A 144,179-nucleotide genomic window follows, 5' to 3' on the forward strand; every position below is an offset into this window, starting at 1 on the left:
GCAACACTATAAAACGCAAAATTATCAGAGTAACGTTTAAAAGATGATAGATTTTTGGAGGGGGGGGGGAAATATTTATAAACTGACTGATGGGTTAAAGAATGAATAGATCGACGAAGATAAATGCAGCATAATAAATGCCACAAAAACGTAGACTACTTTATTCAACAGTTCAAATTCCTTTCAAGTGTCTCCCATTCAGCGACATAGTCCATCCATATCAAAATGCTAAATTACACTGACCTATAGGCAGGTAGCAGGACTGAAAGACTTGAGCTGGATTCTCCGCCCCGCTACATTTCTGTTCCACCCCACGGGCGAGGTGCTCCGTTACGCCGGCTAGTCAATGGGGTTTCCCATTGTGGAGCAGCCCCACGCCGTCAGGAAACCCATGGGCTGCTGGCAAAACAGAGCATCCCGCCGGCGGAGAATCCAGCCCAAGGTGCAATCCATCTGCTTGCTCTCAGAATCATAGAGCCCATCTCAAAACCTAAGTCTCTGTGCGATCCCACACCAGTCCTCGGTATCGAGAATTGCTCTGCCTGGGTTCGGACATTTTGTAACTGTCTGGATCCAATTAGTCACGCTTCTTAAATACTGGGTATTGACATGTTTCCTTTTTGAAGTCCAATAATTCTACAGCATCGTTGACCCACACACGCAAAATAAAATCAAACCAGTGTCAAAATTAAATACAATATTTCACGCATAATAAAAGAATGATTGAGCTAATTAATGATACAAAGGTTTTTTTATTAACCAAAGTTTTTTATTAACAAAATTTTAATATGCAAATATTATAAAGTGATACATCAGGAATTAAACTGCATGGTGTTAAATTTTAAAAAACCCAATCAGGAGTCAATGGAGTGCAAGTAAAAGTTCATGTTACAAGACATCTTTACAGCCAATGAGAGAAATAATTTGAACACAACACACATGATTCTGTTTGTAGAATTTGCCACTGGGACATCGAACACAAATTCCACCCTGAGCAATTTCCAACTATTTGGTTCAATAGCATATTCTGGATGACTTCACATCTAGAAGCCTGCAACTGTTACATGGCAAGCTGCTGTAATTACGATGGCAAAAGATAGTGAAAGTCGACGAGACAGTTAACAAGAGTGTAAAATGCATCATTGGACGCAGCTTCAGGCTAATCTCCCTCCAAACCTTTCCCTTCCCTTTCCTTTCCACTGGCTTAATTATTTGAATTGGCAAGTAACCATCAAGTCTCCATCCATGCACTCTTTTAAAAAGGCTTCCAATTAGAAACTTCTAATGCAAGTCAATTTCAGTCCCTTAAAACCCATATCGCTGCTTTTTCTAAACCGTAAAGGTAGCACAGACGAGGAAATTCTGATTACATTGTGCGGACACAATCCAGGAACGGACTGCACACACCTGGATTTCACAAAAGTTTAGCTTAAATTTTCCGCACTGGTCTCAACTTCACTTCAGAAAGATTTCAGCAAACCCTGGTTTCTGGCCACACGCTCAGTGACACCAACGTCTGACAAAGTGTTAACGGAGAATGGAAAGTAGCATCAGTACAGTTACAGCAAATGCACTGTGGTAAGTGCACAACTGTGTTGTCAGTCTTTGCACCTCACCCTTTTTAAAGGGTTGAAAACACAATTCTTAAATTACTAGAAGAATCAACAACTTTAAAAAACGCCTTTTTTGCAGTCCCGATACACTTGAAAAAGACAATTATTGGTTTTCTAATGCCTATCTTTGCATACGGATCTTTATAGTTTAGCTTTCCTCTGATTACATTTACCAGGAGCTAAATTGCAGACTTCAAACATTAAGTAAAATTACTAGGAATTAGCAAGCCAGCTATTTTGTCCTTAAATTCACTAAACACATGATTGAACTGTAGTATGATGCTAATTAAGCCCATGATTCAACCATAGTAGGAGGCTCACCACATAATTTGACCGCAGCCCTATCATGCTTCTCAACCCTGACCCCTGCCAATGATATACCAGAGGCTTAAAGCGCAGTGTCAAATCATCCAGAGTTCAGCAATGATGACTTAGATTTTCTGGAAATGTCCACCAACAATCATCGAAAGACAGCTGGGCAATACAAGAGAAACACAGAGCTGGACGTTGTACACAGTTGAACTTTGTGGTAACAGTGTCTCAAAGTTTTAACAATGTTTCACTGCATGATTTTACCTTTCCTTCTGCTTCATTTTAAGATAACTTGTCAAAGGGTGAATAAAAATGGCAAAGAAAACCAAGTAAGTGGCAGCCTATGCCAATGACCACTGACTGGTTGGCCGGCTCAGTATCTCTTTGCAGTAACTTTCCATGTTGGTTAAACATGGCCACCCCTGTACAACATATTCAACCAGGCTGCCCCAAACCCAATAACCCCCGACGCCCCTGTCCTCAGTCACCCTGGATTTGCAAAGTGGATAATTACTTATAAGTGGTGAAAAGGGAACTCCTCCAATGGAGCTAGACCCAGGCCATAACATCTTTTTAGTTTTATCTACATTTTTTCCTCCCTTTCCCAGCATTCCCTAGCTACACAGCACTTCACCCACCTAAAAGGTATTATTCAGTGGCAATCTGTGAGCATCACCAGATTGTTTGGGTGGCAGCAAGCATTGCATTGTGCCCATCCCTTGGGTTCAGTCAGCCTCCATACATATGCACTACCAGCAGGAGCCTGTTGAGGGCAACCAGGAGTCAGAACGCTAGCCAACTTTAATTTTCTCCAATCCAGAGGCAAGATGGGCAAATGTTGGGGCACAGGAGAAGTAGAAGAGAAGTGTAAACTTCTCTTCTACTAAAAAGCCCCCCTTGGCTCTGGTCAGCTAACTTAGAGACGGCCAGATAATATGCCTCAGGGGCCTGCGCGTGATCTATACAGTTCAACTAGTCGTTGGATGAACCCTGGTCAGGGAAATGCTTTTTAAGTTGCGCATTTGGAAAATGAACCGCCCATCTTGCATCCCATGCTAGTTAGGTTTACCCGCGTTTCATTTGTGACACTCATCTTGCATCGCGTCACCTGCCCACTTCCGAGGGATAGCTCTGTTAGTTTGACTGATGAGAACAAGTGACTGAAACGGGACAATGTTATCCTGAGTGTGGTGATTTCATTATGAATCTAGCAACAGGGCAGGAGTGAGCTTCACAGCCTCGAGAGAGAGATAGAGAGAGAGATTATTTATAATATTATGCCATTCATAATTAGTATTGCCGTGCTGCCGTTTTACAAAATATTCTGCAGGAACCACATAAAAAGAATACAAGCATTACCTACAAAGCATAATATCGTGTCCACAGTATTAGAAAAGATTTACCCATACTAAGTTTAGGTAGTAGAGGACAGTCTATGATAAATTTTTTTTTTTTTTAGGCGAGGCAACTGAAACCAAATCGCTTTTGCTATCGAAGGGTTCCATTGTTCTGTAAATTGGCAATATTCCCGTTACAAATTAAAAATATATATCTTACAAGCAAGTTTTTACATATTTTTTTTAAAAAGCACATTTTCGATCCATTCTACTCCCATTCACATTACAGTCTAATTAGGGATTCACACAAAAATACAACAATTTATGAAGCCCTGTGTTGTATTGCCTGCTGTATTGTGGAGATTTGCTGTAATCAAGCGTTTTCAGCTCCAGAGGCCTAGAGGAAATAAATAGCCACACAGTGCAATCTTAGACTACATGAAACTAAAGCATTAACATTGGATTTCGAAGAACAAGTATCCCTTTTATTCCTGGCTCGTTTAATCACAAATTCAGTGCACCTTACTACACAGGCGTCCCAAGATGTTTTAAAGCTCATTTGTAAGTCTCTCCAGATAGCGTCACTATTTCTTTTCCCCAGTCCTGAAAGGTTGCAGGATACTGCCATTCGATTATAGGCAGCCCAGTGGCATCTTTAGGAAAACTCCAGCACTTTATCAACCAAAACATTTCATAGGCAGCCGTATTGATTAGAGGTACAATGACTGGTCCCTAATCGTTACGGTTAAGACAATGAAACCTTTCAATCAATGCAAAAAGAAATAACCCAATTTCTGCAGCGGAGAATGTACTGAAAAAGGACTTGCATTTATTAATACAGTTTTTTTTAATCACCATCGGACACCTCAAGGCACTGCCCAGCTTCTGAGTTTTAGAAGTTATTTTGAAAAATACAATCCTTTATTGAGTTGGGTCACTGAAGCACTCTGCATCAAGAATTTGACTAATATTTTAATGAACTTAGACTATGTCCTTTCCCCTCCACCTTACAGCCTTTTTAAAAATAATACCCCATAGATTGCCTCAATGCAAAGACCCTCCCTCAATCCGCAATCCCCCCACCCACAACGTGCCATCTGTCGCCTGTTCTTTATCGACACATCTTGTTAAAATCTCTCCCAGCTACAGTATAATATCCAAGAGTATTCCCTCTCTTTTTTTTATATAATATATTTTATTCAAGATTTTTTGGCCAAACATAACAGTACGTAGTGTTTCTTTTAAACAACAATAAAGCAATATGAATAACAGTGGCCAGTTTTAAACAAATAAATAAATAATATATGAACAGAAACAAAAACCAAACTAAATGGCAACTGCCTTGTCAAAAATAAATACTCTCCAAAGATACAATCTAACAGTCCAATATACATTACCTAAAACAAGTGCCTATACATATACAATAACATCCCTGAGAGTCCGTCCGATTCCTCCTCCCCTCCCTCCCTCCCCCCCCCCCCCCGGGTTGCTGCTGTTGTCTTCTTCTTTTCCATTCCCTCTATCTTTCTGTGAGGTAGTCGACGAACGGTTGCCACCGCCTGGTGAACCCTTGAGCCGTACCCCTTAGTACGAACTTAACCCGTTCTAACTTTATAAACCCTGCCATGTCGTTTAACCAGGTCTCCACACCCGGGGGTTTGGCTTCCTTCCACATTAACAATATCCTACGCCGGGCTACTAGGGACGCAAAGGCCAAAACATCAGCCTCTCTCGCCTCCTGCACTCCCGGCTCCTCTGCAACCCCAAATATAGCCAACCCCCAGCTTGGTTCGACCTGGACCCCCACCACCTTCGAAAGCACCTTTGCCACCCCCACCCAAAACCCCTGTAGTGCCGGGCATGACCAGAACATGTGGGCGTGATTCGCTGGGATTCTCGAGCATCTCGCACACCTATCCTCTATCCCAAAAAATTTACTGAGCCGTGCTCCAGTCATATGCGCCCTGTGTAACACCTTAAATTGTATCAGGCTTAGCCTGGCACACGAGGACGATGAGTTTACCCTACGTAGGGCATCAGCCCACAGCCCCTCCTCAATCTCCTACCCCAGCTCTTCTTCCCATTTCCCTTTCAGCTCATCTACCATGATCTCCCCCTCGTCCCTCATTTCCCTATATATGTCCGACACCTTACCATCCCCCACCCATGTCTCTGAGATCACTCTATCCTGCACCTCCTGCGTCGGGAGCTGCGGGAATTCCCTCACCTGTTGCCTCGCAAAAGCCCTCAGTTGCATATACCGAAATGCATTCCCTTGGGGCAACCCATATTTTTCCGTCAGCGCTCCCAGACTCGCAAACGTCCCATCTACGAACAGATCTCTCAATTGTGCTACCCCTGCTCTTTGCCATGCTCCAAATCCCCCATCCATTCTCCCCGGAACAAACCTATGGTTATTTCTTATCGGGGACCGCACCGAGGCTCCCGTCCTTCCCCTATGCCGTCTCCACTGCCCCCAAATTTTCAATGTAGCCACCACCACCGGGCTTGTGGTGTATTTCTTCGGTGAGAACGGCAACGGTGCCGTCACCATAGCTTGTAGGCTAGTCCCTCTGCAGGATGCCCTCTCCAATCTCTTCCACGCCGCTCCCTCCTCTTCTCCCATCCACTTACACACCATTGAAATATTGGTGGCCCAGTAGTACTCACTTAGGCTCGGTAGTGCCAGCCCCCCCCTGTCCCTACTGCGCTGCAAAAATCCCCTCCTCACTCTCGGGGTCTTCCCGGCCCACACAAAACTCAGAATACTCTTCTCGATTCTTTTGAAAAAAGCCTTCGTGACCACCACCGGGAGGCACTGAAACACAAAAAGGAATCTCGGGAGGACCACCATTTTAACCGCCTGCACCCTACCTGCCAGTGACAGGGACACCATGTCCCATCTCTTAAAGTCCTCCTCCATCTGTTCCACCAACCGCGTTAAATTAAGCCTATGTAATGTAACCCAATTCTTGGCTTTCTGGATCCCCAAGTACCGAAAATCCCTTGTTACCTTCCTCAACGGTAAATCCTCTATTTCTCTGCTCTGCTCCCCTGGATGCACCACAAACAACTCACTTTTCCCCATGTTCAATTTATACCCTGAAAAATCCCCAAACTCCCCAAGTATCCGCATTATCTCTGGCATCCCCTCCGCCGGGTCCGCCACATATAGCAACAAATCATACGCACACAGAGATACCCGGTGTTCTTCTCCTCCCCTGAGTACTCCCCTCCACTTCCTGGAACCCCTCAATGCTATGGCCAGGGGCTCAATCGCCAGTGCAAACAGTAACGGGGACTGAGGACATCCCTGCCTCGTCCCTCTATGGAGCTGAAAATAATCAGACCCCCGTCCATTCGTGACCACGCTCGCCATTGGGGTCCTATACAGCAACTGTACCCATCTGATATACCCATCTCCAAAGTCAAATATCCTCAGCACCTCCCACAAATAATCCCACTCCACTCTATCAAATGCTTTCTCGGCGTCCATCGCCACCACTATCTCCGCTTCCTCCTCTGGTGGGGGCATCATCATTACCCCTAGCAGCCTCCGTATATTTGTATTCAGCTGTCTCCCCTTCACAAACCCAGTTTGGTCCTCATGAACCACCCCCGGGACACAATCCTCTATCCTCGTTGTCATTACCTTGGCCAGAATCTTAGCGTCCACATTCAGGAGGGAAATAGGCCTATAGGACCCGCATTGCAGCGAGTCTTTTTCCTTCTTTAGGAGGAGCGATATCGTTGCCTCTGACATAGTCGGGGGCAGCTGCCCCCTTTCCCTCACCTCATTAAAGGTTCTCATCAGTAGCGGGGCCAGCAAGTCCATATATTTCCTATAGAATTCAACTGGGAATCCGTCTGGTCTCGGGGCCTTCCCCGCCTGCATGCTCCCAATCCCTTTCACTACTTCCTCCATCTCAATCTGTGCTCCCAGTCCCGCCCTCTCCTGCTCCTCCACCTTAGGGAATTCCAGCTGATCCAGAAAGCACATCATTCTCTCCTTCCCATCTGGGGGCTGAGCTTCATATAATCTTTCATAAAATGCCTTGAACACTCCACTCACTCTCTCCGCTCCCTGCTCCATCTCTCCCTCCTCATCTCTCACCCCCCCTATCTCCCTCGCTGCTCCCCTTTTCCTCAGTTGGTGGGCCAGCAACCTGCTCGCCTTCTCCCCATATTCGTACTGTACACCCTGTGCCTTCCTCCATTGTGCCTCTGCATTACCCGTAGTCAACAAGTCAAATTCTACATGTAGCCTTTGCCTTTCCCTGTACAGTCCCTCCTCCGGTGCCTCCGCATATTGTCTGTCCACCCTCAGAAGTTCTTTCAACAACCGCTCCCTTTCCCTACCCTCCTGCTTTCCTTTATGTGCCCTAATAGATATCAGCTCCCCTCTAACCACTGCCTTCAGCGCCTCCCAGACCACTCCCACCTGGACCTCCCCATTAGCATTGAGTTCCAAGTACCTTTCAATACACCCCCTCACCTCACCCTTAAACACACCCCCTCATCTGCCAATAATCCCATGTCCATTCTCCAGGGTGGACGCTGTTCTTTTTCCTCCCCTATCTCCAGGTCCACCCAATGTGGAGCGTGATCCGAAATAGCTATAGCCGTGTACTCCGTCCCCGTCCCCTTCGGGATCAGTGCCCTTCCCAAAACAAAAAAGTCTATCCGTGAATAAACTTTGTGGACATAGGAGAAAAACGAAAACTCCTTACTCCTAGGTCTACTAAATCTCCAGCGGTCTACTCCTCCCATCTGCTCCATAAAGTCCTTAAGCACCCTAGCTGCAGCCGGCCTCCTTCCGGTCCTGGACCTCGATCTGTCCAGCCCTGGGTCCAGCACCGTATTAAAATCTCCACCCATTACCAACTTCCCCACCTCTAGGTCCGGGATACGTCCTAACATACGCCTCATAAAGTTGGCATCATCCCAGTTCGGGGCATATACGTTCACTAAGACCACCGCCTCCCCTTGCAATTTGCCACTCACCATCACGTATCTGCCCCCACTATCCGCCACTATGGTCTTTGCCTCAAACATTACCCGCTTCCCCACTAGTATAGCCACCCCCCTGTTTTTTGCGTCTAGCCCCGAATGAAACACCTGCCCCACCCATCCTTTGCGTAGTCTGACCTGGTCTATCAGTTTCAGATGCGTCTCCTGCAGCATAACCACATCTGCCTTAAGTTTCTTTAGGTGTGAGAGTACCCGTGCCCTCTTTATCGGCCCGTTCAGCCCTCTCACATTCCACGTGATCAGCCTGGTTGGGGGGCTCTTTACACCCCCCCCCCCCCCCCCCCCCCCCTTGTTGACTAGCCATCTCCTTTTTCAATCCAGCTCCTCACCCGGTTCCCACGTAGCCGTATCTCCCCCCCAACGGCACCCTCCCGCCCTGACCACCCCACCCCATACCAGCTCCCCCTTCTCCCCAGCAGCAGCAACCCAGTTAACCCCCCCCCCCCACCCCCGCTAGATCCCTCACTAGCGTAATTGCACCCCCCATGTTGCTCCCAGAGGTCAGCAAACTCTGGCCAACCTCGGCTTCCCCCCGTGACCTCGGCTCCCACTGTGCGAGGCCCCCTCCTTCCTGCTTCCCTGTTCCCGCCATGATTACCATAGCGCGGGAACAAAGCCCGCGCTTCCCATTTGGCCCCGCCCCCAATGGCCGGCGCCCCCAGCTCCTCATCCTCCCTCCCCCCCCCCTCCCCCACGGCATGGGGAAGAGAGAAAAGTTACAGGGTCGCAGAATTAACAACTTGGGAAATCATCTCTTCCCCCTTTCCCCCCCCTCTTCACCCCACATATTCGCCCCACCACTTTGTCCCAAACGTTCTTTTTTTAGCCCGCTTATTCCAGTTTCTCGACAATAAATGTCCACGCCTCTTCTGCCGTTTCAAAGTAGTGGTATTTCCCTTGATGTGTGACCCACAGTCTGGCCGGTTGCAGCATTCCAAATTTAACCTTCCTTTTGTGCAGCACCGCCTTGGCCCGATTAAAGCTTGCCCTCCTTCTCGCCACCTCCGCACTCCAATCTTGATATACGCGGATCACCGCGTTCTCCTACCTACTGCTCCGAGTTTTCTTTGCCCATCTGAGGACCATCTCTCTGTCCTTATATCGGAGAAATCTCACCACTATGGCTTGAGGAATTTCTCCAGCCCTCGGTCTTCGCGCCATAACTCGATAGGCTCCCTCCACCTCCAATGGGCCCGTCGGGGCCTCCGATCCCATTAACGAGTGCAGCATCGTGCTCACATATGCCCCGACGTCCGCCCCTTCTGCACCTTCGGGAAGACCAAGAATCCTTAAATTCTTCCTCCTCGCATTATTCTCCAGCACCTCCAGCCTTTCCGCACACCTTTTGTGTTGTGCCTCGTGCATCTCTGTCTTCACCACCAGGCCCTGTATGTCGTACTCATTCTCAGCAGCCTTTGCCTTCACACCCAAAGCTCCTGCTCCTGGGTCTTTTGTTCCTCCTTTAGCCCTTCAATCGCCTGTAATATCGGGGCCAACAGCTCCTTCTTCATCTCCTTTTTAAGTTCTTCCACGCAACTCCGCAGGAACTCTTGTTGGTCAGGGCCCCATATTAAACTGCCTCCTTCCGACGCCATCTTGCTTTGTGCTTGCCTTCCTTGCCGCTGCTCTAGAGGATCCACCGCAATCCGGCCACTTTCCTCTCCTTTTTCCATCCGTGTCCAGGAGGGATTCCCTTCTGATTTACCGCAGTGTTTTTAGCCGTTAAAATTGCCGTTGGGGCTCCTATCAAGAGCCCAAAAGTCCTTTCCACCAGGAGCTGCCGAAACGTGCGACTTAGCTGGTCATCACCGCACCCGGAAGTCGAGTATTCCCTCTCTTTAGGTGCACTGAAGAATCAAGTGGACTCGAAACATCAACTGTTTTCTCTCCCTACAGATGCTGCCAGACCTGCTGAGTTGCTCCAGCATCCACTGTTCTTGTCTTGAGTAACTTGTTCAGCTGATATCTCTGGGCATGTATTCAATCACCCATCTATGGGGTAGCCTGTATTTATCGTCTTTTTGTTGAGAATTACCCAAAGGAACCATCTGCCCCAAGGAAACGGCCAGACGCCACTCAGCGAGCAGGAACCGTACCTTACTTCCACATTGACCCATGTCACTACGACACCTGCAAACACTTAAATGTGAGAAAGTCTTCCTTGCTGATTAAAGTCTCTTTCAAAATGTCACTAATTTTGAGAAAAGTTGTACTCATCACAGAAACGTTACAGCACAGTAGGGCATTTGGACCATCATGCCTGCATCAACTCTCCAAATAAGCATTGCTTGGTGCTACTCCCCTGCCTTTACCCCATTTTCCTGCTCATTGTTTATAGTCAAATAATACAATGCCCTCTTGAATGCCTCGATTGAATCTGTCTCCACCACACTTCCAACTCTGCATCCCAAGTTATTTCTTGCATCGCATTTGCTTCCTTTACAAATCACTTTTTAAAATCTGTGGTCTCTCATTCCCGATCCTTTTACGAGTGAGAACAGTTTCTCCCTATCTACTCTGTCCAGCCCCCACATAATGTTGAACATTTCTATCAAATCTCCTCCTGGCCTTCGCATCTCCAAGAAGAACCCAGTCCCAACCTCTCCAATCTGTCCTCATAACTGAAGTTTCTCATCCCTGGAACCATTCTTGTAAACCTTTTCTGCGTTCTCTCCAATGCGTCCACATCCTTCTTAAAGTGTGATGTCCAGAGCTGTACACGATATTCCAGGTGAGTCTAACTAGTGTCCTGTATAAATGCAGCAAAACCTGCTTGCTGCAATGCCACGAGCTTGTCATCAGATTGCGTGTGACTCAGACAGAGATCGAGAGCAACAGAGAGTGGCAGAGTGAGTGCATATTTATAACGAGTCCCCTATTGCGGAGATCTACGCCATCGTGGAGTGGTGAGTGTCACTTTAGCTTCAAGATCAAAAGGTTGTGGATTGAATCCTCATTTCAGAGATGTAGTCCTATCCTGAGAGAGTGATGCGCTGTCAGAGATGCAGTCCGACGGGCGAGATATTAGATCAAGTTGACGTGGCGCTATTTCGAAGAACAGCAGGGGAGTTCTGGCAAACATTGATTCCTCAACCAACATCACTAAAACCATCACCTGGCCATCATCACATTCCTGCTTCTGGGACTGGCGTTTTGCACAGGTTGGCCGCTACATGGAACCTACAGTGCAGAATGAGGCCATTCAGCCCATTGAGTCTGCACCGGACCTTGGAAAGAGCACCCCACTTAAGCCCACACCTCCACCCTATCCCCATAACCCAGTAGCCCCACCTAACCATCAAGGGCGATTGAGCATGGCCAATCCACCTAACCTGCACATCTTTGTACTTGTGGGAGGAAACCGGAGCACCCGGAGGAAACCCACGCAGACACGGGGAGAACATGCAGACTCCGCACAGACAGTGACCCAAGCTGGGAATCAAACCTGGGTCCCTGGCGCTGTGAAGCAACAGTGCGAACCACTGTACTACCGTGCCACCCCTGAGAATCAGGTTGGCTGTTCCTAAAGAACATTGATCATGTTACAAAAGTACTGCATTTGCTTCTGGGAATTTGAAAGGTGCCAGATAAATGCAAGTTTCCATTTCTTTAAGAGAGTTTTCTTTTAAGTACTCAAGTCGGCAACCTTTTATATACATTTTTTTTAAAAAACAAGCCAACAATATAGGGATACTTGCACTGAATATAAATTTATACACAGAAAATATACATGCAATATAAAAGCTGAAATGTTAAAGGGCAATAAAGTCAAATGGTGAAAGAACGTTAGAAAGAAATTTGCTACTTCCGTGCAGCAACGAAACAAAAATGAAATGAAAGATGAAAGACAGTTGAACCAGCAAAGGAAATATGGTTTAATTGCACAGTTCCGGAACAAATCTACCATCCCAACTTCAACACTTATGTGATGAGAAAGGGTGCACCAAGAGAGTGCCAAATGCCAAAGTTTGAAGGTACAAATGAACAAAGAAAAAAATGTTTCAAAGAAGGAGTGTTATTTTATCATTCCAGACTTTTGAAAATTTGCTGCGTCTGTAAAAGTGGAATTAACATCTTTTTTAAAAAAAACTTACAAAATGAAAGCAACCAGATCACACCATCGCACTGCAAGATTTTGAACAACGGACAACATAATACTGAGCAAAAATTATACATCTGAACACATTGCTGTGCACAAATATGAATTCCATTCAGCCAACTATTTACATCCTTTTCAGTCAATACAAAAGGGAAAAAAAGGTGAAAAAAAAATAAAAGCCTGCTTGTTCCAGCTTTAAAAGCCAAAAATTGATTGTTGCTAGTGTGATCTGGCCATACATGAAGCTGAGTAAATCTACTCCTAGATTTAAACAAACAAACAAAAAAAAAATAGTTAATACAAACTTGTGCCAAGCAAACAATGAGGTATATTGCCAGCGGGGAAACCCTGAATTGTGCACGGAACAGCAATTAACCTGCACCAAAGAGGTATGGTTCTGAATCCCAGCACTGATGCTTCTTAACCCACCGGCTGTCTTTGTACAATTTTTTGCCAAATCACGGAAGGGGCTACCAGATGCTACACTGCAGGCTGCTTCTCAACAGGGGAGTAATGTTTATTGGCTAATACATCCTTGCAAAAGTGTTTCTTTCACTAGATGATCATGGAAACAATGATTAGGGGAGCCTACAATGCAGAATATCGCCAAATATGCAGGGCAAGTTATTAATTGTGTCGACAATATAAGTGACAGGAGTAAATCGTCAGGTCTGGTGTAAACGCTGGGCTTTTATTCTTTGCAGTACACCACAATCGGAAACAAGGTGTGCACGCTTTTAAAAGACAATTGCGACTCAGCCCACAGTGTCAGCTAACGGCTACTACAGACGGAGTGCGGAATAAGGAAAATAATTCTCCCATCCAGCTGATGGGCAGATAGAGAAAGAGAAAGATCAGGACATCCTGGGGGATGCACAAAGCAAAGACTTCACCCGAGTGAGACCAGTCTACAAAGATAGAAAGAGACAGGTAGTAACAGTGAAATTCCTGGAGGATGGCCAACTCCTCATTGGCACCTACCATTGGTTTCATCTCTGCTCCCCGAGCATTGACTGACCGCATTGCCTTCCTGCTGTTGTCCATGAATTCCTGAAAGAGAAACAAGGCAAACCACTGAAAGTTGGAGATGCATCTGAGAGTCACCACAGCTGGGGACTAATGCTACTTGAAAAACAATTGATAATGGGCGGGATTTACCAACTAACCCGCCGCGTATCTTTTGGCGGGATTTCCCGTTGACTGCACCCCTTCACCCCTGAAAAACCCGCGCGCCGTCGGCGGGACCGGAATATCCCGCCGGCGTGAACAGCCGGTAAACTCGGCCCTATATTTCCCGCTGGCGCTCGTTCACATTAATAAGTCACAGTAAGAAGTCTTACAACACCAGGTTAAAGTCCAACTGGTTTATTTGGAATCACTAGCTTTCAGAGCATAGCTCCTTCATCAGGTGAGTGATGAAGTCACCTGATGAAGGAGCTACCGCTCCGAAAGCTAATGATTCCAAATAAACTTGTTAGACTTTAACCTTCTGTTGTAAAATTTCTAACTGTGACCACCCCAGTCCAACACCTGCATCTCCACATCATTAATAAGTCAGTTAGTTATCCATTTCATTAAGTTTAAGAAAGTAAGAATTTCTGTCCTGCCAATGTAGGTGTTTCAATTGCAACTTTAAGCCTTAAGTTCACTAAAATGTGTGCAGTGGTGTTAAAACAGCTTTGGGACAAGCTTCTACAAAATCAGTTCCATATTTCAACTCATTAACTACCAATGTCAACTTGCATCCAAAGGAACACTACTGTTTTTTGGTGGCGTTAGTGAGAAGAGGTTAAGGCAGCAACATTGAGGAATGAAAGCTACAACTCATCCCCAAAAACGCTTAACACAGATCAGAGGCAGAAGCTCCAAAGCTGTAAATCGAAGGTTGGTACAACGCAGGCACAAGTCCAAGATTCCCGAAATGGCAAACTCCCAATCTCAAATCCAGCATAAAACACGGCAATGTATTGCTAACGCAAACCGCTGGCAAATTCTTTAATCGGGACACTCACGAGAGCTCTCCATAACTTACCATTAAACTTTTATCCATGTAATACTCGTGCCCAGGAGACCCATCATTGTTCTTGGAGTCAACAGCGAAGCAGAGGAAAAGAACGTCTACCACCATCTCGTACGTGGACAAGAAGCAGTGAGACACAAAGAAGGCAAACAGGCAAACAATGATGAGCGGTAGGACCCACACCGTATAATCACGCTGGTGGTTGAGCAGCAGGATCCCGATAAAACCCGTGATTAATACAATGAGCATCTGAAAATTAACAGATGAGCAACAGGTCACTTAATGGCATCACAAACAAACACTGCAAAGGTTACAAACATTTTACAACTGTGTTGATTTTCTGTGTGCATGCTTTGAGTGTGGAGGTCGTTAAACATGTGCCGTAGTTGACAAACCGTTTAGGAAAATAAAATCTTCAAATCATTTTGCAGTACTCTTAAATAACTAGATGGGGCTCAATAAAATGGCTGTGGTCATCATGCATCTATTTTCAATTCAAATAACCAGCCAAACTTTCAAACATCAATGAAGCGGCTCCTTGAGTGCACTATTGGCACCACTGCAGGACTAATGGACAATCGGGGCTTTACCTGGAATTTTAAAGAGTTGCATAAATCTATTTCCATGGTGCAACGGACACAAATGAAAATAGATGCGTTTGCAGCCAACGTCGTGAATGCTCAGTTCTAGTGCTTCACTCTGGGGTGGTGGGGGGGGGGGGGGGGGGGGAAATGCCGATCTTTAATGATGTAATAATTAAATAATGGGCAGCACGGTAGCACAGTGGCTTCACAGCTCCGGGGTCCCAGGTTTGATTCCCCGCTGGGTCACTGTCTGTACGGAGTCTGCACGTTCTCCCCGTGTGTGCGCGGGTTTCCTCCGGGTGCTCCGGTTTCCTCCGACAGCCAAAAGACATGCAGGTTAGGTGGATTGGCCATGCTAAATTGCCCTTAGTCTCCAAAAAGGTTAGGAGGGATTATTGGGTTACGGGGATAGGGTGGAAGTGGGGGCTTAAGTGGGTCGGTGCAGACTCGATGGGCCGAATGGCCTCCTTCTGCACTGTATGTTCTATGTTCATATCTTCAGTTCTGACTGTCGAGAGACAAGCTGCCAATTTGTAAAAAGACACCACAAGGACACAATGTGTTACTTGGAGTCAGCTGTTCGGCAGAAAATCCGCAGGTGTTAAAATGCAAGGTCTGAATAACAATGTAGGACAGGTGCCATTTGCTCTGGCTCCAGGATGTCTGCCGATAACGACAGGGATGGGCGATGGATAGCATCCATACCACAGAAGAGCCACAAAACAGCAGGGAGGAAGGTGATTCATAGCCACACTCCAGATAGCGGCCCACCGATATCACTAAACAAGCATTCGAGCCTTTGTAGTGATTGGATAGTTTAATTAAGCATGTAGACCTCTAATGAGATTGATTAATTATTCTCATATACTATGCATGCTGGATCCTTAATCGACAGTCATGATTGGACATAGATAACTAGTAATAAATGATTGGCACATAACCCAAATCACCAAAGCTGTCTGTACCATTCGTGAATCTTGGCGTCCCAAATTGGAATGCCAATAGCCCCTGCTAGTAAAGCTTGTAATAAAGGACTAGTCTTTTCACTTCAAGAGTCTTTGTCTGGTTTTCATGAGTGGAAGAGTGAAGTACACCAAGGTCGAATAGCTGTACTTTTCTCTGCGGCACCCAAGTCTCGAAGTGGGAGAATCCTGCCCATTGTTTTTTTTTGTTGCTGCAAGATGGGCCAATAGGCCAGGCACTAGAAACCGCCACAGAAGATCCATCACCAAGGCAGATGAGGTTTAAGATAAAACAGTTAGAACCTTTTCAATAGTTTGGAATTGTCATCCAACTGCAGTGCTTTCGAGTTAAGCTCACAATCTTTGCTGTGACTCTGTGACCCGTGGGCAGCACGGTAGCATAGTGGTTAGCACAATTGCTTCACAGCACCAGGGTCCCAGGTTCGATTCCCGGCTTGGGTCACTGTCTGTGCGGAGTCTGCACGTTCTCCCCGTGTGTGCGTGGGTTTCCTCCGGGTGCTCCGGTTTCCTCCCACAGTCCAAAGATGTGCGGGTTAGGTGGATTGGCCATGCTAAATTGCCCTTAGTGTCCAAAATTGCCCTTAGTGTTGGGCGGGGTTACTGGGTTATGGGGTTATGGGGATAGGGTGGAGGTGTGGGCTTCGGTAGGGTGCTCTTTCCAAGAGCCGGTGCAGACTCGATGGGCCGAATGGCCTCCTTCTGCACTGTAACTTCTATGATTCTACATGCACATGAAAAGTCACTATGGAAGTAAGTTCAGATTGACCCGTCACGTCAAAGATTTGAAGCCGAAATGGAAAGAGGAGACTTTTCAATGCTGATTCTCCCACTATTGAGGCTATTTAAAAAAAACATAAAATCTTTCAAATAAGCGAGCGGCATCAGCCTTTGAGAGGAGATTTTTCTTTCAGACAGTTAATATTTTACTGTTTATGTTAAAAAGCAAATTTAGCTGCTTTTGTATTAACCCCCTAAATGAAATCACATGCTCCACAACACAAAAGGGAAGGCATTTCGGTTAATCATCTTCATCTGGTTTTTGCTGCAAAACACACCAAAGTAAACCAGCAACTTGAGTGGTGGAATGCTCTATTCCAAGACTGTATGAAAATCCCCCCCCCCCCCAATCCCAAACTGTATGAAAATCCCACCCTCCCCATTCCTCCCCTGTGGTGATATACATCACTGTAAGTACACAAAGGGTTAATGTACATACACTACAACTAGCTAGACACTAGAGGGAACACCAGAGACATGACACACAGACAGTCAACCAATAGGTCAGTAAGATACGACACGACCAATGGGCAGTCACAATACACACAGAGGTGACACTACCACAGGAGGGCATTACACCAACCCATATAAAAGGACACATCACACATGCTCAGTCTCTTTCCAGTGGAGACTCTCAGTGAGTACAGACACAGGGTTGATTGAACATCACTCCCATCACTTGGATTGTAGCAGACTGGTTAGTCAGTCTGAGTAGCTATAGAAGGATTAACAGTAGAGACGAATCCAAGTAGGAGAATTGTTGATAGTTTAATAAACGTGTTAAAGCTATATCCAAGTCTGAACCTTCCTTTGTCAGAGTGCACATCAAGGAAGCAGCTTATACTACGACAAGAGCATAACACAACATCCCCCTCCTCCCCAAGGTTGCCTGACCATAACTCACTTCCCCCACTCTGGGTGACTTAGAACATACAGTGCAGAAGGAGGCCATTCAGCCCATCTAACCTGCACCCACCCACCCACCCAAGCCCCCACTTCCACCCTATCCCCATAACCCAATAACCCCTCCTAACCTTTTTGGACACTATTAGCATGGCCAATCCATCTAACCTGCACGTCTTTGGACTGTGGGAGGAAACTGGAGCACCCGGAGGAAACCCACGCAAGTCTTCACCAGAGCATTGAATGTCACGCCATACAGAAATTAAGTCATTGCATCCCAGGAAAGAAAATGAGGAGACAAATTCGCTCCACAAACACAGAGAATCTTCACCTAGCCATTTTGCCCCACTTCCCTTGTTGCAGAGAAATGCAGTGTGTTCCACAGTAACTTCATTTTAAATTGGGCTGTAAATATAAAACCATAATGCATTTGGAATTAATTCCCCCCCCCCTCCACTTAAAAAAAAAACTTTTAAGTAACCGATCATGGAAATCAATCTTTTGAGGCTTGTAAACCTGCGATTAAAACAGGGTCAGACCTAAAATGGCGCAAGGGTCTGCTGGAATCAGGATTGCTTTAAAACAGAAACACAACGGGCGTCACCATAAAAATACAAACCTTTCCCAGAAACAGCACAAAATCACCGACTATGTTTATAGAAGCCACTCTTAAAGCGTTTTCCACCAGGATCAGTAAGGCATCCTTGGCGGACGTGCAGAAGCTGGTGCTGTTTATGGCCGTCGCCACATAAGCGTTCTGTCAAAATACAACCCATTTAAAAAGCCATTAATGCAACAAAGGAAAAACCCTTTATTCCTTGACAAAAGAACTCACCGGCAGGAGAATTGTTCTGTCTGACAATCTGAAAAATCGCCATTGCAGCTTTAGCAGTGGCATCGGAATGACCAACCAGTATACAAAGTTAAGTGTTCTGTGAAGGGTGTCTGCAATGCACTTACATTATACCTCAGCCTCCGCTGACAAACAACTCAATGCTTTCCTTTTGTTGCAGCTCTTCTGCTCTTTTGACTTTTCTCTTACTGTTAAATTGACCACTCAACAACTTTTTTGTTGCCCTTGACGCATTTGATTAATTTTCTCTCCTATTCCTTCTCTGGCTTTCTAATATTTCCCTTTTCTCGGTTCTCTTTACATTGGCCCTGGCTTTCATTTTTATGATCTACCCAATGAGTTATTCAACCTCAAATTTTAATTTGAACTATTCATGCATTTCCATCCATGGAAATCAGCCTGCTATACACTCCCAATTACCTTACTGGAAAAGGAACTTTGTCCCCTTTCTGTTTACTATTCATGATTTTGGACGTCTTTATTAAATTGCCGCTTAACCATCTCTATCCTAAGGAAGGAACCCCACGCTTCTCTCGTCATCTATTGGGAGCAATCTTTGTATTTGTCTATTTCTTCTTTTGACCAGGCCTCTTAATTTTGCCATCATGAAATATTAAAGATAAGCATGGGCAGCATGGTGGCACAGTGGTTAGCACTGCTGCCTCACAGCTCCAGGGACCCGGATTCAATTCCGGCCTCGGGTGACTGCGTGGAGTTTGCACGTTCTCCCAGTGTCTGTGTGGGTTTCCTCCGGGTGTTCCGGCTTCCTCCCACAGTTCCAAAGATGTGCAGGTTAGGTGGATTGGCAATGCGAAATTGCCCCTTAATAATAATAATAATAATAATAATAATAGTAATCACTTGTCACATGTAGGCTTCAATGAAGTTACTGTTAAAAGCCCCTAGTCGCCACATTCCGGCGCTTGTTCGGGGAGGCTGGAATGGGAGTTGAACCCGCGCTGCTGGTCTTGTTCTGCATTACAAGCCAGCTCTCTTAGCCCACTGTGCTAAACCTTGGTAGGGTTACTGGGTTACGGAGAGAGGGTGGAGGCATGGGCTAAAGTGGGGTGCTCTTTCCAAGGGCTGGTGCAGACCCGATGGGCCAAGTGGCGTCCTTCTGCACTGTACGATTCGATAATTCATTCAACCCACCTTAATTCATCCATTTGGAGGTGACCTTTTACTACAAAGAAACAGAAACTGCTGGAAAACATTGTCCGGCAGCATCTGTGGCGAGAGAAATGGAGTTGACGTTTCGAATCAATGCGGTTCTTCTTCAGAACTTTCCTGGACGCCTCTCGTCAGCTGTCAGAGACACTTACCATCGAGCTGCAGGACTGCTCCCTTACCTCTGCCTTGGCAAACCTATCTGCATCAAATACCTCACAGCACACACGGTTACCAATCCTTTGGTGCACTGCCCATCTTTTGTGCAAAGGTCACTAACCCAAGCACACGGTGCATGGCAGGTCTTGTTCACAGCTTTACGAAACATAAACTCCCATGAGAAAATGCAAAAACATTTTTGTTGCAGTGTTTCACTTATCAATATCGTATGATTTTAACCAGAAAGGAAACACTCCTCGATACTCTAGGTAATGAATTAGCACCAATCGCCGATTTAAAAGGTCAGGGAAAACTTGAGGAACGTGGGCCGAAATGCAGGTTCACCAAAGGGGTCAGATGAAGGCGGAGAAATTTGCGAGCGTTTGTTAGAAGCTATGCCTAACTTGGCGAATTCGGAGCTGGACGGACCATCGCCATAGCTCATCAGCAACGACGTGGATTCAATGCAAAACCTTCAAATTTTTCAAGTGACATCAGCTGAGAGGGATTGGATTGGATTGGATTTGTTTATTGTCACGTGTACCGAGGTACAGTGAAAAGTATTTTTCTGCGAGCAGCTCAACAGATCATTAAATACATGGGAAGAAAGGGAATAAAAGAAAATACATAATTGGGCAACACAACATATACAATGTAACTACATAAGCACCGGCATCGGATGAAGCATACGGGGTGTAGTGTTAATGAGGTCAGTCCATATGAGGGTCATTTAGGAGTCTGGTAACAGCGGGGAAGAAGCTGTTTTTGAGTCTGTTCATGCGTGTTTTCAGACTTTTGTATCTCCTGCCCGATGGAAGAAGTTGGAAGAGTGAGTAAGCCGGGTGGGAGAGATCTTTGATTATGCTACCCACTTTCCCCAGGCAGTGGGAGGTGTAGATGGAGTCAGTGGATGGGAGGCAGGATCGTGTGATGGACTGGGCGGTGTACACGACTCTCTGAAGTTTCTTGCGGTCCTGGGCCGAGCAGTTGCCATACCAGGCTGTGATGCAGCCCGATAGGATGCTTTCTATGGTGCATCTGTAAAAGTTGGTAAGGGTTAATGTGGACATGCCGAATTTCCTTCGTTTCCTGAGGAAGTATAGGCGCATTTGTGCTTTCTTGGTGGTAGCGTTGACATGGGTGGACCAGGACAGATTTTTGGAGATGTGCACCCCTAGGAATTTGAAACTGCTAACCATCTTCACCCCCGTTGATGCTGACAGGGGTGTGTACAGTACTTTGCTTCCTGAAGTCAATGACCAGCTCTTTAGTTTTGCTGGCATTGAGGGAGAGATTGTTGTCGCTACACCACTCCACTAGGTTCTCTATCTCCCACCTGTATTCGGACTGGTCGTTATTCGAGATCCGGACCACTATGGTTGTATCGTCAGCAAACTTGTAGATGGAGTTGGAACCAAGTTTTGCCACGCAGTCGTGTGTGTACAGGGAGTAGAGTAGGGGGCTAAGTGCGCAGCCTTGTGGGGCCCCGGTGTTGAGGACTATTGTGGAGGAGGTGTTGTTGTTCATTCTTACTGATTGTGGTCTGTTGGTCAGAAAATCGAGGATCCAGTTGCAGAGTGGGGAGCCAAGTCCTAGGTTTTGGAGCTTTGATATGAGCTTTGCTGGGATTATGGTGTTGAAGGCAGAGCTGTAGTCAATAAATAGGAGTCTGATGTAGGAGTCCTTGTTTTCGAGATGCTCTAGGGATGAGTGTAGGGCCAGGGAAATGGCGTCTGATGTGGACCGGTTGCAGCGGTATGCGAATTGCAGTGGATCAAGGCGTTCTGGGAGTATGGAGGTGATGCGCTTCATGATCAACTTCTCAAAGCACTTCATTACGACTGAAGTCAGGGCCACTGGACGGTAGTCATTGAGGCACGTTGCCTGGTTCTTCTTTGGTACCGGTATGATGGTGGTCTTCTTGAAGCAGGTGGGGACCTCTGAGTGGAGTAGGGACAGGGTAAAGATGTCCGCGAATACCTCTGCCAGCTTGGTCCGCGCAGGCTCTGAGTGCACGACCAGGGATCCCGTCCGGGCCCGTCGCCTTCCGAGGGTGCACTTTCAGGAAGGCCAATCTGACTTCGGAAGCTGTGATGGTGGGTATGGGTGAATTATGGGCTGCTGGGGCACTCGCCAGCGGATTGTTGGTTACCTGCTCGAACCGGGCATAGAATGCATTGAGTTCATCGGGGAGGGGTGCGCTGCTGCGAGAGATACTGTTCGCCTTCGCTTTGTAGCCCGTTATGTTGTTTCGTCCTTGCCACAACTGCCGAGAGTCTGTCTGTGACTCAAGCTTGGTTTGATATTCTCTCTTGGCATCTCGGATGGCTTTGCGGAGGTCGTACCTGGATTTCTTGTAAAGGTCAGGATCGTCTGTCTTGAACGCCTCAGATCTGTCCTTCAGTAGGGAGTCAATCTCGCGACTGAGCCATGTCTCGCGGGGCAGAATACGGGGGACATAGTTCAAATGGCAGACTGAGTTGGACAAAGTGTGCAAGTGGACATAACAGCGAGAGATTCAACGTAATGCAGAACAGTGTAAAATGCTGCAGAAAAGGGAAGGAAAACAAATGAGGCAAGTTCTCCGGAGCCATGGTAAAATAGCTAAGGATGATGCTAAAATCTTAATCGACGGGTTCTAAATGTGTCCAACCTGACAGGACATGGAGCTAAGTTGGAAAAAAAAAAGCATACTTTAAATCTTTAAATTAAATTATGGGAGTAGAACAAGGGGTTACCAGCTTAGACGAGTAAATGGTCATAAAAGCAAAATACCGCAGATGCTGGAAGCTTGAAATTGAGACAGAAAATGCTGGAAAATCTCAGCAGGAGGCAGAGAATTAATTATTCAGGGGGTTGGGAAAGGCATTTTGCTCTGGGCAGTTAAATAGCAGGAGCGTGGCAACCGGTAGAAGGCAGCAAAGCAGAGGGAATAAGACCTGAAAAAATAAACACGGTTGAATAATCAAAACAGAAATCTAAACATACTTGGTAAAATAATTTAGTGAGGGGTTTCGGGAGCAGCAAGGAGTTAGTAAAGCAACGTAATACATACAATCGTAACTCGGTGGGTTAACTTGAAACCAAAGTTAGGCAGCTGGGTAAATCAAACAACGGAATTAAATAAACAAGTAAGCTGGTGAATATGTATTAAAGGAAGTGAATGCAGAACAGAGTGGGGAGGACAATGGGGAGTGCAGTTCCGCAGTCGGACATCGGGTGGAGCAGTGCAACTCCACTGTCTGCTGGCTATTATCCGTTTAAATTGTCATGAGAGAAGTGGTAGCAAATCCCCTCCACATCACGGAAGGACGGCCGTTTCCTTCCAGCAAACAGTCTGTTGTTTCTGTCTGGATGGGAAAGACAGTCAACAGTAGAGCTCGAACACAGGAACTTTTAAAACACACCTGAAGTGCTGCAACTTCACTACACTGGGCTGACTTGACAAGCAAATTGAGAGCAAGGTTCCAGCTATCTCTGGGGGGGCACATTCAAAGAGCAGTGGCCCCCACATTGACCACCACAACTCGGGGAATCCAAGGTTAGGCCAGTCGTCATTCTGGCTAATATTGGAAAATTGGAATCTGAACGTCGCAGTAAAACTCCTCAGCTGCAGAATTTCCCAGTCTGGGGCAATGGATTTTCCATCGCGGCTGGGGTCACCACCTGGTCCTGCCGAAAGGCAATGGACTTTTGGCTGGGTCGCCAAATCTCATACCTTAATAGGACATGAAAATCCCAGGGTATGTTTTCCCAACACATTGGACACTGCTGCATGAACTGCAAGGAGAATTAGGGATCAGAAACGTAAGGTAGTCATTAATGAATTGAATAAGAAATTCTGGCGAAACTTTATTACCCAGTGATTTGAGTGGAATTTGCTACCATAAGGAGCAGTAATCAGCAAAGATGAAATTTAAGGAGGAGCTGGGTAAACAGGAGAGAGAAAGAATAGAAAGCTTTACAGATGGAGTTAGAGGCAAGCTGTCACAGGATCCAAGCTGGTTGTTGAAGCCAAAACGCAGGCACAGAGCTTTTCTTTATTGAGTTTGCTGACTTGTTCTGTCTCTTAGCTCTCCTCCCACACAACCCAGTATTCCAGCCATCCCTTATTTCTAATGCTTCTATCCAGTTGTGGGAGAACATGTGCATATAAAGCAAATGAGATGGGCGGCACGGTGGCACAGTGGTTAGCACTGCTGCCTCCCGGGGCCAAGGACTCGGGTTGGGTCCCGGACCCGGGACACTGTCCGTATGGAGTTTGCGCATTCTCCCAGTGTCTGCACGAATCTCACCCCCACAAACCCAAGTGCAGGGTAGATAAATTGGCCACGCTAAATAGAAAAAAAAAATAATTGGGTACTCTAAATTTAAAATAATAAAAATAAAATGAAAGCAAATGAGATAGCCACCGCATTGACGGAAGCGACGCACAAATTTAAACTCCACCTGTTGCCGCAGTGGGATGTGCTCAAAGACGATTAATATCCATCGCCTGTTTCTCTTAACCTTGATAATGCAATTGACGAGTCAGTAACAAAGCTTAATAATGCAACTGACGTGACATTAACAAAAACGGAAGAGGCTCACTTGGAATATAACTGAATGGCCAGTGGTGCGGGGATGGGGGACAGGACCGTCTCAGGCAAGAGGCCAGAGCGGCTGGTTGGACAGCCAAATGATGAGGGCAAATGTTCGGCCAGGCAAAGTGGCAGCAACGGCACGCAGCAACACTTTCTCAGACCCTGCTGGAGGTTGCGAGAAGCTCATTCGCTTGATACAAGCTAAGTGGCTGCTGCTCTAGCATGGACGACGGCTGGCGAGGGGCAAAATAAAACTATTTGGGTGAGCCAAATTAACTCAAACCACAGAAAATAATTTAATTCAAGAAAATGAAGCCAGTTCAGCAGTAGCCTCGAATATTAGGCATGCAAAAGACAATATAAAAATTAGCTCCAAATTAATTCAGTAGGCCATTTGATAAAAGTAAATCAGAAGGCGTTTTCCTGTTGAACTGTTGACGAGAGTTGAGAAGTGAGGGGGGGGGCAGGGGGGAAAGAGAGATAGGGAGGACTGAGGTCAAGCGATTAAAATATGGACCAATTAGATGTTATCCAGTAGCGGCGGCACGTGGCACAGTGGTTAGCACTGGACACACGGCGCTGAGGGCCCAAATTCGAATCCCTGCCTTGGGTCACTGTCCGTGTGGAGTTTGCACATTAGCCCCATGTCTGCATAGGTTTCACCCCCACAACTTCAAAGATGTGCTGGTTAGGTGGATTGATCACGCTAAATTGCCCCTTAATTGGAAAAAAAATAATTGGGTACTCTAAATTTAAAAAAATTAATAAATAAAATAAGATCATATCCAGCAAGCCATAAAAGCCTTTGAGGTATACTAATGTGTTCATCTGTAATAGACACAACTGTATAATGGCAATGGCAGAATACTAGAATAGATATACATCTACTGTATAAACGGAATATACAGCCAAATAAATATTACACAAGAGTTGTGCTTTTCAGAGTAACAGGCTATTTAAAAAGGCTCATGTTGCAGATTTAACGCACTACAAAACCTGAATTCAAGTGAATAATGAATAAAACCTTACCCTATTCAGGTACATCAGGCATTTTTCTAAACACCAAAGGCAGCATATACACGCCTTCAGCATGCACTTTGCAACAGCATTTTCCTAGACACGAAAAAAAGCAATTAAAGATTCTTCTGCCAGTGCAACTATCGATGTCAAACATGAACGGTTATTCCAATATAACACTGAAGTTAAAAGTTTTAATGGTCCCACAAACAACTTTTTACCTTGCCTTTCAGCTGGTTGTGAACATACATGAGGATCAGTCGTGGGATCTTTACTAAAGTGATGATGAAGGAACCTTTGGCCACTGTTCCTAGATGGTATCTAATCAGTCGACATATAGAAGAAAGAATTGGAGTCGCTGGCATGTTTCTCTTGTCCCTGTGCAAATGGGAATAAAGGCGGTAATTGGAAATTGTCTGATCCTATGAAGAGGGCAAGCATTGCATCTCAAATACTCATATACTGTGGCATATATCCAGCCAAGACAGAATGTTCCTGGCATTTCCGAAAGCAGCATTCAAGACTTTAGATTTGACTGAAGCCACCTGCTGTCACAAAGTAATCCTTACATGAAACGTTACATATGTTTAAAGTTTAGGAGAACTCAGAATAACGTTGCTGATGGTATGCGGTGGAAGGGACTGATTTTGCATTGCTCAGAGTTTCTCCTCAAACATAGACTAACAAAGAACAAACAATGCATCTCTTTCTTTGGAAAGCCTGCCACCAAGTTTATGTGGAAGCAATCAAGATGTTGTCTGTAGATTTGCACCAATACCTCATACTAATCTATAATATTTATTCGTGCCACAAGTAAGCTTACATTAACAATGAAGTTACTGTGAAAATCTCCAAGTCACCACACTTTGGCGCCTGTTCGGGTACACTGAGGGACAACTTAGAATGTCCAATTCACCTGACAAACATTTGAATGAAATGAATGAAAATCGCTTATTGTCACAAGTAGGCTTCAAATGAAGTTACTGTGAAAAGTCCCTCGTCGCCACATTCCGGCGCCTGTTCGGGGAGGCTGGTACGGGAATTGAACTGTGCTGCTGGCCTGCCTTGGTCTGCTTTCAAAGCCAGCGATTTAGCCCTGTGCTAAACTAGCCCCAGTTTCCCATTTCTTTTGGGACTTGTGGGAGGAAACCGGAGCACCCAGAGGAAACCCACGCTGACATGGGGAGATGCGCAGACTCCGCACAGACAGTGACCCAAGCCGGGAATCAAACCCGGGTCCCTGGCGTGATGAAGCAACAGCGCTAACCACTGTGCTACCGTGCCAAGTATGCAGCCACAACAGTCAGAGTTTATAGCACAGAAAGAGGCCCTTCGGCACATCATATCTGGAGATACTCCCCAATTGGAGCTACTTAGCAATTGAAAATCCTCATATCGCTGGTAATAATATGATACAAGGCTAAATGGGAGGCTCTGTGGTAACTGCTTGTACAGTGTTACCAGTTAGCAAGCACATTCCAAATCACACGTTGAATACTAGCCAGGCAGTGATGCAGTTCCAGCAGGACCCTAAAACCACGGGATACATTAAACCTGGCCTTGCTGGGTAATCGATGTAGAGCTTAGGAGTGGGTATCCCAATGAGACATCAGTGCTGCAGGTAGGCAGATCTAGCCATTTTGATAGCATCATTTTAGAAAACACTAGCCATGAATTGCCAAGCAATTAAACTATAATCTCGCCCAGCCAACATTCATCCCTAAATCACAGCTAAAAAGAAAAGATTACCTGATTATCATATTGCTATTTGTGGGATTCTGCCCTGCGTAAATTGGCTGTTGTGTTTCCTACATAAAGGTGTTGATAGGAAAATAAAAGTATTTTTAAGGGATTGCATTGGTAAACATTAGAAATGAGGTGTAGTTTTAATAGGGTTTTATTTATTGCTGTGCCTGAATCCAATAATTAGATTTGTGCTGGACAAAGGTGTTTGTTTGTGTGGGAGTTGGTCACGTTCCAACTGTGTTTCTATTGTGCTTAGAGGGGGCTATGGTGTAAAGAATAAATACAAGGCATAAGCACACAAGGGTTGCTTAGCAAATGGGGCATTAAATTAGCTAGGTTGATTGCTGTTGGAGCTATGTAGTGAGAGAAGGCAGCTCTCACAGCTCTACTAGAAGCAGTTGGTTTAGAAGGCTAGAGAGAACATCTCTCTCGGCTTTGCTGCAACAAATGCCATACAATGGAAAAATGGTTCAGAGAACAAGAAGGCAGCTCTCACAGCTCTACTAGAAGCAGTTGGTTTAGAAGGCTAGAGGGAGCATCTCTCTCTGCTTTGCTAGAAGAAAAGCCACACCATGGAAAAATGGTTCCAAGAACAAGTGCAGATATATGAAGGGCAGCTAGTTAACAAAAATATAGAAATTAAGAGAAGTATCCCAGAAGTCTGGAGTTAAGTGAACAGAGACCAAGCTATTGTTCAGAAGAATTCAAGGAAGTGTATGCTTTTGGAGTTAGAGATAATTGCAGCAACCAGATGTAAAGTGGAACAACAGGATTCAAAGGTAAAACAGATGTCTGATTCAATTTTAATATGGTCTGGGATCGAGAGTTAAAACAATTGCAAGCAGTTTGCACAACAGTCAAGACAAAGAATCCTAGAGGTGTTGGTCTGAAATCCTGGACTGGATTCACTGGTTAAAGTAGAGTGGATGCTTTGTTTAAAAGTTTCATTTGGAAAACATGCTCTGGATTTCAAATGCAAACTACCAAGGGAAAGTATTATAATTATGAGAGAAGACAAAAGATGTTTTTGGGAGTGGAATCTGGAATCTCTCACGTGACAATCATCTGGGGGAATTCTGAAGAGACATCCACAAACATTCACTTGGGATTCAGAGTGGGAGAGTGTATTTTCCCACATTCATCTGGTATGTTTAAAAGGGACTTTGTATTATTGAGACCATTGTAGATGAGGCACAAGTCAGGAGTGTGATGGAATACTCCTCACTTGCCTGGATGAGGGAAGCTCCAACAACACTGAAGAAGCTCGACACCTTCCAGGACAAAGCAGCCTGCTTGATTGTTCCTACTTCCACAAACATTCAATCCCTCCACCACCGACCGACAGTGGCAGCCGTGTGTACCATCTACAAGATGCACTGCAGGAACTCGCCAAGGTTCCTTAGGCAGCACCTTCCAAGGCAGCACCTTCCAAACCCACTACCACTACCATCTAGAAGGACAATAGCAGCAGATACCTGGGAACTCCACCACCTGGATGTTCCCCTCCAAGTCACTCATCACCCTGACTTGGAAATATATCGCCGTTCCTTCGCTGTCGGAAAAATCCCAGTACTCCTTGCCTAACTGCACAGTGGGTGCATTTACCTCAGGGACTGCAGCGGTTCAAGAAGGCAACTCGAGGGGGCACGTGGCACATTGGTTAGCACTGGAACTACGGCGCTGGGGACCCGGGTTCGAATCCTGGCCCTGGGGCAGGGTTACTGTCCATGTGGAGATTACACATTCTCCCCGTGTCTGCGTGGTTTCACCCCCACAACCCAAAGGTGTGCAGGTTAGGTGGAATGGCCACGCTAAATTGCCCCTTAATTGGAAAAAAAATTATAATTGGGTACTCTAAATTTATTTTATAATAAAGAAAGCAACTCATCATCACTTGCCGAAGGGCAACTAGGGGTGGGCAATAAATGCTGGCTTAACCAGTGACGCCCACATCCCATAAATTAATTTTTTAAAAACAATTCTGTAAATCTGTGAGCATGCTTCAAATAGGCTGAAAGAGAAATTCTCGGTGCTGATTTGAATTTTTTATTTCTGTGAATTCTGGCAATTTGGGAATAAAAGGAAATGATGATAATTGATCAATGGAGCAATCAGCGTTTGTTCACCAAACTCAAATCGGCACTAAAGTGCTATAATTATCCAGGCCTAATTGTTGCGACTGCCGAAGAGAGCGCTAACCAAGGATGGGATTCTTCCGTACCCGGCGGGGAATCCTCCGCACCTTCAGGGGCTAGGCCCGCCCCGGAGTGGTTCGCGTCCCTCCGGCCGGCGGGATAGGGGCTTGGCGCCACGCCAATCGGCATGCGCAGAGGGATTCGCTTCCACACCGGGAATGGCGGAGGACCATGGCCTCAGGTGCAGAACAATAGAGTGCCCCCATGACACAGGCCCGCCCGCGGATTGGTGGGCCCTGACCGCGGGCCAGGCCACCGTGGGGGCACCTCCCAGGGCCAGATCCCACCCGCGAGCCCCCCAGGAACCCGCCTGCGCCGCCAGGTCCCGCCGGTAAGGGACCTACTCTAATTTACGCCGGCAGGACCGGCTACAGACGGGCGGGACTTTGGCCCATCGCGGGCTGGAGAATTCGGGCAGGCCGGGCGCCCATTGAGTCGCGCCGGACCCCGCCATTCTCCGAGGCGGGCGGCGCGACTCATGCCGGGCCGGTTTTTTGGGGGCGGGGGAATTGGGAGGACGGCGGGGGCGGGATTCACGCTGCCCCCACCCCCCCGGCGATTCTCCCACCTGGCGGGGGGGGGGGGTCGGAGAATCCCACCCCAAGTATATTTAATGAGAAAATAAAATACAGAAATTCAAATGTGGAAATAAAAGATCAATCTTAAAACTATGAAAAACAGACTGAGCAAACTTAAATGTTCGTTTTCCAAAAATGTTTTCATTCATTAATACCACTCTGGAACTTCACAAGCTAAATAACTATGCGGAAACTAACTTTGTATCAGCCAAACACCAGAAACTTGAATAACGTGTCACTGATCACATGAACCAGTCGTGCCAACTGCCTGTGAGCTGGCATTGGAGGTCGCACAACAAGACACGAGATAGCAAATATACATTCTACTTATTCTTAGGACGGGGTCTTTTGCAGGAAATCTAGAAAGAGGAAGATTTGTTGCCCTCTCTTTAAATGAATGATCCAAACTCTTCCCCTCGAAAGAGGAAAGTGCTTCTCATTTAGTCTTAATGAGCAAACGCTCCTGCAAAATCGGCAATGTGTGCTTCGCTTTTTCTGAATCAATATCACAATACGACCAGAAGGCGGCGCTATGAATGCAAGATCTCGTCACTGCTATGGTACCAATAATCAGTTTAGACAATCAAATTGATCCGGCTGAAATTACCATTTACGGGTCATTTATTTCAGAGCTGGCTTTGGGTCATGTATTTCAGAGCTAGAGTTGGGTCATGTGCTTGAATGGAGAGTCCATCAACAAAAGAATCCTGGTTACATTTGATGGCAAAGTAGTCACGTTAAGCGTCCTTTACACAGAAGCGCAATATTGGTTTTCTGGCAGTATCCCTGAAGTACAGGTGCTTGTTATTGGAATGTTTGGCGAGAGATTAGGATACACGAGATTGAAAGGCAATTATAAAGCGGCACAGAAAAATAAATTTGTCTGTGTCATTATTATTGTTTAATACTATATATCACAAGTTAGATAGCAAAACATTGCTCATCTGGGGGTACTAAGTATCCACAATGTCTAATCAATTCTTCTGTACCCATTAAATCAGGTCTGCAGCTGCAAACCCCCCCCCCCCCCCACCCCCCAAGACTGTTGAGTGATACACGGGGCTGGATTCTTCCGCCCTGCCCGCCGGAAGAACACCACGGCCGACCGAGAGGCAGACAACGGCCTCGGGCGGGATTCTCCAATCTAAGGGCGGACACGGCCAGGGAATCCCGCCCACAGTAAGGAACAAAGGATTTACTAAAATGACATCAGAATGGAGGGGTTGTCAAGATCTACAAGGATTATGTCAGAATAAGAAGTCAGAACTGTTACAACACCCGAGGGTAGTGCGTGGTCAATTCCAGCCCCGCTCGACCCAGAGTTGCAACACAATTCAAATTAACCATTAACTTTTCAAAATGAAAGTCTTTGGTGTTTGGCTGCCTAATAACTACAGTGACCAAATTTACATGTCTATTTCTTTAACCTACCCCATTCTCCACACACACACCGAGGAGAAAGACATAAATCACAAATGTATCCATTCATTTTGTCCTCATTATATAGAATTCCCCCCCACCCCCGCCAGATCCTACAGTAGTAACTAATCAACCCTTAAACCACAACATCATCACATTATCCCTTCCAGTGATGTGTACAATTTTAACATAAAGTATTTGCAAAAAACAGGGAGCGACCAACATTGAAGTCCATGACAGTGCGTGAACCAATCTCCCAAACGCTACTTGGCGTTCTGTGGACCACACCATTTTTGCCTGTTTCCACAACATATCCAATGTACACTGGATTACTGCCTCCATCCGAGCGAGTCTCTGTGGGTTCAGTTGAGGTGGATGTTGCTTTACTGGTGTGGGGTTTCCTATGCCTGCATCATGATTAGTTAATGTAATGCGACGTGGTGTGACCCTACAAATCTGCTCATATTTTTTCAGTACTTTTATTGGGTCGTGGAAATCATAATAAAGGCAAATTCCTTGAGGTTCGATTTAAGGAAATTTATTTACACAAATATATTTGCGGACAGTGTTCTAGCTGCAAAGCCATTGCACTGCGCTCTGAGATTCGATTGAAGACAGCATGTTTTTATAATCTGAAGTAAACAGGCATGTTTCTATTAAATAGACCTTGGAAAGTACGTACGATGAAATACGAAGTACGTATGTTCTTGGCCTTGGCTAAAACAACTCGACTACACGTTTTGTTATCTTTCGGAGGACAATGTGTTTACATAATATAAGGCCAAGGCCAGAATATTTCAGCATTTTCGCTAAAAAGCAGTGTTAACTATAGTCAAGCATTTCCCAGCATGCTTCTAAATTGGCAACTCATTAATTTCCCTTCCACATATTGGATCTTATCGCTGTTCTTCTAAATAGGAAAACTTGGTCTCTAATTGTTCTTGGATGTCTGTATTTGTTAGTCGTACCACAGGAAGGTCACTCTGGGAACTATCGAGCTCTTCTCCTACCTCACACTTCCCATCGCTGTCCTCTTCCACTACTTCTACCACCTGACACACTGGTTCCTTCCTTTGCTTTCCTCTTCCCTACGGTGATATTCCTTCAACATATTTATGTGGCACAATCGATCCTTCTTTCTACCGTCTGGAGTACCTATTAGGTAAGTCACCTTACTCATCATCCTAACTAACTACCCTATAGGTGCCGCTGAATGCAGCTTTCAGAGGTTCGCCCTGCAAAGGCAACAACACAAGTGCCTCATCTCCAGCTCGGGAATGTTCTGGACCTGGCATGTTAGTCTGCCCCCATTTTCATTCCTGCTCCGGAAACCTTGAAATGCTCTCAGGCTACCTGACAAGTTCCTGTGCTTTTTTCCAGAAACTTGGACACGGATTCCAACATTGAGGATCCATTCTGGTGTTTTAGAAACTTCTCTTTCATCAATCGTCATGGACCCTTTATTTCACGGCTATAAACCAATTCAAATGGGCTAAACCCGGTAGATGTGTTCGCAGAATCTCTGGTGGCAAATAGTAAAAAATCCAATCCCTTGTTCCAATCCCTTGGATGTGCATGGCAACAGGCACTAATCATGACTTTTTGAGAGTCTGATAATCTCTCTCCAAAGCCCTTGGTTTGTGGATCATAGGCGGTTGATTTTAATTGTTTGATATCTTAAACTATAAATTACTTCCTGGAAAACTTTGGACAAAAGTTAGAACCCTGGTCAGACTGTACTTCTATGGTCGGCCATAGTGCATGAAAAAGTGCGTCAACTTTCCCACTACTACCTTAGCTATAATTGTTCTCAAAGGTATAGCTTCCGGAAATCGGATAGTCATATCCATGACCGTAAGAATGAACTGCTGCCCGGCCTTTAGTTTAAGCAACGATGCTACGCAATCTAGCAATACGGGACAAAAACAGGAATGATGCCTGTTGACTGTTGACTGATGCCGGAATTTTCTGAATTCCCACATGATTGATGCAGGTAGGGCAGTGGATGTTGTCTATATGGACTTCAGTAAGGCCTTTGACAAGGTCCCTCATGGTAGACTAGTACAAAAGGTGAAGTCACACGGGATCAGGGGTGAGCTGGCAAGGTGGATACAGAACTGGCTAGGCCATAGAAGGCAGAGAGTAGCAATGGAAGGATGCTGTTCTCATTGGAGGGCTGTGACCAGTGGTATTCCACAGGGATCAGTGCTGGGACCTTTGCTCTTTGTAGTATATATAAATGATTTGGAGGAAAATGTAACTGGTCTGATTAGTAAGTTTGCAGACGACACAAAGGTTGGTGGAATTGCGGATAGCGATGAGGACTGTCGGAGGATACAGCAGGATTTAGATTGTTTGGAGACTTGGGCAGAGAGATGGCAGATGGAGTTTAATCCGGACAAATGTGAGGTAATGCATTTTGGAAGGTCTAATGCAGGCAGGGAATATACAGTGAATGGTAGAACCCTCAAGAGAATTGAAAGTCAAAGAGATCTAGGAGTACAGGTACACAAGTCATTGAAAGGGGCAACACAGGTGGAGAAGGTAGTCAAGAAGGCATACGGCATGCTTGCCTTCATTGGCCGGGGCAGTGAGTATAAGAATTGGCAAGTCATGTTGCAGCTGTATAGAACCTTAGTTAGGCCACACTTGGAGTATAGTGTTCAATTCTGGTCGCCACACTACCAGAAGGATGTGGAGGCTTTAGAGAGGGTGCAGAAGAGATTTACCAGAATGTTGCCTGGTATGGAGGGCATTAGCTATGAGGAGCGGTTGAATAAACTCGGTTTGTTCTCACTGGAACGAAGGAGGTTGAGGGGAGACCTGATAGAGGTATACAAAATTATGAGGGGCATAGACAGAGTGGATAGTCAGAGGCTCTTCCCCAGGGTAGAGGGGTCAATTACTAGGGGGCATAGGTTTAAGGTGAGAGGGGCAAGGTTTAGAGTAGATGTACGAGGCAAGGTTTTTACGCAGAGGGTAGTGGGTGCTGGAACTCGCTACCGGAGGATGTGGTGGAAGCAGGGACGATAGTGACATTTAAGGGGCATCTTGACAAATACATGAATAGGATGGGAATAGAGGGATACGGACCCAGGAAGTGGAGAAGATTGTAGTTTAGTCGGGCAGCATGGTCGGCACGGGCTTGGAGGGCCGAAGGGCCTGTTCCTGTGCTGTACATTTCTTTGTTCTTTGTTTGTTCTGCCATTGGTATCTCATGTGCTATCTGCAGTGCTTCCCTACGATATTTGGGCGGTAGTGCTATCTAATGAACAACCGTCGATTCCTCATCTGCAGGTCTATTAGCCAGTAAGACAGTTTGTGTCGCACTCGTGTCCCTTAAAATAGTTATGGGTTTGGTTACATCAGTTGATGAAATTTAGGTGATCTTCCCACTTAAGACAAAAACCCGGCGTGTCATCTACCTCATTCATCACACCTGCTCCCACAGCAGCGTTTACCTCAGTCTCCGAAGCCCTGTTAAAACTACAATCTGACCTGTGGTATTTTCCACCTGCGTTCCTTTTTCAGAGACCTCCTTCCGAACCCCAAAAAGTCCAGCACGCTGAATGAACGTGTCCCACTTTATTGCAATGGTAACACTTTGGCCTTTGAGTCCCACCTCCACCCTCAGTACCTTCCTTCCTGGTCTGAGGGGAGGATCTCGGAACATTCCCAGCTATCCATTCCTTACCTTGGCTACCTACCTTCCTTTCATTCTCCCACTTCCTGTCCTTTTCAAAATTATGGGGTGTAGCCATCTGGGATGGCCACATCCCGATTACAAAATGGACACTTGCAAAGAATGCAGGGAAAATTGGACAATACCGAAAAAGCAAGCAGGTGTAAGGTCTGTCTGTTGATTAGGGCTGTAGCTCTCAGACAGGACCGGTACTGCAGAACCATCTACATACTAATGAGCCATCCCCGGGAACAAAAGGCAACATTTAGGTAAACAATGCTAAGACAGGCATCCCGGCGCCAGAGGCGACTAAAACAAAGCAGATCAACGGCCACTTAGGACACGCCCAGCAACCAGGGAACCCACCCCTCTATTGGAGGAAAATCGATAGGAACGATTAGGAAACGGCCCAATTAATTGGGGCCAAGTTCAAAGCCCGCCCAAAAGCGCGCGAAGCCCTTTTGGGTATAAAAAGGATTCCCCAAGAGAGAATCGCTCTCTTGGCCTTGGCTCTCAGCGAGCAGAGACCCGCCAAAGCTGCTCCAGACCAAGTAAGTTCCAAGTCAACACACGCTGCGAGATAGACGCTTCTAGTTGCTATCCTGTAAACAGCTCAACCCAGCAGCCTCAGAACTGAGCAACGGCCATTGTTCCTCTGACTGAGTGGGCACCCGAAGCTAAGTATAGGCTTTTAGTAATAGTGATAGTTTAGGTTGTGGAGTTTTATGCACGAGTATATTTGACTGCGTGTAAATAAATGAGCATTGCTTTTGAACTTACTAACTGGTGTATTGAGTCTTTGATCAGTATTCGGTTTTGAACCTTGTGGCGGTATCGAAAGATGCCTGGCGACGCTTGAGCAAACGTAATTAAATGGAGCCAAATTAAGAGACAACAGCAAGTTAGCAACAGGGGGTGATGGAACAAAGATTTAAATTTATGGACCAGCTCATAACCGTCAGCCATAATTGCTGCTTGTCCATCAGTCATCACCCTTTGGACTTCAAAATGGGTTCTTATCATAGAAGGTAGGGAATTTTTAATTTCTTCTTGGAGAATGATCTCCCTCAGAGCCTCACAGGTAATTATAACTCCCAATGCTCGCACCCACCATTGTTCAGTTTAACCCTTTCAAATTCAGACTGTCCTGGCTGTTTCCCTAATTTCCAAAGCTTTTAACAATATACCTCGGGAACTGATTGATATACACCCAGAACAGCATTTTTATATCGTCATAACTCTTAGACACCCCCTCTGACAGGGAAGCATAAACTTCCTGTGCCTACCCCATCAGTCTACTTTGGATGGGTAACGTCCACTTTTCTTTCAGCCTCTCCATTTGGGTTGCTATTTTCTCAAATGCCATTAAAAATGCCTCTACTTTGGCCCTTATTCGAAAGGGAAAAATGTGCAGGGTTACTGGGAAAAGGCAGGAGTATGTCAAAGGTAGGAGTCTGGCACTCAGTGAGTAGCTCATTCGGAGAGCTGATACAGACACAACAGGCCTCCGTCTGCACTTTTGCGATTTTGATTCTGGGAAGCACGTGTATGATTCCGCAAATGAAGCAAACTTGCAAATGGGACATGAAGAATACAATAAACTATCACTCCTCCAAAGCACCAAGATGTCAAATGTCCTCTGACAACACCTTCAAAAACCCATAACCTCCACCACCGAGAAGGGCAGGGGCAGAAGGCGCATGGGACTACCATCATGTTCCCCATCAAGCCTCACACCATCCTGACTGGGAACTGTGCCGCCGTTCCTTCCTTCACTATCCCTACAGCACAGTAGCACAATGGATAGCATTGTGGCTTCACAGCGCCAGAGTCCCAGGTTCAATTCCCCGCTGGGTCACTGTCTGTGCGGAGTCTGCATGTTCTCCCCGTGCCTGCGTGGGTTTTCTCCGGGTGCTCCGGTTTCCTCCCACAGTCTAAAGATGTGCAGGTTAGGTGGTTTGGCCATGCTAAATTGCCCTTAGTATCCAAAACGTTTAGGAGGGGTTATTGGGCTATGGGTATAGGGTGGTACTGAGGGCTTAAGTGGGTCGGTGCAGACTCGATGGGCCGAATGGCCTCCTTCTGCACTGTATGTTCTATGTAATCCCGGCACTCCCTTTCCTACGACCACAGTATCTACACCACATGGACTGCAGCGGATCAAGTCAGTGGCAATTGGGGATGAGCAATAGACGTAGCGACGCCCACACCCTGCGAAAGAACAAAGTAAATGCAACTATAAATTAGCTAATTCCCCAAAAATATCATACCGTGTAAAATAGTAGGTTACGACCGCTCCAGCCACGGTCATTTGTTGACAGGCCAGTATGAACTCGCTGATCCAGATCAGGCCAACTAGATGATAAATCCACGTGTACTGTAAGGGGCCAGACATTCTAAACTCTACATTTCCGTCAGGTTTTCTTTGAGGGTATCCTACAGGAAGGGACAAAAGCAGAAATTCTTGTTTCAAGATGTGCATTTATGAAAAATATAAAAATCAACTGGGTAATGCAACTTGATAAATTGTTATATGAAGGAAAGACATGCGGGAAAGACGTGCATTTATTCAGCCTTCTGCATGAGCTGTGGACATCTCAAAGAGTGCTTCGCAGGCAATGGAGTACTTTTGAAGGGCAGTCGCTGTTGTTCACAGTGAAATGCAACAGTCAATTTGCACACAGCAAACTTCCACAAACAGCAAATGTGATATCGAGCAGGCAATCTGTTCTTTTATTTTTCCTGCAGTGTTGACGGAGGGATAGATATTGGAAAGGACACTGGGGATAACTCCCCTCATTCTTCTTTCACATAGTACCATGGGACCTTTTCCATCCCTGCGGTGCAGCCTTAGCTTTAACGTCACACCGAAAGTCGGCACATCCAAAGCCTCAGAATGGGAATTCGAACCAGTGAAAGAAAGGAATGATAAAAGCCCCAGGTGCAGCGGAGTTATGAAGAGAAGGAATATGGTTAAAGTTTGGGATCTTTTGGGATGCACCAAACTTCACATTTATCTACATTATACTGCATCTGCCTTGTCTTTGCCCATAGCAGGGCCTGAACAAGCACTGCTCATTCAGACCAATGTGAATTTTGCAACCATTACATGTGCTTTGTTTGGAGCTACAATGTGCCACTCCGTCTGGGAAACTTAATTTCCAAAGCATTGTCCCAGAACTATCAATTTTCATAACCAAAGAATGTGGATGTGATAACAGGACACTGATATTTCTAAGTCATGGATTTATGAAAGGAAAATCATGTTTGACAAACCTACTAGAGTTTTTTGAAGGCGTAGCTAGCAGAATAGATGAGGCAGAACCAGTGGATGCAGTGTATTTAGATTTTGAGAACGTTTTTGAGAAAAGTCCCAATAAAAGAGGTCAGTGTGAAAAGTTAAAGCACAGATTGAGGTTAATATATTGGCATGGATTGAGAATTGGCTAACAGACAGGAAATAGAGTTGGAATGAATGGGTCTTTTTCAACGTGGCAGGCAGTGATTAGCGGGGTCCCGCATGGACCAGTGCTTGAGCCCCAGCTATTCACAACATACATCAATGATAATAATAATATTTATTAGTGTACAAGTAAGCTTGCATTAACATTGCAATGAAGTTACCTCTGAACCCAGAACTAGATAGTCAAGAAAAGTGTGGATGAGGGAAAGTTTGCTGACAACGTGCAACTTAAGAGGGAGTGCGAGTGGTGAGGAGGATGTGAAGTGGCTTCAAGGTGATTTTATAAAGTCGGGCGCGTGGGAAAAGACAAGGCAGATGCAGTATAATGTAGATAAATGTGAAGTTATCCATTTGGGGAAGAAAAACAGTGTTTATTTGTTTCTCTTCCTGCCCCTAGGACTTCATTGGATTCCATCGCAAGTTTTACCTGGAACAGGTCACTAGTCTGTCATCAGAGGCTCATAGTTTGAAGGGCGCCCCGCCACATCAAAACGGCTGATCAGGGGTCTCTCCCACTCTTACTGTCTGCCATAGGAGTGTCGGAAGGGTTTTTGCAGGTTGATGCTCAACCTGTTGGCCGGGTTATGAACACACTTTTCTTGACCATCTAGTCCTGGGGAACCCAGTTTCTGGGTTCAGAGGTCAGGACGCTGCCCACTGTGCCATGCCCACTGTGCCACAAGACCTCCACTAAAAGAATGGCAGAGTATTATTTAAATAGTGATAGATCGGGAAACGTTAACGTACAAAATGGACATGGGTGCCCTTGCACACCGGTCACTGAAAGCAGGCACGCTGGTCCAGCAAGCAGTTAAGAAGGCAAATGGTATGTTGGCCTTCATTACAAGGAGACTGGCATACAGGACCAATGATGTCTTGCTAATGCTGTATAGCGCCTTGGTGAGACCGCACCTGGAGTAGTATGTGCAGTTCTGATCTCCTTACCAAAGAAAGGATGCACTTGCCACAGAGGGAATGCAGTGAAAGTTCTGCTGGGCTGGCAGGATCGTCGTACAAGGAGAGATTAGGTCAACTGGACCAGCATTCACTGGAATTTAGTTAAGATATGGGGTCTGATTGAAACGTCTAAATGCCAACTGGGCTGGACAGCCTGGATGTAGGGATATTATTTCCTCTGGTTGTGGGGTCTAGAACAAGGGGTCACAGTCTCGGGATATGGAGTAGGGAATTTAGAACTGAGAGGGGACAAAAAGTCTTCACTCAGCATTGAACCTGTGAAATTCTCTACCATAGAAGGCAGTGGGGGCCGAGTCACTGAATACATTTAAGAAATTTAAGAATGTATGATTTTTTGTCAATAAAGTCAGCGTAGACAAAATGAATGGTTTCTGAGCAGTTCACTGCAACATAATTTGATGAAATATAATTTTCATCCTTTTGCCAACTCAACTCCAAAATATGGAAGTTAATTCAATGCAAAGTTGCGCATCTGAATTGATTTGGGGGGGGTGGGGGTGTTGATGTTCTTTTTTTAAAAGACACTTCAGTCGTTTTTTTAAATCGTATACAACATCTCCACTCAAAGTGCTAATGCCTGGTTTGAAATTGGTATACCTTAAAGATTAGTAGACAGGTGAAAAACTGAACAATGATTGCCCAGGTTCAAAAGTACAATTTCAAGTCAACCATTTAGTGAGCAAGAGAACCTGGGATAACTCTCCGAGACGTGTGCGCGCGCACACACTGAGATAACCTTGCATTACAATAATGTGAAGTCAGTAACACAAATGATAGTATGCATATTATAAACAATACATTCACATTATCGGTAAGGTTGGTGGACACACAAGTTTCAATCTCATTGAACCTTAATGTTCCCCTTTGTTCAGAGGTGTACATTAATCATTATTGACCTTGCTTGATCTTGACTATAATCTATACTTTTATTTGATAAGGAGGCAATTATACCATTTTCAAGGGGCTGCAAATATGAAGAATAGAAAAATATTCCTAGCACGTTCAATGGATCACACAGTGCAGAAGAGGCCCTTCAGCCCACCAAGTCTGCACGGACGCATGAAGAAACCTGACCTGCCTACCTAATTCCATTTGCCAGCACTTAGCCCATAGCCTTGAATGTTATGACGTGTCAAGTACTCATCCAGATACTTTTTAAAGGATGTAAGGCAACCCGCCTCTACCACCCTCCCAGGCAGTGCATTCCAGACCGTCAGCACCGTCTGGGTAAAAAGGGTTTTCCTCAAATACCCCCCTAAACCTCCAGCCCCTCACCTTGAACTTGTATCCCCTCGTGACTGACCCTTCAACTAAGGGGAACAGCTGCTCCCGATCCACCCTGCCCATGCCCCACATAACCTTGTGCACCTCGATCAGGTCACCCCTCAATCTTCTCTGCTCCAGCGAAAACAACCCAAGCCTATCCAACCTCTCTTCATAACTTAAATGTTCCATCCCAGGCAACATCCTGGTGAATCGTCTCTGCACCCACTCCAGTGCAATCACATCCTTCCTGTAATGTGGCGACCAGAATTGCACACAGTACTCCAGCTGTGGCCTCACCAAAGTTCTATACAACTCCAACATCACCTCCCTGCTTTTGTAATCTATGCCTCAATTGATAAAGGCAATTGTCCCTCTTTCACCACCCTATTAACCTGCCCTTCTGCCTTCAGACTAACACGCAAAGATCCCTTTGTTCCTTGGAACTTTCCAGTGTCAGGCCATTCATTGAATAATTCCTTGTCAAATCACCTCACAGTTTTCAGGGTTAAATTCCATCCACTTTTCTTCCCACTTGACCATCCCGGCTTTATCTTCCTGTAACCCAAGACACTCAACAGCACTGTTAACCACCCAACCAATCTTCGTGTCATCGCAAATTTACTGATCCTAGCCCCCACATAGTCATATATGTTGTTTACATAAATGATGTATAACAGGGGACCAACCCAGCATGGATCCCTGCGGTACGATACTGGCGTTGAGTCACTAGAGTCACTAGCTTTGAGTCTGTCAGCATCCTCTGTCTCTTGAGCTAAGTCAATTTTGAATCCACCTTATCAAGTTCCCCTGTATCCCAGGTGCATTTGCCTTCTTTATAAGTCTCTCATGTGGGTCCTTGTCAAAGGCTTTGCTCAAATCCATGTAAACTACATCAACTGCACTACCCTCATCTACACACCTGGTCAAAAAATGCAATCAAATTTGTTGGGCATGACCTCCCTCTGACAAACCCATGCTGGCTATTCCTGATCAAACCTTGCCTCTCCAAGTGGAGTTAGATTCTCTCCTTCAGAATTTTCTCCTGCAGTTTCCCTATCACGGACTTGAGACTCACTGGTCTGTAGTTCCCTGGCTTATCTCGAGAACCTTAACAGTGGGACCACATTAGCTGTTCTCCAGTCCTCTGGCACCTCCCCGGTGGCCAGATTGGAATTTAAAATTTGGGTCAGAGTCCCTGCAGTCCCCTCCCTGGACTCCCACAGCAGCCTGGGACACAATTCATCCGGACCTGGAGATCTGCCCACTTTTAAGCCTGCCAACACCCCCAATACCTTATCACTCCTATGTCAATTTGCTCATAAACCTCACAGTCTCTCTCCCGGAGTTCCATATCGGCCTCCTCATTCTCTGGGCGAAGACAGATGTGACCTGCACCAGGGCTTTCAAAACATTCCCCATAAACATGAGGATTTAAAACAATCATTTAAAAAAAACAACAACATTTTGTGATCAAGATTTGTCAAAGCAAGGCAAATTGCGCAAATCTGTAGTCATACCTGCTGTGCCCAGTAAAAGTAAGACTGCGACCCAATAGACCCAGAATAATGCCAAGGCTATGAAAGTCCAGAGTGGCTGAAAGACTAGAAGTGGCATTTCAACAAACACTTTCCCCGCCACGTGGAATAAGGCAATCGTAAGAGCCACTCGCTTCCTCATGATTAGCATGAGCAACAGTAAAATGACCTGCAAGGTAAAACATTCACACATTATTCTCCTTCCATCACAGGGGTCTCTGATAAAATAGATATTAGAAGAAGCTGCAGCAACAGCAATACATTGGGATGCAATGCATTACTGCTCCAGTGTACTAAAGGTTAGTCTGCAATACTGTTCAGGCTCTTTGCAAAAGTTGTAAAACAGTTGGGCAAATACTTCTAGAGGGACACCTTCAATGTTTGATTGTGGAGACTTGAAAATTCAATTGCCTTACTGAGGAAAGGCAGGAAAGGTGTTGGAAATTAAGTAAGAACAGAACATTTGCCCAATAAAAGGGGGCTTCCAAGAGATGACAATGAAAACAGCAACTATGAATACATACCCAGAGCTTACAAGTTAAGGTTAGTAGTTTTAACAATGTAGGAACTGCTCACACACAACTGCCCCTCTCTCAGGCGATTGCATATTAGAACTTTCCTATCTAGTCACATCTATTGTGACAGAAATAAGATGTACATTCAGTCCATCCGCTCGACTCCCTTCTTCTGACTGATAGTTTCCCGACGGTGCACAGGTTTCCCCGACGGTGCACAATGTCGTTACCTGAGCCAGTGGTAATGTCTTTTATCTCTACAACCTCCTAAAAACAGGTCATTTAATCCAATTTTCATTGGTTTAAGAAGTTTACAATAAAAGCCTGAACTTTCTTAACTTGCATGTTAAATACAATATTGGAGCCTTTTTCTCTTTTAATAACTTTATTGGCTCCTCTTTCTTATCTCGATCTTCTTCCCTTACTGGGAACTTTGTTTTTGTTTTAAAACCCTTTTTTATGTGTTTGAGCACGTCCTTTTTGTCTTTAACTCTGCGATCGGCATCTCCAATGTCCAAAAAACCTGAGATCTCCTGTGCGTGCGCCCACCAGGAAAGGGCAGCACATGCGCGGTTTGGAATGTTTTACGTTGGTAATCCAAACCGTGCATGTGCCAGTTCTGGTTTTTTTTTAAACATCAGTTAGGCCCTTGCACATGACCAACATTCCAAACCACGCACGTGCTACCAATCCCCAGACGCCACATGCGTGGGAGACCCAAGGTTCATCGGGATTCGGAGTGCCAATCACAGAGCCGAAAGCAAAGATTAAATTCAGTTTATTTACATTATATGTGCAATCATTTTGAACCGAATTTTGTGGTGGACTTGTGGAGCCCTCACAGAACTCCAGTGTATCACGGCACACTGGTTGGGAACCTCTGCCTTAAGCTCCATCCTAATCATTTAGAACCCCAACAGTGCAGAAGGAGGACATTCGCCCCATCGAGTCTGCACTGACGCGTCGAAAGCACACTCTACCTAGGCCAACCAGAGCAACTGGAGGAAACCCATGCAGATACGGGGAGAAAGTGCAAACTCCACACAGTCACCCCAAGGTCGGAATCAAACCCGGGTCCCTGGCGCTGAGATCATCTGTCATAACCATTGCACACTTCATTTCCATGCCTGCGCAAAATGCTTAACAAGACAATGCTTATACCATCTCCAGACGTAATTACCCTAACATTACCGTTGCCAGCCTTCCACATATTAGTCTTCACAAAACATGCCCTTTGTCAACCTTCACCGACTTGCTTTCCCCACCATACCACACACCTCCATCCCTATCCCAAAATATCCTTGCCTTCAATTGTCAATACCTCACAGCTTGCCGATCTGAAACGACCCTTAGTCATATCGACCTGCATGTGCCATTTCCCTTCCAACTCTGGCCTTCCTTTGCTATTTCTGACCCACATGGACAATACACGCTAATTTCACAACTTTTTTAATGTGCATGACGATGTGTTATTATTTAAAATGCTTCAGACTGCAAGTTGCTGCAAGTATTTTAATGAACCATATCGTGGTTAGATTGGTTGTGATACTTAAATTAACATGAAGGTAAATGTAAATCATAATACTAAACATAATATGGATATGAGAATTAATGCGTACTGAAATCAATGCATTTGATCCGCACCCGGACTCACATTCAGAAAGTATGACAGCACAGGATCACGTTATTCAGCCCAAGAGATCCACGTGTCCACACGAGTCCCCTCCCACCCCCGTGAAATGGCCCCTGCACATCCCTCTATTTGTTTCTCCCTCAAGCCTACCCCTGGAGTGCAGTTTTGCCTGACGCCTCATGTGGCAGTGAGCCCCAAATTCTAACCGCCAACTCGGTGAAAGAAAAACCTCCAGAATTTCTGACTGAACTGATTAGTTACTAACTGATATTTATGGCTCCGAGTTATGGCCTCACGAGCTCCGAGTTATGGCCTCACGTGTTCAAGTAAAATATATCCTCTATGCCTTCCATAGCAAACTTTTTCATAATCTTAAAGACCTCTACACCCCTCAGTATTCTCTTAAAATAAAGAGTTCCAGTCAGTTACAATCTATAGTCTTGCTGCCAATCCAGTATCTAGTTAAAACAGTATTCATTTTGAACTAATTTTACGTGGCGCACTCACTGTGACCACTGTGGCGACAATGGCATACACCAAGAGAGCCTTCACATTATCTTCTCCCACATCCTGGTCTTCGGCTAATTTTTCTTTGACTGCTTTCTTTTGCGCAGCGTATAACCACCAAAGGACGGCTGTACCACCTGCACGGGAAGAGGGGAGGTTGGGGGGAGAAACGGTCAGGAAGGCGAACAGCATTGGGGGGAAAAAAAAGGAAATTGGAGGACGGCAGAGATCTCAAGAGGTGTAGAACTGGAGGAGGCCACAGAGATATGGGAAGGCGAGGCTTTGCGCGATTTGGAAACAAAGGTGAGAATTTAAAATTTGAGGTGCGGGTGGGCCGCGAGCGAAAGCAGTTCAGCGAGCAAACGGGCGATAGGTCAACGGGATTTGGTACAAACCGGAATACGAAACGTTTTGGATGCGTTCCGAGGTTGAATAAAGCAAGTCATGCGAGGATAGCCAAAAGAGCATCAAAATAGTAGAGTCTGGAAGTGACCATTGCAAGAATAAGGGTTGAGGGAGCCGCAAGGATGGGCAATGTTAGAGTTATAAATAGAGTCTTTATGATTGAGAAGATACAGTGTTCAAAGCTGAACACAAGATCAAATTGTATGCAGAGGCTATGATGTTATTAGAGATACTGTCGATTGAAGGGAGAGTGCACAGCTTGTAGTGGGGGATGAAGATAACAGCTTTGGTTTTTCCATTATAATAGAATTAAATTGCAGCTCAATCTGGACAACTGTGCGAGGCAACCGGACAATTAGCGAGGCAGCAGGTGTTCCCCATCCTGTTTGTAATGTTCATCCTGATATTATTTTGAGGAGGGGGGGGGGGGGGGCGGGGGGTTGCGAGACAGCTAGTGGAGAAGTATCGGTGCCTACGTACAAACTAAACCCACGTCTTTGGATAACGTCACATCCTGATAGGAAAAAAGGCAGCTTCCAGGATTAAATCCTTGGGCATCTCCAGAGATGATGGCGTGCAAGCAAGAAGATAAATCACTGCTGGAGATGGTTTTTATGCAACTGGAAAGAGAAGAATGGAACCAAGTGAGCTGGGATCGAAGGAGAGGAAATGAAGGAAAACGATATGGTTGGCTCCGTTGAGGACAAGAATTCAGAAAAGAAATGGTGCTGTGAGGATCCAGTCAGATGATTAATTGATGTAATGTGACTTCGATTAGAATGATTTTAGTACTATGGAAGGGGCAGATACCATACAATTACATCTGAAATGATACATCAACAGATTTCGTACATATTTTTCTTCTTCTGGTGTCTAAGTTCAGTCCAGTAAGCATCAAAAGCACTGCACTGGATTCTCCATTGGTGAGATTCTCCATTATGCCAGCAGCGTACCCACGCCCGCATGTTCCCTAGTGGCGCGAGGTGGCCACAATGAGAAATCCCATTAGCAGGTGGCGGGAACGGAGAATCCCGCTGCCAGCAAAGGCGCGCCACCCAAGGAAAACGCAACAGGTGGACCGGAGAATCCCACTCACTGGGTGCGATTCTCCACTCCCACGCCGGTTGGGAGAATCGCCTGGGCCGCCAAAATTTCCGGGGACGCCGTTCCGACGCCCTCCCGCGATTCTCCCAAGCGGCGGGAAGGGCCCGGTCGAGTTTCACGGGCCGCAGGCCGGAGAATCGCTGGAGACACCCAAAATGGCGATTCTCCGGCACCCCCGCTATTCTGAGGCCCGGATGGGCCGAACGGCCAGGCCAAAATGGCAGGTTCCCCCCGGCGCCGTCCACACCTGGTCGCTGCAGTCGTGGGCGGTGCGTGAACGCTGGGGGGGCGGCCTGTGGGGGGGCGAGGGGGGATCCTGCACCGGGCTTCACCTGCAATGTGGGGTGGCCCGCGATCGGTGCCCACCGATCGTCGGGCCATCCTCTCTGAAGGAGGACCTCCTTCCTTCCGCGGCCCCGCAAGATCCGTCCCACATCTTCTTGCGGGGCGGATTTGGACAGGACGGCAACCACGCATGCGCGGATGATGTCCGTTATGCGGCGCTGGCCACGTCATCTATGTGGCGCCGCTTTTACGCGGGCGACAAGGCCTGGTGCGGGTAGATGATGCGGCCCCGATACTGGCCCATTGTCAGGGCCTGAATCAGTCGGGACCGGGGGCCGTTCCGCGCCATCGTGAACCTCGACGGCGTTCACGAAGGCGCGGTCACTTCGGCGTGGGAGTGGAGAATCCCGCCCACTATATCTCGATCAGGGAAACATTCTCCCTTAATACAAGAACTTGAAATAAATAACTACATCTAAAATCCAGATGCTTAGCTCTATTTTAGCATCTTCTTGTCGCTTATTATAATCAACTTACCAATTGAACAAACGATGGTGAGAATTGCAAGGATCCAAACAAGTACTCGAGAGATGTATCTGATTACAACCATCAACAGCATCGACAAAGCTGCACAAATACAAAAAAGAATTAACACCATCAAGTACCATACAGAATGGAATTTTCAAGGAACTGCAATATTGATAGGTAGGGTGCAAACACAATCATTGTATTTGCAACCTTCTCAAAAAAGCAGAGCTACATTTTTTGTAACAATTCCAGAACCACAATGTTGTGATTTTGGCAACGGATGGAACAGTAGGTTCGTAGTATATTGGCTTTTCTCTACTGGGAACCTGGACTTCAAAAGAGGCCAGAGGGATGGAAAAAATAATCTATGTCCTGCTGCCTCATGGTAGCTTTCACCCAGATCAAGATTCCCACACAGGTTGTATGGATCCTCCAGTTAATCAATGTGTTTCCCCTTTTAGTTTCTGTTATTTTTCTATTTCAATCTTTGTACATGGACAATTAATGTGCCAATGCCTTTACAATGCACTTCACCTTTAATTTGTGGCTGGTAAACTGTGGACTGACTTATGACCTCAGGCAAGGCAGGTTGCAAAGAGCTTTTTATTTTTCGGATCAAGGGATTCAAGGGAGATAAGTGCTGGCACATTGTGATGGACTTGGCTATCAGCCAATGGACTGCTTCGAATTTCCGGGCCTTATCAATGGCCACTGTCGATTGGTCGGGGTTTTCTCTGCAATATTCCTTCCTCTGTATGACTGTATTCTCTTTTCTTTTGGTCAGAAGCTGGAGGGTCACAACTCTGATCTCTCTCTCTCATCTAATGGATTCTTTCTGAAGATCCAAAGTAAAGACCTTTCTCTCTTCACAGCCAGATTGAACTGCAGGGAAATCCAGTCCAGCCACCAGCTGAAGGCAGGGTCAGTTGTTTAAAAACCCTTTTGAAATCTCTTGTGGGGAACTCTGTTCTTATCGCAGTGAGGCTGTTGGTCATGCTGTTGGAGTTAGAAATAAGAAATAATTAAACAGGCCTGAGGTGGATTCTTTGAGTGAAGGCCCGGTTTAATAAAAGTTAAATTTACTCCCCAGAGGGAATCACACAGCCTGGGGGTACTTACTGAATATTCCTGCCAGAGGACCTCCATTAACAGTTCACCAGTGGCTTCTATGCTGAAGCATCCTTGGAGGACAGCCTGCTGTAATGACCTTGACATGGAAGCAAGGGCACTCATCTTTCATTTCATTTTTATTCCTGTGATTTTACTCCTCATTCTCCCACTGTTAATGTCTGTCATGTGTGTGTTTGGGTAGAGGGTGGGACAGCAGGGCGGGGGGGGGGGGGGGGGGTTGATTAGCTGGCCATTATTCCACTCTAATTAATTAATATTTCAACTTTGTTCCTGTTACAAATAAACAGTTATTGTGTTCAACTTACAAACCTGGTGGCTATAACTTATTGAGCAGTCAAGGGGCCAAATATTATGGAAATCTTTTGCGAATTATTAATTAATTCACTTGCGTTGTCACTCCTGGGTCTGTGGGGCTGAAATCGACCACACATTAGCCCAGGGCGCTGGAACAAAGTTCTTAGACGTTTTTGACAGCCGAGTGTCACGCACACTTCTAAATGGATACAACGAGCAAGGTGAAAAAAATGGAGCAACAAAAAAAAAAAAAAAAAAAAAATCTAGAATGAATATATTAAGACACTCAAAAATCTTCCACTGGTAAATGCAATCAGGCCACGTTTTTAAACGCTGTTTTAGTTTTAGTTTTGTTTGAAGCTCTATTTTGGATATGAAAAATTAAAGGCACAAGAAACGAATGGTGGGCAAAAGGATATACCACTTCTTAACAGTGGTTTAATTGGCTCACCCAGACGGTTACCTTTTCCCCTCAAGTTCTCATGTCTCTGAATCGACTTTTTATATTTCCCCAATCTGCACGCTCTCAGTGCTTCACAAATTTATTGCTAACCAACTGGACACAACAAGCATTCAGGGCATACTGACAAGAAGAGCAATATTCAACAGAGATCTAGCTGAGGCACAAGATGCATGATGATGATGTGCAATACATCAACAGTAGCGATTTGCAATGATTGGACCAGCGTTTATTAAAGTCTGAGTATGCTGTTGCCATTTTTGAGTTCATGAACTGCATCCTGAGCTACAGGAGGATATTCTAGATCGGCAAATGGAAAGTGCATTCGAGTTATATTTACGTTATGCTGGTTCAAAGGCCATGATGAAGTACATTTCTTAAAAGCTTTTGTTGGTCCCAACCCCAGAATCTTTAAGACAACAATATGATTATGGACACTGAACTTGTCCAGTTTACACACTTTGTTGTGCTTGGAAAAAGCTCAATGTATTGCATGCACTAGTCTCGAGCTACAGCAATATTCCCACATAGGAAGGCAGCTATGGTGGTGCTGTTTTCATATGATGTGGAGATGCCGGCGTTGGACTGGGGTGAGCACAGTAAGAGGTTTTACAACACCAGGTTAAAGTCCAACAGGTTTGTTTCGATGTCACCTGAGGAAGGAGCAGCGCTCCGAAAGCTAGTGACATCGAAACAAACCTGTTGGACTTTAACCTGGTGTTGCAAAACTTCTTACTGTTTTCATATGATCATGCAAGGGGTTTAAGGCCACCCCAGCAGCAGTACAGGGCTGAGAAAGGCCGACTTCAGTGGGAGAAAACACCAGGAGGAGGATTTGGTCGAGACAACTGGGGAACCTCAGGTGAGAGGAATGATCCTTAAAATTCTTAAGTCACATAATATTGTGTAGACCAGTTCCACCTAGCTTAAAAACACATAATAAACAGGCAAATTTAAGCATAATCAAGGTGCGTTCGTTTGTACAAAAGAGAGAGAGAGACTCACAGCTTCAATTTACATACACCCCTTTCTGATCAATAAGGCCTGCTCCAGGCCCTCAGATCAGTATTCCAAACCAAACAAAATCTGACCCTCTCCATATTATTCCTGGATCCCAGATGTCAAGACCCCAGTTATATTCTCAGAGCTCAGCAAGCATGTCCAAGTGCATCTACACCAACAAATTCTCTTTACGAATGCACCCCGGCTCTATCAGTTTAACCAGTGCTTCTGAAGCCTGTCAGTGAGCACAACTGCCACACATCAGCATCCCACTCCTTATAGGGGCTGGTTTAGCACCGTGGGCTAAACAGCTGGCTTGTAATACAGACCAAGGCCAGCAGCGCGGGTTCAATTCCCGGACCGGCCTCCCCGAACAGGTGCCGGAATGTACGACTAGGGGCTTTTTACAGTAACTTCATTGAATCCTACTTGTGACAATAAGCGATTATCATTATTATACTCCCAGATCCCCGAGTGGGAAGAAGCTCCGGAAAGCCAGGAGGAATGTAGAATTTACCCAAAATGGGAACGGCTGGGTACAACGTAGAATATAAATTTATAATACATACATAGATATTACTGAACAGAATTGTTATTTTAAATTTACTTTAATATTTAGCTGTCAATGATTTAAAGTTGTTTATTCGACAACTTAACTGCGAGTTAATTTGAGGTGCCATTAGCTAAGGGGATGGTTTTAGGGGCTGGTTTAGCACACTGGGCTAAATCGCTGGCTTTTAAAGCAGACCAAGGCAGGCCAGCAGCACGGTTCAATTCCCGTTCAATTTGGTGAGAAACTAGAGTATGGAATGTAGCTCCAGTCGGAGTTTAACCTTGATTGTTGCGAGAAGTTAAGAAGTTTGTTTGTTGGCAGTTTGGTGCTGGTGGATATTGAGGTGTTAAGAGATTTAACCAAATTAATTAAGCACACAATTCTTTGTTCAGAACAAAATAAAAAACATTAAACACAGCAAATAATGTCGCGAGCCTCGAGGCAGCTTGCTGTAAACCAAAACCTTGAGACTATTTGTTTCAAGCTGGGAAAAGACTTGCGCCCACACACACACATTCCTGAAGAAACAACTCCTTAAAAAAAAACTGGCAACCAACATCAATGGTTAATTTACTCCAAATTTCCATCAAATTTAGCCTTTAGGTGTGCATCGCGGTCAGACCTTGCAGTCACTAGCCAAGAGAGCAGAATTCTTAGATGAGATCTCCTCATGCTTAGTTGAGAAAAGACCAAACTCTGCTTTATAATTTGATTGCGAGTATAATCGCAGTTTATTATTTGTTTGTGATATCCTACTTTCATTTTTAGATGGATTTGCTAGTCTGCATTTATTTTTTTTATGGTGGATTTGATTATTTTACACTTTGTAATTGCAGTCATTATGTCTTGCAATCTAAGTTGGGCTTGTTGTTTAAAATCTTATTAAATAATTATAAAAGTTGTAGACTCACCCTTCGTGCCGAAGGACCTGAACGTCTCCAGAATTCTAAAATGGGGAATTCTATGTACTGAAAGTGGTTCACTCTAAGGGACTATCTCGGCTATGATATACCTCATGAGTATTCTTCATGCTTAAATATCTTTGTTTAGCATAACTACACCCCTGGATATTTCCTTTAAAGGCCATGGGCGGGAGTCTCCGGCTGTACCCACCCAGCGACCAGATATTCCTGCCCGAAGTCAATGGACCTACACATGGTCCATGTCCCACCCGTGGCGATCTTGCAGGTTTGAAGAATCTGGCACCAAATCTATAGCTAGTATAGATGACTAAGCTCTTACAATCGTTTAAAATTACTCCTAGTCGAGGGTCAAGAATAACGAAATTCAATTGGAAAAGGAGAGTAAAGATAACAGAACCATTACACACACTGATATTATCTACATTTTAAAAGTTAGACAGCAAATCAATGTAAGAATAGGGAGCTCTTATAATGTGCAGTGCAATATGTGTGCTATTATTGATATTCTGCAGATCCAGAAAAGGACATTTGCACTTAATATCCGAAGAAAAAATAAAGTGTCTCTGGAACAGCATATCCCATATCAATAAGGTGAAACGCTTTCGGATCACACTCCCAAAAGCTAATGAAAGAGAAATGAAGGAAGAGACAGGACACTCTGGAGTACGGAACCTGCAAGTTATAGAACTGTCCAAAGGTAAGTGTTGGACAAGGAGGTTGTAGACAGTGACAGCAGTGAGACCATCCAAAAGAAGGATGGCCTTGAGTGACAATGCAACACTGTGCAGAAAGGACTTTCAATTGGGCAAAATGCTCCTGGGTCTACCAGCAGTAGTAAAGGGAACATGGGCGGGATTCGGCGGGGCGGGCAACTCCGGCTCGAAAGTGGCGTGAACCACTCCAGTGTCGGGTCACCCCGAAGGTGTGGAATCCTCCGCACCTTCAGGGGCTAGGCCGGTGCCGAAGGGCCTCTGCTAGCCGGCGCGAGTTGGCACATGCACGGGAGTGCCAGCGTGTGCTGGCGTCATCCCAGCGCATGCGCAGGGGGGTTCATCTCCGCATCGGCCATCCCGGACTGTTGCAGGGGCCGACGCGGAGGAATAGAGTGCCCCCACGGCACAGGCCCGCCCGCGGATCGGTGGGCCCCGATTGCGGGCCAGGCCACCGTGGGGGCACCTCCCGGGGCCAGATCCCCCCGCACCACTCCGAGGACCCCGGAGGCCGCCCGCGGAGCCAGGTCCCGCCGGTAAGTACCTGTTGTAATTTATGCCAGCAGGGCCGACCGAAAATGGGCGGCCACTCGGCCCATCGCGGGCCGGAGAATCGCCGGGGGGGGGGGCACTGCCATCGGCCAGCGCGGCACGATTCCCGCCCCCGCCAAATCCCCAGCGCCGGAGAATTCGGCAGCCGGCGGGGGTGGGATTCACACCGCCCCCCGGTGATTCTCCGACCTGGCGGGGGGTCGGAGTATCCTGCCCCCTGTATTTATAGTATAGGTATCCTTTTCAGAACATAGGAGCACGAGTAGGCATTTGGCCTTGTGAACCTGCTTCAATAATTTGTAGTTGTTGCAGGTATTATTCCTGCCATGTCCAAAGGATGAACGTGATTTTTCAAAATTCATCCAGGGGATGCAGAGATTTTTGATTAGACCAGCTTTTATTGCCCAATTAGGAACATCCCAAGTTGCCTTCTAGAAGGTGGTGACAAGCCATCTTCTTGAACCTTTGCAGTCCATGGGATGTAGGAACACCTACAGTCTGTTAGGGAGGGATTTGCAGGATTTTGGCCCAATAACAGTGAATAAATGACAATATAATTCCAAGTCAGGATGGTGTGTGGCTTGGAGAGGACCTGTAGATGGTAGTGTTCCCATTTATCTCTCAACTAATTCCACAAAGCCGATTACCTTGTGCAGATTTGTAACAAACAACAAAATGCAAAACAAGCAGGGTGCATATTACTTGGGAGGAAATTAGTTGCTGAATATAACTAAAGCACTTAACAGTTTTATTTCAGATCTCCAGCATCTTGGGGGCCAAACACCAAGTGTTTGCGCCATCGTGAACACCGTCGTGTTTCACAACGGCGTGAAACGGGCACGGGGATGACCGATTCTGTCTCCCACAGGGGGCCAGCATGGCGCTGGAGTAGTTCACGCCGCTCCAGCCTCCTTTCCCGGCGCCAAGTGGGCGCCGCGCCAGCCCGGCATACGTGGGGGACTTCTTCAGCGCGCCGGGGGGGGGAGAGAGAGAGCCCAGCCCGCCATTCGGTGAGCCCCGATCGCGGGCCAGACCCCATCGGAAGCCCCCCCCGGTGGAAGAGTGCGTTTCCCCGCCCCACAGGCCGACCCCCCGACCCTTCGCGCAGAGTTCCCGCTGGCAGCGACCAGGGGTGAATGGCGCCGGCGGGACTCCGTCGTATCCGCGCGACCGCTTGGCCCATCCGGGCCGGAGAATCGGCGGCCCCGCCGATTCCAGCGGCCCGTGGCCGCGCCACGTCAAACGCGCTGGCACCGATTCTCCGCACCTCTGAGAATCGCGCGCCGGCGGAGGGGCGCGGTTGCGGCGATTCTCCGGCTCGGTGCTGGGAGAATCGGCCCCCTTGCTTTCACAATTTCTCTGTTCCGTCTCTACCACCATCTCTAATAACACAAATCAGCAGCAACAGTAACTCCCCTTTACTGGCACTTTAACAGAAAACTTACAGGATACTGCGAGGCCTGTATAGAGTGGACATGGAGAGGATGATTCTACTTGTAGGAAAAACTAGAACCCGAGGACACTGAGATTGAGAAGACTGTGGAAGCCAAGTCACTGAGTGTATTTAAGACAGAGATAGATAGGTTTTTGATTAATAAGGGGATCAGGGGTTCTGGGGAGAAGGCAGGAAAATGGGGATGAGAAAAATATCAGCCATGATTGAATGGCGGAGCAGACTCGATGGGCCGAGTGGCCTAATTCTGTTGCTATGTCTCATGTTCTTCTGGAAAGCAAAGGGAAGTCAAGTCTCAAATGTAATGAAATCTAGCTTTGATTTTTGCCCAGTTCTGTCACCACGCTAATCCAACATACTCCACAGATACTAATCAGACAAGAGCTCAAGTTGCAATTGACATTCCTACAGCATGCCAGACATTTGCTGATTCCACATTTCCATTCAAAATTCCCCAAGAAATTCAGAAAACACATTTATGACAAATGAATAGGAAAGGCAAACATTAAATAAAAGTTAACAAATGGCTCCTGGGTTAGTGATCGAAGAGAATACATTTATAGAACACCTGTGGCCATGCATAAAACTTTCAATGAGTTTAGACAATTATTCCCAATATCAAACTAACATTTGTAACAAACAACATAATGCAAAACAGGGTGTACATTTTTTGGGACGAAATTAGTTGCTGAATATAACTAAAGCACTTAAGCTAAACTTAATTATTTAAAAATGCAACTCCTGATTCAATATTGTTTTTTTTTTTTGAATAAAGGATGTATTTAAGAATCATTACCTAGCGATAAAAAGCAAAGTCCCACTATAATTTCTTTGCTGGTCATTACTCCAGTAATCACTCTTTGCAAGACACTATTGTCACTGATGAAGTTGGTCAGGGCCTTAATAAACTTTTCAAAGCAGCGACTTCCAGCTGGGATACAACGATGGAAGAATGGTATAGGTTTACTAGTGTAAAACAAAAAGACAAAAAAAATGGAATGTCAAATTAATATCGATAATGGAGATGACTGACGGCAGTGATAGGCATAGGTACACTTTTTTAAATGTATTTGATAAATATTAAACGTGTTCAAGCTGCAACCGGCCCTATGCACCACTCCTTAATAATAATTCAAATGCAAAGTAAATCAGTGAAATCAAAATGAGCTTGCTCGTTCTTCATTTTAAAGCTCAGCTTTCATTGTTGTGAGGAAAAATAAAATTGCAAATAACTTATCTTATACATCCATTATGAAGCACTGTAATGTAGTACAAAACAGTCAATCATATTTTCGCCAAAGGGGGTGTCATGTGGCGCAGTGGTTAGCACTGTGACTGCAGCGCTGAGGACCCGAGTTCGAATCCCGGCCCTGGGCCACTGTCCACATGGAGTTCGCACATTCTCCCCAGGGCAGCATGGTAGCACAAGTGGGGGCACTGTGGCTTCACAGCGCCAGGGTCCCAGGTTCGATTCCCCGCTGGGTCACTGTCTCCCCGTGTTTGCGTGGGTTTCCTCCGGGTGCTCCGGTTTCCTCCCACAGTCCAAAGACGTGCAGTTTAGGTGGATTGGCCATGATAAATTGCCCTTAGTGTCAAAAAAGGTTAGGAGGGGTTATTGTGTTACGGGAATAAGGTGGAAGTGAGAACTTAAGTGGGTCGGTACACACTTAATAGGCCGAATGGCCTCCTTCTGCACTGTATGTTCTACGTTCATGTCTGCCTGGGTTTCATTCTCACAACCCAAAGATGTGCAGGTTAGGTGGATTGGCCACGCTAGATTGCCCCTTAATTGGAAAAAAAATAATTGGGTACTCTAAATTTATATTAAAAAATATATTTTCGCCAAAGGAAGGATGCAAATAAGTTCAAATTATGAACGGGCTAATGTTCGTAAAATCAATCTGAATTACTCAGGAGATACCAAATTCCATATTTCACACTGCCTGCATGATGTGAAGCAGTTACCATGTGGCACTTGTTGAACTCAGTATGATTCGAATGGCAAGAATTTTGATTCTTTGTTTTTGTTATAAAGCACTTCATAAATTGGATAAGTCAACATCATACCACCAGTCAATCCTCTGTATTATTCTCCTGTGTAATTACCTCACCTGCAAATAAATCCCACTACACATTTGAGCGTGATTAACCCCGATTGTGTATTAACCACCTTTCAGAGTAGACTAGGGGGCTTCTCACATGGTCTCAGATGCATACCACGATTAAGCAATAATTGTTGGTCCCTTGGCATATTATTGCAGTTACAACACACAGAAGGGTGCATGGTTCAGTTCGCAGAAGAGTCTGCAACAGTCTTTTGTCATCGAGCACAGTTTAACCTAATTGGGTACATCAAATTATTGGGTATGGGGAAAGTCTAAACCGGGATGGTTTGTGATGTGGAGAACAGACAGAGCAAGAGAGATAAACGTGCCTTTAGGGAATTGTTGAGTTAGTTGTAACATGAGTGAGAGGATGACTCATCAACAGCATAAAAATACAATTCAAGGGAAACTACACAGCTATGAACACACTTTAGTGGAAGATCTTATAACAATGATGGTCCTGGTGTTGTCAAAAATGATGGCAAGTGGCTTATCAAACCAGTTAGCACAGGGTCCAGAGATACATAACAAAGATAAGACATTTAAATGGAATAACAAAGCCAAAACGTATACTTGGCTTCATGGTCAATGAAAACATTCAGGTAAGAAAATAACTACTTGGGAGTTATGATGTGGAGATGCCAGCGTTGGACTGGGGAGAGAACAGTAGGAAGTCTTACAACACCAGGTTAAAGTCCAACAGGTTTGTTTCGAATCACTAGCTTTCGGGGCACAGTGCTCCGAAAGCTAGTGATTCGAAACAAACCTGTTGGAATTTAACTTGGTGTTGCAAGACTTCTTACTGTACTTGGGAGTTGATAGCTTTGTTAACTACACCTGGAAGGCAATAGGGTAGTGGTTTTAAAAGTACACGGTTCACTTGTCAATGGAATAAATGGAAGTTAATTTCCATAATTTCGGGAAATGGCTGGGCACAAGATTAACCGGAGCAAAGTTCTGAAGGCTTTACCTTCACCAACAGGGGATATCGTCAAAGCAACAAACATTATTAGAATCGGGGTAAGTGGAAAATCCAACACATGCAAACAACTGATCATCATTGGTCATTGTCAAGCATCAAAGACTGGCACGTGTGTGGTCGGAGGTGCAGCTCCAGGATCGGGCTGATCGGCCATGCAAGGACCCACAATACCCATGACCACAGACATGGCGTTTCATAGGTGGACAATCATACTGGTTAGCGAGTGATCACAGAAAGAGGAGGAGTCTAATGTGTCGACATGTAACAACAACTATTAGCCCTTCAGAACAGAAGCAAATTTTAAACTGCTGGTAGCAAAGGATCAACTCACTCAAGGATATAGAACTGCATAATTGAAAATTCAGCAAGAATGGATACAGATATTTCAAATGCCCAGTTATAAAATATGAATACACTTTATAAATCATATGAAATAAGTTTGCATTAGGAATTGATCAAGCTTTAACTCCGTTAGATATGGAAACAGAAAACTTCAATATAAACTCACATTACTCAAACAATATGACAATTCAGCTTATGGAGAATCTTCACATTTACCCATGCAAAGAACACATTTGGAAAAAAGTGATTTTTGAAGTTTAATCACAGAGGTATGTACATTGTGACTGTTAATTTCTTAAACAGATCATCTCAGTTTTCCTACCTGGCTTTAACAGGAAGTTTAGGGCACAAATTGGGTTTGTTATACTTTTCTATGTCCAGGCTGTAATCACATAGCTTCGATCCTGCAGCAAAGGCAAGAATTACATTGTTTTTAAACAAAGTTTGAGGACCAGCATCTATGCTGTAGATTATGCAAATCAATGTTGAAACCTGATTCATTAGCATACATCCTTCAAGGAAATTAGCAGTAACCGCACATTCAACCAAAGAATGAAGCCAAATAGAAGTGACGACGAACCGTTCATGTTACACTCCATGGCAAATATGGTCAATTTGTTTAAAATACCATGGGCGTAATTCAGTGACTCTGTTGCGCCCCGTGCAGATCTGGGTACAATGGGTGAATTGTGCGAGAGCCCCAAAACGGGCGAGAGTCACCCGACTGTTAGACGTTTACACCGACTCGCTCCGGATCTTGCCCTCGTTGGGCGAGATCCAGATGTACATATTTAAAAAGAACCTAATGGCTCATTTAAATACCCAGATGCCGGATTCACCCGGGACTCAATGGCAGCGCCTGCAAGTCCTCGCCAGGGCGCTGTTTGGTCCACAAAAGTGGGCCAGCTGTGTCGGCACCTGGGGAGGTCTTGCAGGACAGTAGAGACCACTGGGTGGTCGGGATCAGGGCAGGGTGTTACCCTGGTACTCCCTTGGGCACCCTGGCAGTGGCACCTGGGCCATCCGTGCCAAGTCGACACTGGTGGGATCAGGCCCAAATGTGTAACCTCCAAAATTTACCCCTTTTTCAGATTTCCCCTCAGGGTCTGCAACCCAGCTGAGTTCTGCCAAGTATTGATAGCCCCTCAGTTGCATTGCTATCACAGCCCAAGTTCCTTCCAGACCCAACACCTTTATGTTCTCAGGTCAACACCCATGGCTGTTGGAGTTCCAATTCCTCTGTCCATAGTAGGTGACCACTTAATTGCACCACCTGGCCACAACTAGCTCCTCTTTCAGTACTCCTTGGTGAAGCACCTCATTGCACAAGCAACCTTGTTGCCTCTCATCCACTTGCAAGTGCCAGCTTTTCAAAGGTTAAAATTGTCAAATAAGGGACTAGGTATGCAAGACAGGCAGTGATTCAAAAAGAGCAGACATTGAAGATATAGCGCGAGGCAGCAGTGGGAGAGGCAAAGACAGTTCCTTGCAAAAGGTGCAGACAAAAATGGAGGGAGATTCAGACTCAGGAAGCAACTTACTGGAATTCTGCATGCTAATTGAATTTGAGAGTAGTTAAGGACGAGAAAGAGGCAATATAATTCCAACACGTTTAAACGCACAATTGAAAACTATAGAGCAGTAGATTAAGGATTTGTAGTAAAAGTCTCCAAATATTTTCCAGGAGCAAAGAATGATCAGCTGAAAAAGCATACTTTATTGAAACAGTCAGCATGTATTAGGAAATTGTAACATCCTGATCACTAGCGTCTTTGGATTATCAAGATTCAAGTTCAACAGTTATTTGAGTTTTTTCATCGAGCGGATGGGATACAACATTGAACTATGGTTGTTTTACATACTGTTACACGTAACGAGTGAGGTTTGGAGTTCAGCGGCAATCTTTTAAAAGAATAGCACAACTGATCTTACCTGTTCTCAAATATCTCCAGACTGCAATCATGTCAGGCACCCGAGTAACTGTAGTAATTAGGGGCTAGAATGACTTAGTAATCTCTTTTCCTGACATTTACAAAGGCTTTACAGTGCTGCTTTATGATTCCACTTTACCACCACAGATGCCCTGTATTGCAATACTGGGCGAACACAAAAATGGATAAATGGTTACAAGATCGTGCCCAAGGGGGAATAGCAGGTGGGATTCTCCAATCCCGCGGCAGAGTGTCCACGCCATCATAAATGCCGCTCCCAGGACTAATTCTGGCCCCTACAGGAGGCCAGCACGGCGCTGGAGCGGTTCGCGCCACTCCAGCTGCCGATCCGGCGCGGACTGTGCACCGCGGGATCCGCGTATGCACAGTTGTGCCGGCGCCAACGGGGACATGCGCAGTGGCACCGGCACCAGCGCGCGCATGCACAGTGGCCTCCTTCAACGTGCCGCCCCCGACGCAAGATGGCGCAAGACTACAGGGGCCGGCAGGTAGGAAAGGAGGCCCCCAGCCACAGGAGGTCGGCCCGCCGATTGGTCAGCCTCGATCTCAGGCCAGGCCACATCGGAGGCCCCCACCCAGGGTCGGACCACCCCTCCCCCAACCCCACAGGTTGCCACCCGACCCTTCCACGCCGAGGTCCCGCTGGCCCAGAGCAGGTTAGAATGGCACCGGCAGGACTCGGCTCTTTTCTTCGGCCGCTTAGCCCATCCGGGCCGGCCGCATAGAGCTGCCCATGGCGCGGCGCCGATTCTCCACTCTGCGGAGAATCGCGTACCGGCGTCGGGGTGGCGTGGCCCGTTCGCGGGGATTCTCCGGCCCGGCCCAGGGCTGGGAGAATCCCGCCCAGCATTTCAGGCATATGAAGGCGACTGTTCGCTCATCTTATAGAACTGTCATGTACATCTCATTTTAGATCATCCTGGATAAATTGTAAGGGTCCTTGCTGATCATTCCCTTATTTCCCCTTTTTTTGGCCATTATCGTTTTTGATCCATGGATGCTTAATGGACATGTATCAAGTAGCAGAGACCATGAGGAATTCAAGAAGTTGCAACACAGTATATGGTGCTGCTAGCTTTGGACAGCAGAACTCAGACTATGTGGCTCCCGAGAGATGGGGTGGCACTCAGTTTGATTGGTTGGCTGGTGGCCAATGAATTGGCCAAAAGGCTGTATTCTACCCAGTAACAGCTAGTGATTGGGTCCTACTCGAGTTGAATGATATTCAGAGACCCAAGGAAAGCAGAGTTGAGACCTGTACACGCAGGAACAAGGACCTGCTCCCTCCCTTCTCTCTCTCCAGAAAGGCTATGAGTACTGTATTTCTGAAACCGTGTGGGGCAAATTAAATTGGGAGATTAAGAATAAGATAATAGTTAACCAGTTGTACTTGCTGCGTTTTTCATTATAGTTGTTGTTATAAATAAAAACATAATCGTGCTTAAATTTACAAACTGGCAATTGTAATTATTGGCCAGCCTTTCTGAGAATTACTGGTTAATTCAACTGTGTTGCGGCTCCAGGTCAAGTGGAACTAGAATTGAGAGTGCACTAGCCCAGGGTGTCATAACAAAACATACCCAATCGTAGATTTACAGTGCAGAAGGAGGCCATTCAGCCCATCAAGTCTGCACCAGCTCTTGAAAGGAGCACCCCACTTAAGCCCACACCTCCACCCTATCCCCGTAGCCCAGAAACTCCACCTCACCTTTTTGGACACTAAGGGCAATTTATCATGGCCAATCCATCTAACCTGCACATCTTGGGACTGTGGGAGGAAACCGGAGCACCCGGAGAAAACCCACGCAGACACGAGGAGAACATGCAGACTCCGCACAGACAGTGACCCAAGCCGGGAATCGAACCTGGGGCCCTGAAGCTGTGAAGCCACAGTGTTAACCACTGTGCTTCCCTCATTTGGTGGTGCTCCAATATCAATATTGGATTGTGACACCATTCAGTAAGAGATTGGGAGGGGCTGTTTGTTTCAAGGTTGGTAAATATCAGCAATCATGCAAATATTTTTTGTATATTTGGATTTTCGGAAAACCTTGAGAAAATATCCTGCATGAGATGTTAATAGCTCAGTTACAGAATCATAAAATATCTAGAACAGATATTATACTCTCTAAAATGAGATAGATAAAAGCCATAATTGGGAACTATATAAAACGAAAAATATATATTAAAACAGATAGCAAAATTTGTTATATCTAAAAAAAAAGAAAAGAGTCAACAACATGAGCGCTAATCCTACAGAAAGGGATTCTGGAGAACTGATAATGGAAAACAAGTTGGCAGCTGAATTGAACAGGCATTTTGCATCTTTTACATAGAGGATTCAAGCAACATCCCAGAAAGAGCTATAAACCAGGAAATGAAAAGGAAAGAGAAACTCGGGAAAATTAAGGTTGGAGAAATGGTACTGAGTAAATTATTGGAGCTGCGGGCTGATGACAGCCTCATGGTCTTAAAGGAGTATCTAGTGAGATATTTGATGCGTTGGTTTTAATTTTCCAAAACTCCCTAGATTTCGGGAAGGTCTCATGAGACTGGAAGGTAGAAAATGTAAACCTATTATTCAAAAAGAGAGGGAGGCAGAAAGAATGGGAAACTCCAGATCAGTTAGCCTAACATCTGTCATAGGGAATGTGAGAAGCTATTACTAAAAATGTTATTGCAGGGCGCTTGGATAAGTTTTTTTTTCGCATTTAAAATATATCTTATTGAAATGTTTTTCCCGCGAGCAACATTTTTCCCGCTTACAAAATAAGCGAAACGATAACAGTAACAAAGCAGAAATTTTTAAACTTTTTAACAATAATAATAATAGTATTAATAATATATAAATAACAAAACCTTGTACTCTATTGACCTATACTCAACTGCCTCCCCCCCTCCCCCCCCCCCTCGATTGCTGCTGCTGGTCATCCGTCTTCCCTCTAACGTTCCCCTAGGTAGTCGAGAAATGGCTGCCACCGCGTGGTGAACCCTTGAGCCGATCCTCTCAGGGCAAACTTTATCTGCTCCAGTTTAATAAACCCCGCCATATCATTTACCCAGGCCTCCAGTCCGGGGGGTTTCGCCTCCTTCCACATGAGTAGGATCCTGCGCCGGGCTACTAGGGACGCAAAGGCCACGACATCGGCCTCTTTCGCCTCCTGCACTCCAGGCTCTTCCGCAACTCCAAATAGAGCTAACCCCCAGCCTGGTTTGACCCGGGCCTTCACCACCTGCGAAATCACTCCCGTGATCCCTTCCAATACCCTTCCAGTGCCGGGCATGCCCAAAACATATGTGCGTGGTTTGCCGGGCTCCCGCCACACCTCCCACATTTGTCCTCCACTCCAAAGAACCTGCTCAATCTTACCCCCGTTATGTGTGCTCTATGTAGCACCTTAAATTGAATCAGGCTAAGCCTGGCGCATGAGGAAGAGGAATTTACCCTGCTTAGGGTATCAGCCCACATACCCTCCTCTATCTCCTCCCCTAATTCTTCTTCCCACTTTCTTTTTAGTTCGCCCACCGACTCCTCCCCCTCTTCCCTCATCTCACTATAAATCTCTGACACCTTGCCCTCTCCGACCCACACCCCTGAAAGCACCCTGTCCTGTATCCCCTGTGTCGGGAGCCGCGGAAATTCCTTCACCTGTTGTCTAGTAAACGCCCTCACCTGCATATATCTCAAGAAATTCCCCCGGGGTAACTTATACTTTTCCTCCAGTGCTCCCAAGCTCGCAAAAGTCCCATCTATGAATAAATCTCCCACCTTCCTAATTCCCAACTGGTACCAGCTTTGAAATCCTCCATCCATACTTCCTGGGGCGAACCTATGGTTGTTCCTGATAGGGGACCCCACCAGGGCTCCCCGCACCCCTCTCTGTCACCTCCACTGTCCCCATATGTTCAGTGTTGCCGCCACCACCGGGTTCGTGGTGTAATTTTTCGGTGAGAACGGTAGCGGCGCCGTCACCAGCGCCTCTAGACTCATCCCTTTACAGGACCTTCTCTCCAGCCTTTTCCACGCCGCTCCCTCACCCTCCATCATCCATCTACGTATCATTGCCACATTGGTGGCCCAATAATAATCTCCCAAGTTCGGTAGTGCCAGTCCTCCTCTGCCCCTACTGCGCTGAAGGAACCCCCTCCTTACTCTCGGAACTTTCCCTGCCCACACAAAGCTCGTAATGCTCCTATCTATTTTATTAAAAAAGGTCCTGGTGATTAAAATAGGGAGACATTGAAATACAAATAAAAACCTCAGGAGGACCATCATCTTAATTGCTTGCACCCTGCCCGCCAGCGATAAAGGCTGCATGTCCCACCTCTTAAAGTCCTCCTCCATTTGTTCTACCAGCCGTGTCAGATTAAGTCTGTGCAAGGTTCCCCAGCTCCTAGCGATCTGAATCCCCAAGTATCGGAAGTTTCTTTCCACTTTCCTTAGCGGTAAGCCTTCTATCTCTCTACTCTGGTCCCCTGGATGTATCACATATAATTCACTCTTCCCCATGTTTAACCTATACCCCGAAAATTCCCCGAACCTCCTCAAGATTCGCATAACCTCTATCATCCCCCCCGCTGGGTCCGACACGTATAGCAATAGGTCATCCGCGTATAACGAAACTCGGTGTTCTTCTCCCCCTCTAGTCACCCCTCTCCATTTCCTGGAGTCTCTCAGCGCCATGGCCAGAGGTTCAATTGCCAGCGCAAATAACAATGGAGACAGCGGGCATCCCTGTCTTGTTCCCCTATATAATTGGAAATACTCCGATCTATGTCGACCTGTAACTACGCTTGCCGTCGGTGCCCCATAAAGTAGTCTAACCCAGCGAATAAATCCGTTCCCAAACCCAAACCTCCTTAACACTTCCCATAAATACTCCCACTCCACCCTATCAAATGCGTTCTCTGCGTCCATTGCCGCCACTATCTCTGCCTCCCCCTCCACTGAGGGCATCATTATCACCCCTACTAGCCGTCGCACGTTAACATTCAATTGTCTCCCTTTTACGAACCCTGTCTGGTCTTCGTGCACCACCCCTGGGACACAGTCCTCTATCCTCGATGCCAGCACCTTTGCTAGCAGTTTGGCGTCCACGTTCAATAGTGAAATAGGTCTATAGGACCCACACTGCATCGGATCTTTGTCCCTCTTCAAAATTAGCGATATCGTCGCCTCCAACATTGTCGGGGGTAGTGTCCCCCCTTCCCTGGCCTCATTGAACGTCCTCGCCAACAACGGGGCCAACAAGTCCACATATTTTCTGTAGAATTCCACCGGGAACCCGTCTGGCCCCGGGGCCTTCCCTGCTTCCCAGTCCCTTAATAACCTCGTCCACCTCAATCGGCGCCCCCAGGCCTGCCACCGCCTGCTCCTCCACTTTCGGGAACCTCAACTGGTCCAGGAACTGCCGCATCCCCTCCTCTCCCTCTGGGGGCTGAGACCTATACAGTTCTTCATAAAAGGTCTTAAACACCTCATTTATCTTTCCTGCCCTTCGCACGGTGTCTCCCCTTTCATCCCTAATTCCTCCTATCTCCCTCGCTGCTGCCCTCTTTCGCAGTTGGTGCGCCAACAGGCGACTAGCCTTTTCCCCATATTCATACCTCCTCCCCTGTGCTTTCCTCCACAGTACCTCCGCCTTTCTGGTGGGCAGAAGGTCAAACTCGGTCTGGAGTCGTCTCCTCTCCCTGTACAGCTCCTCCTCCGGGGTCTCTGCAAATTCCCTGTCCACCCTTAAAATCTCCCCCAGTAATCTATCCCTTTCCTTGGCCTCTGTTTTCCTTTTGTGGGCCCCAATAGAAATCAGCTCTCCTCTGACCACCGCTTTTAGTGCTTCCCATACCACTCCCACAGGGACCTCGCCGTCGTCATTGACCTCCAGGTATCTCTCGATACACCCCCTCACTCTTGCTCACACTCCCTCATCCGCCATCAGTCCCACATCTAATCGCCAGAGTGTTCTCTGCTCCCTGTCCTCTCCTACTTCCAGGTCCACCCAATGTGGGGCGTGATCCGAAACCGCTATGGCTGAGTACTCAGCTTCTTCCACCCTAGAGATCAACGACCTTCCTAAAACAAAAAAATCTATCCGGGAGTACACTTTATGGACGTGGGAGAAGAAGGAATACTCCCTAGCCCTGGGTCTAAGAAATCGCCATGGATCCACTCCCGCCATTTGGTCCATCAACCCCTTAAGTACCTTGGCCGCTGCCGGCCTTCTTCCAGTCCTTGAGCTGGATCTATCTAGCCCCGGGTCCAGCACCGTATTGAAGTCCCTTCCTAAAATCAAATTTCCTGCCTCCAGGTCCGGAATACGCCCCAGCATCCATCTCATGAACCCCGCATCGTCCCAATTTGGGGCATACACATTAACCAACACGACCTCCATTCCCTCCAGCCTACCACTCACCATTACATATCTACCTCCACTATCTGCTACGATGTTCTTTGCTTCAAATGCTACCCGTTTCCCCACCAAAATGGCCACCCCTCTGTTCTTTGCGTCCAGTCCTGAGTGGAACACTTGTCCCACCCATCCTTTCCTTAGCCTAACTTGGTCCGCCACCTTTAGGTGCGTCTCTTGGAGCATAACCACGTCTGCCCTTAGTCCTTTCAAATGCGCGAGCGCTCAGGCCCTTTTTATCGGCCCATTCAGGCCTCTCACGTTCCACGTGATCAGCCTCACTGGGGGCTACCTGCCCCCCTCCCGTGTCGACTAGCCATTACCTTCTCTAGGCCAGTCCCATATCCCGCCTCCACGCTCCTGCTCGCTCCCCCAGCGTCGCATTCCGCCCCCGACCACCTTCTCTTTAGCCATTTCCTTTTGGATTTCCGCAGCAGCAACCCAGTTGTCCCCTTCCCCCCCCCTCCCCCCGCTAGATCCCTATCTAGCTTGATTGCTCCCCCCATATCACTTCCGTAAGTCAGCTGACTTCAACTGACCCCGGCTACTCCTGCTTGCTCCTCGGCCCCCCCGGTGTGAGGGAACTCCCATCCACCTTGCGCCTGTTTTCCCGCCTTATTCTTTCTGGCGCGGGAACATCCCTTTACCTGTCCCGCCTCTTATGGCGCAGCTCCCTTTCCCCTCCCCCTCTCCTTCCCCATTCTCTGACTATGTCCCGCCTCTCCCCCCTCACCGGCGCCCACATTTCTCCAGTGTCCACCCCCTTCCCTGTTTATTTCTCGCTTAACTTTCACCATCCCATTAACAAAAACAATAATAACAACAATAACAGTTCCCTGCAGCATCAGTCCCTCAGTTCCGGTCCAGTTTCTCTTCATTGATGAAGGACCATGCTTCCTCCGCCGTCTCAAAATAATAGTGTCTCTCCTGATGCGTGACCCATAGTCTTGCCGGCTGCAGCATCCCAAACTTCACCTTCCTTTTGTGCAAAACCTCTTTGGCTCGGTTGAAGCCCGCCCTCCTTCTCGCCACCTCCGCACTCCAATCCTGGTAGATCCTTACCACCGCATTCTCCCATCTGCTACTCCGCACCTTTTTAGCCCATCTCAGGGCCTCTTCTCTGTCCTTAAGGCGGTAGAATCGCACGATTATCACCCTCAGTGGTTCTCCCGCTTTTGGTCTTCTCGCCGGGATCCGATTTGCCCACTCCACCTCCATGGGGCCCGCAGGGGCCTCAGCACCCATCAGTGAGCTCAGCATCTTACTTGCGTACGCTCCACAGTCCACTCCTTCCACACCCTCCGGGAGACCTAGTATCCTAAGGTTCTTCCTTCGCGCTCCATTTTCAAGGGCCTCAATCCTGTCAGCACACTTTTTATGAAGTGCCTCGTGCATCTGAGTCTTGACCGCCAGGCCCAGGACCTCGTCCTCAATACCTGACACCTTCTGCTCCACCATGCAAAGTTCCGTCTCCTGGGTCTTTAAAGTCTCCTTAAGCCCCTCAATTGCCTGTAACAACGGGGTCATTACCTCCTTCTTCAGCAGGTCCACGCACCGTCTCACCACCTCGTCCTGCTCAGGCCCCCATGTCACCTGTGGTTTCTCCGCCGCCATTTTGTTTCACTCCCTCTAACCTTCTGGCTGCAGATTCTTCGGGCTGCAGCCGCCGCCGCCGGTTTTTCCCTCCGTCTTTCGGGGGGGACTCCCTTCCCTTGCGCCTCGCACTGGGTTTTACGGCCGTCCAAGTCCCCGTTGGGGCTCTTAAAAGAGCCCGAAGTTCCGTCGGAGCTGGAGCCGCCGAAACGTGCGGCTAGCTCATCCCTGCCGCAACCGGCGTTTGGATAAGTTAAAGGTAATCAGGCAGAGGTAACATGGTTTTGTGAAAGGAAAATCATGGTTAACCACTGTATTAGAGCTCTTTGAGGAAGTAGCCTGTGCTACGGACACAGTTAACTAATGGATGTACTTTGCTTAGATTTCCAGAAGGCATTTGTTAAAGTGCCACCTCAGAGGCTGTTGCAGGAAATAATAATAATATAATCTTTATTGTCACAATAGGCCTACATTAACACTGCAATGAAGTTACTGTGAAAAGCCCCTAGTTGTCACACTTCGGCGCTTGTTCGGGTACACAGAGGGAGAATTCAGAATGTCCAAATTACCTAACAGCACGTCTTTCGGGACTTGTGGGAGGGAACCGGAGCACCTGGAGGAAACCCACGCAGACGGGGGGAGTACATGCAGACTCCTCATAGACAGTGACCCAGGCCGGGAATCGAACCTGGGACCCTGGAGCTGTGAAGCAACAGTGCTACCCACTGTGCTACCGTGCTGCCTGCAAACATCTGCTCCAGGTGTGGAAATAAAAGCTTATGTTACAGGGGGTAACATATTGGCATGGATAGAAGATTAGCTGACGAACAGGAAGCTAAGAGTAGGCATTAAATGGGACTTTATCAGCTTGACAGGTGGTGTACCATTGGGATCAATGCTGGGACCTCAATTATTTACAATTTACTTGGATGAAGGGATTCAATGGGTGGTTGCCAAATTTGCTGATGACACAATGACAGGTAGGAAAGCAAGTTGTGAAGAGGACACAAAGAGGCTACAAAAATAGGTAGATTAAGTGAGTAGGTATACATCTGGCAAATGGAAGTATAATTTGGGAAAATGTGAAATTGTCCATTTTGGCAGGAAGAATATAAAAGAACGTTCATCTAAATGGTGAGAGATTGCAGAGCCCTGAGGTGAAAAGGGATCTGGGTGTTCTCATACCACAAAATGTTAGTATGCAAGTACTACAAGTAATTAGAAAAGCTAATAGAATGTTATAATTTACTGTGATAGGGATTGAATACAAAAAGTGATGCTTCAGTTGTACAGGGCACTAATGACACTGTCTTTGGAGCACTGTGTACAGTATTGGAGAACTTACTTAAGGAAGGATGTAAATGCGTTGAAAGCAGTTCAGAGGTTTACTAGATTAATACGTGGAACGGGTGGGTTGTCTCCCAGGGAAGATTGGACAGGGCTTATATCCACTGGCATTTTGAAGAGTAAGAGGTGATGTGAACAGAAACACAAAATCCTGAGGAGTCTCAACAGGGTAGATGCAGAGAGAACATTTCCTCTTGTGGGAAGATCCAGAATTAGGGATTGCCCATTTAAAACAGAGAGGTGGTGAAATTTGTGAGTCTTTGGAACTCTCTTCCTGAAAAGGCGATGGAAGCAGAGTCTTTGAAGAGGTGGATAGACTCTTGGTAAGCAAAGGGGTGATAGGTTATCGGGGGTAAGCGGAATGCAGATTGGAGGTTACTGATTAGCCATGATCTCATTAAGTGGCAGAGCAGTCTCGAGGTTTCGAATGGCCTATTCCTTGTTCGTGCGTCCATAACTTTTCATACTTGAAAGAAGTATCAGAAAGGCCAGTCATGAATCCTCATTTTAATCGGAAGGTTGTCGCCTTGTTCTGGATCATTTCAAAACCAATCGAAGGTCACGTTGTCAATAAAATACATTCTAAACCATGATTTTGCCCCTCCATTCTACTTCCACCACCAAATTATTGGTCTTACCATTTTCTTTGGCAAAATTGTAAATATCGTTCAGTGTGTTTAAGTCTGTTGCTGGACACTTCGCCACACATAATGCCTTGGATTTAATTTTGAAAGCAGTAACGTCCAAGTCACAGGGATCCAAGAAAAAAACATACCTGAGGGAGAAAGAAAAATGTAAACAAATGTTAAAGCAGAAAAAGCACAGCTCTATTTTCCCTTTAATTCCTTTTCCATCAACTAAAATCCAATATTGGAACAAAGTTATTAAAATTCTCTGCCTTTATTTTAAAATCCCTCCATGGCTTTCCCCATCTGTCATCGCCTCCGGCCCCGAGAGCCTTCAAAGTCTCTGCACGTCTCAAATCCTTGTAATGCAGAACAAGGCCAGCAGCAGCGGTTCAATTCCCGGACGAGCCTCCCCGAACAGGCGCCGGAATGTGGCGACTAGGGGCTTGTCACAGTAACTTCATTGAAGCCTACTTGTGACAATAAGTGATTATTATTATTATTATTATCCTGGCCTCTTGAGCATTTACCATTATCACGGCTCCACCACTGGCATCTGCGCCTTTAGCTGCCCAAATCCTAGATTCTGGAATTTCCTTAAGCCTCTCCATGCATCTTGCTCTCGCTCCCTCTCTCTCTTCCTTTAAAATGACCTCAAAACATGCCTCTTTGACAAGTCCTTTAGCCACCTGTCCGAATATTTTCACAGTAACTTTGTTGCAGTGTTAATGTAAGCATACTTGTGACAATAATAAGGATTATTATTATTTCGGCTCAATGTCAAATTTTGTTAGGTAATCAAACGTGAAGCAGGATGGTGATATTTTGCCACAGAAAAGGCGCTATACACAAGTAAGCTGTTGTTTTGAATGGCTGTAAGTGAATAATGACTGCTGCCTGGTGATGATATGAAAGATTCAGCATTGTTTGCAGACCGTTAATGGCCACTTGTCACAGCTTCCCATTACTCTACTTAACCCACCTCAAGCAGATTTTTATTCGCCCCAATATGGATTTGGAAGGATGTTGATATCATGTTCCTTGCATTGCTCCAATATCAATTCAACCTTTTGACACATTAAAGCCTTTCAGCAGTCTGCAGCCAGTTAGGGCGGCACGGTAGCACAGTGGTTAGCACCGTTGCTTCATAGCGCCAGGGACCCGGGTTTGATCCCCGGCTTGGGTCACTGTCTGTGCGGAGTCTGCACGTTCTCCCAGTGTCTGCGTGGATTTCTTCTGGGTGCTCCAGTTTCCTCCCATAGGTCCCGAAAGAGGTGCTTGTTAGGTGAATGGGACATTCTGTATTCTCCCTCCGTGTACCCGAACAGGCGCCGGAGTGTGGCAACTGGGGGATTTACACAGTAACTTCATTGCAGTGTTAATGTAAGCCTACTTGTGACACTAATAAAGATTATGTAAACAAATACCACAACGCAATGGTGTTTTTGGTAATCAGTTGATGATTATAATGAATATTCCTGGATAACAACTGCAATGACGCGGCACCAACAAAGGCAATGGTTGTAAAGGACTTGTGATAACCTTAGGATGCAAGAAGCAATCTATCGTCGCAAATGGTTTGTTTTCTCTCACATCTTGCAACTCCGTCACAATCTTGCTGAGAATAGTTAGAACCAAATAATTTTGTTCAAAAATATCTGCACAGGAGTGATGTTTCAGAAGCGATATTGAGAGAATCAAGAGCACTGGCAGATCCACGAGTAATTAGTTCAACCTCAGCATCATACCAGGAAGTCAAAGTGGTCGGTTAACTTGTTCTGGAGAAATCTTAGAGCCACAGGTACAATGATTTAAAAATCAAAACGAAACTTACGTCTTCAAATATAAGTAGGCATTTTTTTTAAAATGCTACAACTCTAAATTAATCAAATAAAAATGCTCCGAGCACACATTTGATTTGCAAGATCTCTCTTCAGATAAATGTCTTCAACAGGATGCCAAACCTTTATGAGAAAGGTTATCTGAGAGTTTAATGGACTGTAATATTTTTGGTTATTTTGCAGTGCGGCAAAGAAGCTGTTGGGGACTGTGGGGAAGGGAGGGAGAAATGAAAGATAAGTAGAAATTTAGAACAAACTATCTCAACCAAGGAAAACTTTATCAAATGAGGAAAATGTTGGCAAAGTTTCAAACCAGAAACAAAATGTGCCGTATAATATCTAGTATTGTCTTTGGGTTCCTTCCGAATCACACTCCAGACCTCATTGCAGCCTTGCTCCAAACGCGGACCAAGAAATGCTGAATTTCAGAGGCAAGGTCAAAGTAATTACTCTGGGCATCAGGACAGCATTTGAATCAATGCGTCAGAGAAGCCATGGTAAAACTGGAGTCATTGGAAACCAAGAGTAAAACTTTCCATTGGGTGGAGTCATGCGGAACACAAAGGAAGATGATTGTGGTCGGAGGTCAATCATATCAATCTTGACAACTGCTGCAGGAATACCTCAGTGCAGTGTCCGAGGCCCAACCATCTTTAGCTGCTTCTTCAATGATCCTTCCCCTGTTATGGGGTCAGAAGTGGGAATGTTTTCAATGTGATGTTCGCACAGTGTTATATTCCATTCACAACTCCTCTGAAAATTAAGTGATCCATGCCACATGCATCAAGACCTGGATGGCATTCAGCCTTTGAATGATAAGTGGCATAACGTTTATGTCAATGACCACTTCCAACCACCGTCCTTCATATCCAACGGCATTATCTCCGTTGTATCCCCAACCAACAACACTCCAGGTGTCAACATTGACCAGAAAGTAGCAGGACCAGCCACAGAAATACTGTGGCTACAAGAACAGGTAAGAAGCTTGGGTACTCTGCAGTCAGGAACTTGTCTTCTGAATCCCTAAAGCCTGGTCAGCATCTACGAGGCACAAATCAAGAGTTATGATGGAATACTCTGATCTCGCCCGGACGACTGCAGCTCCAACAACACTCAAGAAGCTCAACATCATTCAGATGCCGTCATGCACCCCATCCACCAGCGCATGGAGCATAGTCTGCACCATGCACAAGATGCACTGCAGCAAACTGCCAATACTTCTTCAAAAACTCAGCAAATTCTACCAGCTGGAAGCACAAGGCAACTGGAGCATGGCAACGCCACAACCTCCAGCTTCCCTTCCAAATCGCACAGCATCTAGACTTGGAAAGATGTCCCTGTTCCTTCATAGTCGCTGAGTCACAATCCTGGAACTCCCTAACAGAACTATGGGTGTAACCTCACCACACTGTGGATTGCAGTGGTTTAAGAAGCAGGGTAATCTAAAGTGATGAGCAATAAATGCCGGTGGCACCCATATTGTGAAAAATGATGAGGTTAGAACAAAGTAGAAGTGGAGGAAGATGTACTAGGAGAGAAACATTTGGGTAAAGAGCTGCAAAATACTGGAGCAAAGCAGAGGAAAAGCTGGCACCAATGGAATGGAGCATATTGTAAACAAGAGCCTGAACAGCAAGGCCGTGGGGTAAGAGAGCTGGAAAAGACAGGAGTCACAGGCTACAACTGGATACCTGGATAAATTGGAAGTTTTGGGCTCAGGAGGCCAATGATAGGAACGCTGGAGAGGTCAAAACTGGAGGTAAAAAACATGGGCAAGGCATTGAGATGGTGGGAAGCAAGATAAGAGTCAGAGCCTGGCAATATTATGGAGGTAGAAATGATGGATTGTAAATAAGGTTTGAAGCTTAATTCAAAGCACCAATGTCACACTCCTGATTCAGAACAAGACAGCAACCGGAATGTGCAATAACATTAGAGATTAGGGTGTGAAAGGTCTGTCAGAAGTCAATCATAATGGATTTGGGTATGCAAATGCTAAGCTCCAAAATGTTCTAATCATCACACCCAAAGCTTGCTGAAGGGTTTATTTCTTCATTCCACATTCTACACCTCTGGAGGCAGAACCAGTAGTGATACTTGAGAGTTGAGGAGACAGACAGTCTTCATATGGGAACAGAGAACCTACCATCAGGCCAAACCCCCGATTACCTTTCTCCGAAACTACCTAATTTGCAATACTTGGAGGCCATTTTTATCAAGGGATCTTCAACACTGTTCCTGCATGGAGCTTCAAAATACGTTTAGGCATCTCAGCTGCTAAATCGAGAAATGAAGTTGTGTGTTCTGCATTACCAGGCTACACATTCATATTTCACATAATATGTCACACCCCAAGTTTCTAACAAAATCTCTCAAGTATGGAAGGTATGGGGTCTAGCATGGTCTGTGGTGTAAGAGTTCACTTCATTCTGGAATACTGATGATATATTTACTTATTGTTTGTTTGATCAAGGCCACTCCATTTTTCTCCTTCCACTTTGACGTTCTTTTGGCCGCAAATGTTTCCATAAGTATCATAGCCGTACACCAGCCGCTGTGCTGCTCCAGAAGCTATTGCAAAGCCACAAATGATAACCTGAAACAGAACATACCACAGGCTTGATATCAAATCCTAATCATAGCATTAGAATGCAAACTGCTTCACTCAGTTCGTGTAGTCACAGAAAATGGACAGAAACATACATCAGCAATGCCCAATTTGACAGCACATGTCTGTCAATTTGTTCACCTGGGTTAATTGTGTATCAACTCTGTTTAGTTATGCGCAGGGGGAGGGTGTTGATTAGGATTTCACTTGAACAAATATATAAACTGCGGTGCGTTCGAGTTAGGAGGTATATGCTGGCAATGTTTCAGTTTGCAATTAAAATGTAAGATTGGCCGTCTGTCATCATCCTTCCTCACCAACTTGCTTTCTCATGCAGAACAACCGGTGCATGAATAGGCTAAAAAAAACCTGGAGAGCCACACTGGATGGGTTTTGTCTACCTGTGCCAGCACACCATATTTTGGGGGGTTTGTGAAATCTTTCATTACTATTTTTGTTCCTGTTAAAATCTCTTCGGCTTAATTTAAAACAGCAGTTAAGTGCTGTGTGGAAAATCCCAGATTCAATGGGCTGATGCTGAATTAGTTGATGCTATCGACCAGGAGAATAGAGACATTGCAGTCGATCTCCGAATTAAAAACTTGGATGAGGGAGGGGAGTGACAGGGCAGGGAGGAAATACTCCCCACGCCCAATCATGACCTAGCGATCACTAATGGAAAATATGTACTTGTGGACAGTAGGAAGTGCGCAGCTTAAGATCTCTCTATTCCCACTTCGCCAATTAGTCTGCAGGCATCTGCTGTCTGGGTTTAAAAGGTGAAAATTCTATTTGAGACACACCAGAGAACGGTAGACACCTGTGGAATTATGACCCATAGCTGCTGGATCTGCCTTAAAAACAAGTCAGGACAAAACTATAGGGGTGGGACGGGGAAAGAAAGTGTGGAGGGAGGGCGGGGTGGCTAAACAACCGAAAAAAAAAAAATCAGAGGGGCGCTGAGAAGTTGCAACACTCAGCTCTGGAGCAGCTTAAGGAGTATGGAAGCTTTTGCCCTCTGGTAAAAACACAGGGCTGAGCATGACGATGCAGTTAAATCATGAGCTGACACGCAGTGGCCTGTAAACTCGTTACACTGCTCGCACAGAGCTTCCAGTCAATTCAGTGAGGTTTTCAGAAAGGCTGCAGAAACTCAGATAAACAGCCTTGTGTATTCCCCTTCATGTGAGGGAGAACCGATTAATGCAAGTTTGGTCTGGTTCCCTCAAGTCACGCCTTTGTACGCAAATTAACATGTGCCTCCCTGCTTGTTGCTACTTCTTAAGGCAGCATGACACACGGCTGTTGGTAATAGGCCAGAAATATATCACAAAGAAACACTGGCCTGAAAGAATAAATATAATTCCCCTCCCCTTCTGCCCAAACAGATGTTGTCAACTGCATATTCCTCCACTAAGGATGTAAAAGTCGACCCGTCCAGGAATTTGCCTATATTTTTTCTTTATTTTTCTCATGGGATCTGGGCGTCGCTGGTAAGGTCAGCACTTGTTGCCCAGCCTCAATTGCCCTCGAACTGAGGGGCCTGATAGGTCATTTCAAAGGGAAATTATGAGTCAACCGTTGCTGTGGTCTCGAGTCACATGTAGGCCAGGATGGCTAAAATGTCCTTTAGGGAAGGAAACCTTCTTTGCAATTTCACAGAATCCCCGTCGTGCAGAATGAGGCCATTTGGGCCAACGGTCTGCTCCGGCCCTCCGAAAAGGCACTCTACCGGGGTCCACTCCCCCGCCCCAGCCCCAAACCAACCGACACATCTCTGGACTCTAAGGGGCAATTTAACATGGCCAACCTACCTAACCTGCACGTCTTTGGACTCCGAGTAAACCAGAGCACTCGGAGGAATCCCGCGCCGAGGGCCCGTGTTTGATCCCCGCCCCGGGTCACCGTCTGTGAACAAGTTTGCACGTTCTCCCCGTGTCTGCATGGGTCTTACCCCCAAAGCCTAAAAAGATGTGCAAGGTAGGTGGATTGGCCACTCTTTTGAGGTCCACCAACAAAAAAGAAAGGAGACAAACTGAGGGACTAAGCAAAAAAAGGGCCGCTCCTGTTAGGGGCACTGCCCGAACATAACAAAGATCAATGGATTTTGCTAAATTGCCCCTTAATTGGAAAAAATTCAACAACAAAAAAAAAAAAAAAAAAGGAAAAGTTAAGAAGTGAAATCTGTGAAAATATTCATCGCGTAGCCCAGATTAGCAAATGGAATCAAATTATCACACAAGGATCTGGAAATTGGAGGTGGTGGCACTTTTGGATTAAAACGCTTTATTTCTAGAAGGAATAGAATTAAGAAAAATAAGGTAGTTATGCTAAACCTAAATCAAGCTTTGCTTAAAACACACTTAGAAACCTGTGCACAGCTCTGGTCACCATGCCATTAAAAGGTGTAATGTAGAAATTGTTATATTTTATATCTGTTGCAGTAAGATTTTTCAAAGCCTGGGTTAACGTATATATTTGTTGCAGTAATATTATTAAAGAACCTAAGTTAAACGTACCTAGACTGTGTGTCTACTAATGCTGTAATCATAAAGAGTCATAAAAGGGGAGATAACGATTGGTTCCAAACACATACTTGGTTGCAAAAAAGGGCTAATGGATTCATGTTTTGGTTGCTGAAAATTCCCTCGAGTTTAGATGCTTTTATGAGGTCATGGAACTTAATGAGGTAGATGATGTAAATAATGGGAGGAGCCAGATCTGTCTGCAGAATTGCAGTCTGTTATAAGTTGAACGATAGTTTTGCCAAACGCCGTTAGGTTGAGCAGAAGTGTACTGGATCTGCCCTTGAAAGGAACTCTCTCCAAAGGTCCCTAGACAGCTAAGCAACGAACCCGTATTGTTAACTTTATTTATAAGTGGCAATTGAACTGTATTGGGTTGCTTAATTGGGGTTAGTGGCAGGTATAGATAGTGGCCGGGATTCCCCAATCCCACGGCCAAGTTCTCACATGAAAAGCGGCGCGAGCCACTCCGGCGTCAACAATCCTCAAATGTCTGGTATTCACCCCTTCCTAGGGGACTAGTAGGGCCCCTGCGTGGTCCCTGCTGCTCCAGCGCTCGAAGCCCGGCGCACCATGGCCGGTGCGACTTTGAGCATGCGCGTGGGTTCCAGTCTCCACGCCGGCCCCCGGGCAATATGGCGGAGCCCAACAGGGGCCCGGTGCGGAGGAACATGGGCCCCCCACGGAACGAGCCTGCCTGTAGGCCCCAATCGCGGGCCAGGCCTCCATGAAGGCCCCCACCCCCCGGGGTCGGATGCCCCCGCCCCCCCCCCCCCCCCCCCCCCCCCCCCCCCCCCCCCCCCCCCACCCCCCCCCCCCCCCCCCCCCCCCCCCCCACCAGGATGGCCCCCCGCAGAGCCAGAACATCCAAGGTCACGCCGGGTAAGACCATACGTAACCTACGCTGGCAGGACTCGGCGGGCACTCGGCCTGTCGAGGCCTGGAGAATCGCCGACGGGGAGGGGGGGGCGCTTTCAACGGCCCCCAATCGGGCGGCGGCGATCCCGCGGGCAGCTGAGAATCGGTGCCGGAGAATCAGCGAGCCGGCGGCAGAGCGGCGGGGCGCGATTCTCACGCCTGTCGGGGAATCCCAGCCACTAAGTTTAAGTTTTTCCTTGTGCGTAAGAACTGTGTAACTGATAATCGTAAAGCTATTTCCTTTGATATTAATGCGGCTAATGCTGTGTTTAAATTAAAGTTTATTTTACAGTAAAGGATACCTATTGGGCAGAGTCATCACTCCTGGGCTGAAGTGTCCTTTCCTGTCAGTTTTACAAATTTTTTAAATTTTTTTTTTAATTGTTTGGGGTTCTCGTCTGGTATTGTAACAAATGCTGGGGTCTAGTTCAGTATTCTAACAAAAGATACAGAGACATTTACAATAGTGCGGAGAGGATTTACAAGAATGATGCCAGAAATGCATGGTTATACATTGTCAGGAAAGGATGGACAAGGCTGGGTCTCCTTTCTCTTGGACAAAGATGACTGGGGAGTGGGGGGGGGGGGGGGCCCAACGGAGGTCTTTAAAATTACAAAATGTTTAGCCGGAGTTGATGGAGAGAGATTGTTTCCTTTTATGGGAAAGGACCAGGCCAGAGACCACCATTATATCACCGGCACCGACGCGATGGGCCTTTTTTTGTAGACCTCAGTGACTCTAAAGCTCGTCTCCAAGCAGGAAATCAGAGGAAACTAAGAAGCATCTATATTCAGAGTTGTGTAAAAGTGAAACTCACTGCCAAGGGGGTGGTTGGGGTGATGCATTTAAAGGGGTAGCTAAGCAAGCACAAGGGATACGTGTATTGACGTTTATGATAAAAAGACGGACGATGAGGGTAGACGAAGCACAAGCGCTGGCATGGAGTGGTTGGGCCAAAAGGCCCGTTCTTGTGCCGCATATAGAACATAGAACATTACAGCGCAGTACAGGCCTTTCGGTCTCACGCAATCCTAACACCAGGTGCCATCCTTTTGTCACTGGCCATAAAATCAGAGCCAAAACATTAGTAATTCTGATAAACGAGTTCCTTCAAGAAAGAAAAATGAAGCTGAACTTACCATGCCAATGCAGAACAGAATAAGTATCAACAGCCACAGGATATCTGTGCAGCTGCGCTGCTCGATTGGCTTCCATTGTCTCGTGGAGTCCTAAACAAAAACAAATAGCCAGCTGAGCTGAATGGGGCCGTTCTCTTCAGGAATGATGACACAATAAAATCAGTTGGTCAAGTTCGACAAAGCTGTCGTTATTCAAATTGCAGAAGCCATGACAATAAATAGCTTTTCTTCACTAGGCAACTGTTCTCAAAATAGGACCCACAGATCACCCGGCATCCACAGTGACGTTCCTGCAGAGGGGCGAGCGTGTGGGGTGGTGGTGGAGGCATGCAGTTGTGTGGTGTGGCTAGCAAAGCAGATGAATGCTCGGACTGATGAGTGGGCAATGTGGATAACTGCCCAGGAAGCTGGAGACAGGTCTCGGATCTCGTTCTTGCCAGCATAAATCAATCTCAGGTTTACTGTTTCTTGATTAAGAAGCCAAACGTTTATGGTTCAACCACATTCTACAATTGAATCAACTTCATGAAAACAAGAAATATTGTTTTTTTAATATGGAATGATTTACGGGTGTCATTCTGAAACACAGGCGAGGCTGCACTGAGGAGCAGGCAGACCATCTCGCATATCTAAAATACCCATTTTCTTCAAACATTATTAAAACTCTTTACATGCAGCATTTTCGGAGTATTTTATAATGTTATGATTTAGATGGGGTATTTGCGATTACCAATCCATTTGAACGGGAATCTTTCAATGAAAAAGTTGGAGAATGTTGAATGAGGATGTAGCTATTGTTAGAGTTAACACCACAATTTACTCTCTTGTTCCCACCTCTCCTATACCCCTCGTCTTGTACTCAAGGACAGATACAATTTTGGAAAATAAGTGCAATTCAAACTGGATACGTCTCGGTAAAACCATCTCCGCCAAACGATAATTAACCAGGATTCTGCTCTTCCCACCCACACCTTACATGTCTACCAAATTGTGAAATAGTACACGGTGTATCTATGCAATAGGCCGTAAGAATGGAAATAAAGCTCCCCTATTACAATCTTGATAGGAGTCAGATACCAAGTCTCATCCCACCTCGATTTTAATTTTTGTAATTTTATGGGAAGGAAACATTTGTGGTTAAAGTCACTTTCGGTCTGGTCACATTCTATACATTTGAAATTGCAATTACAGCCCAGAGACTGTGAATCGTAGATCGTGTATGACACTCTCACTTTGAATCTTTCTGATGGTCAGGTAACAAACGCAGTGGCCGGCTGTACATTGTAACTAGCTCACTGGATATGGGGTTGGCCATTCCCACTGAAAAGAAAAGTGACGCTGAGTCACCTTCTTCAATATAACTAACTGACTGACTTGTTCGGCTAATTCAGAGGGCAGTTAATTGTCAACCACATTACTGCTCGCCGAAGTCACGTATAGGGCAGAAAGAGCAAGGACCAACGTGCCCTTTAGATTTTGAAGGGAGTGCAGGATGATTTGTTTAAATGTGTGGCCCCTTTAAATGTTCGTTTTTGCGTGGCCGCACTTGCACTGCGAAAGGGCCCACCTGTACACAGCCTGTGTGGGGGCTTCAGATTGATGCAGGCCTTACAGGGAACAATGCCAAGTGCAGTAAGATTTCTTTCCTTAAAGCCATCAGTGAACCAGCTTAATTTTTAAAACAACAATCCAGTAGTTCCAGTCACATTTTTTCAATTTATTTTGTTTTTTAAATTTCAGATTTATTCAAATTAAATTTAAAATTCCCTAGCCGCTCTGGTGGGATTTAAACTCACGTCAAAGCCTCTGCATAATTAGTTCAGTAACAAAACCATTATCCCACGGTAGGCCACGTGTAACTCATTGGTATCTCCTCAATACAAAGCACAGTATTTGTGCAGTTAGCTGGGCACAAGCTCGTGCTTGTAGCTTCGTTCAGCTAAAGGCACTGTCCGGAGGCGATAAAGTTGGACAAACATTATTTCCTAAAATACAAGGGTGACAGATCACCAAAATGGGAGGGCATTACTTTGCACAATGTGCTTCCTGCACACACATAGCTTGTAGCTTTCTTGGAAACTACACACCAAGCACAAACGAAAAGGCAATGAGTGCATTATAAATAGGTGGTTTGCGCAAAGGTCTCCAAGAGGCAGGCCAGCATTTTAGTTCCTCAGCGTATCTTGCAGAAAATGTCCAAAAAGTGCTTTGCACACTTGAGACAAATCAGGGTGGCTCTCGCACTTCCTGTGTGTGTGTGTGTGTGTGTGTGTAGCAGAATCTGCAGGTCCACACCCTGACTCATTTTCTGTTCATCACTTCCTGGTTTCCTGGCCTGCTTGCGCCCAGCGAGCCACAATTCCTATAGAGCACCAAAATGCAAAGCGATCTTAAAGAAAGGATCACAGAAATCCCAAATCAGCAGTGATAAATATAAATATAAGACAGTCACTGGTAAATACAACAAAAGTTTGGGAGAAATTCCCTTAAACAGAGGGTGGAACTCACTACTGAATGGATAAGGTGAACGGCAGAGATAGATTTGAAGGAGAAGCTGGATAAATACATGAGAGAGAAAGGAATAGATGGTATCGGACGAGGCGAGTTCAGGTTGGAAGAGATTAGTGCAAAGCATAAATGGCCAGGTGCAGTTTCATTAATTCTATGTAATCCCTGTAAACCAGTTACTTTCAAATGTAAGTTATTTATCAGCAGCTATGTACACAACAAGATCACATCAACTGCGGGGTGATGAATGGACAGTTAACCTCTCTTTGTGCCATTGGTTAAGAAGAGCTTGTTGACCAGAACGCAAGACCTGCCCGATCCTTGGGTGTACCATGGGTCCGAGGCGGCCTGGGGTCTTCCTCAATACCATGTCTGAAGGACGGCATCCCGGACATAGCAACCATCAGTGCAAGAATGGAGTATGAACCTGGACGATCGTCAAACGGAACTTCAACCCATAAGTCCTGACTCAAAAGGCGTGGGTGCTACATCCTGAGCTCGCTCGCATAAGCTCCAAGAAGAGCAATGCTGCACCAGTGGCATCGAGCTAAACAATTAATGGCTTCCGTCCTCCACTATTTCCAAAGACTAATGCCATTGTAGAGCCAGTGGGAATGAATTGATAAGATTCTGGTGGGTGGAGGCTGTCAAGATTTTGTATGTTCCAGTTCAAACCTGTGCTGCAGCAAATACAAAGGCCTCTCCGTAAAGGATTGGGTTTACTCTGGTGTTAAATGCTGATAATTAGTACTTTCAGTCCGCGCTATAGCAACCAGAATGCAGCTGTGAAAAATACACTTTGGTGAACACCAATTGAATAAAGAGAACTAAAAAGACCACGGTGATAGAAGTAGTGGGTGGAGGAAAGCAAGAGGAAAACTAAACGGTGAAGAACCTAGAAAACTATTGGTAATGTGTTTGTTGCAACAAGTTATCACCCTTGCTGCAGCCCGCTAAGGTTATCAAGGAATCGATTTTTAAAAATAAATGTAGAGTGTTCAATTCATTTTTTCCAATTAAGGGGCAATTTAGCGTGGCCAATCCACCTAGCCTGCACATCTTTGGGTTGTGGGGCAAAACCCACGCAGACACAGGGAGAATGTGCAAACTCCACACGGACAGTGACCCAGAGCCGGGATCGAACCAGGGACCTCGGTGCTGTGAGACAGCAGTGCTAATCACTGCACCACCCTGTCGTCCTGTTATCAATGAATCTTAGGGACCATTGGAAGTAATATGTATATTTTTTAATTATTACAATTTTTACGGGATGTGGGCTTCGCTGGCTAGGCTAGCATTTGTTGCCCATTGCTAATCACCCTTGAGAAGGTAGTGATTTGCCGCCGCCTTGAACTGCTACAGTCCATGTGGTGTAGGTACACCCACAGTGCTGTTAGGGAGGTAGTTCCAGGATTTTGACCCAGCGACAGTGAAGGAGCAGCAATATATTTCCAAGTCAGGATAATGAGTGACTTGGAGGGGAACCTCCAGGTGGTGGGGTTCCCATGTATCTGCTGCCCTTGTCCTTCTAGATGGTAGTGGTCGTGGGTATGGAAGTACTGCCTCAGTAGCCTTGGTGAGTTCCTGCAGTGCATTTTGCAGTTGGTACACGCGGCTGCTACTGTGCGTCGGTAGTGGAAGGATTGAATGTTTGTGGATCAGGCGCCACTCAAGTGGGCTGCTTTGTCCTAGATGGTGTTGAGCTTCTGGAGTATTGGGGCAGCACTCAACCAGGCAAGTGGGAAGTATTCCACCAAACTCATGACTTGTGCTTTGTAGGTGGTGGACAGGCTTTGGGGAGTCAGGAGGTGAGTTAACCGCTGCAGGATTCCTAGCTTCTGACCAGCTCTTGTAGCCACGGTATTTATATGGTTTGTTCAGTTCAGTTTCTGGTCAATGGTAACCCCCAGGACGTTGATAGTGGGGGATCCAGTGATGATCATGCCATTGAATGCCAAAGGGCAATGGTTTGATTCTTTCTTATCGGAGAGGGTCATTTCCACTTGTCAGCCCAAGCCTGGATATAGTCTAGGTCCTGCTCCATTTGCATGTGGGCTGCTTCAGTGTCTGATTATCACGAATGGTTTGGAACATCATGCAATCATCAGCGAATATCGCCACATCTGGACGCAAGGTAATCAATGACGCAGCTAATGATGGTTGGGCCTGGGACACGACCATGCGGAACTCCTGCAGTGATGTCCCGGGACCGAGTTGACTGATCTCCAACCACCACAACCCTCTGCCTTTGTGCCAGGCATGACTCCAACCAGTGGAGAGATTTTCCCCCCTGATTCCAATCAACTCCAGTTTAGCTAGGGCTCCTTGATGCCACACTGAATCAAATGTGCCTTGATGTCACTTTCATCTCATCTCTGGAGTTCAGCTCTTTGGTCCAAGTTTGAACCAAGGCTGTAATGAGGCCAGGAGTTGAGTGACCCTGGCGGAACCCAAACTGTACGCCAGTGAACAGGTTATTGCTAAGTGCCCCAGAGACTATAGTGAGAGTATGTTTTTTTTTAACCATTTTGTCCCTCTTCCCCACTTCCTCATCTTTGAAACTTCACTCAGCTCACAAAGCTCCATTTTGAATCAAACCAACAGCTGATAACAAATTGAAGCTTCTGTATGCAAGTCACTTCGAGTTCTAATGACAAAATGGCGCTTCCAGGAAGAAACACTCTCATTAACTCAGGGCAGTACTGTAGCATAGTGGTTAGCACAGTTGCTTCACAGCTCCAGGGTCCCAGGTTTGGGTCACTGCCTGTGCAGAGTCTGCACGTTCTCCCTCTGCCTGGGTGGGTTTCCTCCGGGTGCTCCGGTTTCCTCCCACAGTCCAAAGATGTGCCAGGTGAGGTGGATTGGCCATTCTAAATTGACCTTGGGTGTCCAAAAAGTTTGGGTGGGGTCACTGGGTTACGGTGGTAGGGTAGAGGTGTGGGCTTGGGTGCGGTGCTCTTTCCAAGGGCCGGTGCAGACTCGATGGGCCGAATGGCCTCCTTCTGCACTGTAGATTCTATGATTCTATGAACTAGGGGAGGAAATGAAGCAATGGTCCATTTCACCACACAAGTATCCGCTATAGCTCAGTTGGCTGTACTCTTGCTTCGGAGTCACATGGTTCTGGGCTCAAGTCCCACTTCACGCCACATGCTCAAGAAGCAAGGCTGACGCTGAAATGCGGGTTCTTTCAGCATGTTGCCACACTTTTCACTCTTCTTTCCAAGTGTAGCGCACAATGACTTAGGAGAGAGACGAGTAGAGATGAAGTCGATGAGGCTTTATTAAGCGAGACTTGTCCCCAGCAGTTCAGCAACAGAATGGAGCGGCGGGGAGAAGCTCGGGTTCTTATACTCAGCCTTCAGGGCGGAGCCAGGAGTCAACAGCCAACCAGGACCCAGGATCTGTCAGCCAATAGCATCACGGCTTCACAGTCCCACATGACCCCTAATACATACTACCACATTCACCCCTTGTTAAAAATGAACCCGGCGGGGTGGTGATTCGCATGGTGGTAGGGGTTTACAAGGCTGGTCCTGGGAGGAAAATTTTGGGCATGTTATTACAGTTTTAGCCCTACACTGGGCTATGTACAAGGTTTGTGGAACTATTTACAATATTAGTAAGAGAAAACATTTTTTTTTTGTTACAGTCCAACAACATTCTTGGTGTCACGCCGATGCCACGAGTCGAGCGGGCGGTCTGGTCTTCCTCGTCGATCGCCTCAGCCCCGGTGGTGGTGCAGGTGCTTGTTCCGGCGTTGTCGTCTCCGGGAGCGTTTCGGTGTTTGTTCCTGTTTCACTCCTGGGTGGACACGGGAGGAGGACCGATCCTCCCGGAAAGGGGGCGGTCGCGGGGTGCGCCGGTGGCAGGGAGTGGATGATCGGTGTCGGGGGGGTGTGTGTGTTGCCGGCGGGCACCAGGTCTCGCAGGGAGACCGTGTCCTGTCGGCCGTCGGGGTACGCCGTAGGCGTACTGCGGGTTCGCGTGGAGGTGAACCCTTTCGACCAACGGGTCAGACTTGTGCGCCCGCACATGTTTCCGGAGCAAGATGGGTCCTGGGGCCGCCAGCCAGGTCGGCAGCGACGTTCCGGAGGAGGACTTCCTGGGGAAGACAAGGAGGCGCTCATGAGGCGTTTGGTTAGTGGTGGTACACAGCAGCGACCGGATGGAGTGGAGAGCGTCCGGGAGGACCTCCTGCCACCGGGAAACTGGGAGATCCCTGGACCGTAGGGCCAGTAGGACGGTCTTCCAGACCGTGCCGTTCTCCCTCTCTACTTGCCAGTTCCCCCGGGGGTTGTAGCTGGTCGTCCTGCTCGAGGCTATACCCTTGCTGAGCAGGAACTGGCGCAGCTCGTCACTCATGAAGGAGGACCCCCTGTCGCTATGGATATATGTGGGGCAACCGAACAGTGTGAATATAGTGCTAAGGGCTTTAATGACTGTGGCCGCTGTCATGTCGGGGCAGGGGATGGCGAAGGGGAAACGGGAGTACTCGTCCACCACGTTCAGGAAGTATGTGTTGCGGTCGGTGGAGGGGAGGGGCCCTTTGAAATCCAGACTGAGGCGTTCAAAGGGGCGGGAAGCCTTGATCAGGTGCGCTCTATCCGGCCTGAAAAAGTGCGGTTTGCACTCCGCGCAGATGTGGCAGTTCCTGGTGACTGTACGGACCTCCTCCACGGAGTAGGGGAGGTTGCGGGACTTTATAAAATGGTAGAACCGAGTGACCCCCGGGTGGCAGAGGTCCTCGTGGAGGGCTTGGAGACGGTCTATGTGTGCGTTGGCACATGTGCCGTGGGATAGGGCATCGGACGGCTCGTTCAGCTTTCCGGGACGGTCCAAGATCTCGTAGTTGAAGGTGGAGAGCTCGATCCTCCACCTTAAGATCTTGTCATTTTAAATTTTGCCCCGCTGTGCATTATCGAACATGAAGGCTACCGACCGTTGGTCGGTGAGGAGAGTGAATCTCCTGCCGGCCAGGTAATGCCTCCAATGTCGCACAGCTTCCACTATGGCTTGGGCTTCCTTTTCCACTGAGGAGTGGCGGATTTCTGAGGCGTGGAGGGTTCGGGAGAAAAAGACCACGGGTCTGCCCGCTTGGTTAAGGGTGGCCGCCAGAGCTACATCGGAGGCGTCGCTCTCTACCTGGAAGGGGAGGGACTCGTCGATGGCGCGCATCGTGGCCTTTGCGATATCCGCTTTGATGCGGCTGAAGGCCTGGCGAGCCTCTGTCGACAGGGGGAAGGTAGTGGTCTGTATTAGCGGGCGGGCCTTGTCTGCATACTGGGGGACCCACTGGGCGTAATATGAAAAGAACCCCAGGCAACGTTTCAGGGCTTTGGAGCAGTGGGGGAGGGGAAATTCCATGAGGGGGCGCATGCATTCGGGGTCGGGGCCTATTATCCCATTGCGCACTATGTATCCCCGGATGGCCAGCCGGTTTGTGCTAAAAACGCACTTTTCCTCGTTGTATGTGAGGTTCTAGGCGTTCGGGGTCTGGAGGAATTTTTGGAGATTGGCGTTGTGGTCCTGCTGATCGTGGCCGCAGATGGTTACGTTGTCGAGATACGGGAACGTGGCCTGCAACCCGTGCTGGTCAACCATTCGGTCCATCTCCCGTTGGAAGACCGAGACCCCGTTCGTGACACCAAATGGGACCCTTAGGAAGTGGTATAGACGCCCGTCTGCCTCGAAGGCTGTGTACTTTCGGTCACCTGGGCGGATGGGGAGCTGGTGGTAGGCGGATCTGAGGTCCACGGTGGAGAAAACCTTATACTGGGCAATCCGATTTACCATGTCGGATATGCAGGGGAGACGGTACGCATCTAGCTGTGTGTACCTGTTGATGGTCTGACTATAGTCTATGACCATCCTTTGCTTTTCCCCAGTCTTTACTACTACCACCTGGGCTCTCCAGGGACTATTGCTGGCCTGGATTATGCCTTCCTTCAGCAACCGCTGGACTTCAGACCAAATAAATATCCGGTCCTGGGCGCTGTACCGTCTGCTCCTAGTGGCGACGGGTTTGCAAGCCGGGGTGAGGTTTGCAAACAAGGACGGCGGTTCAACCTTGAGAGTTGCGAGGCCGCAGATAGTGAGTGGTGGTATTGGGCCGCCGAATTGAAATGTTAGGCTCTGCAGGTTACACTAGAAATCTAATCCCAGTAATGTGGGCGCGCAGAGTTGGGGAAGGACGTAGAGCCTGTAGTTTTTAAACTCCCTCCCTTGCACCGTTAGGTTCGCGATGCAGAACCCTTTGATCTCTACGGAGTGGGATCCTGCAGCTAGGGAAATCTTTTGCATACTTGGATGGATGGTCAGAAAACAGCGTCTTACCGTGTCGGGGTGAATGAAACTTTCGGTGCTCCCGGAGTCGATCAGGCATGGTGTCTTGTGTCCGTTGATCAGCACCGTTGTTGTCGTCGTCTGGAGCGTCCAGGGCCGTGATTGATCCAGCGTCACCGAAGCCAGTCGTGGTCGTAGTGTCTCGGCGTCTTCTTCGGACCCCGTGGAGCCATCGATGCTGGGGTCCTTTGTTGTCATCCAAGATGGCGGCGTCCATGAATCGCACGCAGCCGGGGGTGGACAAAATGGCCGCCCCATGGATCGCACGTGGTCGGGGGTGGACAAAATGGCCGCCCCCATGAATCGAACGTGGCTGGGGAGTCACAAGATGGCGGCGCCCATCCTCCCCTCGTGGTGGCCGGGACCCAAAATGGCAGCGCCCGCGGGTCGCACATGGGGCGCTGGGGGGAGTTGGGGAGCATTTGGGATGCGCTGGGCTCGTCCTTCTCCGGGGATTGCGGCAACCCCCCAGGACCGGCACACAGCCGCGTAACGGCCCTTCTTGCCGCAGCTTTTGCAAATAGCTGCGAGGGCCGGGCGGCGCTGCCGGGGGTGTTTCGCTTGCCCGCAGAAATAGCAGCGGGCCCCCCCGGGATGATCTGGCGCCTTAACCGCGCAAGCCTGTGAGGGGGGGGGGGTTTGTCGCGACGGGAGTCCACGGAGCCCAAGGGGCTGCCGCGCGGTCGGGGCCATAGGCGCGGGCGTTTTGCGAGGCCACATCTAGGGAGGCTGCAATGGCCCGTGCCTCTGAGAGTCCTAGCGACTCTTTTTCTAAAAGTCTTTGGCGGATTTGGGGAGAGTTTATACTGCCACAAACGCATCGCGGATTAGCATGTCCGTGTGTTCAATCGCGTTCACCGGCGGGCAGCTGCAGCCCCGTCCCAAAATTAGCAACGCGGCGTAGAATTCCTCTAACGATTCTCCGGGACTTTGCCGTCTCGTTGCGAGTTGGTAGCGTGCGTAGACCTGGTTCACGGGGCGAACGTAGATGCTCTTCAGTGCTGCGAGCGCCATCGGGAAGTCCTCTGCGTCTTCTATGAGAGGGTAAATTTCCGGGCTTACCCCCGAATGCAGGACCTGCATTTTCTGGTCTTCTGTGATCCGGCCGGGGGCCGTTCGGAGGTAGCCTTCAAAACAAGCTTGCCAGTGTTTAAAAACTGCTGCCGAGTTCGCTGCATGGGGGCTGATCTCCAGGCATTCCGGGGCGATCCGGAGCTCCATAGTCCTTTAAGCTCGCTTAATAAATTGTAGCGCACAATGACTTACGAGAGAGACAAGTAGAGATGAAGTCGATGAGGCTTTATTAAGCGAGACTTGTCCCCAGCAGTTCAGCAACAGAATGGAGCAGCGGGGAGAAGCTCGGGTTCTTATACTCCGCCTTCAGGGCGGAGCCAGGAGTCAACAGCCAACCAGGACCCAGGATCTGTCAGCCAATAGCATCACGGCTTCACAGTCCCACATGACCCCTAATACATACTACCACACCAAGCAAGATTCCGCCAAGGTTACGGACATGGTGCGATTAAATGTGATTGGATTATCTAGGAGGAGAACTTGGCTTAATTACAGCAGCAATTTACTGCAGCCCAGATGATAGGAATTACGAGCAGCCAGTCAGCTAAGATGGGAGGTGAGTGGTGGGTGCGCGCATCACCACTGCACAAAACCTCCACCTTCAATTAATATCCCTAATCCTGAAGTACAATCCTGAATAACCAGCAGTCATTCTTTTCACACTGGCTTTGCCTATCATAACATACCGCAAGGCTTTAAAACCTTGCTGTGCGTCAAACCCTCCGGTGGTATTTTCAACTTTTGAAATCTTGCTACGCCACCTGAAACAAAATAAAGTGCAGTGTATTTCAGCAAATCCACAGCAGCAATCGGGTTAAGCAGCTTGGCTAACGGACTACACTTTGGAAGGCATGCAGCAATAAGAATAATCCTTATCCCTGCTACATCAATGAGATCACTCCTGCAAAGACTGTGTCTTCCACATCCCTCCCACAGTAAAGCTGGACAATTTTCTATCTGCAGTCTAACTAACGATGCACATAGTTTTGCAACTCCACTCTACTTTATTCAATCTCTAGTAAAACATTGGATCCTTCTCTATATCTGGAGTGATCCATTTGTGTGAATGAAGGCCAAAAGCCCAGCCCAGAAGTCAATTCAATTTGACACAGATTTGATAAATAACAAATACAAGCAAGTGATACATCTACCCTGCAACCCTGCAGAAGATTCATCGGATGACGAGGAGCTCCCATCTAGGTACTCCCTAATAGATTTCCTCTTCATTACATACATATTTCTGAAAATACACCTACTTGTACATTTCTTTGCCCAAACCGTTGTCACTCATCCTGACTCAGATTACTGGTTTTGCTGCAAAACCACAGTAACCGAAGGGACCCAGTTCTTAGCAGCATTGCTCAACATTGTGAAGCCTTTGATTTCCGAGTGTCCGGGTTCATCGGTTTCCCTCAGTCTTTGGCATTTCCCTAAATTAGTTTTTTTTTTAAATTGCAAAGCTGCTTAGTTAGCTGAATTCGATCTTTTCACTTTTGGTTTTACATCCATTTTACACAACCGTTCAATCATGGAACGAAACATTTTCCACCTACGCCAACGTTACCTTTCACTTTGCCACACACACACTGACAAGTCTATACTGGAGCGGTCCTCTATCCTTGGAAACCTGAACAGTTCCAAAAATATCTTTCTTAATCATCTATGTATTTTGGGACCAGTGCATCGACTCCTTGCTCTTTTGTAATACTTCCAAAGAATCCTGCACTGCATAAGGAGGTTATCGGCCCATCAAGTCTGCACCTACCCTGCAAAAGAGTACCCTAACCCTATCACCATAAACAAACTTAACATGCATATGTTTGGGCACTAAGGGGCAATTTATCATGGTCAATCCACCTAACCTGCATATCTTTGGACTATGGGAGGAAACTGGAGCACCCGGAGGAAACCCACGCACACACGGGGAGAACGTGCACACTCCACACAGACAGTCACCCAAGACTGGAATCGAACCTGGGACCCTGGCACTGAGGCAGCAGGGCTCACCACTGTTCTGCCTTGTTCTACTCGAAGGTACAGCATCATGATTTGAATGTTACATGGGCACCTCATCAGACAAGAGCAGAGAATGACCAGGGCTGCACTATTGCACTTCATTGCTCCTGGCCACCCAATGTGGAGGAGGAGAAGTCAGAGGCCCACAGCCACTGAGCACCACAGGGACTCGAGTTAACTGGATAATTGGCAGATGGGTGATTAACATTTTGCAGCTTGCTTTGTTTTAGGAGTTAGTTCTAGTTTCACTATTTCCCTCAAACAAAATAGGAGTCGCTTTGTGTGTCATCACACTGGGGATCGACTAAAGGCCTCCTTTTGGTTTAAATTTAGAAAACACAGCCTAAACTTTCTCAGACTGACAGAATACTTGCTACTGTTGTCAAGGCAACCCTTCTCACTATCACATTTTGTAACTTGACCGCTGCCTTTTAAAGAGGGGGCATCTCTGAATCTCAAAGCTTTCTGCATGATTTACTACATGGTATAGATAGAACTGAGGTAAATGCAAAACCAAAGCTGGCTGTCTGGTCCAACCTGTTTGATGAGTATTCTACACGAGCGGTAATCCTGAACCCATGTGACCACCACACTATTTTCAGAGCCGTTCAGTCCTGTTTTTAAACTACCTAATGCATTGTGAGATCTTGTGGGGCAGCGGGTCACGCTCCCACCTCTGGGCCAGAAGCCCTGGGTTTAAGTCCTACTGCAGAACTTAAGATGTTCATGGAAGGTGTGTTCACAATGTGGCCAAGCAGGTTGTCTGCAGATCCTTCCAATATGCCCAAAGGCATGCAGAAAAAGCAGGAGAGTTTGCGGGTCAGCCTTACCGCAGAAGGCAACAGCAAATCACTGCAGCACGTTGCTGTGCATAAGCAGGAACCAAACCAATGGAAGTCCATGTCTGCCAACCTTCTTTGGGCATGGCACCCGGAAAAGGAGGAATATATTAAACGGTTCATGATCTCTGCTTCAATCACTAACTCCAGTAACATATTCTACAGCTTCAGAACAGTGTGAAAAAAGAGATTCCTGCTGCCTAACACAAACATTTTCTCTTGAATCTGTGACCCTTTATTCCAGACCCTCAAACACTGGAAACAGTCTGTTTCTGCACACTCCTTCAGCAATCAACTCGTCGCTCATTCTTCTGTTCTCATCAGAACACCATCAGTTTTTGAGTCTGTCTTTGTATTACCACATAACAAATTGTGCCCGAACAAATCTGTGTTTTAACCTTGCCCATGCTTCGACCCCCTCTCTGTTGTGCAAAGCACTAAAGGACATACATCCTCTAACAAACAGGGGTCTTGATATTTAATATAAAAATTGACCATTACATCTCAACTTTTATTCCAGAACCAAAGAACCAGTTACCGTTTTCACTGGCCTCACCAACGAGGCGCCGCTTTTAATTTCTTGGTGAATCTTCACTACCCAACCCTCCCCCAACCAATCCTCTGCTCGCTCACGTCACTGACATTTCCAATCAACATAAAGAGGACTTGCATTTAATTAATATGTTTCACGTGGACTGCAGCGGTTCAAGAAGGCAGCTCACCACCACCTTCGCAAGGGCAATTAGGAATGGCCAACAAAAGCAGGCCTCGCCAGCGAAGCCCACATCCCGTAAAAAAATGTTTGTTTTTTTTAAATTACAAAAACCTTTGTTTTAACCGATATGTTCCACCTCACATTTACTGACATGAAGCTCTACCTGCCACTTTTTTGCCCATTCTATCATTTCAGCTAGCAATTAACCAACTTTGAAAATTTGAATTTCTTATGGTGCATCAGGATAACTCGAAAACTATTCCCACCAGCCCGATATCAAAATTGTTGACATACACAGTGAGCCAGAACAGACCATGTGGATGCACCACCTTCCATTTCTATCCACTCAAAACTCCCTTTTACTCCTCACCTAATTCCCTCAGTCTAACCACATTTTAAACCAGATGTACTACCTTCCGCTAGTTCCACATCCTCAATAATATTGTGACACTTTGTTGATTGCTTTCTCAAAGTCCATATAAAACACATCCACTGCATTTCCCAGGTCACCATATCTGTCACCTACTCGGGTTTGTGAAGTGTGGATATTCCTTTCCAAATTCATGTTGGTTCCTTCTCGTTTATCAAATATCGATAGAAAAGTAGATGTTGTGTCCAACTGAAATGTCCAGAATGACCCCGTCACAGAGGTTAAGATAAGTGACCGTATCCAGGTTAGTGCAGAAAGTGAGCACTATCTTGGGGTCTCTCACATCCTCCAACAAACAGAATGTTGAAAAATAATTTCCTTCCGTGCCCACGATGTGCCTCATCTGGTCTCAGAACCTCACCGCATTCTTTCAGCTTAAGCTAGCTTTTCAATTTTTTATTCCATTTTTAACCAATTGTAAAATGAGGTGAATTCTTTCGAACACTGAATTCACAAACATCTCTAAATCATGCAGGAGATTGAGAAATGCCGTGACTAAGCTATGCTATTAAAGCAAATGTTAACCCTGCTTTGCTAAGCTAGTTGTTTTAAAATGGTTGGACCAAGTGTGCCCAAAAGGGTGATGTGATGCGTTTAGTGTGTGGGTGAAGTGAGTCGGTGCGCTTCCCGCTTTGTGTGTGCCAGTTTGATCCTCATTTTCCACCCTAAATCTCCCCTTGTAAGTAAACAGCCTCTCCATCGGCAAGTCTTCCACTTTGTCTGCTTGTGGCGACACATGGAAATTGGGTCCTCCACCAATGCAAGTTAAAGCTTCTGAGGAAGTTGCCCCCCCCCCCCCCCCCAAACAGGCAGCGTGCAAACCCACCAATGTGCGGGCATGTCCTGGTATTCACGAACCAAACTTTTTGCTGTTGGCAACAAAAACTCCACAGCCTTGCGGATATCTCTGATAGAAAATCTGGAGTGGAGCCCAAAAACAGATTGATGTCTAAATGTATCAAATTTGGACCTTGAAATGCACGATAGCACTGCTGCCTCACAATGCCAGAGACTCGTAATCAATTCCAGCCTTGGGTCACATTTTTTGAAGTTTGTACGTTCTCCCCCTGTCTGCGTGGGTTCCCTCTTGGACTGGCCGTGCTAAATTGCCCTTTAGTGACCAAAAAGGTTAGGTGGGTTAACAGAGTTACGGGGATTGGGTGGGGGGGGCACATGGGCCTACACAAGGTGCTCTTTCAGAGGGTCGGTGCAAACTCAATGGGCCAAATGACCTCCTTCTGCATTATAGGAATTCAATGGTTCAATCCCTGCACTCTGCCAATTATGGCCTATTCTGAATCCCCAATTTTGGCCTCCTGTGAATCCCCAATTTTTAATCACTCCACAATCATGGTCATGCCATCAGTTGCCTGGGCCTCAAGTTTTGGAATTGCCTCCCAAAACCTTTTTAAAAAATATTTTCTTAAAATTACCTCTTTGCCCAAGCTTTTGGTCAACTCCCAAATATCTTACAGGGCTCAGTGTCAAATTTTGTTTGATAAAACTTCTGCTAAAGGTCTTAGGGCCTTACTAAGTGAAACAAGTTCTTTCTAAGATTTTAAACGGACATTTCAGAGTTTGAAAGCCACGCCCCTATTTGTTTTTTCAGTTGCCATGGTTATTGTGCAGCACAGCCAATCGAGTATGTTACTGTTCTCTGCCTGCGCATGTCTCTCTCATTCTAAATGTCTCCCGCTCTTTTTTCTCTCGCTGTCAGTATTTTTTTTATTGTTCTGTGGCTAAATATTTTCCTCACTATTTGTCACTTGTTGCGGGTCTCCTTATCATTATTTTCATCCTGATCAACCTTCATCGGCCTTTATGACTCTGTATACAAAGTGCTATAGAAACACACCAAGAATAGCGAGCTGTCTGGTATGGAAAGGAACATACTGTCGGTGTCTGCACGTTCTCCCCGTGTCTGCGTGGGTTTCCTCTGGGTGCTCCGGTTTCCTCCCACAGTCCAAAAATGTGCAGGTTAAGTGGATTGGCCATGCTAAATTGCCCTTAGAGTCATAGAACATAGAAAATAGAAAATACAGCACAAAACAGGCCTTTGGCCCACGATGTTGTGCCGAAACTTTGTCCTAGATTAATCATAGATTATCATTGAATTTACAGTGCAGAAGGAGGCCATTCGGCCCACTGAGTCTGCACCGGCTCTTGGAAAGAGCACCCTACCCAAACTCAACACCTCCACCCAACACCAAGGGCAATTTTGGACACGAAGGGCAATTTATCATGGCCAATCCACCTAACCTGCACATCTTTGGACTGTGGGAGGAAACCGGAGCACCCGGAGGAAACCCACGCAGACACGGGGAGGATGCGCAGACCCCGCACAGACAGTGATCAAAGCCGGAATCGAACCTGGGACCCTGGAGCTGTGAAGCAATTGTGCTATCCACAATGCTACCGTGCTGCCCTTAAGAACAAATAAATCTCCACTATATCATTTTACCGTAATCCATGTACCTATCCAATAGCTGCTTGAAGGTCCCTAATGTTTCCGACTCCACTAATTCCACAGGCAGTGCATTCCATGCCCCCACTACTCTCTGGGTAAAGAACCTACCTCTGATATCCCTCCTATAACTTCCACCTTAAATTTATGACCCCTTGTAATGGTTTGTTCCACCCGGGGAAAAAGTCTCTGACTGTCTCCTCTATCTATTCCCCTGATCATCTTATAAACCTCTATCAAGTCGCCCCTCATCCTTCTCCGTTCTAATGAAAAAAAGCCTAGCACCCTCAACCTTTCCTCGTAAGACCTACTCTCCATTCCAGGCAACGTCCTGGTAAATCTCCTTTGCACCTTTTCCAAAGCTTCCACATCCTTCCTAAAATGAGGCGACCAGAACTGTACACAGTACTCCAAATGTGGCCTTACCAAAGTTTTGTACAGCTGCATCATCATCTCACGGCTCTTAAATTCCATCCCTCTGTTAATGAACGCGAGCACACCATTGGCCTTCTTCACAGCTCTATCCACTTGAGTGGCAACTTTCAAAGATGTATGAACATAGACCCCAAGATCTCTCTGCTCCTCCACATTGCCAAGAACTCTACCGTTAACCCTGTATTCCGCATTCATATTTGTCCTTCCAAAATGGACAACCTCACACTTTTCAGGGTTAAACTCCATCTGCCACTTCTCAGCCCAGCTCTGCATTCTATCTATGTCTCTTTGCAGCCGACAACAGCCCTCCTTACTATCCACAACTCCACCAATCTTCGTATCGTCTGCAAATTTACTGATCCATCCTTCAACTCCCTCATCCAAGTCATTCATGAAAATCACAAACAGCAGAGGACCCAGAACTGATCCCTGCGGTACGCCACTGGTAACTGGGATCCAGGCTGAATATTTGCCATCCACCACCACTCTCTGACTTCTATCGGTTAGCCAGTTCGTTATCCAACTGGCCAAATTTCCCACTATCCCATGCCTCCTTACCTTCTGCATAAGCCTACCATGGGGAACTTTATCAAATGCCTTACTAAAATCCATGTACACTACATCCACTGCTTTACCTTCATCCACATGCTTGGTCACCTCCTCAAAGAATTCAATAAGACTTGTAAGGCAAGACCTACCCCTCACAAATCCGTGCTGACTATCCCTAATCAAGCAGTGTCTTTCCAGATGCTCAGAAATCCTATCCATCAGTACCCTTTCCATTACTTTGCCTACCACCGAAGTAAGACTAACTGGCCTGTAATTCCCAGGGTTATCCCTAGTCCCTTTTTTGAACAGGGGCACGACATTCGCCACTCTCCAAAAAGGTTGGGTGTGGTTCCGGGGATAGGGTGGAGGTGTGGGCCAGTGCATACTCGATGGGCCGAATGGCCTCCTTCTGCACTGTAAACTCTATGATTCTATACATAAGGGGAGCGCAGGCAAGGTGGAGACTCAGGGCAGAGAATGCAAAGTGGAAGGGTCCAACAGACACCAAGAGTTGGTCAATATACTCCACCATGCTGTAGGGAGAGACAAGGATTTGGAAGGAAAGGGAAGAGTTCCAGTCTTGGAGCAACTCGGCTGATGGGACCCAGTAGGAGCTGAGCCTTGTGCACCTGAAGACGGAGAGGGAAGGGGCAGTGAGCATCAAGAGAGGTTCAGGTAAGGTGTAGGAAGCCGGAGGTGTGAGGGTGGAAAAAATGCAGCCATTTGGAGCATTCAGGTCTGGCCTGGCATCATTTGGTAGATGCATGATGGAGTCAAATAATGACAGTCTGTAATCCAGAAATAGGTGGCCCAGCCCGACAGCATCATTTACACTGCACTAAAAACCCCTCCAACCCTCTGCTATCTAGCACTGTCAGCAGATCATTGTGATTTAATAAGATACTGGGAAAGCTAGTGGACAGGTCCCAGCAATTAGTGAGACTGGTGGGTGTTTGGCGAAGTGCTGTAGTTTTGCAGTATTTGGTGGGGCAAGAAGATGATTGGTTTGTCAGCACTCAGGAGAGATAGAGCAAGTCACCCAGGATGGAGAAAGAAGCTGCAATCGTAAAAAGCAGAAAACAAACTGGCCATTTTGAAATGGGAAAAGGAGGCCAGTCATGAGGGAGTATTCCAGCACCACATATAAAAGACCGCGCATGTACTGGAACAACCCCATTCATTTTTTTTAAATTTAGAGTACCCAATTTCTTTTCCCAATTAAGGGGCAATTTAGCGTGACCAATCCATGTACCCTGCACATCTTTGGGTTGTGGGGGTGAGACCCATGCAGACACAGGGAGAATGTGCAAACTCCACGCGGACAGTGACCTGGGGTCGGGATCGAACCTGGGTCCTCGGCGCCCTGAGGCAGCAGTGCTAACCACTGAGTCACCGTGCCGTCCTGGAACAACCCAATTCACGAGCCATACCTGTAAGATTCAAAAATCAAACCAAGTCCTCTAAATCATGTTTTACACTCCTCACTCAGGATTTATGCAGTGCTAGCCGCTGTGCCACCGTGCCGCCTTAATCTATGAACATTCACAATCGCAACTCCGACCAAATTTAGAAGACTTTTGGAATGATGCAGTTGCTTCCGTCCTCTGCTACCTGCCAGTCTGGAATGAATAGCTGCTGAACTGAATTGAAAGGTAGGTGGCAAATCTTTCAACTGATCACTCAGGCTGGATGTCAGGAGGAACGTTCTCACCCAAAGACGAACAGATCTCTGCAATGTGTCAAACCTCAAACATATTGGGCCGATTCAAACGACATCTCAATGTTCATTTGCCTTCAATGGATTCAGTAGTCTCCTTATAAGTTACAACCGTCAAGCATTGAGCAAAGAGCAATCTCCCAGACCAGTTTTGAAAAACATGGGAGAAAGATGGAGGGGGTTGATTGGGCAGGGTGGTCAGAGGGGATTTTCCCATATCTTCCACCTCCCCTGTCCCACATTGACCCAAATTTTTAATATGTGGGTTTTACCTCCTCAATACACCTCATGCCAGGTGGACTGGAGTGTGCAGATATTGTGCGACACAAGGTATCAGTTTTGGGGGCAAGCTATCGAACCAAATATCTTCTGTATGGTGACCTGGCCACTGAGCACCAACATCTGTACACCAAGGACATCTGCAAATGTGACAGGAAGATGGTGGGCATTGGCACCGGCAACTGGGAGACGTGACCTCTGGTGGTTGACTGTTTGGAGAGGAATTCGAAGTGCCAAGCAGCTGGCTGAGGAGGTACAAAGTTCCTTGCCTCTATTTTCACTAGGCTGCCTTCTCAGCACACTGTCTTCCTCGACAACAGGATCTCTCAAGTCAGAGTAGGGCCCTTGAGCCCCACTGAGCAATGCTTAGCACAGCACAGGCCATCACTGCGCAGACCATAATCTTGAGGTGGAAGGCTGTCAATAAATCGAGAACCCTGGACCAACAATCCCAAGACACGAGTTCAAATCCCGACATGGCAGCTCAAGGAATTTAAATTTAGTTAAAGGAATAAATCTGAGATACAAAACCAGCACAAATCTGCTGGACTGCCACAACAAACCCACCTGGTTCACTATTTCTTTCAGGGAAGGAAATCTGGCATCCTTACCTGGTCTGGTCTACATGTAACACCAGACCTACTGTACCCAGGTGACTCACGAATTGCCCGCGTAAGCCACTCAGTTTGACAACTTAACACCATGTTCTATAGGGCAATTAGGGTTGTGCAATAATTGCCAGCAATGCCCACATCCCATGAATGAATTAAAAATAAAATAACGTTACACTCAAAACCGGATTTGTGAATGGTAAACATTACTTGACCTATTATCTTGTATCAGCACTGCCTTCATTAAGATAGCATGCATCCAAATGCAGCAAGACCTGGACAATATCCAGGCTTGGGCTGACAAGTGGCAAGTTACATTCGCGCCACACAAGTGCCAGGCAATGACCATCTCCTACAGCATTACCATCGCTGAATCCCCCCAAATCAACATCCTGAGGGTTACCATTGGTTAGAAACTGAACTGGACTAGCCACCTTAATACTGTGGCTACCAGGGCAGGTCAAAGGCTTGGAATCCTACGGCGAGCAACTCGCCTCCTGACCACCCAAAACCTGTCAACCATCTACAAGGCACAAGGAGTGTAATGGAATACGCTCCACTTGGCTGGCTGAGTGCAGCTCCAACAACACTCAAGAAGCTCGACACCATCCAGGACAAAACAGCCCACTTGATTGCTGCTCCTTCCACAAACATTCAAACCTTCCACCACCGACGAATAGTGGCAGCCCTGTGTACCATCCACAAGATGCACGGCAGTAACTCACCAAGGTTCCTTCGACAGCACCTTCCAAACCCACAACCACTACCTTCTGGAAGGACAAGAGCAGCAGGTAACTGGGAACCCTACCACCTGGAGGCTCCCCTCCAAGTCACTCACCACCCTGACTGGGAAATATATCGCCGTTCCTTCGCTGTCACTGGGACAAAATCCTGGAACTCCCACCCTAACAGCACAGTGGGTGTACCTACACCTCAAGGACTGCAGCGGTTCAAGAAGGCAGCTCACCACCACCTTCTGAAGGGCAACTAGGGATGGGCAATAAATGCTGGCCTAACCAGCGACGCCCACATCCCATAAATGAATTTTAAAAACATTTGCAAGCCAAAATTCCAAATGATTCTGCGAGTGCAGCATAATAATTTACAGAGGGCGGCATGGTGGTGCAGTGGCTAGCACTGCTGCCTCACAGCACCGAGGACCCGGGTTCGATCCTGGCCCCGGGTTACTGTCCGTGTGGAGTTTGCACACTCTCCCCATGTCTGCGTGGGTCTCACCCCCACAACCCAATGATGTGCAGGGTAGGTGGGTTGGCCACACTAAATTACCCCTTAATTAGAAAAAAGAATTGGATACTTTAAATTATAATAATTTACAGCACTTCATTCCCCAGTCTTTCCATTATGCTCCGCCATCAAAAACAAAAGTTGCACTTACAAAAAAAATCAATCTGAAATAAGTGACTGAAAGCACAAATACTGGGGGTATTCCATATCAAATGAACACTATTCTCCCACTCCTGCCACAGGTCATTAGTTACTGGGCCCCCGCAAAGCCACTGATTGCAACCATCAACAACATCAGGGCAAAGTTGCTTCAAACTCCAGCACAAAAACACAGCTGGCACACAACTATCCCTTCTCTCTCCTTCCTCCCCAACAAACCCCTCTTCCACACAATGGCTATCATTCATCCACAACTTGCAGAATCACAATGAAATACTTCTCTATTTCAATGAAACGCCCTACTCACAAGGCTTCCCAGTCAAATCATGATGTGGAGATGCTGGCGTTGGACTGGGGTGAGCACAGTACGAAGTCTTACAACACCAGGTTAAAGTCCAACAGGTTTGTTTCGATGTCACTAGCTTTCGGAGCACTGCTCCTTCCTCAGGTGAATGAAGAGGTATGTTCCAGAAACACATATATAGACAAATTCAAAGATGCCAAACAATGCTTGGAATGCGACCATTAGCAGGTGATTAAATCTTTACAGATCCAGAGATGGGGTAACCCCAGGTTAAAGAGGTGTGAATTACATCAAGCCAGGACAGTTGGTAGGATTTCGCAGGCCAGATGGTGGGGGATGAATGTAATGTGACATGAATCCCAGGTCCCGGTTGAGGCCGCACTCATGTGTGCGGAACTTGGCTATGAGTTTCTGCTCGGCGATTCTGCGTTGTCGCGCGTCCTGAAGGCCGCCTTGGAGAACGCTTACCCGGAGATCAGAGGCTGAATGCCCTTGACTGCTGAAGTGTTCTCCGACTGGAAGGGGAGTCAAATTATCCCCTCACTTGCTGCTGGCTATATACATCTGCTGTTGTTTTGAAACGTTTTGTTTTTCTAATGGTCTAAAATTCTATTGGGTCAACTCAGGAAGTTATGGAGGGGATTTTTATTTTTAAATGCAAGATCCCCATTCCAGTTTGCACCGGGTTGGAATGAAAATTGGTCCAAAGATAGCACTTTCACTGCAAACCAGAGCCATAAACATTCGTCAAATTACCACTGAGAGGATCTGGACGCTCTGGTTAATTATAGCATTAAGCCAGACCATTAATTATTTTTTTTCCTCTCTATTTTCTCTCTGCAATTAAACCCAAGTAAACAAACAAAATAACCCTGCAGACAAGTGTGAAGGGAATCAATTTATAATTTAAAATAAGATGTCTGGGGGGAGGGGGGATTTTATTTTTTCCCCTTGGGGGTGGGAAAAGAAGGGAGAGGCAGTTCGATGCCGAGCATTTCGAGAATTCAGGGGGGGATTAGGGAGGGTGGGGGGAGGTAAGGAAACAAAGTTATTCAGCCACAGAAACAAAGTATTGGACCTGGGGGCAGGATTTGAGCCACATTGTTTCACTCACCTCTTCACAGCCGCAGCAACCCATCGCTGGCAAACATCAGTCCCCTCTGCCCCACCGCCACCAGAACTGGAAATAATGACTGCAGGATGTTATTCAGTTAATAAGGACTGAGACTGCAGCCTCACCCTGTTACACAGCTTGAGAAGGAAGGAGGATGTGTTTGTGTGCCACAGTCAAACCAGCACTGACTCCCCTAGTGTCACCCTCTAATCAGTACTGACTGGATATTCACAGACGGTGCCTAACCTGCTCAGGATTTCCAGCATTTCCACCCCTCTAAGCACTTTTTACATCTCTTTTTCGATTTCCAACATCTGCATTGTTCTCCTCTTCGAGAAGTGAGAGCCTCAGACCAAAGGCACGATCCTTTAAAACAGAGATGAGGAGGAATTTCTTCAGCCAGAGGGTGGTGAATCTGTGGAACTCTTTGCCGCAGAATGCTGTGGAGTCCAAGTCACTGAGTGTCTTTAAACCAGAGATTTGGGGGGGGATTTTCCGAGAACCGGGCCGGGCCGGAGAATCGGCGCAACCGCGCCACGATGCCCCGACGCCGGCGCGCGATTCTACGAGGTGCGGAGAATCGGCGGCATTTGCGCCGCCGCGGTTGGCGCGGTGTCGGCCGCGGGCCGCTGGAATCGGCGGGGCCGCCGATTCTCCGGGCATGATGGGCCGAGCGGCCGCGCCAATACGACAGAGTCCCGCCAGCGCCGTTCACCCCTGGTCGCTGCCGGCGGGAACTCTGCACGAACGGTCGGGGTGTGGCCTGTGGAGGGGGGCTCCTTCACCGGGGGGGGGCCTCCGATGAGGTCTGGCCCGCGTTCGGGGTCCACCAATCGGTAGGCCAGCATCTCTCCCTCCCCCCCGGGCCTACTTTCTGGTGCGGCCGGCCCCTGAACACCAACGCCATGTTGCGTCGGGGCCGACATGCTAAAGAAGTCCTCCGCGCATACGCAGGTTGGCGCGGCGCCAATTTGGCACCGCGAAAGGAGGCTGGAGTGGCATGAACCGCTCCAGCGCCGTGCTGGCCCCCTATGGGGCCAGAATCGGTCGTACCCGGGCCCAGTTCACACCGTCGTGAAACGCAACTGCATTCACGACGGCGCGAACACTTGGGCTCCATATTGGAGAATCGGCCCCTGGTTCTTGATTAATCATGGGGTCACGGGGAAAAGGCAGGAGAATGGGGATGAGAAACATATCAGCCATGATCGAACTGTGGAGCAGACTCGATGGGCTGAATGATCTAATTCGGTTCTCATGTCTTATATCTAAATGTATCATAAACATTAGTTGCAACCGCACTGTAAAGTGAGTGCCACGTACTGTACTGAAACAAATTGATCTGTGATGCACTTTATGTAATTGCCACAGTCGCATTAAGTTATAGTGTATCTTTACGAGTATTACACGTAATGTCTATTCATGGAAAAACATCAATCAAAATCCATTCCCTGAACTACTTCGTACCAGAATTGACTAAATAGGAATTCATAGAATCATAGAAAAGTTACAGCACAGCGGGACGCCATTCGGCCCATCTTGTCCATGCCAGCCCAAGGAAACCCAGGTTCCCTTTCTAATTCCACCTTCCTGCACCCGTCCACAGCCCTGTAGCTTACAGCACTTAAGGTGCAGATCCAGGTACCTTTTAAAAGGAGTTTAGTGTCTCTGCTTCCACCACCAGTGCCTCCACTACCAGCTCAGGCAGCGAATTCCAGACTCCCACTACCCTCTGCGTAAAAAGGTTCTCCCTCTTGCCCCTTCCACACCTTCTGCCACTTATCTTGAATCTATGTCCCCCGGTTCTTTATTCTCCACCGAGGGAAACAATTTTATCCTGTCCTCTCTATGTTTTCCCCTCAGAGCAATAATGTCCTTCCTGTAATGTGATGACCAGAACTGTACACATTACCTCAGTTGTGGCCTCAACAATGTCTTCAACAATTCCAACATTATATCCTTGATGCACGATCAATTGCAGACTCAAGTTGGGTACAACTGTGGCTTTATTACAGTCAGATGCGTGGCCTCCTGCTGCAGCTGGTGAAATGGCAGGGCACTGGAGGTCATGCATATTTATACAGTTCTCCGTGGGTGGAGCCAGCCGGCAGGAGCTACCGGCGAACCTGTAGTGCAGGTCCTACCTTACATCTCCTATTACAGTGGTTCACCACAATCCTTACTTTTATATTCTATACCTCTGCCAATGAAGGAGTACATTGCATATGCTTTCTTAACAATCTTGTCTACTTGAACTGCTACCTTTAGGGACCTGTGTACTTGTACGCCAAGATCTCTCACTTCATCTTCCCCTTAGTATATTCCCATTTATTGTGTATTCCCTCTAACTCTTTGAACTCCCTAAATGCATGACCTCATACTTCTCTGTGTTTCCTGTTACTAAGCCAACTTTTTATTCCGTTCGTCACATTGCCCTGATTCCCATGGGCTTTCACTTTCTTGCCAATCTGACATTTGGGACTAAAGTCAATGTACACAACATCCACTGCACTACCTTCATCTTGTCACTACCTCAAAGAATTCTATCAAATATGTGAGTGGTCAAAAGCTCGAGGCATTTTGCCAACTGGGACAACTCAAGTATTGGGGTGTAAATTCAAAACAGAATTGAATTCTCATTCAATTTGATACTTCCTTTGGTAATTTATAATTCAGTTTTGTGTATCCGTTTAAAAAAAATAGACACTTGCATTCATTTATTTTTGTTCAGTGATCCCCATGTCTTAGAATCTCGACAGTGCAGAAAGAGGCCATTCGGCCCATCAGGTTTGCACTAACCCTCCGAAAGGGCACCCCACCTAGGCCCACTCCCTGCCCTATCCCTGTAACCCTACCTAACCTTTGGACACTAAGGGCAATTTAGCACAGCCAATTCACCTAATCTGCACATCTTTGGACTGTGGGATGAAACCAGAGCACCCGGAGGAAACCCACGCAGACACGGGGAGAACGTGCAGACTCCCCACAGACAGTCATCCGAGGTTGGAATTTAACTCAGGTTCCAGGCGCTGTTTTATATGCATTTCAGCGCGCGCAGAGACAACTACATGTATTTCTGGCTATGGAGAGCTTTGAGGTATCTGGAGGAAGGTTGGATTAAGCTTAATTCTAATAAGAGTGACAGACGTGTGGGGCAAAATTGCCTTTTCTCACTTCTTAGGTCTCCTACCTTGTCATTAACTTGAACAATATCATATCATTATTCCAAACATCAAATCAAGCATCTTTACAAAATTATTTTTTCTTTTGGGTGGTTTTTAATTATATACGATGAAATGTCAATCATTTCACAGTAACTTAAATAGCAGTTATCTTAATCTTATGGCAGTGATTAAACAGCACAGGCCAGATGTTTTCATCCACCATCTGAGTCACTAGCACTGGTCAGCCATATGCTTGGTGAGGGTTCCCCCAACACAAACGCCTTCCCCACCTCCAATCACCTCAGCCAATAAACAGCTTTTTCCCCATCTCAAGTACTTTTTTATATCAAAAATGATTAAAATCACGCAGTCAATTTTGATTTCACCTGAACCAAAATTCTCGCAGTTATGACCAGGAGGTTGATCTTTATCTTTAATTCATAGATTATCATAGAATTTACAGTGCAGAAGGAGGCCATTCGGCCCATCGAGTCTGCACCGGCTCTTGGAAAGAGCACCCTACCCAAGGTCAACACCTCCATTCTATCCCCATAACCCAGTAACCTCACCCAACACTAAGGGCAATTTTGGACACTAAGGGCAATTTATCATGGCCAATCCACCTAACCTGCACATCTTTGGACTGTGGGAGGAAACCGGAGCACCCGGAGGAAACCCACGCACACACGGGGACGATGTGCAGACTCCACACAGACAGTGACCCAAGCCGGAATCGAACCTGGGACCCTGGAGCTGTGAAGCAATTGTGCTATCCACAATGCTACCGTGCTGCCCCTAATTCTGGGGCATTCCAAGGGAACTCTGGTTTGTGGGCTGGGGTGGGGTTGGGGATGGTGGTGGGGGAGGGGGGGGGGAGGTGGCGGACACACCTGGGGTGGGGGTGGGGACTTTCCATCAACTCTTCCAATAGGATTTTTTTTTACCTCAAAACATTACTTGGCTAGCCCAGAACTGGGGACAAGTTAAAGTGCAATCATGCACCAGATACTCTGCAATTTTTTTTCTTTATTCGTTCATTGGATGTGGACGTCGCTGGTTGGACCAGCATTTATAACCCATCCCGGAGGGCATTTAAGAGTCAACCACATTGCTGTGGGTCGGGTGTCACATGTAGGCCAGACACGGTAAGGATAGACATAGACGGCAGGATTCTCCCATGCCGCACCGTATGGGAGAATCGCCGTTCGCACCATTGTTTCCCACGGCGCCGATCCGACGCCGGCAGGAGATTCCCCGAGGAGCGGAGAATCGGCACCATTTGAGCCGGCGCGTTTGGCGCAGCGCCGGTCACGGGCTGATGTCCACGGCCGGGCCGCCGATTCTCCGGCCTTGATGGGCCGAGCGGCCGCACGTAAACGGCAAAATTCCGCCGGCGCCGTTCACACCTGCTCGCAGCCGGCGGGAACTCTGCGTGTAGGGTTGGGGGGCAGCCTGTGGGGCAGGGAAAATCGCTCCTTCACCGGGGGGGCCTCCGATAAGATCTGGCCCGCGATCGGGGCCCACCGATCGGCGGGCTGTCCTCTCCAACCCCAACCCTATTTTATTACGCAGCCGGCCCCACACCATGTTGCGTAGGGGCCGGCGCGCTAAGGAAGTCCCTCGCGGGTTGGCGCGGCCCAACTGTGGGGGCCAGAATCGGTAGTGCCCGTTTTGCGCAGTCGTGAACGCCGTTTCGGAGAATCCCGCCCAGAATTTATAATGCAGAAGGAGGCCATTCGGCCTATCGAGTCTGCACCGGCCCTTGGAAAGAGCACCCCACTTAAGCCACACCTTTGCCCCATACCCGTAACCCAGAAACCCCACCCAAACTCTTTGGACATGAAGGGCAATTTAGCATGGCCAATCCACCTAACCTGCACGCCTTTGGACTGTGGGAGGAAACCGGAACACCCGGAGGAAACCCACGCACACACGAGGAGAGCGTGAAGACTCTGCGCAGACAGTGAACCAAGCCGGGAATCAAACCTGGGACTCTGGAGCTGTGAAGCGACAGAGATAACCATTGGCTTACCTTGCCGCCCCACAGTCTTCCTTCCCTAAAGGACATCCGTGAACTAGGTGAGTTTTTACAACAATCGACAGTGGTTCCATTGTCACCATTAGACTTTTTATTGAATTCATAAATGGTGGGGTTTGAACCCAGGTCCCCAGAGCATTTCCCTGGGTGTCTGCATTATTAGTCCAGTGACAATACCACTACGCCTCCCCGTCTTAAATATGTCATGGGTAACATTCTGTATCCGAGACTCAATCTCATGGACGTGGAAAATATGCAAGGGTTGCCCATTCTTTATTGGAACTTCAATCCACTGAATAGCCTGTCCTCTGAACTCCTTCAGTATAAAGATCTATACCTATATAAATAACTTGTATAAAGTACTTTAAATCTCGTGATGATTTATTACATTGGGTTCTGAAAACAGCTTAAATCTGTCATGATTTACTCTGCTGGTTTGATGTGTTCTGCGTATATTTCATTTCCACCCTAAAATGTTTCAAAGTTAACTTGGACTGCGGGCAGAACCTTACCATATTTATTCAAAGTGTCAAGTTCATGCTGAAAACCCACGTGTAGTTCTGCAGCTGCACAGACCAGTTTTCTCTCCAGATCTTGAGCCTCTCTGAAAAATGAAAAATTTTGGCGGGAGCGTAGTGCAGGGGCTGCCGGTGGGTGAGTATTTAAGTTTGAAACACTTACCTGGTCCCGTTTCTGATCTTCTTTGCTGTTTTATTTATTTTTTAAAACTTTATTTTTTAATATTTCCCGGCGGGAACCGGAAGTTTGACCCGAGGACTTCTGGGAAGGTTTCCCCCCTCCCCCCCTCACCAATAAATTCTGGTGGAGAGGAAACCCAAGACACTACACGTGTAGTGTCTCCCACCCGCCATCCTCCTCTAACCTAATAATAAAACCCATTGGTGTGAGGTAAGTGCCATATTATATTATTCTTTTTTATTTTCTTTTGATTTATTTATTTATTAGCCAGATCTTGGTTGAAAGTTAGAGGGATGGCAGGGAAGGGAGTGCAATGTTCCTCCTGCAGGATGTTTGAGGTGAGGGATGCCGTTAGTGTCCCTGCTGATTTTACCTGCAGGAAGTGCAGCCATCTCCAGCTCCTCCAAGACCGAGTTAGGGAACTGGAGCTGGAGTTGGATGAACTTCGGATCATTCGGGAGGCAGAGGGGGTCATAGATAGCAGCTTCAGGGAATTAGTTACACCAAAGATTGGAGCTAGATGGGTAACTGTAAGAGGGACTGGGAAGAAGCAGTCAGTGCAGGGATCCCCTGCGGTCGTTCCCCTGAGTAACTAGTATACCGTTTTGGATACTTGTGGGGGGGGGGACTTACCAGGGGTAAGCCATGGGGTACGGGCCTCTGGCACGGAGTCTGTCCCTGTTGCTCAGAAGGGAAGGGGGGAGAGGAGCAGAGCATTAGTAATTGGGGACTCGATAGTCAGGGGCACAGATAGGAGATTTTGTGGGAGCGAGAGAGACTCATGTTTGGTATGTTGCCTCCCAGGTGCAAGGGTACGTGATGTCTCGGATCGTGTTTTCCGGGTCCTTAAAGGGGAGGGGGAGCAGCCCCAAGTCGTGGTCCACATTGGCACTAACGACATAGGTAGGAAAGGGGACAAGGATGTCAGGCAGGCTTTCAGGGAGCTAGGATGGAAGCTCAGAACGAGAACAAACAGAGTTATTATCTCTGGGTTGTTGCCCGTGCCACGTGATAATGAGATGAGGAATAGGGAGAGAGAGCAATTAAACACGTGGCTACAGGGATGGTGCAGGTGGGAGGGATTCAGATTTCTGGATAACTGGGGCTCTTTCTGGGGAAGGTGGGACCTCTACAGACAGGATGGTCTACATCTGAACCTGAGGGGCACAAATATCCTGGGGGGGAGATTTGTTAGTGCTCTTTGGGGGGGTTTAAACTAATGCAGCAGGGGCATGGGAACCTGGATTGTAGTTTTAGGGTACGGGAGAATGAGAGTATAGAGGTCAGGAGCACAGATTTGACGTCGCAGGAGGGGGCCAGTGTTCAGGTAGGTGGTTTGAAGTGTGTCTACTTCAATGCCAGGAGTATACGAAATAAGTTAGGGGAACTGGCAGCATGGGTTGGTACCTGGGACTTCGATGTTGTGGCCATTTCGGAGACATGGATAGAGCAGGGACAGGAATGGATGTTGCAGGTTCCGGGGTTTAGGTGTTTTAGTAAGCTCAGAGAAGGAGGCAAAAGAGAGGGAGGTGTGGCGCTGCTAGTCAAGAGCAGTATTACGGTGGCGGAGAGGATGCTAGATGGGGACTCTTCTTCCGAGGTAGTATGGGCTGAGGTTAGAAACAGGAAAGGAGAGGTTTCTGTTGGGAGTTTTCTATAGGCCTCCAAACAGTTCTAGGGATGTAGAGGAAAGGATGGCGAAGATGATTCTGGATAAGAGCGAAAGTAACAGGGTAGTTATTATGGGAGACTTTAACTTTCCAAACATTGACTGGAAAAGATATAGTTCGAGTACAATAGATGGGTCGTTCTTTGTACAATGTGTGCAGGAGGGTTTCCTGACGCAATATGTTGACAAGCCAACAAGAGGCGAGGCCACTTTGGATTTGGTTTTGGGTAATGAACCAGGCCAGGTGTTGGATTTGGAGGTAGGAGAGCACTTTGGGGACAGTGACCACAATTCAGTGACGTTTACGTTAGTGATGGAAAGGGATAAGTATACACCGCAGGGCAAGAGTTATAGCTGGGGGAAGGGCAATTATGATGCCATTAGACATGACTTGGGGGGGGGGATAGGTTGGAGAGGTAGGCTGCAAGTGTTGGGCACACTGGATAAGTGGAGCTTGTTCAAGGAACAGCTACTTCGTGTTCTTGATAAGTACGTACCGGTCAGGCAGGGAGGAAGGCGTCGAGCGAGGGAACTTCTTTACCAAAGAAGTGGAATCTCTTGTTAAGAGGAAGAAGGAGGCCTCTGTGAAGATGAGGTGTGAAGTTTCAGTTGGGGCGAGGGATAGTGACAAGGTAGCGAGGAAGGATCTAAAGAGAGAGCTAAGACGAGCAAGGAGGGGACATGTGAAGTATTTGGCAGGTAGGATCAAGGAAACCCCAAAAGCTTTCTACAGGTATGACAGGAATAAAAGAATGACTAGGGTAAGAGTAGGGCCAGTCAAGGACAGGGATGGGAAGTTGTGTGTGGAGTCTGAAGAGATAGGCGAGATGCTAAATGAATATTTTTCGTCAGTATTCACTCAGGAAAAAGATAATGTTGTGGAGGAGAATGCTGAGACCCAGGCTATTAGAATAGATGGCATTGAGGTACGCAGGGAAGAAGTGTTGGCAATTCTGGACAGGCTGAAAATAGATAAGTCCCCGGGGCCTGATGGGATTTATCCTAGGATTCTCTGGGAAGCCAGGGAAGAGATTGCTGGGCCTCTGGCTTTGATTTTTATGTCGTCATTGGCTACAGGAATAGTGCCAGAGGATTGGAGGATAGCAAATGTGGTCCCTTTGTTCAAAAAGGGGAGTAGAGACAACCCCGGCAACTATAGACCGGTGAGCCTCACGTCTGTTCTGGGTAAAGTCTTGGAGGGGATTATAAGAGACAAGATTTATAATCATCTAGATAGGAATAATATGATCAGGGATAGTCAGCATGGCTTTGTGAAGGGTAGGTCATGCCTCACAAACCTTATCGAGTTCTTTGAGAAGGTGACTGAACAGGTAGACGAGGGCAGAGCAGTTGATGTGGTGTATATGGATTTCAGTAAAGCGTTTGATAAGGTTCCCCACGGTAGGCTATTGCAGAAAATACGGAGGCTGGGGATTGAGGGTGATTTAGAGATGTGGATCAGAAATTGGCTAGCTGAAAGAAGACAGAGGGTGGTGGTTGATGGGAAATGTTCAGAATGGAGTTCAGTTACAAGTGGTGTACCACAAGGATCTGTTCTGGGGCCGTTGCTGTTTGTCATTTTTATCAATGACCTAGAGGAGGGCGCAGAAGGGTGGGTGAGTAAATTTGCAGACGACACTAAAGTCGGTGGTGTTGTCGACAGTGCGGAAGGATGTAGCAGGTTACAGAGGGACATAGATAAGCTGCAGAGCTGGGCTGAGAGGTGGCAAATGGAGTTTAATGTAGAGAAGTGTGAGGTGATTCACTTTGGAAGGAATAACAGGAATGCGGAATATTTGGCTAATGGTAAAGTTCTTGGAAGTGTGGATGAGCAGAGGGATCTAGGTGTCCATGTACATAGATCCCTGAAAGTTGCCACCTAGGTTGATAGGGTTGTGAAGAAGGCCTATGGAGTGTTGGCCTTTATTGGTAGAGGGATTGAGTTCCGGAGTCATGAGGTCACGTTGCAGCTGTACAACACTCTGGTACGGCCGCATTTGGAGTATTGCGTACAGTTCTGGTCACCGCATTATAGGAAGGACGTAGAAGCTTTGGAGCGGGTGCAGAGGAGATTCACCAGGATGTTGCCTGGTATGGAGGGAAAATCATATGAGGAAAGGCTGATGGACTTGAGGTTGTTTTCGTTAGAGAGAAGAAGGTTAAGAGGAGACTTAATAGAGGCATACAAAATGATCAGGGGGTTAGATAGGGTGGACAGTGAGAGCCTTCTCCCCCGGATGGAAATGGCTAGCACGAGGGGACATAGCTTTAAACTGAGGGGTAATAGATATAGGACAGAGGTCAGAGGTAGGTTCTTTACGCAAAGAGTGGTGAGGCCGTGGAATGCCCTACCTGCAACAGTAGTGAACTCGCCAACATTGAGGGCATTTAAAAGTGTATTGGATAAGCATATGGATGATAATGGCATAGTGTAGGTTAGATGGCTTTTGTTTCGGTGCAACATCGTGGGCGGAAGGGCCTGTACTGCGCTGTATCGTTCTATGTTCTATGTTCTATGTAAATAACAACAAAGGTTTATTTAAGAGCTGTTAACAGCACAAAGGCTTAATCTCGACTTCTGGTGGCCGCCATGGAGGAGTAGGTCGCACATTCGGCAGCTCCCGTCTGGAACGGACTCTCGGACCTTTTTTCAGGAGTTTCCACGGACTTTTGGGGGCAGATTGGTGAAGCGAACACTGCCAAAAGGATTCCCTCTCTGTTGTATGGATAGCTGGTCCAGGAGTGGCCGGGTGAAGCGTTTAAGTCCCAACAGACAGAAACGTGCGGAGCGGGCGCCGAAGCACGGCATGGCTGCCGGTATAGACCAGGGTGCATGGGCGCAGTGGTCACTGAGGATACAGGACAGGGTGGTCTCCAGCACCTGGGTGGGGGAGTGGAAGGTGTTGGATATCTACCAGGAACTACAGGAGGCGGAGGAACCCCCAGTGGAGGAGCTCAAGTGCAAGTGGGAGGAGGAGCTAGGTGAGGAGTTGGAAGCGGGTCTGTGGGCAGAGGTCCTGGGCAGGGTTAATTCCTCCTCATCATGTGCCAGGCTCAGTCTAATTCAAGTTAATGTGGTCCACCGGGCACACCTGACGGCAGCGAGAATGAGCAAGTTTTTTGGGGTAGAAGACAGTTGTATGAGGTGCAAGGGCAGCCCTGTAAACCATGTCCACATGTTTTGGGCATGCCCGAAGCTTAGAGAGTTCTGGCAAGGGTTCACGAGGGCAATGTCCAAGGTGCTTAACACTCGGGTGGTGTGTTAAAACAAGGGGGGGAGGGGGGTAAGTGTTTCATTGGGATGGTGTGGGAAGATTGAGTCGCGTGGGGTAATGTCTATATTATTGTTATTGTATATTCTCTTTTTGCACTATGTCAATGTTCACTCTAGTTTATTTTATTATTATTGTTACTACTGTTTTATTATGAAAAATTCTGCAAAACCTTAATAAAAATACTTTTTTAAATAAAACAAAGGCTTAATCTCGACTGAGGAAAGGCCTGTGAAGCAGCCGATGATGTAATGAACTATCCATGTGACTAGAGTCTTAAAGTGACCACGTGATAACACAACAACAACCCGAAATATATAACATCCCTGCCCTTTACTTCTGAGGTCCCAAAACAACAATTAACTGTGGCACTTGTACACAGTCATCAAAACATATACAAGAGCAGTCAATGAATCATTAACAGTTGTAATACAGTTGACAGGAAAGATGATCTGGTGGGCACCTATTCCGCTTTGGCTGCCTGTGCACTTAAGGAATTTGGTTGTTCTTGACGTTAGAGGTCTGGGAACAGTGTCAGCATCACAGTGAAGTGGTTAGTAGAATATTCCAGGATATAGGGGTCGGGATTATTTGATCCTGAGGCTAAGTGTTGATGCCGTCGTAAACGCCGTTGAGTTTCTCGACCGTGTCAACATGACCTCAGGATCAGCAATTCTGTGGGGGCCAACACGGCACTGGTGTTGCCCACACCGCTCCAGCTGCTGATCCCGGCGTCAACTGGGCGCCGCGGGGTCCGCGCATGCGCAGCGGCACCGGCGCCAACGCACGCATGCGCAGTGGCTCCCTTCTCCGCGCCGGCCCCGTCGCAACATGGCATAGGGCTAAAGGGGCTGGCGCTGAAGAAAGGAGGCCCCCAACCTGAGAGGCTGGCCTGCGGATCAGTGGGCCCTGATCGCGGGCCAGGCCACAGCGGAGGCCCCCCCCCCCCCGGGGTTGGACCCCCCCCCCCCCCCACAGGCTGCCCCCGGACCCTTCCACACCGAGATCCCGCCGGGTAAGGCAACACGTGGACGACGCCGGTGGGACTCGGGTTTTTTGTTACGGCCGCCTGGCCCATCCCAGGCCGAGAATCGGCGGGGGGTCCGCATAAAGCGGCCCCCGACTGGCGCCGCGCCGACCTCGCAGGCGCCAAGGGCGCCGATTCTCCACTCTGCAGAGAATCGCGTCCCAGCGTCGGGGCGGCATGGCGCGATTCGCGCCGGTCGTAGCGATTCTCCGAACCAGCCCAGGATCTTCAGGTGAGACAGGGAAGGTGGTAAGAGTGCAAGGGGTGTCCCAATTTTGATCAGGGGATCAATTACAGCAGTAAAGAGGGACAACATTTTAGAAGGCTCTTCAAATGAAGCCTTATGGGTAGAACTCAATAACCAAAGAGGAGCAACCGCATTGCTGGGTGTGTTCTATAGACATCCTAACAGTCCAAGAGAAATAGAAGAATAGATATGTCAGCAAATTTCAGAGTAGGGTACTGGCAGAGGGAGGATGTCAACTTCGCCAACATTAACTGGGGTAGTTATCATAGTGTGAAATGTTTAGAGGGAGCGCCACTGTGTCCAGGAGAAATGTTTAAGCCAGTACGTAGAAAGTGATAGAATTTACAGTGCAGAAGGAGGCCATTCGGCCCATCAGGTCTGCACCAGTCCTTGGAAAGAGAACCCTACTTAGGCCCACACATCCACTCTATCCCCATAACCCAGTAATAATCCCACCTATCCTTTTTGGACACTAAGGGCAATTTAACATGGCCAATCCACCTACCCTGAACATCTTTGGACTGTGGGAGGAAACCGGAGCGCCCGGAGGAAACCCACGCAAACACGGGGAGAACATGCAGACTCCTCACAGACAGTGACCCAAGCCGGGAATTGAACCCAGGACCCTGGAGTTGTGAAACAACAGTGCTAACCACTGTGATACAGTGCTGCCATTTTAAAAATTTGTGTCCTCTTTTGTGATGACAGAACCAAAGTATGTATTCAATTGCTCAGCCATTTCTTTGTCCTTTATTATACATTTCCTTATTTCTGTCTGTGGGGGCCTACATTTGTCTTTACCAATCTTTCTCTTCACATATCTATAGAAACTCTTAGTATCAGTCTTTATGTTCCCTGCAAGCTTACTTCCATACCGTATTTTTCCCTTCTTCGGCAATCCCTTCTTTCTTCTTTGCTGAATTCTAAACTGCTCCCAATGCTCAGACCTATTATTTTGCATGGCCAATCTGTGTGATTCTTCCTTGGATCGGATACTATTTCTAATTTCCTTTGTAAGCCATTGATTGGCCCTCTCACCCATTTTGCTTTTGTGCCAGACAGGAATGAACAGTTGCTGTAGATCCCCCATGAGTTCCTTGAATATTTGCCATTGCCTATTCACTGTCATCCCTTTAAGTGACTCTCCCCAATCTATCAAGGCCAACTCAAGCCTCATAGCTTCATAGTTTTTTTTATTCAGATACAGCACCCTGGACTCCGAATGAGGGGCTGTTTAGCACAGGGCTAAATCGCTGGCTTTGAAAGCAGACCAAGGCAGCCAGCAGCACAGTTCAATTCCCGTAACAGCCTCCGGAATGTGGCGACTACGGGCTTTTCATAGTAACTTCATTTGAAGCCTACTTGTGACAATAAGCAATTTTCATTTCATTTCAACTACTTCATTCTCCATCTTGATAAAAAATTCTATCATGTTATGGTCGCCCATCCCCAAGGGGTGTCGCACAGTCAGATTGGCAATGATTCCCTTCTCATTACACAGTACCCAGTCTAAGATGGCCTGCTCTCTAATTGGTTCCTCCACATATTGGCCAAGAAAACCATCCCGTATACACTCCAGGAATTCCTCCTCTATGGCATTGAGACTAATTTGATTTGCCCAATCTGTGTGCAGATTAAAACCACCCATGATCACTGATATTCCCTTATTAATGCATCTCTAATTTCATTTTAATGCCATTCCCAACATCACCACTGAAGTTTGGGGGTCTATATATGACACCCACTAATGTTTTTTGCCCCTTGGTATTTCTCAACTCTACCCATACAGACTCCACATTGTTCGAGCTAATATCCTTTCTCACTATTGTGTTAATTTCCTCTTTAACCAGCAATGCCACGCCACCACCTTTTCTGTCATGTCTGTCCTTCCTAAATACTGAATATCCTGGCATATTCAGTTCCCATCCCTGGTCACCCTGCAGCCCTGTCTCCGTAATCCCAATTCTATCTATCTGCATGATTAGTTCATCCACTTATTGCAAATGCTCCGTGCATTCAGGCACAGAACCTTTAAGTTTGTCTTTTTCACATTGTTTGTCTTGCTCCCAATATTTTTCTCTTTTGCCCTTTTGAATTTTGCCCTTGGTTTCTTCACCTATCACTTTTCTCATTCCCTTTCCTACCTTTTGTTTTTGTCCTTGCTCCCTCTTTCTCTGACTCCTTACAAAGGGGCTGTTTAGCACAGGGCTAAATCACTGGCTTTGAAAGCAGACCAAGGCAGGCCAGCAGCACGGTTCATTCCCGTAACAGCCTCCCCGAACAGGCGCTGGAATGTGGCGACTAGGGGCTTTTCACAGTAACTTCATTGAAGCCTACTTGTGACAATAAGCCATTTTCATTTCATTTCAAAGGTTCCCCTCCCCATTGCGTATTAGTTTAAACCCTCCCCAACAGCACTAGCAAACGATCCCCCCAGGACATTGGTTCCAGTCCTGCCCAGGTGAAGACCATCCGATTTGTAATGGTCCCACCTCTCCCAGAACCGGTTCCAATGTCCCAAAAATCTGAATCCCTCCCTCCTGCACCATCTCTCAAGCCACGCATTCATCCTGTCCATCCTGTCATTCCTACTCTGACAAGCACGTGGCATTGGTAGCAATCCCGAGATTACCACCTTTGAGGTCCTGATTTTTAGTTTAGCTCCTAACTCCCTAAATTCAGCATGTAAAACCTGTTTTTTACCTATATCGGTGGTGCCTATATGCACCATGACAGCTCTCTGTTCACCCTCCCACTTTCGAATGTCATTAAGCCGCTCTGAGACATCCAGGACCCTTGCACCCGGGAGACAACATACCTCCCTGGAGTCATGTTTGCATCCAGAGAAATGCCTGTCTACTCCCCTTACAATTGAATCCCCTTTCACTATAGCTCTACCGCTCTTTTTCATGCCACCCTGTGCAGCAGAGTCAGTCACAGTGCCATGAACCTCGTCCGATATTCATCAGCCTGGTTTCTCTCGAGTGAGAGCGGAACAAGGCCAGAAAACTCTGCCCCATGTGTCACTCCCAGCCCATTAGTCCCAATCTTGTGTGACAACAGCTTCCGTAGGCACTTATAAAAAAGCCTTCTGCAAATCCAAATGTGCTACATCCACCAGTTCCCCCTTTTCTACCCCGCTGATTTATACCCTCAGAAATCTCCAGTCAATTTGGCAAACATCATTTCCCTTTTATAAATTCATATTGACTCTGCCTAGGATTGTAGGGCTAAAGGGGAGGCAGTGATTTAGAAATAAGATACTGATTGGCTTGAATGTAAACATGAGATGGGATACGTAGTTATATAGGGTTAATAGATGCTTGTATATTCCAAGCATTAAAGTAACATTGTTGTTACAATATTTACATTTGTTTTAGTAATGTAATCCATGAGTTGAAAATGTTTTGAAAGTGGTCGGCAGATGGAAAATATAACTTTCGGCAACTATAATTGACTCAAGGCTCTAAATGTGAAGCATAAATTTGCAATATTTGCAATCGTACAGTTGTTTCACAATGAGTGCATTAAGAAAATGATTGTAAAACAAAAACACCACTCCCATTCTTCCCTTCTTGAGAACTCCTTGCGTCTGCAACGAGGGCAGACATTTCTTATGCTTTTTGTCAACCACATCAATCTCTACTGCCACATCTGCATTCTCGAACTTCCCTGTGCTCATGTGTCAATTCCTCCTCTAGACTATGTGTCATGTGTGCCTGCCTGAGTCACTGTGCAAGGACGCGATGAATATGGCTTGAGGTAGAAGAGACTCTCAGGCAGGCATTTCCAAAGTGGGGGTCGCGACCCCCGGGTGGGTCGCGGGAGGGTGTCGGGAGGGTCACGGCGTTCCTGATCGCTGGAATTCAGGTGCAATGGCTGCAGCAGACGGCTTTTAAAAATGCCGGTTGCGAGTGGCTTTAAAAATTATGGCCACGACTAGCTTTAAAAATGCGGGAGTGCTGCGCATGTATGCCCGCTCTTCGGTGCACATGCCCGGAACCCCGAGAGAAACACTGCCTCCTGCTGACATCAGCGCTGACCCAGGAGAAGATTTTTTTAAAAATTCAATTCAGTCTTCCTGCATCTGTCTTGAATATACTCAATGGCTGAACCTGCAGTACGCTCTTTGATAGTGAATTGTAGAGATTAAAACGATTCACAATACTTTGAGTTAACTAATTCCTCCTCATCTGTGTCTAAAATCGTCGCTTTGTAATTTACAGATTATATCCCCAGGTTGTAAACCACCCATCTGAGGAAAACTTCCATTCTGCATCTGCTCTGTAGAGTCCTAAGAGAATAATGCCTGTTTCAATGAGGTCATTTCAAATTCTTCTCTACTCTAGACTATAGAATATAAGCCCAGGCTCACCTCTCAGATTAAAGGTCAGAGACAATGTTGGGTCGCGAAGGTCGGCAAGCATGGGTCGCGAAGGTCGGCCAGCGTGCGTCGTGAAGGTTGGCTGGCGTGGGTCGCGAAGGTCGGCCGGCGTGGGTCACGAAGATCAGCAAGCATGGGTCGTGAAGGTTGCCTGGCGTGGGTCACGAATGTCGGCCGACATCGCGAAGGTCGGCCGACATAGGTCACGAAGGTCGGCCGGCGTGGGTCACGAATGTCGGCCGACATCGCGAAGGTCGGCCGGCTTGGGTCGCAAAGGTCGGTCGGTGTGGGTCGCGAAGGATGACCGATTGGTACAAATGGGTCCCGGGCACAAAAGTTTGAAAAACACTGCTGTAAGGTTTTGTTCTTCAGCAATGGTAGACAACCTGTGGCCGGGGGTGGGGCGGGGGAACGTTCACTGATAGAGGAGCTGTTGGACAGGGGCAATTTAGAGAGAGGGAACTGTGGGGACCTTTATGGACCACTGTTAGAGGAGGCATGCTCCCTAGTGGACAGATTCAACCATAGCAGCTGGTAACTATGAGAAAACGATTTTTAACTTTCTATCAATGCATTTTGGAAGAACCTGCCACAGAGGAAAAGGAGCCAGCCAGTGAGAATGGAGATCAGGCTGCCCAACAGGCCGAGGAGGAGGAGGTGGCACGGAGGCGCCGCATGAGGCCTCGTGTGTACCTGTGTCGCCTGTCATTCAAGGACTTGCCCAACCGGGCATGCTGTCGAAGACTTCGACTGAGCAGGAGAATAGTGCAGCATATCTGCTGGATCATGGTGCACCTGGTACCATGGGGGTATGGGCCCATCAAGGTGACGGCCGCCCAGAACCGTTACGTCACTGGGACCTTCCAGGTGCTGAGTGGGGACCTGTCTGGGACCTTGGTGCAGAGGTGCATTCCCACCATCACTGAGGTCCTATATGCCCGGTCGGCACAATATATCAAATTCAATGTGGACCAAGCCCATTAGGATGTCCGGGCAGCGGGGTTCACCGTCATCCCCGAGATACCCCAGATCCAGGGGTTATCTACAGGATGCACGACCCCCTACGAGCACTGGCCCATGATGGACTGGTCTTCGTAAACCTAAAGGGGTATCACATACAACTGGTGTGTGACCATGAGATGCATATCATGCACGTCTGTGCCCGATACCCTGTCAGTGTGCACAACGCCTTCATGCTGGCACATTTGACAGTTCCTGACATCTTTGAGGCATACCCCAGCTAAGGGGTTGGCTCTTTGGCGACAGGGATTATCAGCTATGGTCGTGACAGATGACACCTATCCGAAGGCCACAGTCTGACCTGAAGACCCAATGCAACGACACCCATGCCTCGACCAGTAGCGTGATCAATCCGTGCTTTGGCATCCTGAAGATGCGGACTGCTCTGGAGGGGCCCTCCAGTATAACATAGAACATACAGTGCAAAAGGAGGCCATTCGGCCCATCGAGTCTGCACCGACCCACTTAAGCCCTCACTTCCACCCTATCCCCATAACCTAATAACTCCTCCTGAAGTTTTTGGTTACTAAGGGCAATTCATCATGGCCAATCCACCTAACCTGCATGTCTTTGGACTGTGGGAGGCAACAGGAGCACCCGGAGGAAACCCACGCACACACGGGGAGGATGTGCAGACTCCGCACAGACAGTGACCCAAGCCGGGAATCGAACCTGGGACCCTGGAGCTGTGAAGCAATTGTGCTATCCACAATGCTACCGTGCTGCCCTTGAATACCATGTCTTGATGAATAAAGCACTCCATGCTCCCGGAGATGAACAGGCAAGGTGTTTTACCCGGACGGTCATCATGGAGCTCCGGAGGTGTTTGGGTCCTGACTGGTCCATGGTGAGCACGCTGAGTTGCGCGTAGCCAGCGTGGTCAGAGGTGCTGGGGTAGTCCCAAGATGGCTGCCCCCATCGGTCGCACGCGCCCGGCGGCATTGCACATGGCGGCCAAAATGGCGGCCCCCGTCGGTCGTACGTGTCGAGCGGCGAGGAAGATGGCTTCCAAGATGGCGGTCCCCACGAGTCGCACGTGGCGGGCCGCGTGGGCAAGGATGGCCAAGATGGCGGCCCCCGTGAGTCGCACACATTGTGCGGGCTTGGAGATGGCTGCCCCCACGGACAGCACGAGGCCGTTGGCGCGTCCGGGGGCGGAGCTGCCAGGCAAGTCGCTACAAAGCGGGATCTGCGGGTCTGTGAGTCTGAGGGTTGGGCCTGCGATTTTGAGGGTTTGGACCCGACCAGGCAAACCTCAGCAAAATGTCCTTTTTTCCCGCAGTCACTGCAGTTCGTGTTCCGGGCAGCACTGCCTGGGGTGCTGATGCTGGCCGCAGAAATAACAGGGTAGCCCCCCGTGTTGGGCGGGCAGCCGCGCGGCACAGGCCTGGGGTACTCTTTGGTTGGGGGTCCATGAGGGGGTCGCGTGATCAGACGGGAACACGTTGGGGCTTTGGAACGCTACTTCGAGGGAGGAGGCTAGCTTTACTGTCTCTTCCAGGTCAAGGGCACCCTTCTCGAGTAGGCGCTGTCTCACGTAGTTGGACCTGACTCCAGCCATGTAGGTGTCACGGACCGCGAGGTCCATATGTTGAGTGGCAGTAACGGCCTGGTAGTTGCAACTTCGCACAAGGACTTTGAAGTCGCGTAGGTACTCCTCCAGCGATTCCCCGGGGCGTTGGCAGTGAGTAGTGAGGAGATGCCGTGCGTACACCTCATTCACTGGTCTTACGTATGGACACTTCAGCATCGCGAGGGCGTCTGCGTAAGTGGAGGCTTCCTAGAGTTGTACAGGGATTCGATGGCTCACCCGGGCATGGAAGAGGCTCAGCTTCTGATCGTCGGTGAGAAGGCGAGGAGGAGGCGGACCAGTGTGAAAAAATCCCTTTCGCCTCCGCGCCTTGCGGGTCGAGTTCCAGTCGGTCCGGTTTGAGGGCCGATTCCATTGTGGTGTTGTAGTCGATTAAATTGATGCGACCATCAATTCACGCGAAACAGCGAGTAGATGTAAACTGTGGCTTTAATCGACTAGAACAGTGCCTGCCTGTGGCTGCTCTGCTACTGAGAGCCACCTACAGGGCTACTGTTCTTTATACCTACCCTGAAGGGGAAGAGCCGGGGCGGAGCCCACAAAGGCACCAACATGATACATCACAGGTAATACCTTACAATGATCCATAGGTGGAGCCCTCATGGGCAACAGCATGGTACAGTTACATACATGGTGAATGGTTACTGCAATACGTTCACCACAAAGATATGCACCCTTAGAGGTAAATCACTTCACAACATAATGTGGATCAGAAATCTCACTTGGTGGGTGTGGTAGTATGTATTGGGGGTCATGTGGGACTGGAAGCCCTAATGTCATTGGCTGACAGATCCCGGGTCCTGGTTGGTCGTTGACCTCATGCTCCGCCCTGAAGGCGAAGTATAAGAAGCCGGTGCCTTCGCCCGCAGGCCAGTTTACTATCGGGCTGCTGGGGAACAGACACGCTTAATAAAGCCTCATCGACTTCACTCTATTCGTCTCACAGAGTCTTTGTGCGCTACAATTTATTAAGCGTGCCTAAAAAGGACTATGGAGCTCAGGATCATTCCAGAATGCCTGAGGATCAGCCCCCACGCAGTGAATGCGGCAGCAGCCTTCAAACACTTGCAGACTTGCTTCGAGGCCTACATCAGATCGACCACAGGCCGAGTCTCAGACGAACAAAAACTGCAGGTCCTGCACTCGAGGGTGAGCACGGAGATTTTCACCCTCACTGAAGACACCGACGATTTCCAGACGGCTTTCACAGCACTGAGAAGTCTCTATGTTCGCCCAGTTAACCAAATTTACGCTCGCTACCAGCTCGCGACAAGACGGCAAGCTCCCGGAGAATCGATGGACGAGTTCTACGCCTCGCTGCTGATTTTGGGACGAGCCTGCAGCTGCCCGTCGGTGAATGCGAACGAACACACGGACATGTTAATGCGCAACGCTTTTGTGGCAGGTATGCAATCCTCCCAAATCCGCCAAAGACTTCTAGAAAAAGAGTCGCTAGGACTCTCAGAGGCACGGGCCCTGGCAGCCTCCCTGGACGTAGCCGCGTGTAATACCCGCGCCTACGGCCCCGACCGCGCGGCAGGCCATTGGGCCCCGTACGTACCCGTCGCGGCAAACCCCCTAACCCCCCCCACCCCCGGACACCCCACAGGCTTGCGCAGTCCATACGCCGAGTCGCACCGGGGGCGCCCGCTGTTATTTCTGCGGCCAGGCGAAGCACCCCCGACAGCGCGGTCCGGCCCGCGCAGCCACCTGCAAAAGCTGCGGGAAAAAGGGCCACTATGCGGTGGTGTGCCGATCCCGCGAGGTCGCCGCCGTCCCGGGGCCACAGGGAGCCCTACAGGCAGTCTATGCCTCCCAACCCCCCCAGCACGCCATGTGCGACCCGCAGACGCCGCCATTTTGGGTCCCGACCACCGCGGTCCCGGGAGAACTGGGAGCCCTGCACGCCGCCTACGCTCCCCAACCCCCCTCCCTGCAGTCCATGTACGACCCGCCGCCGGCGCTCCCGATTTGGGTGCCGGCCAACAATCTCCACGGAGAGGAAGGGGTTTTTCGCGTCCCGAACGCCACCCTCACCCCCGTCCCGCGCCCCACGCCTGACCCGCCGGCGCAACCTACCTGGACCCCGACCACCGCTGTCCCCGGCGAGGGAGCTCCGCACGGTCCCAGCGCTCGCGGCCCCACGACTGACCCGCCGGCGCCGCCGACCTGGGCCCCGACCACCGCTGTCCCCGGCGAGGGAGCTCCGCCAGTCCTAGCGCCCGCGGCCCTGGCGCTCGCAGTGAAGGAACTCCGCGCGGTCCGAGCGCCCGTGGCCCTGGCGCTCGCAGTGCAGGAACTCCGCGCGGTCCTAGCGCTCCCCAGACCCCCCAGCACACCATGTGCGACCTGCAGACGCCGCCATTTTGGGTCCCGACCACCACGAGGGGAGGAGGGGCGCCGCCATCTTGGACCGCCCCCGACCTGTACGACGCATGGGGGCGGCCATTTTGTCCACCCCCGACGCCATCTTGTGACCCCTCAGCCACGTGCGATGTATGGGGGCGGCCATTTTGTCCATCCCCGACACCATCTTGGACGGCAACAACGGACCCCACCCCACTACTACAACCACGGCTCGCTTCGGTTACGCTCGATCAGGCTCGGCCCCGGACTCTCCAGACGACGACGACAACGGTCCTAATTAACGGCCACGAGACGCCATGCCTAGTCGACTCCGGGAGCACGGAAAGTTTTATACATCCCGACACGGTAAGACGCTGTTCCTTAACTACCTACCCCAGCGCACAAAAGATTTGCCTAGCTGCAGGATCCCACTCCGTACAGATCCAGGGATTCTGCATAGTTACCCTAACGGTACAGGGGAGGGAATTCAAAAACTACAAACTTAACGTCCTTCCCCAACTCTGTGCCCCCACCTTGCTGGGCTTAGATTTTCAATGTAACCTACAGAGCCTTACGTTTAAATTTGGCGGCCCCATACCCCCACTCACTATCTGCGGCCTCGCCACCCTCAAGGTGCAACCCCCGTGCTTGTTTGCGAACCTCACCCCGGATTGCAAACCCGTCGCCACTAGGAGCAGACGGTACAGCGCCCAGGACCGGACCTTCATTCGCTCCGAAGTCCAGCGGCTACTAAAGGAGGGCATAATCCAGGCCAGCAATAGTCCCTGGAGAGCGCAGGTGGTAGTAGTGAAGACAGGGGAGAAACGAAGGATGGTCATTGACTATAGCCAGACCATCAACAGGCACACACAACTAGACGCGTACCCTCTCCCCCGCATATCCGACATGGTCAATCGGATTGCCCAGTATAAAGTCTTCTCCACCGTGGACCTCAAGTCCGCCTACCACCAGCTCCCCATCCGCCCAAGTGACCGCAAGTACACAGCCTTCGAGGCAGACGGGCGATTATACCATTTCCTACGGGTCCCTTTTGGCGTCACAAACGGGGTCTCGGTCTTCCAACGGGAGATGGACCGAATGGTTGATCAACATGGGTTACGGGCCACGTTCCCGTACCTCGACAATGTAACCATCTGCGGCCACGATCAGCAGGACCACGACGCCAACCTCCAAAAATTCCTCCAGACCGCCAAAGCCTTGAACCTCACGTACAACGAGGACAAGTGCGTTTTTAGCACCGATCGGCTAGCCATTCTGGGCTACATAGTGCGCAATGGGATAATAGGCCCCGACCCCGAACGTATGCGCGCACTCATGGAATTTCCCCTCCCGCACTGCCCAAAAGGCCTGAAGTCTGCCTGGGGTTCTTTTCGTACTACGCCCAGTGGGTCCCCCAGTACGCAGACAAGGCCCGCCCCCTAATACAGACCACAACTTTCCCTCTGTCGACAGAGGCTTGCCAGGCCTTCAGCCGCATCAAAGCGGACATCGCAAAGGCCACGATGCGCGCCATCGACGAGTCCCTCCCCTTCCAGGTCGAGAGCGACGCCTCTGACGTAGCTCTAGCGGCTACCCTTAACCAAGCGGGCAGACCCGTGGCCTTCTTCTCCCGAACCCTCCACGCCTCAGAAATCCGCCACTCCTCAGTGGAAAAGGAAGCCCAAGCCATAGTGGAAGCTGTGCGACATTGGAGGCATTACCTGGCCGGCAGGAGATTCACTCTCCTCACTGACCAACGGTCGGTAGCCTTCATGTTCAATAATGCACAGCGGGGCAAGATTAAAAATGACAAGATTTTAAGGTGGAGGATCGAGCTCTCCACCTTCAACTATGAGATCTTGTACCGGCCCGGAAAGCTGAACGAGCCGTCCGATGCCCTATCCCGCGGCACATGTGCCAACGCACAAATTGACCACCTCCAAGCCCTCCACGAGGACCTCTGCCACCCGGGGGTCACTCAGTTTTACCACTTCATCAAGTCCCGCAATCTCCCATACTCCTTAGAGGAGGTCCGTACAGTCACAAGGGACTGCCACATCTGCGCAGAATGCAAACCGCATTTTTTCAGGCCAGATGGAGCGCACCTGATTAAGGCTTCCCGCCCCTTTGAACGCCTCAGTCTCGATTTCAAAGGGCCCCTCCCCTCCACTGACCGCAACGCGTATTTCCTTAATGTAGTGGACGAATACTCCCGCTTCCCTTTTGCCATTCCCTGCTCCGACATGACCGCGGCCACAGTCATTAAAGCCCTGAACAGCATCTTCACGCTGTTCGGTTACCCCACATACGTCCACAGCGACAGGGGGTCCTCTTTCATGAGTGACGAGCTGCGCCAGTTCCTGCTCAGCAAGGGCATAGCTTCAAGCAGGACGACCAGCTACAACCCCCGGGGGAATGGGCAAGTAGAAAGGGAGAACGGCACGGTCTGGAAGGCCGTCCTACTGGCCCTACGGTCCAGGGATCTCCCAGTTTCACGGTGGCAGGAGGTCCTCCCGGACGCTCTCCATTCCATCCGGTCATTATTATGTACAAGCACTAATCAAACGCCTCACGAGCGTCTCCTTGTCTTCCCTAGGAGGTCCTCCTCTGGAACGTCGCTGCCGACCTGGCTGGCGGCCCAGGACCCATCCTGCTCCAAAAGCACGTGCGGGCACATAAGGCGGACCCGTTGGTCGAAAGGGTTCACCTCCTCCACGGAAACCCCCAGTACGCCTACGTGGAGTACCCCGACGGCCGACAGGACACGGTCTCCCTGCGGGATCTGGCGCCCGCCGGCACCACGCACACCCCCCCGACACCATCAACCCAACCGCCCCCCTTCCTGCCACCGCCGCACCCCGCGACCGCCCCCTTCCCAGGAGGATCAGTCCCCCTCCCCTTTGCACCGACAGCTGAAACCGTGCGGCTCCCGGAGGCGACAACACTGGTACAAGCACCACCACCACCGCCGGGGCCGAGGCGATCGACACGGACGACCAGACCGCCCGACCGACTCGTGGCGTCGATGTAAAACAAAGATGGACTGTCCAATGAACATTTTGTTTTTCCTATACCCTCTGTAAATAGTTGTAACAGGACGATACTGTCCAATACTGTACTACCATGTAACTGTTCTATCCTCCCAGGACCAGCCCTGTAAACCCTTACCACCATACGAAGCATCACCCCGCCGGGTTCATTTTTGACAAGGGGTGAATGTGGTAGTATGTATTGGGGGTCATGTGGGACTGGAAGCCCTAATGTCATTGGCTGACAGATCCCGGGTCCTGGTTGGCCGTTGACCTCATGCTCCGCCCTGAAGGCGAAGTATAAGAAGCCGGTGCCTTCCCCCGCAGGCCAGTTTACTATCTGGCTGCTGGGGAACAGACACGCTTAATAAAGCCTCATCGACTTCACTCTATTCGTCTCACGGAGTCTTTGTGCGCTACAATGGGAAAATCACTCAATGGCCAGAGGGTGGATTTGCCGTCTGGGATGGTTCTCGAAGCTGCAGAACCACTGAGTTTGAAAGGAGCAGCAGACTGCAATGAGAAGTAGGTAAAATAGAGGTTGTTTCAAACTGTAGACACCTCCTCTCCAAATTTTAAAAATTTAAGCTAAACAAATGGCATTTTTTTTTGATAAACAATTTTATTAAGGCATTTTGGCACAGTAAACAACAACAATACAAAAGTGTGCAAAGAACATTCAACATAATTCCCCTCCTCTTACCAAACTACCTCCTTAATCTACATTACACTAACCCCCCCTCCCGCCCACTCCCCCCCCCTTCCTCCCCCCCACCCTCCTGCTGACGATTAATTTTCCGTGAAGAAGTCGTTAAACGGTTGCCACCCCCGGGTGAACCCCGACAGTGACCCTCTCAGAGTGAACTTCATTTTCTCCAGACCGAGAAAGCTCGACACGTCCGATAGCCACGCCTCCGACTTCAGGGGCTTTGAGTCCCTCCATGCCAGCAGAATTCGTCGCCGGGCCAAATGGTATTTTCAGTTACACACTGCCACTATTAGGCATAAAAGGGGGGCTGTGAGGACTCTGTCCACAGGGAAGCCTGCGACTGCTCCTACTCCCAGGCTCCCAGAGAGGGCCTTTAGGATTGCGTGGATCACTGGAAAATCAGCCTGAACTACTCGCCCGCCTCTAAATAGTTAAACTGGTTGCGGCAACCTTGGATTAGAAAATCCCTGTCATTGTTCTTTAATTAGACAAAAGTGGTTGTTCAAATCTGGATTGACTACCTTTTGAAACCCCACACCCTTTCCATTCCTTTAATGCTTCCTAGGTGAAAATGGCCTGGATCTCTGAGGCAGCTGAGGAACCAGCACGCATGCCGCAAAACTATTGTTAGCACCTGCCCCTAATCCTGTTTCGAACAGAAACTGAATGCCATTGGGCGGGCTTCTCTGTTTCAGAAACAAACTGTTGTTGCCGGGACTGAATCGGTGGAGTTCTACGACAGCAAAATTGGCAACGGCCATGGAGCAATTCATGATCCATTAATGGGCTATCACCAGCACCACGTGGAAATGGATCAAATGCAATGAAAACGGTGTCCAATTCGCCGGGGTCACACACACACACAAACACACTCATCTCAGCCAACAAGATGGCAGCATGGAGAGTGGCACACCGGTTCACTGATGCTGATCTCGAGACACCACTGGACACCATGGAGGAAAGGCGGGCCACCCTGTTCCCCGTAGTGGGAAGGAGGCTTCTACCCGCCACCGTACACCTGGCTTGGACGCAGGTGGCAGGGGCCGTGAACCCCGTGGGCCCAACACAAGCACCCGACAGCAGTGCAGAAAGAAGCTGCATGCCTTCCTCAGGGCGTCCAGGTGAGAAGGCAGCTCTGTTCCCCTGGCAACAACCGGCGTCCCACACACCTGTAACCACCCTCACCCCCGCATCCACCTGGAGGGCGTCCGAACCCCACCCGCTGGCAGTGTGCATGCTCCGCACACTGCACCACATGTCAGCACCCATACTGGCCACCATGGCCACAAAGGCCACCAGCTGCCCACCCACTGTGCTGCCCGCGTCCGACAGTCTAACACTGTGCGCTTTCTGTCTCTCTCCCCCCATCCCCCTCCCCCAGAGAAGGTGGCGCATAGCCGGATAGAGTGAGAGAAGACCGGAGGGGGACCGTTCGACCTGTGGCCCCTCACCGTCGCAGAGCAGCGGGCACTAGACCTGGTCAATGGGCCCGGAGTGAGGGCAGTCACCGAGGTGGAGATCAGCATTGGGCAACCAAGTGAGACCCATCTGTCTCGTGGTTTCCCGTGGCATGCATTGGATGACCTCCGCTCACCCGCACACATGTGAGCGGCCTCCAGGACTGGCAGCGCCAGGTGGCGGGGGAGGCCCAGTAGTTTGCTCTGGTTGTACTCTCGTCCCATGGAGTAGCGCGGGGGCCATCATGCACCCCAATGGAGAAAGAAGTGATGGGGCCAATGCCGATGACTCCACGGGGGAAGTTCCGGAACTCCACAGCACCTCAGACACCCCCCCATCCTGTCCCTGGCGCATCGGATGGGTAGCGGGCACAACAGGGAGGCCCCATGCCAATTGGGACACCCGAACAACGCTGGGCCCATCCAGGCCTGATCGCTCAAGAGGACGCCATCCTGTACCCACCCCCGCCACCCCAAGGGTTGGGGGGACCCTGTGATGGAATGGTGAGCTCACATCCAGAGATCACCCAGACGGACGGTGGAAAGAACAACCGAGGGCAGGAGTCACGGGGGGCACAGTGGTTAGCACTGCTGCCACACAGCGTCAGAGACCCGGGTTCGATATTAACCTCAGGTGACTTTCTGTATGGAGTTTGTACATTCTTTCCGTGTCTGCGAGGGTTTCCTCCGGGTGCTCCGGTTCCCTCCTACAGTCCAAAGATTAGGTAAGGTGGATTGGCCATGCTAAATTGCCCCTAGGCGGGGTTAGGAGATTGGGGGGGGGGGGGCATTGGGCCTGGGTAGGATGCTCTTTCCGAAGCTTGGTGCAGATTTGATGGGCTGAATGGTCTCCTTCTGCACTTTAGGGAATCTGGAATTCTAGGATTCTTGGATAAGAGTCAGACGTTGTCAAGCGATGCAGAGCTCCAGGGCTCATCGCAGAGTTAGTCATCATCATCCTACATCCAAACCCGCTGTTACTGCCAACCCAGGAGCGGCATACAGAGGTAGAAAACAGGGATAGAGCTTCAGGGCGGGGGTTGGTATGGGGTGGTCATGGGAGGGGTTGTTCAGCCAGTTGTGTGGGGGGGGGGGGGGGGGAGTGTGGGGGTGGGAAGGGAATCTGGTGGCAATTATAGCGTCCTGTGCGCGCCGGCCCTGGCGCAAAGGTCGTGTGGCCTCCTGTGCCTGCCCAGGCCCCATGCCTGGCTCTCCTCTGCACCCTCCTCATCGGACAAGGCCGGGAGTTCATCCCCCTCCCACATTTCTTGGCCTACATGGATCCTTAACCTCTGCCTCATTACCTCTGCTCTGTGCAGAGCTTTACCACCACTGTCATTCAGTGTCAGAATCTGACTTATCCATCCATTAACTCCATCTGTCCACCTTGGTTCTATAATCCTTGAAAGCCTGACTTAACTAAAACCTCTCAAACTCGGTTCTGAAATTTTCAGTTGGTCCAGAGCTTTACTAGATTTTTTCGGGGAGAGTGTTCCAGATTATACTTTGCCCTTGTTTCAAGAAATACTCTCTGACACACCAGTAAGTGGCTGTAATAACCTGCACAGGACTCATCCACCTGGGGATGATTGTTCCCCGTGTTCAATTGGACTGAGTTAACCCAGCACTAGCATAAAAGGCAGGCAGCTGTAGAGCCAGCTAAAAAGGAATGAGGACCTGGTGAAAGGGAACTGGGCCCTGTGTAGGTATGATGCTGTTGCTGAAATAAAGGACTTTTCAGAAGCTCGTTGGACTCCCCTGGCTTTATCACATTGGTGACGATGATGAATTGGAGCTGTCGGTGTGCTGCTTGTTCGGCTGAGCTACCTCCTGGGAATTATCTTTCTTTAAAAGTGTATTACGGTACTGAGTTTGTTTTTGTGGGGTTTTTTTTTTTAGAGCCTCTAATGTCATGGAAGGCGAGAGCCGGGTCGAGTTTTTTTTTTTCTGCCGGCTTGTGAAGTATGTCTGCTGGGAGTGATCTGGAGTCTGATGTGTCCGGCAGTACCAGATGTGGTATCATTCTGGTGTGGGTTGTGTAGCGTTTCGTCCATCTCGGTCTGCTGTTTCTTGATGCTGGCAGAGCGGTCCACCAGGGAGTCTGTTCTTGAGTTGCTGCCGCCATTTTGGAATGTCATTCTGGTTGCGAGTGCAGCGTTGTGTTTGGAAGACTGTTCTGCAGCAGCTTGGACTATGGGATTTGCAACAGTGATGTTTTGCCTGCGACCTGACAGTTATTGTATGACTGCAGGTTTTGTGCCTGGAGACTCTGGTGTGGAGTTGACTGGATATTCCATGTGTGACTTCTGGTCCTGTGTTTTTAAATTTGCACTGTGTTTATTTGCCTGAGTATTGTAAGAATGTCGGGGTGACAGCTCTCTGGGCATTTTGGTGGGTGTTTAATTTTTTGGGGGTAGAATTTAGAGTGCCCAATATTAACAATTAAAGGGACGTTGAGGTGGATGTTGTCTGATGTCCCCCCCTGCCCGTTCCCTCTGTGGCTGGAAGGTATGCCATGCCGATTGGGCCTTGGGTTGATGGGTCCGATGCTGTGGCATGTGCCGTCCCTGGGTTTGGCTGTTGGCAACTTTGCCCCCTGTGTGACTGGTGAGGGTGTCGGGCTGGATGTAATGCTTAGTGGAATACACGCCTGCCCGTCCTGCTTCCCTGTTCGGTGGAGCCTTATCCCAACCTATTTTTTATTTTTTTTTAGGTTTGTTGACTGGTCACTGGGGTTTGCACCTGTTTGGTCCTCCTAGCCACTCCTCCTAAATGGCCGTCCTTCTGAGGGGTTTCTGGCTTTGGGGGGGGGGGGAGGGGATGATTGTTCCCCGTGTTCAATTGGACTGAGTGAACCCAGCTGTAGCTGAAATAAAGGACTCTTCAGAAGCTTGTTGGACTCCCCTGGCTTTATCACAGTGGCCAAAATCTAATTTTAAGGTCATGCCCTCCCTGTTCTCTCCTCCCCCACGTGAGGAAATAGTATATCTCACTCTCTACCCGATCAGTTCGACCGCCTCCAGATCTTCAATGCAAGTCTAGTCTATGCAGCCTGTCCTCATTATTATTATCATTGTGGTGTTTCAGTTCCCTTGGTCAGGATTCTCCCGTCCTGTCAGCAGCAGGCGTTGCATTGTTGCAGATGGGATGGGAAAATTTACAGAGTGGGCCAGCGGTCAATTAACTTTTGGCCACTCCAAATTCTCCCCTCCCGCATGCCACGCTGCCCGTTGTTGGCAGGACTGAAAAATGTCGGCTTGTATATCTTGTTTTAGGGATGTGGAGAAGAAGGAAAAGAAATGGGGAGAGGGATATGGAGAGACATCAATTAAAGAGACCAGGCCAAGAAGTAAACAAAATGAGTTAAAATGGCAGACGTGTGCAAGTCCACAGATATAAACGAATGGATGCCAATCAAAAACCATTGGCACTACCCACGACTATTATGTCTCCGCAGAACTCCTCATATTTACAACAAACCATGCCTCGCCTCATTCCATCTCTGCTTTTTCATCCAGGCCCCAGCATTAAATTGGGCCGTTATAACACTGTTTTTTAATAGCCATTACAACATCTAATATAATGGCAATTCAGTTGCTTCCTGCTTTTAAGCATTCTCACATTTCTCAGGTTACACTGGGAGAGGCCAGACTTGCTCATTCATTTCTTGTGGTTGGTCCAGCCCAATGCATCATTGCACATCACAGGACCATAAGATGTAGGAGCAGAGGTACGCTATTCGGCCCATCGAGTCTGCTCCACTATTTAATGAGATCATGACTGATCTGACATGATAATCCTTAACTCCACTTTCCCACCTTATGCCCATAATGCTTGATTCCCTCACTGATTAAAAATCTGCCTATCTCTGCCTTGAGCATACTTCACATCCCAGCCTCCACTGCCCTCCGTGGGAAAGAATTCCACAGATCCACTACCCTCAGAGAAGGAATTCCTCTTCCTCTGTGTTAAATGGATGTCCTTTAAATGGGCAGCCCCTCTGATCCTACAAGGGGATACACCCTCTCAGCATCTACCCAGTCCAGCCCCCTGTGAATCCTAGATGTCTCAATAAGGTGGCCTCTCATTCTTCTAAACTCCAATGAGTTCAGGCCCAACATACAAGAATCGTTTAACGATGACCTCTGGTCAGACTAGGCTAAATAAAAATTGTAGCAATACAATGGGCCGGAAGGTGATGCACAAATAAATCCTGCAACTGTTACCAGCTGGGTGAGTAAATGGTGTGGAGTGGGTGGGAGGCAAAGTTAGCTGGAAAATCATCAACGTTCGGGACTTGCCCATTTAGCATGCAAGCTGACATTGAATGGTCACAAAAAAGAATGTGCGAACGCCTTATTTGACTGTCAAAAAGAGTCAGCCTGGATTTGCGATGGGTAGGTCATGAGAGAGACCAATATTTACTGCATTGATCTGTAGCTTCTGGGCAGCCCTTGACTAGAGCCTAGCTAAGCCATGACAGCACATTCTATACAGGCACATACCAGGGTCAAAAATAAGGGGCTGAATAAGCGGCGGTTTCGCAATTCTCTGTCCCCCGAAAATCGGCGTACTCGTGGAGTACGCGGCGCCGAATATCCACCGCCTCAGGCCATTGCTTAAGACCTGCCCAATGATGCACCGTCCCCGACCGGCCGGATTCCCGACGACGTGGTTCTAACATGGTCCCACCATCCGTGATACTCGCGTGGCAGCTGCGGACTCAGTCGGGGGCCGCTACAGTCAAGGGAGGGCCGATCGGAGGGCAGGAGGGGGCTCCATTCGTTACTTGTGGCTGTGTGCGGGTGGTCTGGGGCGGGCGAGCGGCTGATGTGGAGCACTATTGTGGCGGTCCAGGTCTGAATCCGCCATGGAGCACAGCGCGGCCACTTGAGGCCGCCGCTGTGCACGCGCACAGCCTCTGACCCAGAAGTGTAGGGGGCCATTTCAGCATCTAGAGCTGCGAGCTCTACGACTGCTGCCTGCTAGCCCCCTGCAAGACGGTGAATCAGAGGCCTTTTGATGCCAGTTTTCCTGGCGTAAAAGTCCACAGTTTTCACGACGACGTGGGGACGTAGTCCCAAAAACGGAGAATTCAGCCCAAGATTTTCCTTTGCTCTCCTCCATCGAAAATGATAAAGCAAGGCAGAGGAAAATTAGTGCTAACCTTTCATTCTAAGAACAAAGCTTTTAGACTGCTGTTAGGACACTGGACCAGACCCCAACATTTGTTAGGATACTGGATTAGAACCCCAAACATTTTTTTAATTTGTAAACTGTTCGGAAATGATACTCCACCCCAGGTGTGATGATTCTGACCGACAGGTATCTTTTATGGTAAAACAAACTTTAATTTAAATGCAGAATTAATCACATTAACATCAAATGAAATAGTGTTACAATTATCAGTTGAACATTTCTTAAAAAATAAAAGCAAATGACTGCGAATGCTGGAATCTGAAACCAAAGTGAAAATGCTGGCAAATCTCAGCAGGTCTGGCAGCATCTGTAGGGAGAGAAAAGAGCTAACGTTTCGAGTCCAGGTGACCCTTTGTACAGTTCTTAAACACAGGGAAAAACTTGCACTTAGCATCTACATCTGCCACTAATTCAAATTAGGCAACCGAATGCAGTTCAAAGGTCAAATAAAGTAAACAAACAGGTTGCATGCTTAGCTGTGTGGAGACTTTTAGAGAGGGTCCCTTTCTAGAGCCGGTCCAATACACTCCTACTCAACCTAACAGCAAGTGTAATGGCATGCTGAACTAGGACTAAATACAACCCTTCATAAATTATTTACACTCCGGGGAATCTCCAGAAATGGAAACACAATTCCATTAGCCCTTTATCTGTAACCAAGTAAGTGGTTGGAAAGAATTATCACCTCCTCTTTTATGACTCCTTAATTACAGCTTTTGTAAACAAGCTGCCTGTATGTATTTCGAACCAGGGTTTTTAGGAAAGTTACTACTATGAAATATAACATATAGCAATTTCTACACCATGGCACTGCTTCTGTGCAGTTTATGCTTTGTGATGAAGGTAGGTTTAAATACTGAGCCACCTGTTGCTTTGCCTCGTGGCTTATTTCGATGTGGGTGTTGGTAAGTGCAAGTGCCTTTACAGCTTGTGGCCTTTGCTTGTGGCCACACCACGATACAGACACTTGCTTTCCTCCCGCAGAGTAGGTCATGTCCCCCATATCCTGATCTTACACCTGCTCCACACCACCTGAATGAAAAGAGAAACCTCACAGTTATTCCAGCATCGCCACACCTTCCGGCACACCATACTCAACATCCAAAACTAATTTCTCAGTTACTCTGCCTATTGCCTGGCATCGCTCCATAGCTCCAACTAAGCCAGATGGATAGGGGTGTCTGAACTGTCATTTGGGCTCCTGTTGCGAGGAGTTTTGGGGAGGAACTTTGAGAGTTTGGGGCAGCTGAAGGCATGGCCACTAATATCATAGCAGCATGCATTCATTTACAGAGGACAAAGTCAATAAATAAATAAGAAGACCAGAGATATGCAAATTAGGAGCAGGAGTAGGCCACTCTGCCCTTCAAACCTGCTCCATCATTCAGTAAGATAATGGCTGATCTGATTGTGACCTCCATCCCATGGCCAGAATTTTACAGACCCTCCCGCTTGGAGGGTATTACATACCCGCTGAAATAAATGCTGGCTGGGCAAGCACCGTGGCTGAGCTAAAATCCTGGCCCACATTTCCGCCTACCCGCAATGACCTTCTACCCCCTTCATATCCCGTTATGGTCGATAAATCTCAAAGGGGAGCCATAATGGATTTGCAGTGGCGAGATCTCTGTTTGAGAGCTTCCTTGCCTCCACTGGTGACATCATCATAGGCGTGAGACTGATTTCCATGAATTTTAACAAATTTAAATGGCTATATGCTTTCGTGTCTGCCCAGGATGGCTCCTATCCCACCCTGGTGGCATGATGTCACACCGGTGGAGGTGTGGGCTTGGGTAGGGTGCACTTTCAGGGGCTGGTGTAGACTCGATGGACTGAATGGCCTCCTTCTGCACTAAGTTCTATGACAAGATGCTAAACCCACCTGCAGACAATTCTGATTCATCCCAGACAACACAAGGCATGGCAAACTAAAGTGGAGAAGAGACATTTGAAGTTTGCACTGGAGAAGAAAAAAACAAAGTGAATTGAAGAGCAGGTTTTTGAATGATTCAGGCATCTTGATGGTGCGATTCAAAGAATGGGGGTGAATTTCCTCACACCTGAGAGATAATGTGATCGGGTCAGTAGATTGCACCACCTGCTGGTGACCTGAGACAGTTCCCATTGGAGTCGTCAGTGATATAGTTCATACTTAACATGAGTGTCATTAGCTGGTGGTCAGCTGCACGGTTCACACGCCAGAACCAACAACGCCAAGCAGCCAAGGCTGCGTCGCAGGACAAGGCGCCGCAGGACAAGGCGCCAAGTGAGAGAGAGGAACATAGAACTTTAGCAATCCAAGCTCCTGAAGGAATTTGATGTCACTGAAAGGAGTTGATCAGGTAAATAGAAATAATTTGATTTCTCGAGTGGGAAAGTCCTGAACAAGGGGGTAACAAAGTTAAAACTGAGCTCGGCTGGAGTAACCTCAGGAGGTCCCTCTCCACACAAGTTTGAGAACATCTGGAACACTCCGCACTAAGAGACTGAGGCCAATTGCAAGTTTTAATACCGAGATGAACAGGGCAGGGTTTCCCACACGCCCCCGCGGGTGTGTTTTCCGGCAGCAGAGGCCGTTCGCCATTGGCACAATCGTCTGGTCACGTTTATGGCACCGCCCGTCCCGCCGTCGGGCAACCCGTCATTGCCAGAGGGAGGTTGGTTGGGGTGGGGGGATGACCTTCGGTGGGACCGGAAAGTCCCAGCGGTAGATTGTTATTAGACAGGGGTTTTTGAACTGAGGCGATAGTTCAGCCACAATGGAACTAGAACAGGCTCGATCGGCCAAACGGCCCGTTCCTGCACCTATTGGCTGGCGGAAGTAAACATTTGGAGAGATTGCTCATGGGTCGCTGATTTGAGGTCACCTGACTGACAGTATTGCACAATATAGTATTGCACAATATCAAACGACACCTGCAGAGTGAGGAAGGTTATGAGGGCTTTCTTTACGCTGCAGAGCATGAAAGTTCTCCAGTGGTTGAAGCAGGCACCATGACCACATTATGGCAACAGAGTGCTTAATGCTGGCATTTGAGGTCCGTAAATTCCATTGCTTGGCAATGACACCTTAGCTGGCGCCAAACGTACTTTGGGGGGGCGGGGGGGATACATCCTTGAAAATAACCGCTTCTTTTGATAACTAACAAATGAGCTCTTGTTTGATCATGTGCAGAATTAATTTTCTAGCTCCCACAAAGTTTCCATTGTTTATTCTATTTATATAATTGGACTTTTCTTTTCAGGCGTGCAGCGCTTTGCAATTAATTATAATGTAAGATGGGGGGGGGGAGATTTTCCGCCTCTGTTTTCAGGGGTGGGAACAGCGGTGGGGGCAGAGAATCGAGCAGGAGGCCCAAAACGACTTTTACGCTGGTGGGATTTCCCCACTTGCTTGTCCCTGAGCCCTGCAAATGACGGAGTGGGGATCCTGACTTGTTTGCATATGCATGCCAGGCATTTGTGCCTGATTGTCCTCTCACCTAGGACTGTCCATTCACGTCGGCGTGAGGGCGCACCGACTTGAATCACAACAGGTGCCCCACGACATGCACCTGGCAAACAGAGCCTGTCGGAGGCACACAGTTAAGTACAGCTCTCACGGGGGAGAGGATCATGCCAGGAGAGTACCCTGGCACTGCCCGGACACTGCCGTCTGGGATTCTGGAGCTTTGACTACATTGGCAGGACCTGGCCCTGGCCATTTTCCGGGGCTTAAACTTGCCAACTCTGGTTCGACATGTCAATAATAAGAATCTTTATTAGCGTCACCAGTAGGCTTACATTAACATTGCAGTGAAGTTACTGTGAAAATCCCCTCGTCGCCCCAGGACAGCGCCTGTTTGGGTACGCAGAGGGAGAATTCGGAATGTCCAATACACCTATCAAACACATCTTTCGGGACTTGTGGGAGGAAACCGGAGCACCCGGAGGAAACCCACGCAGACACTGGGAGAACGTGCAGACTCTGCACAGACAGCGACCCAAGCCGGGTATCGAACCCGGGACCCTGGCGCTGTGAAACAACAATGCTGACCACCGTGCCACCCATTCTGAGGGCTTCAGAGATGCCCTCGTATCTCCAACTGTCCTTCCCCCAGACCCCTGTAGTTGGTCACCCAACAACTTCCACCCCCATGGTGCAACATCTAGGCACATCAATTGGAAGGTGAATAAACTCTTTAGTTGCTTGGTTGGATGGTTTCTGAATATCAGTCAAATAAAAGCACCACTGTAGCATTGTGGATAGCACAATTGCTTCACAGCTCCAGGGTCCCAGGTTCGATTCCGGCTTGGGTCACGACCTGTGCGCAGTCTGCACGTCCTCCCCGTGTGTGCGTGGGTTTCCTCCGGGTGCTCCGGTTTCCTCCCACAGTCCAAAGATGTGCATGTTAGGTGGATTGGCCATGATAAATTGCCCTTAGTGTCCAAAATTGCCCTTAGTGTTGGGCGGGGTTGCTGGATTGTGCGGATAGGGTGAAGGTGTTGAACTTGGGTAGGGTGCTCTTTCCAAGAGCCGGCGCAGACTCGATGGGCCGGGTGGCCTCCTTCTGCACTGTAAATTCTATGAAATGTAATTTAACAGAACATAACATCCCACGATGCTTTGCAGGTGAATTAACAAACAACACTCACAGCCTTCTTTCCCCAACTCATTTAATAGACAGCGGTGTTCAATGATATGAAATATAATCACCTTTTTTAATTGCCCCTATGATTCTTCCTTCAAGTTGCTCACCGCATCATGTTTCTGTTGCCTCTGCCTCTAATCGTACCATATTCCAGAGAGAAGGAGGAATCGCCCCAGAAGAGGAATCAATGAGAAGATCAATATTTCAGTAGATACAAAGAACAAAGAAAAGTACAGCACAGGAACAGGCCCTTCGGCCCTCCAAGCCCGTGCCGACCATGCTGCCCGACTAAACTACAATCTTCTACACTTCCTGGGCCGTATCCCTCTATTCCCATCCTGTTCATGTATTTGTCAAGATGCCCCTTAAATGTCACTATCGTCCCTGCTTCCACCACCTCCTCCGGCAGCGAGTTCCAGGCACCCACTAACCTCTGTTTTTAAAAAAAAAAAACGTGCCTCGTACATCTCCTCTAAACCTTGCCCCTCGCACCTTAAACCTATATATACCTCACAGGGTTAAAAAAGGATCTTTTTATGTTGTCTCCCATGTTAAATCATTAGTCGAAGCTAAATGGTCAACTTGTTCTTTATTTAATTAATTATCCTAATAAGTGTTGTGGCTGATTTTTATTTTTAAAAATAATTTTTATTCAAATTTTCACAAAACATCAACAACAAAATACAGAAAGAAAAGAACAACCCCCCCCCCCCCCCCCCCATATACATAAATAATAAATTAACAGCCTTCACCAACACAAAGGCAAAAATACCCGCCCACTCAAGAAAAACGAACCAACTTCCCCGGGCCCCCCGCCCCCACCGGGTTGCTGCCACTGCTGATCATCCTCTAACGTTCTGCCAGGAAGTCTAGGAACGATTGCCACCGCCTGAAGAACCCTTGTACCGATCCCCTTAAGACAAATTTCAATCTCTCCAATTTAATAAACCCCACCATATCGTTGATCCAGGATTCCACGCTTGGGGGCCTCGCATCCTTCCACTGAAGAAGAACCCTTCGCCGGGCTACCAGGTACGCAAAGGCCAGAATACTGGCCTCTTTCGCCTACTGCACTCCCGGCTCCTCTGCCGCCCCAAATATTGCAAGCCCCCAGCCCGGTTTGACCCTGGATCCTACCACACTCGACACCGTCCTCACTACACCCTTCCAAAAGTCCTCCAGCGCTGGGCAGGCCCAGAACATGTGGGTGTGGTTTGCTGGGCTCCCTGAGCACCTAACACCTGTCCTCACCCCCAAAATACCGGCTCATCCTTGTCCCGGTCATGCGTGCCCTGTGCAGCACCTTAAACTGTATGAGGCTGAGCCTCACGCAAGAGGAGGAAGAGTTCACCCTCCCCAGGGCATCCGCCCACGCCCCCTCGTCAATCTCCTCACCCAACCCCTCCTCCCACTTACCCTTTAGCTCCTCGACCGAGGCCTCCTCCTCCTCCTGCATCACTTGATAAATTGCCGAGATCCTCCCCTCTCCAACCCACACCCCCGACAGCACCCTGTCCTGGCCCCGTGTGGTGGCAACAGTGGGAACTCCACCAACTGCCGCCGAACAAACGCCCTTACCTGCATATATCTGAAGGTGTTCCCCGGGGGAGCCCGAACCTCTCCTCCAGCTCACCCAGGCTCGCAAACTTCCCGCCCACAAACCGGTCCCCCATCCTTCTAATACCTACCCTGTGCCAGCTCCGAAACCCTCCGTCCATCCTCCCCGGGACAAACCGGTGGTTCCCCCGAATCGGGGACCACAGCACGCCCCCCCCCCCCTGTGATATCTCCATTGCCCCCAAATTGAGGGTGGCCGCCACCACCGGGCTCGTGGTATACCTCGTTGGAGGCAGCGGCGCCGTCACCAGCGCCTCCAGGCTCGAGCCCACACAGGACGCTATCTCCAGCCTCTTCCATGCCGCCTCATCTCCCTCCATCACCACATTGCCGGCCCAATAATACCCACAGAGGTTGGGCGGCGCCAACCCACGCTATCCCTGCACCGCTCCAGGAACACCCTTCTTACCCTCTGGGTCTTCTGCGCCCACACAAACTCCATAACGCTCCTGTTAACCCACCTGGAGAAGGCCTTGGGGATCAGGATGGGGAGGCATTGGAACAGGAACAAAAACCTCGGGAGAACCGTCATTTTAATTGACTGCACCCTACCCGCCAGGGAGAGTGGCAGCACGTCCCACCTCTTGAACTCCTCCTCCATCTGCTCCACCAGCCTCGTGAAGTTAAGCTTATGTAGGACCCCCAGCTCCTAGCCACCTGGACCCCCAGGTACCTGAAACTCCTCTCCGCGCTTTATAGCCGGAGCTCACCAATCCCCTTCTCCTGGTCCCCCGGGTGCACTACGAACAACTCTCTCTTCCCCATATTAAGCTTGTACCTGGAGAAATCTCCTAACTCCCTAAGGATCTTCATCACCTCCGGCATTCCCCCCACTGGGTCCGCCACATATAGCAGCAAATCATCCGCATAGAGCGACACACTATGCTCCTCCCCACCCCGCACCAGCCCCCTCCAGTTCCTCAACTCCCTCAACGCCATGGCCAGGGGTTCAATTGCCAGCGCAAAGAGCAGGGGGGACAGGGGACACCCTACCTTGTCCCCCGGTGTAGCCGGAAATACTCTGACCTCCTTCTGTTCGTGGCCACACTCGCTACCGGGGCCTCATACAGCAGCCTCACCCACCTGACGAACCCCTCCCCAAACCTGAACCTTTTCAACACCTCCCACAGGTACCCACACTCCACCCTATCAAAGGCCTTCTCCGCATCCATCGCCGCCACTATCTCCGCCTCCCCTTCCATCGCTGGCATCATGATAACATTCAAGAGCCTCTGTACATTAGTAGTATTCAATTGCCTCCCTTTCACGAACTCCGTCTGATCCTCGTGTATGACCTGCAGCACACAGTCCTCTATCCTCATGGCCAAAATCTTTGCCAGCAACTTTGCATCTACATTTAAGAGTGAGATTGGCCGATATGACCCACACTGTAGGGGATCCTTGCCCCGCTTCAGGATCGGGGAAATCAGCGCTCTAGACATTGTCGGGGGCAGAGCCCCCCCCCCTTCCCTTGCCTCGTTGAAGATCCTTACCAACAGCGGGCCCAGCAGGTCCGCATACTTCTTGTAAAATTCAACCGGGAACCCATCCGGCCCCGGTGCCTTCCCTGCCTGCAAGTTCCCTATCCCTTTGACCAACTCCTCCAACCCAACCCCGCCACCTGCCCCTCCTCCACCCTCGGAAACCTCAGCCGGTCCAGGAAGCGACCCATCCCTCCCTCTTCCAGTGGGGGCTCAGACCGGTACTGTTCCTCATAGAAGTCCCTGAAGACCCCATTGATACCCATCGCACTCCGCAACGTGCTCCCTCCTCCATCCCTAACTCCCCTGATCTCCCTAGCTTCCTCTTGCTTCCGAAGCTGGTGCGCCAGCAGCTGGCTCGCCTTTTCTCCATATTCATATACCGCCCCCTGCTCCTTCCTCCACTGCGCTTCCGCCTTCCTGGTGGTCAACAAATCAAACTCAACCTGGAGGCTACGCTGCCCCCTAAGCAATCCCTCCTCCGGGGCCTCCGCGTACCTCCTGTCCATCCTCACCATCTCCCCCACCAACCTCTCCCTCGCCGCCGGCCTCCTGCCCATCCTAGACCTACAGCGATCCAATGCCGGGTCCAGCACCGTGTTGAAATCCCCCCCCCCATTATCAGGCCCCCTGTCTCCAGGTCCGGAATCCGGCCCAGCATACATCGCATGAACCCCGCTTCGTGGGGCATATACATTGACCAACATCACCCGCTTCCCCCTGCAGCTTGCCACTGGTAAAGGTGAGGGATTTGTATTTGGAGGAAGGGTTCGCCAATCTGTAGGAGCTAAGGGAGAGGGTAGAGCTGCCAAGGGGTTGTGAGTTCAGGTATCTACAGGTTAGGGACTTTGCACGAAAGGTCTGGAAGGGGTTCTCTAGATTGCCGGGATACAACCTGCTGAAGCGACTGCTGCTTCTGGATGTGGGAGGGAAGAATTGGGGATATGTAAAGTGGCTGGGGGAGCAGGGAGGCGAGCGGTTGGTGAAGATCAAAGAGAAATGGGAAGCAGAGTTGGGAATGGAGATCAATTGGGGAGTATGGAGTGAGGCACTGCGAAGGTAAACGGGACATCCTCTTGTGCAAGGATGAGCCTGATACAGTTCAAGGTGGTGCACAGGGTGCATATGACTCGGGTGTAAGGTTTTCGGGCAATTCGGCCCTTTTTGGACTGCCCAAGAATAAAACCCAGAGACTGTAAACTGGACACTTTTCAGCCAAAGGAACGTAACCAAATTTCCCAGCAGGCTTGGTCCGCTGAGCCGAGTAGGGGCATAGGTATTTACAAACCCCCCCCCCCCCAGGAGCTACAAGGAAGAAGGAGCCAGACAACTAGATAAGATTAAAACACAGACAAAGGGGCACGGGAATACAAAGGGGCCTGCCTGCAAGCAGGACAATGGGATGGTCCTAGCCCCATGCAGATGTAAATGACTTGGCCTCCACCAGAGCAGAATCCAATCAACACCCCATCAACATAGCAAGGTGAGAATTGCAGCGATCTCCGGAGCAGATGGAAGACTTTGAAAATCTTCAAGAGAGCTTAACCTTGTTATCCCAAAAAGCAGACTGTCTGGGCTCAGTATATTGCGCTGGAAAAGCCCCTTGAAGATAAACGGTAGAAAAAACCAAGTTGGAGGCGGACCTGGGGGAGGTACTCCAATCTTGACAGAAGCCACCGGCAGGAACTCACTAGGTGGAGGGGGCGGAGTCGGCGCCAAATTCAAATCGGGACAGGTCTGCCTGGCTGGAAGGAGCGGACCTGCGAGGAGAACCCGGAAGTCAACAGGTCTGCCCGGCTCAAAGGGGGCGGGGCCAGCGGGAACTTTAAACCTTACCAATTCAATGCAAAAGGGGCTGGCCGAACACAGGAAAAAGCCAGGTAAAACGGATATAAAAGGGGCTGTGTTGCGATTGAGGGTCTCTTGGCTTGACCTCTCCACCTTCGACTTGACCTCCTGCAGCCTGTGACCGTAAGTACCCTGCAGCAGCTTGCGAAACTCCCTTGACTTTGATAGTGGTTGAGGCTTTGGGGCAGGGGCTTGATTTGTGTTTTGTGCCATTGCTAAACTTGTGTAACAAGATTTTACGTTGTGTCCGTTATAGTACTTCCTGAATAGACTTAGTTTGTGTTAGAGTTTAAGATTTTATTATAATTTCTTCTGTTTGATGATTTTTGACCTGGGTTTTGCAACAAACCTCGATTTGCTGATAATTGGAGTCGTTTCAATTCTTCAATCTCTCACCAGTGATCTCTGACCAAGTCATTGTTAAGATATTCCTCACCTTAATTCCGGGGTCGAGAATCTAGGGTCATCGTGAACGATTCAAACCCATTCACTCAGGACAGGCTGCTGGTTAGGTAATAAACAGCAGTGTCCTATTCTCTCTCTTGGGAAAGCTACTCCAGCGAAGTAGGAACCGGGTGGGTGTTGCACCACCGGCAAGAGAGAGAATCACCTGGGCATTGGTGGTGGTCTGGATATCTGTGATATAAGCCTCAGGCTTCCGGTTAGGGATAAATGGCAGGCTTGATTCAGTGCTCTCTTCCGTGGAGGTGTCCCAGTGCAGCATCCCCTGGCCTCTGAAGTTTCAGTGCCAGCTGGAGAGAGACACACACAGATACTCAAACCCCTGATATCGGCCCAGTAGTGGAGTAGCAGAGATGGAACCCTCTACACGGGTGAGAATGAGTGGGTTCTTCCAGGGGGTAGCAGATGAGTGTGAGAGGTGTGGGCGGGGGCCAGCGAATCAGGCGCACATGTTTTTGGGTTGTGAAAAATTGGGACGTTTCTGGGCGCGAGTGTTCGTGGTCTTAGCCAGGATAGTGGAGGAGGGATTGGACCTGGACCCTTTGGTGGCGATATTTGGGGTTTCGGAGAAGCCGGAGCTCATGGAGAGGAGGAAGGCCGATGTCTTGGCCTTCGCCACTCTGATTGCACGGCGACAAATTTTGCTGGAGTGGCGGTCGGCATCGCCACCGGGAGTAGCAGCTTGGTTGGGTGACCTGATCTAAGTCATTACACTCTCAGAATCTGGGACATCCACCCATGCGC

At 48.1% G+C, this 144,179-nt stretch overlaps 1 protein-coding gene across 2 annotated transcripts; it reads right to left on the reverse strand.

Annotated features, from left to right (window-relative positions):
- Positions 1-732: 732 nt before the first annotated feature.
- On the reverse strand, positions 733-101,716 carry LOC140429819 (choline transporter-like protein 1). 2 transcript variants are annotated; one of them, XM_072517271.1, is made up of 16 exons: positions 101,546-101,716; positions 78,742-78,831; positions 74,004-74,146; positions 69,722-69,858; positions 58,107-58,188; positions 55,152-55,321; positions 47,287-47,376; positions 44,956-45,092; positions 42,283-42,469; positions 37,329-37,494; positions 25,660-25,816; positions 25,451-25,534; positions 18,279-18,416; positions 14,425-14,661; positions 13,374-13,442; positions 733-3,659 (listed from the first exon to the last, which is right to left on the reverse strand). In XM_072517271.1, the coding sequence occupies exons 1-16, from the start codon at positions 101,567-101,569 to the stop codon at positions 3,636-3,638; spliced, it is 1,935 nt and encodes a 644-aa protein (XP_072373372.1). In that variant the 5' UTR covers positions 101,570-101,716; the 3' UTR covers positions 733-3,635. The 2 variants fall into 2 exon arrangements, with proteins under 2 accessions (XP_072373372.1, XP_072373373.1); XM_072517272.1 differs by lacking the exon at positions 733-3,659 and adding an exon at positions 9,072-12,653.
- Positions 101,717-144,179: the final 42,463 nt, after the last annotated feature.

The sequence above is a fragment of the Scyliorhinus torazame genome, chromosome 9 (genome assembly GCF_047496885.1).
Source record: "Scyliorhinus torazame isolate Kashiwa2021f chromosome 9, sScyTor2.1, whole genome shotgun sequence".
NCBI classification, from domain to species: domain Eukaryota; kingdom Metazoa; phylum Chordata; class Chondrichthyes; order Carcharhiniformes; family Scyliorhinidae; genus Scyliorhinus; species Scyliorhinus torazame.

What these genes read in the sequence shown, in the direction of transcription:
- LOC140429819 (XM_072517271.1), bottom strand. Translation starts at nt 101,569, where the DNA reads ATGGGTTGCTGCGGCTGTGAAGAG. An exon ending in ACTTTGCTTTTTATCGCTAG is followed by an intron (nt 47,377 to 55,151) that starts GTAATGATTCTT and finishes GTATTTGTGCAG; the next exon opens with CTTTGTCGATGCTGTTGATG. An exon ending in GCCTGATGTACCTGAATAGG is followed by an intron (nt 18,417 to 25,450) that starts GTAAGGTTTTAT and finishes GTATTTTGACAG; the next exon opens with AACGCTTATGTGGCGACGGC.